The sequence below is a fragment of the Oncorhynchus mykiss genome, chromosome 1 (assembly GCF_013265735.2).
Source record: "Oncorhynchus mykiss isolate Arlee chromosome 1, USDA_OmykA_1.1, whole genome shotgun sequence".
In the NCBI taxonomy this organism is placed as follows: Eukaryota; Metazoa; Chordata; class Actinopteri; order Salmoniformes; family Salmonidae; genus Oncorhynchus; species Oncorhynchus mykiss.
In genome coordinates, this window is record NC_048565.1 from 19017554 (window position 1) to 19161732 (window position 144179).

The following is a 144179-nucleotide window of genomic DNA, read 5'->3' on the forward strand; positions in this document are numbered from 1 at the left end:
TAAGATAACTGAGTCCCATCGCCCCCCAAAACACACACACTGATACACACACACACACACACACACACACTGATGCACACACACACACATTACCTGCTTGTTTTACTTGAGAAGTCAGTCATTAAACTGGTCGCTCTCATAATAAAGGCTTGACAATTTGATTTCCTTCGCAGCACTGTAGGCTATGTGTAGACTAAACTGAGAAGTAAAATCTGCAACTGAAATCTACCTATTATATCATGATATTGAGAAGTTGTCATGAACAATAAAAATATGTATAGCATGTTAACATGATGAAGATGACACATGATAACGTTGTCACCATGTTTGCTTACTAATAGTGGGTAAAGTGCTTAGCAAGTGATCCAGTGATTTCCATATCATCCGCTTGGCCTCATCCTTTTGGACATTGCAAGGACCTGCAGTCAGCAGCATTTCCATGCCTAGCCGCATGTAGGATTCCTGGCTTTGTGGCGTCCAGCAGCCCTAATGAGCATCACCGTCCAGGGGTTTCCTGAGAAGCTGCTCAGCAACACGGTGATTCCTTCCTAAATAAGGTATAATTTCACTAAGGCCATTAGCTCTCACTAGCAACCATGCCAGACTTATTGAGGGAACAGCACACAAGTGCAAATAGGTGACACAGGTATGGCTGGCAGGCCATTCCAGAGGCTAGCTGATTCTATATCAAACACTAACATACTCACATTATTATACCTGAAATTTGCAGGTTTTTGCAAATCCTCAGAAACCTGTATTATGGACAGGTTCTGCAGAATGTATGTCTCGTTAAAGAGAGCAGGCCAACGTACTCTTAGGGCTTTACCTGCAATCTGAAGGTTTTAGCGAGCAGATTGCAGGTTTTAGCGAGAAAATTGCAAACACACCCCACTACAATGACCATCCAACAAAATGTCTACTGTGCATTGTGAAGCAGATGGTCAGATTTGTACTCTAACAAAGCCCATGTCGAAGGTGGTCTAGACCACCAATGTGATTCTAGTAGTTCAAACATCTAGTAGTTATTTTACCATCTGTAGTTCTACAGAAGTCTTAGGAGGATGCTAAGCCTGTTCTTAGAAGATCCATGCTTTACCTTGACGATTTGGATAGGCAACATAGGACACCTGTCCAAGCAACATAGGACATCTGTCAATTTGGCATTGACTCTCTTCAATCTGCTTCTTTAATAGGTATTTTCTTGATGTTGTTAAGACATTAACCTTCACTGCGAAATGGATTGTTCATCAAGTGAAGAGCATCCCAAAAAATGCCATTGCATGACTCAGTTCTGTTGTCTTAAATTAAATCAAATCAAATGGATTCCAGTGAAAGGAATCAATAGTGATTTTCACTGCCCATTCATTGTTAAACCCAATGACCTTAAAAGACTCTGGCTTCTATCCATTTGAATGTTTCCATCTGTTTCCAATTCACTTTGTAATTGAGTTATTAACCATTTAGACACTGTGAATGCATGACTAATTTGACACCCAAGAACTACGCCAAATAGATTGCATTGGCTTAACCTTTTACCACAGTGGGCTAAATCAGGTTCACACAGAGTGATTCTTGGTCATCTTAAACAAATCTACTTTGAAACAAAAGTATTCACCTCACACACATGGTTAAGGGTTAAAAAAAGAAGACACCTGTCCCATGTCATACATAGAGTTGAAATGTATTCAATTTTGAGTTCGCATCCCAATATCACACTTTATATACATCACAGAAGACTGAAATATAACAAAACTGTTTGACACATAAACATTGGATTTTCATCAGACTATGACATTAAGAGTGAGCTCCCAGTCTCTGATGGCTACATCTCATCACATTAACAGGACCATGGTGAGGCTTGCTAGTTTCTCTAGTCGTCTCATATCCTCAGATTAGCTTGTCCTTCAAGGTCAAAGATGCATTAGATGTACGTGTGTGTTTATACTGTAAGTGCCATGTGCTGGCTAATAGTCAAAGGGGCACTGAACATTGTTGTTGTAGTTGTTATTTCACCACCAGTGTTGTTGTTGTAGCCGGTATTGCATCATAATGCTGTAAAAAAAAAGTGTAATCTCTTCTAGGTAATAATCGTTTTAAAAAAGGTATCCTGGTTACTTACTTCTCCAACCAAAACTCTGTTGCACTGTTGAGTATTTCAAGTATCTCTCAGGCTGGCCTCAAAGACGTAACATAGTAAACATAAATCTGTGACACTCAAATTAGTAATATGTGTTATGTTTGGTATGGTTGCAAAGACAGAAGGTTACTTGAATGTCTAGCAACCCAAAGGTTGCGTGTTTGAATAACATCACGGACAATTTAACCATGATAACTAATTAGCAACTGTGCAACTACTTACTACTTTTTTAGCTACTCTGCAAATACTTGACATCTTAGCTTACCTTTCCTCTGACTTTAACATGAACCCCTAACTCCTAACCTTAACCCCTAACCCTAACCTTAACCCCTAACCCCTAGCCTAGCTAATGTTAGCCACCTAGCTAATGTTATCCACAACAAATTGGAATTCGGAACATATCATACCCATATTGCTATGTTATATTATATGTTTACTATGTTATGTCTATCCCTGAGTCCAAGTTGCTCTGTTGCAATGTCAGGATTCAACAAATGCCAACTGTATAGAGTAGGGAGGCTATGAAATACTGAATATTAAATAATAGTTGTTTTCATAACCCTGAATGTATTCATGTAAGGCAATTTAGCAAACATGACTCACAGATCATCTTAAAATTCACTTGTGGCTTAAGCTTTAAAGCCACACTCCCTGTGGGTCATCCATAGAGACAGATAGAGGACTCTAGTGCCCAAAAGCCTGTTGCAGCATGGGTTGTGCAATTAAGGACTTTCATTATTTTGAAGGAAGGATCACTCCAGGTGGCAGTATGCATCTTTTTGGGCGGCAGGGTAGCCTAGTGGTTAGAGCGTTGGACTAGTAACCGGAAGGTTGTGAGTTCAAACCCCCGAGCTGACAAGGTACAAATCTGTCGTTCTGCCCCTGAACAGGCAGTTAACCCACTGTTCCCAGGCCGTCATTGAAAATAAGAATTTGTTCTTAACTGACTTGCCTGGTTAAATAAAGGTAAAATAAAAAAAATAAAAAAAAATTTTCAGTTTGTGTACCAACTCATAGAAATTTGGATTCTTCAAAATGGAGGTGGACTCAATTGCGCTGCCCATACTCAAACAGACGCCATAATTGTAATGATGCAATGTTGCGTCCTCTAACTACTGTATCTCTATGGGGTCACCAACAAAATAAATAAGGTGCATTCCAGCGTTTTCACATGAATGTTGCACATGGTGTGGCCTGGGGTGGTCTAGGCCACTGCCTCCAGAACACATGTACTGCTGCGTTCATGAGTTTGAATCCAGCCCATTGCTGTTCAGCAAAAACTCTCCTACCTTTCCACTCTACCTCTCTCTGTCCTACCCAATAAAATATGTAAGGAGTGGGGCTGCCCAAAGAAAAGAAAATAGTACTTGTTAGTACTCAAGGGAATTCCATTTGAGCAACATTGGCCTAAAACAAATATTTGAAGCAATACAAAGTCTTCTATAACAAAAACAATGGAGTGAGAGGTCTTTACCTATCGATTAAGACAAGGTAAGACAGTTGTACGCATTTTATTTTATTTATGTCCACACTTGCCATGAACTCTGACTCGACACCGCCTGTTTTCCTCTATCCAGATCAATACAATGACAGTGTGGCAGACGGAGAACAACTGATTTGATCAAAGGCATTTCTCCTGAACTGCTTTTTGTTTCTTCAAGTTGGGCAACCTAAACCGAATCAACAGAGCATCTTAAACTTATCTTTAGATTTCATTGAGGACAGAGGAAATCTCCTGAGAAGACCTTAGCCTCATTAAAGGCAGGGTTGATCTCTGTGACACTTACCTCTCTAAGCCCATCCAAGACTTCAGTGTCCTACTGGTGCAAATACTCTCTTAAAGCAACAGATTCCTCCCAAATATCCCCAGTGACACAGGTACATGTTTATTTGTTTAAAGCTACAGATGGACCAATATTAATTATGTTACTACAGTAAATCCTTTCATTGTTTTTGTTTAAATGTATTGTATAGACTTTTTAGTTTAGTCATATAAAAATCATTATCACTGTGATTACACATTTTATTTTAAGTAGCCACCGAAAGTGGCTTTATGTGAAGAAATGTGATTTATTTGATCTTTGTGTCGCAGTGATTTAACCTACATGGATTGGCCATGATATGATCATGTAATTGAACACTTGCAACAATTAGTCCAAGCCAATTGACAAAAGTCAGGTTAAATCCTTAATGAGCTGTTAAACATGCCCGAGGTGACTCCTCTTGAATAGATCTGCCAACCATCATATTTGTGGGTTCACAACAAAGCTGTAAAAACCTACTGTTATTGTCTGAATTCATTATTTTTTTTCTAATTTGGCCCACAGAAACTAGAGGCCATGAGTAACGTGGTCAAAAATAAATGGCCTATAGGGGGTGCTGTAATAAGCAGTCTCACTTAAACCCTCATATCTGTCTCCCAGTTTGACCTAGAGACTTGAAACGTTGTATGTGGGTGTCTTTCTCATGCTGAACAAAGTTTGCTTCATGGACCCATAAGGTCAGTCAGAATAGATTGTCCTCCCATCTTGGAAATTATGGAAAACCTTCTTCTCATGAACCATAAGAAAATTGACTACTTCAAAATGGAGAAGGCCTCAATGGCGCTGCCCATGCTCTCACAGACTCCAAAATTGGACATATACTATGTTGTGTGTCCTCTAACTATCTCTATGGGGTCACCATCAAAAACATAAGGTGCATTCCGACATTTTCACATCAAAACAGCACTTGGTGTGGCCTGGGGTGGGCTAGTGGTCTAGGCCGCTGCCTCCAGAACACATGTACCGCTGCCAGCATGAATTTGAGTACGGGCATTGTTTACCCAATAAACAATAAAATATGTAAGGAGTGGGACTGCCCAAAGAAAATAAAATAGTACTTAGTAGTATGCAAGGAAATTCCATTAGCCGGCATAGTGTAAACAAATATTTGAAGCAATACAAAGTCTTCTATAACAAAAACATAAACAATGGAGTGAGAGGTATTTAGTTGTGTACAAGGTAAGACAGTTGCACTCTTAATTAATTCATGTCCACACTTGCCATGTACTCTGACTGTCACACCCTGACCATAGTTTGCTTTGTATGTTTCTATGTTTTGTTTGGTCAGGGTGTGAGCTGGGTGGGCATTCTATGTTACATGTCTAGTTTGTCTATTTCTATGTTTCGGCCTAGTATGGTTCTCAATCAGAGGCAGGTGTCATTAGTTGTCTCTGATTGAGAATCATACTTAGGTAGCCTGGGTTGCACTGTTTGTTTGTGGGTGATTGTCTATGTCAGTGGCTTGTGTCAGCACAGGTCTATTTTGTAGCTTCACGGTCGTCATTTGTTTATTGTGTTGTATGCAGTGTCAGTATTTTCTTTATTAAAGATTTACCATGGACACTTACCACGCCGCATTTTGGTCCGACTCTTTATCACATAAAGAAAACCGTGACACTGACTCAACAACTAATCAGACCAACATGGTGAAAATCTGTTAATTAGTTTAACTAACTGTCCATTGGGGTTTGGCAGGGGGCATTGTAATAACTCCTAAGTAGGTTCAATATTAAATATCTACAGTTTAAACATATCCAGGCCAAATGACCTTTACATTTTATTTTGGACTGCGATGGTGCATTAAATTGAGATTTTGAAGCCAGAAACAGCTTGTTTTCCCCTATCCAGCTCTATGCAATGACAATATGGCAGACGGAGAACAACTGATTTGGTCAGGCATTTTTCCAGAACTGCTTTTTTATTTCTTCAAGGCTGGCAACCTAAAACAAATCAACAGAGCGTCTTGTAGTTAAAATTGACTTCTTCAAAATGGAGATGGCCTCAATGGCACTGCCTATGCTCTCTCACAGACACCAGCGGGTCTAGCGATCTAAACCAAATCATTTGATCTATGTGTCACAGTGATTTAATCTTCGTGGAATGAACACTTGCAACAATTAGTCCAAGCCAATTGGCATAAATCGTCTAAATCCTTAATGATTACTTGTTGTTTACTGTTATTTGCTATTTGACAAAAATGATGTGAAATAAATAATGTTGATGATATCTTCTGTCACTTTGCCTGTAGTTTAAATACATCTGAAATAAATTGTAACTGCATACTTTGACTGACATATGTTTTGATATTTTAATAACATTAGGTATTTATATTTTACTTTTTCAAATTCCAATTCAAAATGGTAAAATAGTGTCAACATTAGAAGCCTCATGTTTTCAGATGCCTCTCTCCCCCACTCTTGTGCACCATGTATAAATTCTCCCTACCAGACTTTTTATGTAGTCTAATAATGAGGGGATTAGTGAAAACTTTCAGTCAGACCTTTGTCTTTAAAACAATAGATTTCTGAAAGAAAGTCTTGTCATGGCTTCATTAGCTCTGGCCTCCTCCTGTGGGGTGAATGCAAGCTACATTTAGTGCAATTACTTGACTAGAAAACAACTGTCAATCATTCTTAAAGGGGAAGGATTCTGATTAATAAACCTCTTTAATCCCCTCGTTTTATTTCCATTCTCCAGCACAACCAGAACTACTCTCTCCGAGCTTTGGAAAGACTAAGTTATAGCCTGCAACAAAACCACATTAGTTGTCAAGCTTGTTTTATGCACACACGTTTTGTGTCAGCATGTTATGCACACTGTTTGTGAAGAGAGAATATAGAGGAGATGCAAGGTATCCAAGAATAGACCGGGGGTGAGACTTGCACGGCTTTGGTGTGCAGTGTACAGGACGCCGGCATGAGCCGCCTCAGTAATTGAAGAATGCAGTATTGGAGGAAACAGGTGGAATTTTGACAGTCCGTGCTAAACGCACGTCATTTCTTAAGAGGTAGGTTCAAACCGAAATTACTCTTTCCTTTGTTGTGACATTTAGCCTACCATAAAATAAAGATGAACATTTTAAACAATATTCGCCATACAGAGTGTCTCTACATGACATTTAAATATTATGAAATGGACACTGACAGTGAGAATGTTGTTAGCATTGGAAACGACGCTTATTTTCCACAGAGTATATATTTGATTTACAGTAACTTATCAGTGAAATATAAACACAAAGATTGTGCATTTTAAGAACTTTGCATTGTAGGCTAATTTGTATATTTTACTACAGTAATGACACTAGTGCTTAAATAAACTCTAAACATGTGCTCTTGAATGTCATTCAACTGTATATATATTGAATACAATATAACTATGCACATTTCTAATATGTAAAGCTTAATTAAATTTCACATTTGGGCCATTTACGTTTTTGCATATTTAATCAGTAAATAGTCTCTTATCTCTACTGTACAAAGCCATTTATGACAATACAAAAAATTATGTATGGTTCCTTACACCCATATTTTGCCGAATACGTTTTTTTTTCTCCATCAAATTGAACTATTGTCCTAAACTTCAAGGTGTAGACCTGTCAATCTCATTATAAACTTGTAAACCTGTCAATTTCATTATAAATATATGTAGCCCTAAATAAGATATTTCAAAGAGCAACTGGAATAGACGTGATTTGACATGTTACAGTAATACTGGGTGGTTCTACGACAATGGTGTCCTTTTGACCAGCCAATTAAAAAATATATATATTCAGTACCTGTCAAAAGTTTGGACACATTCAAGGGTTTTTCTTTATTTTTACTATTTTCTACATTGAATAATAATAGTGAAGACATCAAAACTATGAAATAATACATATGGAATCATGTAGTAACCAAAAAAGTGTTGAGGTAGTCACCTGAAATCCATTTTAATTAACAGGTGTGCCTTGTTAAAAGTTAATTTGTGGAATTTCTTTCCTTCTTAATGCGTTTGAGCCAATCAATTGTGTTGTGACAAGGTAGGGGTGGTATGCAGGAAGTAGCCCTATTTGGTAATAGACCAAGTCCATGTTATGACAAGAAGAGCTTAAATAAGCAAAGATACATGACAGTCCATCATTACATTAAGACATGAAGGTCAGTCAATACATAACATTTCCAAAAAGAAAGTGTCTTCAAGTGCAGTCGCAAAAACCATCAAGCTGCTATGATTAAACTGGCTCTCATGAGGACCGACACAGGAAAGGAAGACCCAGAGTTACCTCTGCTGCAGAGGATAAGTTCATTACTCTTTGAACACACCGACAGCGTCATTGTGCAAAATAGATGCAGCATCATCTGGATATGTATGCAACAAAAGTTCAACATTCACCTTCTGCTACCGTTTCTGTCAAGTCGTCTACGCATACAATTTGACGCATACGTTCGATAAGTCCAACGTATGCACCACACAGAACGCACTGCAACTGCCTCTGCAACGCAATGCTGCAAGGCAAACACAGCGTTTCATTGGAAATTAATGTAATTCTGGTGTACCAAAATGCAATGACGCTGTTGGTGTGATCGAAGCACCTCATGTTACAGCCCAAATAAATGCTTCACAAAGTTCAAGTAACAGAAACATCTCAACATCAACTGTTCAGAGGAGACTCCATGAATCAAGCCTTCATGGTCAAATTGCTGCAAAGAAACCACTACTAAAGGACACCAATAAGAAGAAAAGACCGCTTGGCCCAAGAAACACGAGCAATGGACATTAGACCGGTGGAAATCTGTCCTTTGCGCTGATGAGTCCAAATGTGAGATGTTTGGTTCCAACCACCATGTCTTTGTGAGACGCAGAGTAGGTGATTATCTCTGCATGTGTGGTTCCCACCATGAAGCATGGAGGAGGAGGTGTGATGTGTGGGTGTGCTTTACTGGTGACACGGTCTATGATTTATTTAGAATTCAAGGCACACTTAACCAGCATGGTTACCACAGCTTTCTGCAGTGATACGCCATCCCATGTGGTTTGCACTTAGTGGGACTACCATTTGTTTTTCAACATGACAATGAGCCAACACACCTCCAGGCTGTGTAAGGGCTATTTGACCAAGAAGGAGAGTGATGGAGTACTGCATCAGATGACCTGGCCTCCACAATCACCCAGTTGAGGTGGTTTGGGAAGAATTGAACTGCAGAGTGAAGGAAAAGCAGCCAACAAGTGCTCAGCATATGTGGGAACTCCTTCAAGAAAAGCCTTCCAGGTGAAGCTGGTTGAGAGAATGCCAAGAGTGTGCAAAGCTGTCATCAAGGCAAAGGGTGGCTACTTTGATGAATGTAAAATATATTTTGATTTGTTTAACACTTTTTGGGTTACGACATGATTCCACATGTGTTATTTCATAGTTTTGATGTATTCATTATTATTCTTCAATGTAGAACATGGTACAAATAAAGAAAAACAGTTGAATGAGTGTGTCCAAACTTTTGACTGGTACTGTACATTTAATATATAAATTATTGTTTTTTTGTCAACAAAAATGTCAGATAAAAGTTCATTAAACCCCTTAACAATGTAAATCAACATGAATGACAGCTTAAATAAATTAAATTAAAATGTAAAAAATGCCTGTGTTGCCTCTGTCACTGGAGTTACCTATATTTTAATGACAATTCAGGCTTTCCAGAATGTTATTTGACTATATAATTTGCATAATTAATCAAAGACAGAAAAGGTTCATGATAATATTAAGAAATGTTTTGGATGAGTAATAATTTACTTAATAATAATAACACCAGTGAAGGTAACACCAGTGACAAATCTTCAAACTATCCTGTTAAAAGCAGCAGGAACAGTAACACCAGTGATGGTAACACCAGTGACAAATCTGCAGAAAATATATAATATCTAAGATGGTGACCACTGTAACTCAAACCACACTTCTTAAATTGGAAATAAATAACTTCAAAAGTATCTATATCCACAGTTAAACAAGTCCTATATCGACATAACCTGAAAAGCTGCTCAGCAAGGTAGAAGCCACTGCTCCAAAACCGCCATAAAAAAGCCAGACTACGGTTTGCAACTGGACATGGGGACAAAGATCATACTTTTTGGAGAAATGTCCTCTGGTCTGATGAAACAAAAATAGAACTGTTTGGCCATAATGACCATCGTTATGTTTGGAGGAAAAAGGGGGACGCTTGCAAGCCGAAGAACACTATCCCAACCGTGAGCACGGAGGTGGCAGCATCATGTTATGGGGGTGATTTTTGGCAGGAGGGACTGGTGCACTTCACAAAATAGATGACATCATGAGGATGGAAAAGTACGTGGATATTTATTATAATTTTTTATTTCACCTTTATTTAACCAGCTAGGATAGTTGAGAACAAGTTCTCATTTGCAACTGCGACCTGGCCAAGACATAGCAAAGCAGTTTGACACATACAACAACACAGAGTTACACATGGAATAAACAAACATACAATCAAAAATAGAAGTAGAAAAATCTGTATACAGCATGTGCAAATGAGGTAGGATAAGAGAGGTAAGGCATTAAATAGGCCATGGTGGCAAAGTAATTACAATATAGCAATTAAACAATGGAATGATAGGATGTACAGAAGATGAATGTGCAAGTAGAGATACTGGGGTGCAAAGGAGCAAGATAAATAAATAAATAAATGCAGTATGGGGATGAGGTCGGTTGGATGGGCTAGTTACAAATGAGCTATGTACAGGTGCCGTGATCTGTGAGCTGCTCTGGCAGCTGGTGCTTAAAGCTAGTGAGGGAGGTAAGAGTCTCCAGCTTCAGAGATTTTTGCAGTTCGTTTCAGTCATTGGCAGCAGAGAACTGGAAGGAGAGGCGGCCAAAGGAGGAATTGGCTTTGGGGGTGACCAGTGAGATATACCTGCTGGAGCGCGTGCTGCGGGTGGGTGCTGTTATGGTGACCAGTGAACTGAGATAAGGCGGGGCTTTACCTAGCAAAGACTTGTCGATGACCTGGAGCCAGTGGGTTTGGCGACGAGTATGAAGCGAGCCAACGAGAGCGTACTGGTCGCAGTGGTGGGTAGTATATGCGGCTTTGGTGACAACACGGATGGCACTGTGATAAACTGCATCCATTTTGTTGAGTAGAGTGTTGGAGGCTATTTTATAAATGACATGGCCAAAGTCGAAGATCGGTAGGATGGTCAGTATGTTTGGCAGCATGAGTGAAGGATTCTTTGTTGCGAAATAGGAAGCCGATTCTAGATTTAATTTTGAATTGTAGATGCTTAATGTGAGTCTGAAAGGAGAGTTTACGGTCTAACCAGACACCTAGGTATTTGTAGTCATCCACATATTCTAAGTCAGAACCGTCCAGAGTAGTGATGCTGGACGGGCGGGCAGGTGCGGGCAGTGATTGGTTGAAGAGCATGCATTTAGTTTTACTTGTATTTAAGAGCAGTTGGAGGTCACGGAAGGAGTGTTGTATGGCATTGAAGCTCATCTGGAGATTAGTTAACACAGTGTCCAAGGAAGGGCCAGATGTATACAGAATGGTGTCGTCTGCGTAGAGGTGTATCAGAGAATCACCAGCTGCGAGAGCGACATCATTGATGTATACAGAGAAGAGAGTCGGCCAGAGAATTTAACCCTGTGGCAACCCCATAGAGACTGCAAGAGGTCCGGACAACAGGCCCTCCGTTTTGACACACTGAACTCTATCAGAGAAGTAGTTGGTGAACCAAGCGAGGCAATCATTTGAAAAACCAAGGCTATTGAGTCTGCCAATAAGAATGTGGCGATTGACAGAGTCGATAGCCTTGGATATATTGAAGCAACATCTCAAGACATCAGTCAGGAAGTTAAGCTTGGTCGCAAATGGGTCTTCCAAATGGACAATGTCCACAAGCCATTTGACCACAAAATGACTCAAGGACAACAAAGTCAATGTATTGGAGTGGCCATCACAATGCACTGACCTCAATCCCATAGAAAATTTGTGGGCAGAACTGAAAAAGCGTGTGCGAGCAAGGAGGCCTACAAACCTGACTCAGTTACACCAGCTCTGTCAGGAGGAATGGGCCAAAATTCACCCAACTTATTGTAGGAAACTTGTGGAAGGCTAACCGAAACATTTGACCCAAGTTAAACAATTTAAAGGCAATGCTACCAAATACTAATTGAGTGTATGTAAACTTCTGACCCACTGGGAATGTGATGAAATAAATAAAAGCTGAAATAAATCATTCTCTCTACTATTATTCTGACATTTCACATTCTTAAAATAAAGTGGTGATCCTAACTGACCTAAGACAGGGGATTTTTACTGCGATTAAATGTAAGGAATTGTGAAAAACTGAGTTTAAATGTATTTGGCTAAGGTGTATGTAAACTTCCGACTTCAACTGTATATGGTGAATTACAGGTATTGTCCTGTCTCGTTCAACAATCTTTACCCTCACTCTTTTGTTTAGGTACAGCCCAGTGTTTTTGTATACGTGTTTGTTTTGGGTGTATTGAAAACCCCTATTGCGTATTCCTGCGCCTGTCTCCAAATCCTTTATACCAGTGTGACCTGAAGGCTTTACATGAAACTACCAAATGAATCATCAAATTGCCATGTTCTATGGTAAAACTGATTCAAAAACATTGTTTGGAATATATTTGTCTAACATATGTTTTGTTATCAAATAACAATTAACAAAAACATATTTTGTGTCATTATCTGACATTTTTAAGTGCTTTTCCTGGTGGTGGGACAGGAAAGACACCATTTTCGTAGAAGGATCCATAATACAGTAAAGTCAATCAATCACACTTCTATCAATCTCAATTCATTCAATATGCTTGATAATGAGTTTATGCAATAGAATAAAGTGGCTGTCTTACATGATCTGCTTTTGATTAATTTAATAATATGTCTCATTAAAAGATCAACTCCAGTGATCGATACATATTTTAATAAACACACATACCATATACCCCTTTAACTATTGCTCAGAGTTTCAAAACCATTTTGTGTCTGAAATTTTGTTGATATTGAATAGACTATGTTAATCAAATGATTATATATTATTATAATCAGAATAGTAGTGGTTGTGAGAGTGTTTGAATATTTTCATGTGGCTCTACTAAACGGCAGACTTGCTTCTGATCATGTGATGATTTGGACTGTGTTTTGCATGTGCAGAGAACTTGTGGAGGACATCACTTTAAAACTCATCCTTGGACCTGTTCATTCACGAAGCTGAGCCAAGTCTACTTTTCCCTGCTAAAGAATAGAGAAATCGTCTGAACGTTCGAATGCATTTATCATTGGATACCATGAGTGTGGTGGATGACAGCTGCCTCTCGCCCAGTAACTTCCACGAGATGGTGAAAGGAGGGGGGGTGGCGATGGGCGGCCGCGTCCACAGCATTGATGTCATCCTGGGCTTCAGCAAAGACCAGGACCCCCTGCTCACCCCCTCTGAGGGTCCAGGACCACACAAAGTGGGCGTGGATGGCCTTGGGGACCCTGGGAAGCAGGACCTGTCACACCCCTATGGGCACCTCTCAGAACAGAGGTCCTACCATGGTGAGTCTCCCAGTAGAGAGATAAACACTCCACTGGGCAAACTGTACATCACAGTTCTGATTCTGTGGCATTTACGCATGGCTCAGAATGTATAAGGACATAACAAACTGACAAGCTAATACAGGATAAGTGCAAGGAATTTACTTCATTTACCATCAGCCCAAGGGGAAAATGTATCTGTCATAGGCATTATAATAACACACAATGCATTTATAAAAACATTTACACATACAATATGGATAGGGGAAGATGGCATGAGAGATATTGCTCACATTATTCCAACCTGGACTCAGGGGTAGACGTAATATACAGTAGTAGATCCGGTATACTCCAATTAGTATTATATGTTTTGTATTGTATAGATTAATTTGTGGATGTCCATCATCCATTTCATACATAATACGAATTACAATTCGTATATGTTGTGAATTGCAATTCGTGCAATATGTTACGAATTTGCAAAATGTATACGTCCCGAATTCCAATTGGCTAACGTTAGCTAGGTAAGGTTAGGAGTTAGGTTAAAGGGCTAAGGTTAGGGTTACAGGGCTGCCAACTTTTGAAGATCGCTTGGAGTGAAATTTCCTATCGTGAATGTCAGTGGCTCCATCCCCTAGTCTGGGGGTCCACTTGGTTTGAAGATACTTTGAGATTATTTGAGCATGATTTAGAGTATGCTAATTGAGGGACATTGATTTACATTGGTTTTTGTTAGAAAATGCTAATATTAACAGGTGGTGGCAGTGGCTAACCATAGGATGGATTGCAGTCTCTCCTAGTCCACAAGAAACAAACATGTAATTCATCCCTTTAAAATAGAGGTAGCTCTCCATGAGGCTTTAGGCCACCCTGGATTTATGTTTCCCAAATCCTCTGGGATTGAATATGTTCATGTGATATTAGATTTTTTTTTTACAAATTACCCCACATTCAATAAAAATCGAATGAATATCAATTTTCAGGTGGTTGAGGCTTGTAAAACCTTGCCAACATCTTACATAGGCAAGATATTTTGCATGTATGCCTGCCATTTCTGTCTAGCAGCTTGTGCACAATACTAAAATGACAAAACAGGATATTTGAGGCAAGGGGTATTTCAAAATAGCCTTTTCTCATTTTATGTAGCCTATATTCAACACTGTCCATAAATGCTTACAATAATGCATTATATATATACCCTGATGAAGACAGCTTGTCTGTCGATATTAGGTTATTATTAGAGTGTGCTGCTCTCCTTCAAATTTTACAAGAATGCATTGCCATCTCCAAATAGATTTTTTTAATACAAATAAAATAATACCAGTATGGGGAATAACAATATTGTTCTTTCACACTAATTATTATATATGTTAGCCCATTATAGGGGATTGGAATTGTTCTAATGACTTACATCAGCTATGGTGAAAGAGCAAAATAATTTAAAAGTAAATCTCCTGAAGACAATATGACGTAGCCACAGTCTGCCCTTACATACAACCCAAATTATCTTTCAATGTATTGTCCGCCTACGAGAATCAGTTACACATTTGGGTTCACAATCTGTTTGGGAAAAATCATGTTCATAGTCAGACAAATCAGGTCACTCGGACAAAATTCATGCTGAATGCTGCCTTTTCAATGTTACAGCCTAATGAACATAGTGCTAAATTGCCAATGACAGACCAAACAAGATGAATAATATAGCCTATGGATCTGGGCTCATGTAACTGGTGGATTACATCGCTAGTATCACATGCTGTCAAAAGAAAGCATTCTGGGACAGGAGTGACAGAAATAATGTTGACAATTGTGTAAAAACCACACTACAAGTTGCCATGCTGCTCTTTTGAAAATTGAGTTCATAAACTTGGTTAAGTAGGCCTAGAGTAGAACGAATGTGCCTATCCAGTCTGCCATGGCTGTCTGCTCCACTCTAACCGTGAGGGTGTTTTATTTGGCGCATCACATCCCTTTGGTCCCGGACCCTTACTAAACTAATCAGACACTTCAGTCTGCCACGGTTCAGTGCAGTGGCAGGAAAATTATGTCTATCTTAGGAGAAGCTGCTGCGGTTATAATGTTTGTGATGTAGAATTGTAGGGGTATATGCTCCGATATCAAAACGCTTAGGAGGTACAGTTGAAAGAACTCACTGAATTGATTAGAAAATTAAAGCAGTACTCTTTTCGATGCGTGAGAAATAAGAGGTGTGGCACGTGAGAGTGAGAGATGGCAACACTGGGGTTACGGTTGGGGGAAGAGCTGACATGTTAAGTAGTTGCAAAATAACAAAAAAAGTTGTAAGTAGTTGCAAAAATAATAAAGTTGTCAGATGATATTCGAACATGCAACCCGTTTGGGGTTGCTAGATGTTCTACTTGAGTTTTTTCTGTCTTGTGTAACCATACCAAACATAATCATTTGAGTACAGCTGTTTTTGTTCCCGCTCAAAGAGATGGGGGAACTAACAAAAAACAACCACAACGAAACAGGTGGAGTTCTAGATTTGAAAGTTGATTAGCAACAAATGGGACCTGAAAGACACCCACCATGAGCGGCCACAAAATTTGCCCAAGAGGCAAACAAAATTAAAACCCACCCCAAATTTAAAGATGGGAAGCGGGTGGGTATAATTTGTGGAATGTTCCAACAGGAATCTTTACTTTGTAAATAGCAAGGTTGCCAACAAACAACGCATACAAAGTTGTATAGTGGCAGAATAAGATACCAGGTAGGGAGTGGGCAATTTTGTTAAGTTTTCACTCACCACATCTATTCAGAAAAATGTCTGTCCTCACTCTGGTAGCCTATGGACAAACATTATTGGGGCGGCAGGTAGCCTAGTGGTTAGAGCATTAGGCGAGTAACCGAAAGTTTGCTAGATTGAATCCCTGCGCTGGCATGGTATAAATGTAGTTCTGACCCTGAACAAGGCAGTTAACCCACTGTTCCTAGACCGTCATTGTAAATCTTAGTTAAATAAAGGTTCAACAATAATGAAAAATTAAGAATTAACTATGTGGTGAGTTGAGGCCTATTTGGCAGCTAGTTAGCTAGGTGAATTGATCATGCTACTTTGTGTGCGTTGTTTGTTGGCATCATTATTTACAAAGATTTTGGAACAGATTCCTGTTGGAACGTTCCACAAATTATACCCACCCATGGGAAGCAATCCAAAAAGTAGAACAAAATTAGAACAGGGAAGATCAGATACAGGATTGTTTTTTTTAGAAATCAAATAGGGAGAGCCAACTAAAAGGTTCCACATCGCTCAAGCCAACTGGAGCACTGGGCCAGCTGCTCTTAATAAATCCTCTTGCCGCTCAGATCCCTTTAGCGGGATCATTTTCGTCTACATCCGGTGAATTGTTTTCTATCCTAATCTGCCAATTATATGCATATTCTAGTTTCTGGGCCTGAGAAATAAGCAGTTTACTTTGGGCATGTTTTTCATCCAAACATCAAAATACTGCCCTCTAGCCTATATCACAACACCTTCTGATTAACGAGATCAGCGCAGGTGTATCACATACTGACTAATGAAGTGACACCAATTGGCGAATCCAACGTGCTAACGTCCAACCAATGGAAAAAACTAAACCAAACCTTTAATACTAACCCTTCATTTCTCATTAGTGGACCACAATGTGCGTAGGAGAACGCCTGACCTTGCACACTCCCCTTTTAGTGATGTAATGATTTACTTAAGTCATTAAGATGTTATTATTTCCATTCCATCAATGCATTGAGGCAACGATGACCTCAATGGCTGCATGAGTTGTAGCCCTGCAGACAGTCTGGTTCTCTCACATTATATTGTATCTCTATAGGGGTATTGTACATGACATGTTGCTGTACCTTGCAAAAACTGTGAAATCGTGCTGATATTGAGAGATAAACTACAAAACAAGATGGTGAGGGTGTTTCGTCCCAAACCCTATTCCCTTGTGGAATTCCCCTAATCTTCTGTTGGACACATGATATTGTACAGTAGTGCAGTTACATTTTATTAACATTTTATCTCTGCATGAAATGTGGGACATCTTTTTATCTCTGCCTGTTTTGATATTCTGGTTCTATGGGATCAAAAAAAACAAAAAGTTTGATGAAACATGCAGCACAAATCAGCATTTGTCATGACTCATGTCTTTTGATATGGTTGTACCAATTGACTATAAAATATTATCATTAATGTTTAATTTACATTACATTTACATTTTAGTCGTTTAGCAGATGCGCTTATCTTGAACGACTTATAGTACTGAGTGCATATATTTTCGTGCTCTTTCGTATTGGTCCCCGTAGGAATCGAATCCACAAACCTGGAGATGCAAGTGAGATGCTCTACCAACTGAGCACTTGGTATTCAGTACTAATTTACATGTCCTTAACACATAACTAACTTGTTAGTCACCCCTGTTCCGTCTGAATGGGCACTTCGTACTACATTGCATCACTTTGTTCCCTCCACATTGAGGTTTACTGCTGGACTGTTAACATGTCAAGGTCTTTAGACGGGGTGGTTCCAACAGGCTGACAGGCAGTGAGCTGGTCACTGAACCCAGCCTGACCTCTCCATTGTGTCACTATGGGCATTGTCATAGGCTGTTAATGAGAGAAAGATCAATGGACCCCAAAATACTTCTAGCTGCCCCTGTCTGTTAATTTAAGGTTTTGCTTGGCTTTCTGTCTGGAATCTATCAGGCACTTTGATATGAAGATTCATTTAGCAGGATTTGATAATGGTCAGAATCCACTAGTGGATTTAAAGTTGGTTCCTACTGGGTCATGGGTTTGAACTGGGCTGGGGCTAGCCATATTTGGTTTGGTGACGGAGCAAGAAAGTTTTGGCTAAGTATTGTAAAACGAAGCCCCCAAAGAATCCCTTTCCCTCCATGTGCCAAATGGGTAGTTATAAAGTTATATGGTCAATGTGAAGTGATAATGAATATCACCCACAATACTAACCCAAACTGACACACTCTTACTTTTATGTCGGGGGAAAATTACAGAATTGACGTGTTTGAAGTGTCCCAATAGATAATTTGTTTACCAATAATTTATTATACAGTACAGGACTAATGCATAGATCACTGCTATGATGGCAGATGCGTAGAGGGGGCAACTGATCTGATGGTCATCTTTGTGCCCGATTTGAATTTGATTACCCTTTGACTAAAGCTAATTCAGCCAGCATGTTACGGCTTTACCCATTTCCTTGTAATGATTACAGTATTCTCCTGTTATCAGTTATGAAACTGATACAAATGAATGTCCTACGTAGATTAGAGTTAAGTATATGTGGACGCCATAAGAGGAAATAACAGGGTGCATCTGTTTCCCTCTGAAGAGGGAAATCTGCAGTGAAGGCCTTAGCAAGTCAGTGCCACGTACAGATGTAGGATCTTAATTTGATCACCCTGTTGCAGGAAATGCAATGCTGGAAATTTCTAACTTGTAGTGTGTTTGAGGTTTAAAAATAATTCAGAAGTTTGTAATTTCCACTTAGAAATGTCAGACTTTATTTTCCCTTACGAAAAATACATCAACCCTTACAAAAATGTCCATGAATTATAATCAACATAACAGTTCACATTTCCTATTGCTGCAGGACTGTCTCAAATTAAGATCCTACATCTGTATGCTGTGCAAGCATGCATCAACTTGTCTTTGCATGCATAGAGTAAGACACACTGCTTTGACACGTGCAACATACAGTAATCTGACATAACTCGTTATAAACTACAACATATCCATATCAGATAATATTCATTTCTTTAGATTTACAGGAACCTGGGATTGCCTCTTCATCTTCTCCACTGGTTTTCTGTACTGTGCTACTGCTAACCTAGATACCAGCCTATAGGTCTACCACAGACAATTTTAATCTCCATCAATTTGCTAAGGGGTGTTTTTAAGTGTCACATTGAAGTATATTGGTCAACCTCCTTTTGTCAACTTCAGCTTCAATGACCTACAGTAGCCTATTGTTGCAGGTGTCAAATCAATGTGTGCTCTACTGGAAAGTTGTCAGAACATACACTGGTCAAGTTGATAATGGGTTGTGGAGCTCATTTGAATATCCCATGTTTTCAGCTTTTGTCCAACCCTAACCCTTCAACAGCTAGACCTTTCATTGAATGGTCATTCCCATTGGCCATTCACTCACACGTGATTACAGAAATTGTGAAAAATCTCTGTCTAGTCAAGACAGACATGTTGATTAGACATAACATAAGGCTGATGATAGGGGAGCTTAAAGCCAACAGTTGGCTAACAAGCTAAGGATACTTAACTGGGTAAAGCTTAAAAAATAACAACTTACATTTACACAGAGAAAGTCAAACAAGCTTGTTTGGGTAAATCAAAAGGAGTCAAAGTAACTTTGTTAATGGATTAAGCATATTTGAATCTCTTCTTTCTCCCTATCGGCTCTACAGATTCAGTACTGTACTCAGATAAGTGTGATGGGGACATGAGTGAACTGAGGAAGAATGTGGACAGCAACGGTGGGAAGAGTCCAGTGCCCTGCGAGGAAGAGCGGCCCAAGAAGAAGCACCGGCGCAACCGCACCACCTTTACCACCTACCAGCTGCACGAGCTGGAGCGTGCCTTTGAGAAGTCCCACTACCCTGATGTGTACAGCCGTGAGGAGCTGGCCATGAAGGTTAACCTCCCTGAAGTCAGAGTTCAGGTAGGTTTGTCCACCACAATTGTTACTGTTACTGTTACTGTGCTGTGCTCTGGTCAACTCCTCTGACTTTCTAGCAAATCATTGTGACAACAGCAGTCAGTAGTGAGCTCACATTCGTACAAATCTGATCAGGTACAACCTTGGTCCAATGTGAAATTTTCCCCTAGTTAAGTTGTTTAGAGCTGAATACAGTGGACAAATTGCTTATGCTTTCGTATAAAAAACATCACTGGGTCAGAAATACATTTTTTCAATCTTTAGATAATAATCATGAGTGATGACAGGACTTTAGGGCAGATTTCTAGATCCTCAGGAGTTTCGGGGTCTCTCACAGCATACGTTGCACTATAAATACAAGTGACAAAGAAAGCCATGTCGTGTCCCCAATGGCTCAGGTCTCTGGTTTCCTGAGGATAGACATTATAAGCTTGTCTTAGCATGGCAGAGGGCAGTCTTATAGTAGAGTCTAAGGGCAAAGTATTAAAGCAGGTTGAAATGATTTAAGATTGGCCTGTACAGGTTAAATACCTCATGCTGTAAATATAACTATAGCTGTTGTGCACACAGGCCCCATTGACATTATGGTCTTCTGCTGCTGAGTAATGATAGGACATTTTACTTAAGGCCTCTAAGATGCTCCTGTTAAGGCCTCTAAGGCCAGCTGTTTTTAGTCAAGATGTTTGTGTTTTCAATGTAAAATGTAATTGTTGTACTGTATGTGTGTTTATAGTTTTGTTTAATGTTGTGTTAGTGTATGTAAGTTGTTTTGTCTGAAACGTTGTTCCCCTTGCTGCTATTGGACCAGGTCTCTCTTGGAAAAGAGATGTTATCTCAATGAGATGTAAAAAAAATAAATACAGGTAAAAATAAAAAATCAGCAGATTACCATGCCCATAGGTGCTCAGAGGCTCCAGTAGGTGCCAAACATTCAAGTGTCACTGTCCAAGCCTTGCTGACAATGGATCGGGTCCCAGGTTCTCTAGGGCAAGGATCATCAAGTAGATTCAGCCGCGGGATGATTTTTTGTTGAGCGGATGATCGGGGGGCTGGAACATAATTAAACATAATTTGCAGACTGCAAATTGACCGCATGGAGCCCAAACAGATATAATATTTGACTAAAACATAATAATTTCAAGCCTTGCTTGCATTTGTATATGATCGCGTCTCTCTATCATGCGTGGGAATAAAATCACTGATTTCCAGGTGTTTTTACAGTCTTTATGTCCAACAATGAAAATTCTAAGAATTGGGAAACCCTGCTTTAGGGACATCCCAACAAATGTGCAAAGTGTTACAGCAGGGGGGAGGATAAACGTGAAGGCCAAGGCAATTGAAGGTATCTTAGTGTTGCAATATTTCAGGAACTTTCAATAAATTCCCTTTTTGCAACCCTAACTGGTCTCAGAACAATTCAATTCAGTAATAGTTTATTAATTTATTTGATACCAAGCCTCCAAAATAGGTAGCTTGATAATGCTAATATTAGCACTAAACTAATCCCATTTGGCATCAGTTGAAATGCTCTGTGCTGTAAATACTCTACCCTATAAATCCAAACCCTCTACCTTCTAGGTTTGGTTTCAGAACCGCAGAGCCAAATGGAGGCGCCAGGAGAAGCTTGACGCCACCACCATGAAGTTGCACGACTCACCCATGCTCTCATTTAACCGGCCGCCCATGCACAGCAATATGGGGCCCATGAGCAACTCCCTCCCCCTGGACCCTTGGCTGACCTCCCCTCTGTCCAGCGTCACCCCAGTTCACAGCATCCCAGGCTTCATGGGCACAGGCCAGGGACTGCAGGGAGGCTACCCCAGCCACAGCTTCCTCAACAGCCCTTCACCAATGGGCCAGGGGATGCAATCCATGACACCTCCTCCGTACCAGTGTTCCGGTCCCTTCACCGACAAGTATCCAATGGAGGACGTGGACCAGAGGAGCTCCAGCATCGCAGCGCTGAGGATGAAAGCCAAGGAACACATCCATTCCATGGACAAAACCTGGCAGCCCATGTGATGGGATATTGACACTGTGTTTGCAGGCCTGATTGGGATTTTGGGTCCATGCTAATGCCTTTTTCCATGCGACAGGATTGCAGTGATGGCACCGAGAAATGCACAGTTATGACTCCTGATATATCTAAGATTTCCAGCACCAGCGACCTTTATATTAGAATGGTTCTTGGTCTCTGTTTTGAGTTCCTTTTCTACTAGTAATGTGAAGGATTGGAAATTGATGCATATTTTGTGTGCCACCACCCAGAAAGGACCCTATGACTCAGAATGTCAAGAAAGGCCTCGCAAATGTAAATGAACAAGCAAGCATTTTCCAAAAGGATTGCAAGGACTACTCAAGTTAACTAAGTTATGGTGGAAGGCAGCGAGACACAAGTGTTACTTGATTTTTTATGTTGTTTTTTAAGATTAACTTTTATGAAGCAACTGGAACAACGATTCCACTAGACACTAATTGCCCTTTATGGCAACTTTTTGATTTGGATCCTTATCTCAAAGTTTGGATGCCGTAACCAAGGCAACAAATACTTCCTCAGTATTCCTGTAAAAATGCAAACCCTGTACACGCTAGTTAAGTTTGTAATGCAAATAACTCAGACTGTCCATGTGTTAATTTTGTTACTCATTATTTAACTTTTTGTAAGAGTAGTTTTAATATTTTGTACCTTGCTGTTAGCCATGAATCTAATAATGAAGTCCCCTCCAGATCCTTTCACAAAATACATTTTGTAGAGTGCTCACACACGGTCACATTTAACTCTGCAAATTAAGGTTTGTGTATTTTTGTAATTAATCCAATTGTCTAATTTGTCATGAATGTTATGGGTCAATTAACCAGTCATTCTCTCAGTATTTGTGATTGGACATGCCATGTCTCCCATAATAGTAGTTGAAGGTTGCGGCGGTGTGAATCACTATGTCTATGACCCTGAAAAACATAATCATTCATCTAGTTATGATGGTCAGGTTATTTCAACACCTGAAGAAAAAGAAAACAAGGGCCACCTCCCCGATGACGGAGAACACTATATTTCTGTCTGTGGTAACTGCAGTGACAGTGGAGAGCCTCTGTCCACACTGTGGGTTGTGGGGTCTTGGTTGATATGTCCTGGTTGTGGCTGGATTACGCTTTCAGCTGAGGATGCATGAGACAATCTGTCATGCTATTTCATTTGAAAAGACGTGAACATGTTTTAACACTCAATCAACTCAACTGAAAGTGATTTAGTCTTACTTGACTAAAATTATGATTGTCCTGAGACTAATTCCAGACTGCATACACACACAAACACTCCAGACAGCACACACACTGATATCAATCACTTCTTTCATAGAAGTGCTGGCAAGTCAAACAACGTGAGGCTCTTGTTCCTTGAGAATGGGTCTTGAGGAGTGGTACATATAAAAATCCAATCTCTGAATTGTATGGCACCCTCAGTGTGTGACATCTTGATTAACTGAGGAAGAAAATATCTGTTTTAGTTTTGGATTGGAGCTGCTAAACATGTTTGGGTCAGTCAAACAGAGAGTTCTATGGCGTAAGCCTCGTACAGAGAGAGAATGGAAGCCAGGTGACCTCCTTCTCACACAGTAGGGTTTGGAAGAGGACAAGGGGACAGAGCGAAGAGGCCACTAAAGTAACCTATTTTTGTCTCAGTGGCTGTTGGAGAAGGCAGCTTGGCCTTCCGTCACTGTGTGTACATGCAGAGCAGCAGAAGGAGAATGGTCTGATGTCGCCACTCATAGTTTTGTCTTTGTTGGCACAACTGATCCAAGACCATCTTCTTTGTCTAAAGTTCGAGGGGGGAAATGGTCTCAGACTGCACTAAATAGGTCTCTGGGAATGAAAAAAGAGCATGATTTGTCTATTTTATCATGAATGTTTTCTTGTAATTCTACGTCAAAGAGATGAGCTACTACATGGGGTGTACAGGTCCATTGTGGCATTATGTTTTGATAATGACTGCATGTATATTTAATATGGCATTGGGGAGATTGGGTCCCCATTAACTGGTTTGTGTATGGTAAAACTTTTTTTACTCCAACCACCCCTGTATACTGCACATTGTAAAATGACAATATGTCAAATATAGGGCTACAGTGCCTTGCGAAAGTATTCGGCCCCCTTGAACTTTGCGACCTTTTGCCACATTTCAGGCTTCAAAGATAAAGATATAAAACTGTATTTTTTTGTGAAGAATCAACAACAAGTGGGACACAATCATGAAGTGGAACGACATTTATTGGATATTTCAAACTTTTTTAACAAATCAAAAACTGAAAAATTGGGCGTGCAAAATTATTCAGCCGATTTACTTTCAGTGCAGCAAACTCTCTCCAGAAGTTCAGTGAGGATCTCTGAATGATCCAATGTTGACCTAAATGATGATAAATACAATCCACCTGTGTGTAATCAAGTCTCCGTATAAATGCACCTGCACTGTGATAGTCTCAGAGGTCCGTTAAAAGCGCAGAGAGCATCATGAAGAACAAGGAACACACCAGGCAGGTCCGAGATACTGTTGTGAAGAAGTTTGAAGCCGGATTTGGATACAAAAATATTTCCCAAGCTTTAAACATCCCAAGGAGCACTGTGCAAGCGATAATATTGAAATGGAAGGAGTATCAGACCACTGCAAATCTACCAAGACCTGGCCGTCCCTCTAAACTTTCAGCTCATACAAGGAGAAGACTGATCAGAGATGCAGCCAAGAGGCCCATGATCACTCTGGATGAACTGCAGAGATCTACAGCTGAGGTGGGAGACTCTGTCCATAGGACAACAATCAGTCGTATATTGCACAAATCTGGCCTTTATGGAAGAGTGGCAAGAAGAAAGCCATTTCTTAAAGATATCCATAAAAAGTGTTGTTTAAAGTTTGACACAAGCCACCTGGGAGACACACCAAACATGTGGAAGAAGGTGCCCTGGTCAGATGAAACCAAAATTGAACTTTTTGGCAACAATGCAAAACGTTATGTTTGGCGTAAAAGCAACACAGCTGAACACACCATCCCCACTGTCAAACATGGTGGTGGCAGCATCATGGTTTGGGCCTGCTTTTCTTCAGCAGGGACAGGAAAGATGGTTAAAATTGATGGGAAGATGGATGGAGCCAAATACAGGACCATTCTGGAAGAAAACCTGATGGAGTCTGCAAAAGACCTGAGACTGGGACGGAGATTTGTCTTCCAACAAGACAATGATCCAAAACATAAAGCAAAATCTACAATGGAATGGTTCAAAAATAAACATATCCAGGTGTTAGAATGGCCAAGTCAAAGTCCAGACCTGAATCCAATCGAGAATCTGTGGAAAGAACTGAAAACTGCTGTTCACAAATGCTCTCCATCCAACCTCACTGAGCTCGAGCTGTTTTGCAAGGAGGAATGGGAAAAAATGTCAGTCTCTCGATATGCAAAACTGATAGAGACATACCCCAAGCGACTTACAGCTGTAATCACAGCAAAGTATTAACTTAAGGGGGCTGAATAATTTTGCACGCCCAATTTTTCAGTTTTTGATTTGTTAAAAAAGTTTGAAATATCCAATAAATGTCGTTCCACTTCATGATTGTGTCCCACTTGTTGTTGATTCTTCACAAAAAAATACAGTTTTATATCTTTATGTTTGAAGCCTGAAATGTGGCAAAAGGTTGCAAAGTTCAAGGGGACCGAATACTTTCGCAAGGCACTGTAGGTAGAATTAGGGTCAATTCCTTCACACAAAATGTACATTGTTGCAGCATTTGATTTAAAAGGAAACTCAAAATGGCTTTGCTGCCAGACTAACAGAGAACAACTGTTGCAGACTCACCAGACTTGTCAATTCATCCAACTTACTGTGAATTTTCCAAAGTATTTTCAATCTATTACTGCACCTATAAAGCTGTCTTTTTGTCATAGACGGTAATAGCACCATCGGACAATACTTAAAATAATATATATATATTTTTTACTGGTGTGTTATGGGATTCTATGATAAACTCTCACTATCATAATTGTTGTATTGCTAATTATGCCCTAATACAGTTGAAGTTGGAAGTTTACATACACTTAGGTTGGAGTCATTAAAACTCATTTTCAACCACTCCACAAATGTCTTTTTAACAAACAATAGTTTTGGCAAGTTGGTAAGGACATCTACTTTGTGCATGACACAAGTAATTTTTACACAATTCCAGTGGGTCAGAAGTGTACATACACTAAGTTGACGGTGCTTTTAAACAGCTTGGAAAATTCCATAAAATTATGGCATGGCTTTAGAAGCTTCTGATAGGCTAATTTACATAATTTGAGTCAATTGGAGGTGTACCTGTGGATGTATTTCAAGGCCTACCTTCAAACTCAGTGCCTCTTTGCTTGACATCATGGGAAAATCAGAAGAAATCAGCCAAGACCTCAGAAAAACATTATAGACCTCCACAAGTCTGGTTCATCCTTGGGAGCAATTTCCAAACGCCTGAAGGTACCACGTTCATCTTTACAAACAATAGTATGCAAGTATAAACACCATTGGACCACACAGCCGTCACACGGCTCAGGAAGGAGATGCGTTCTGTCTCCTAGAGATGAACGTATTTTGGTGCAAAAAGTGCAAATCAATCCCAGTACAACAGCAAAGGACCCTGTGAAGATGCTGGAGGAAACAGGTACAAAAGTATCTATATCCACAGTAAAAACGAGTCCTATATCGACACAACCTGAAAGGCCGCTCAGCAAGGAAGAAGCCACTGCTCCAAAACCGCAATAAAAAAGCCAGACTACTGTTTGCAACTGCACATGGGGACAAAGATCGTACTTTTTGGAGAAATGTCCTCTGGTCTGATGAAACAAAAATAGAACTGTTTGGCCATCGCTATGTTTGGAGGAAAAAGCAGAAGAACACAATCCCAACCGTGAAGCACGGGGGTGGCAGCATCATGTTGTGGGGGTGCTTTTCTGCAGGAGGGACTGGTGCACTTCACAAAATAGATGGCATCATGAGGAGGAACATTATGTGGATATATTGAAGCAACATCTCAAGACATCAGTCAGGAAGTTAAAGCTTGGTCGCAAATGGGTCTTCCAAATGTACAATGACCCCAAGCATACTTCCAAAGTTGTGGCAAAATGGCTTAAGGACAATAAAGTCAAGGTATTGGAGTGGCCATCACAAAGCTCTGACCTCAATCCTATAGAAAATCTTTGGGCAGAAATGAAAAAGCGTGTGCGAGCAAGGAGGCCTACAAACCTGACTAAGTTATACCAGCTCTGTCAGGAGGAATGGGACAAAATTCACCCAACTTATTGTGGGAAGCTTGTGGAAGACTACCCAAAATGTTTCTCCCTATGTTAAACAATTTAAAGGCAATGCTACCAAATACTAATTGAGTGTATGTAAACTTCTGACCCACTGGGAATGTGATGTAAAAAATTAAAGCTGAAATAAATCATTCTCTCTACTATTATTCTGACATTTCACATTCTTAAAATAAAGTGGTGATCCCAACTGACCTAAGACAGGGAATCTTTACTCTGATTAAATGTCAGGAATTGTGCAAAACCGAGTTGAAATATATATGGCTAAGGTGTATGTAAACTTCCGACTTCAACTGTAAATAGGCTGTTCATTTTTTCCCAATTTACTTGCAGTTGTCTAGTTTTTATGTTTTATGTTGTTTTCTTTAGCTCTTAACTCTTGTCAGAAATATTTGGGACCTCACGCCCAACAGAGAAACAGGGTTAGTTTGCACATTAAAAGATATGTTTAGAAATGTTTTTTCATTATGTGGTACTGGGACCAAGAATAAGCCAAAGTTTAGATATTGTTTCAAAAATGCACTAGAAACTTCAGAAGTTCATTTTAGATTTATATCTGAAAATATACAGGACACTTTTTAATTCCCTGTATAACAATCCATTTGTAATGTGTTCTTGTTCTCCTACTGTTTACTTTGATTTTGTCTGAAATGTTGATGTCCATGTTATGGAAAAATGTAATATCTACTTAAAAAATAAACAAATCTAGTTTGATATCAATTTTGTCTCCTGGCCCCGTTATCCTACCTACTCTATAAATCCACTGACTGTGAATATCGATCTACTGTAATCTTTGAATGTAAACGGTTGACACTACAGTACCGTTTCTGAAGTAGGATAATACAGCTCTGTAGCAGTAGGCTTACTGTAGTATAGAGGATAGGATAGAGATGGGATCTAACACACAGTGAATAGTAGCCTCCCTCCCACACCCTCATGTCCCCTGATCTCTGGCTGGTGGCTTGGTGCCAGCCCGTTAGAATGATGAGGCTCCAATCAATCAGGCTCAATCAGGGGGGGGGGGCTACAGGGGCCGCTGCTCCCTAATTGCCCCCGGGCGCTGCCGCTGCAGCACATGTTCACAGTGGGCTGGTCCTGCCGCACTCGCCTCCCCATCGTGTGAACCACACTCCCTGTCATCTGGGGGCCATCTGGGGCCAAAAAAGAGTGAACACAACAGAATGTTAGAAAAAAAAAATGATTTTGCTATGAAGGTTCTTTTTGGATCTGTGTGTGTTATACATTTCAACTACCTGGTGTGTTTTTATAGAGGTAATTTAATGACTCACGTCCTTTGACTGATTCTAAGCAAAACTTTGGAGAAAGTGTTAGGATTTGGCAATCAAATGAACAAGTAAGCCAAAAGATTAATCTTCAAAAGTAGTGTGGTTATAGGGAATTCTTAATAAAACAGGATTTCCTTTGATGGCAACAAGTAGTAGTCTCTCTCATCATTAAAGAACAGCTCACTGCACACATGCTGTTATATTGTTCTTGGAGATCCTATCTATCCAGTGTTCTCAAACAAACAACACCGTGTGGATGAGAAAACTGCACTGTAAAACTGTTTTTTCTCTTGCCGTGGGAGGACTTCCTAATCGTGAGGGGATAGAGTGGGGGTGGGGGTGGATGGGGCAGAGGGAACAAGAGAGAGAGAGTGTAAGCAAGAGAGAGAAAGAAAGAGAGAGAGAGACAAGAGTGTGAGTGTGGAAGCAAGAAGAAAGAGAGCGCGTAGACGTGTGAGAGAGAGAGAGAGAGAGAGGGAGAGAGAGAGAGAGAGAGAGAGAGAGAGAGAGAGAGAGAGAGAGAGAGAAGGGTTGTAGTAAGGGTGGGATGGCTGCTCATCAGAGTTAATGATGTAGAAAATCTCCCAATTAGAGCCTTTTCCTGAGGACCAGGATGAGTTCAGAGCGTGGTTCTCTGACAGCTCAGGGATTAGTGGCCAGGCCGGGCCTGAGCAGACACTGACTGCTGGACATCTTGGCACGGCGCAGCCAGGGCTGGGGTAGGCATGCGTTGAGATGGAGTGAGTGGCACAAAGAAAAGGATGGGAAAAGAGCAGCAGATCAACGTAGAAGCTTTTGTTGTGCAAAATTCAACCATCTCCTCCAATGTCGTTCACATTTTGAATCCGAGCTCAACACAGTTTAGGCCTTCCGTATGTCTCTGATTTATAGTCAACATGCTGAGTTGTCCTCACACGAGTGTTGGGAACGTTTCTATAACTGACCCCCAGCAATTCATTTAAAAAAAATACAGTATACAGCACCAGTCTAAAGTTTGGACACACCTACTCATTCAAGGGTTTTTCTTTATTTTGACTATATTCTACATTCTACAATAATAGTGAAGACATCAAAACTATGAAATAACACATATGGAATCATGTAGTAACCAAAACAGTGTTAAACAAATAAAAATATAATTTATATTTGAGATTCTTCAAAGTAGCCATCCTTTGCCTTAATGACAACTTTGTACACTCTTGGCATTCTCTCAACCAGCTTCACCTGGAATGCTTTTCCAACAGTCTTGAAGGAGTTCTCACATATGCTGAGCACTTGTTGGCTGCTTTTCCTTCACTCTGCGGTCCAACTCATCCCAAACCATCTCAATTGGGTTGAGGTCGGGTGATTCTAGAGGCCAGGTCATCTGATGCAGCACTCCATCACTCTCCTTCTTGGTCAAATAGCCCTTACACAGCCTGGAGGTGTGTTGGGTCATTGTCCTGTTTAAAAACAAATGATAGTCCCACTAAGCGCAAACCAAATGGGATGGCGTATCGCTGCAGAATGCTGTGGTAGCCATGCTGGTTAAGTGTGCCTTGAATTCTAAGTAAATAACAGACAGTGTCACCAGCTTTAGCACCCCCACACCATCACACCTCCTCCATGCTTCACAGTGAAAACCACACATGCAGATATCATCCGTTCACCTACTCTGCATCTGACAGACACACAGTGGTTGGAACCAAAAATCTCCAATTTGGACTCCAGACCAAAGGACAGATTTCCACCGGTCTAATGTCCATTGCTAATGTTTCTTGGCCCAAGCAAGTCTTCTTCTTATTGGTGTCCTTTAGTAGTGGTTTCTTTGCAGCAATTCTACCATGAAGGCCTGATTCTCACAGTCTCCTCTGAACAGTTGATGTTGAGATGTGTCTGTTACTTGAACTTTGTGAAGCATTTATTTGGGCTGCAATTTGTGAGGCTGGTAACTCTAATGAACTTATCCTCTGAGGTAACTCTTCTTTTCCTGTGGCGGTCCTCATGAGAGCCAATTTCATCGTAGAGCTTGATGGTTTTTGCGACTGCACTTGAAGAAACTTTAAGAGTTCTTGAAATGTTCAGTATTGACCGACCTTCATGTCTTAAAGTAATGATTGACTGTCGTTTCTCTTTGCTTATTTGAGCTGTTTCTGACATAATATGGACTTGGTCTTTTACCAAATAGGACTATCTTCTGTATACACCCCTACCTTGTCACAACACAACTGACTAGCTCAGACACAGTAAGGGAAGAAATTCCACAAGTTAACGTTTAACAAGGCACATCTGTTAATTGAAAAGCATTCCAGAAGCTGGTTGAGAGAATGCCAAGAGAGTGCAAAGCTGTCACCAAGGCAAAGGGTGGCAACTTTGAAGATTCTCAAATATTAAATATATTTTGGTTACTACATGATTCCATGTGTGTTATTTCATAGTTTTGATGTCTTCACTATTATTCTACAATGTAGAAAATAGTAAAAAAAAAAGGAAAAAAAGCCTTGAGTGAGTAAGTGTGCAAACCTTTGACTGGTACTGTGTATACATTTTTAACGCATCATTATTCATCTTTTCTCACATGATGCTTCTGTCTTTTGCCCAAGGATACAGTTCTCCAATCTGTAAAGTTTTTTGTGTTGCGGATCCCCTCTTCGTTGACCCTTGTTATCTCCGTATCTTATGCTCTGTAAACACAAAAGACAACATTTCTCAAAATGTCATCGTTACAGCAATGGAATAAAGATGGGAAACCCGAAGGTGGCTGACTGGCAAGATTAGTGGAGCGCACCAAAAAAAACAAGGCTTACTCCATGAATCACTCACTCACTTGTTACTACTCACAGACCTATTGTATTCATTAAGAACAATTAAGTCTCTAATGACTAAATAATTACATAATATATTATTTTGTTCCTTACTCCATTGCCTCTAAAGGGCCCAGAGCTGGAGTTAACAGGCTGATTGGGAGGACGCGTTCCTCAGTGGGGATAATAAGGGAAAGGAGCAGAATTAATTGGGTTTGATTAAGGGAGCTTTTCAATGGGACACAGCTTTTTCACATGACATAATTGGAAGTCAGTATGAGATAGGGGGTTGTGAGCGGAGGATATGTTGGCTGATGCCAGTGTTTGTTGTCGCCCCCCCCACACACACTTGTGTATGTGGACACCCCTTCAAATGAGTGAATTCGGCTATTTCAGACCCATTGCTGACAGGTGTATCAAATCGAGCACACAGCCATGCAATCTCCACAGACAAATATTGGCAGTAGAATGGCCTTACTGAAGAGCTCAGTGACTTTAAACTTGGCACCGTCATAGGATGCCACCTTTCCAAAACGTCAGTTCATCAAATTTCTGCCCTGCTTGGGACATTTTGGGGAAGGCCCTTTCCTGTTTCAGCATGACAATGCCCATCATTTTGGAATGAGATGTTCGATGAGCAGGTGTCCACATACTTTTGGTATTGTATCTTGTTGGACACCTTCATAGGCTCTCATTCACCAGAAAGCACACATTTGGATAAGCTGTTGCAAGGGCCTGCTATACATTCGGTGTGAGATTGTCACTTCTGCTCTGCTATTTTAGAACAATTATTATAATGCATGTGAAACAACTCCCGATAATCCCAGATTGTTTCGAATGTAGATCACACATGCATGTGCGCAACACAAACACACACACACCATAATGCACTGTGCAGGAACTGTTCAGGAAAACACACCTGATATAATTGGTTTGCTCATTGTGTTTGTATAATCTGGTTACACTATAATCTATCACAGGGGAGGAGAGACAGACAAGCTATTCAGTCGACACTATAGTAAATCCAAAAATATAATCCACATGCATTCTCCTCACCCCACAACTAGAATATGAAAGATCTCATCCTCAAAATATTGGTTTTCCATTTTATATCCACTTGAATTAACATTTGTGAACTATGTTAATTGCCAAGGGTATTTGCTCTGGCCACCAGACTGTACAGCATGTAAAAGAGATTACTAGCGCCAACTATGGTTGGCATTTGGAAAACATCTCCTATATTCAACTAATTTGCTGAGATTGTAAATATCAATGTATGGTATATCACTCACTTGTCTATTCAGAGTCAGAAAACGTTATTGTCCTCAGCAATTCATCTTGCAGCAGTCAGAAAACATATAACATGTAAAAAAATGTAAATAAATAGCAAAGGATATTTACAAGCAAATAGGCAGGGTAACTTCAGTTTCATAGTGCAAGTGCTAAGAGCACATTTTTTGTTAAATTGAAGAATTGCATTCGGAATAAAAGAGTACTTGGCCCTTTTTTTTACCTTAGGTAGTCTGTACTTATGGCCAGGGGGAAGGAGCTGGAATTCAGGGTTTAGTGGATGGCAAGAGTCAACCGCTATTTTATTTGCCTTATGGAGGGCTCTCCCCAGGTAGAGAGATGGCAGATCTTGCCCACCTATTTTTCTGTGCAACCTTGACATTTCCAAACCAGCAGGTCAAGCAGTAGGACAGAATGCTCTCAATAAATGATTCATAAAAGAGAACCATGATGGTTAGATCAAAATTTAAAAAGTGCAGCGTCCGTAGGAAATACAGTCCCTGCTGGCCTTCCTTAAAAATAGCATCAGTAAAATGATCCCAGGACAGCTTGTTGTCACTGACTAGCCCAACATATTTGTACTCCTCCACTATTTCAATGGGCTCACCTTTTATCAGTGATGGTGTTTTTATTTAACCCTTATTTTACATGGTAAGTTGACTGAAAAAACATTAATTTACAGCAATGACATGGGGAATAGTTGAATCAGCCAATTGTAAACTGGGGATGATTAGGTGAATATGATGGTACAAGGGCCAGATTGGGGATTTAGCCAGGACACCAGGGTTAACACCCATACTCTTACGATAAGTGCCATGGGATCCTTAATGAACACAGAGAGTCAGGACATCTGTTTAACATCCCACCCAAAAGACAGCACCCTACACTGGGCAATGGCCCCAATCACTGCTCTGGGGAATTGGGATATTATTTTTCAGACCAGAGGAAATAGTGCCTCCTACTGGCCCTCCAGTAGGAGGCACACAACTTCCAGCAGCATCTGGCCTCCCATCTAGCAATCAACCAGGACCAACCCTGCTTAGCTTCAGAAGAAAGCCAAAAATGGGAAGCAGGGTGGTATGCGGCTGACTGTGTGTATGGTAGTGTTCCTTCAAATGTAAATCACTGTGTCCTTTGTTTTTTCTGTATGTAATTTTAAATGGGAGGACTCACACCAGACAGTAAAATCATTCAGAGCAGGTCCGTCCTCCGTCTCATCCCCTTTGAGAAGACTGACCAAAGCAGTATCATCGGCATATTTGATCAGGTGACGCCCTGGGAAACGGCTCCGGCAGCTGTCTGTATGTATAGTACTGGTGAAAGAACACTGCCCTGTGGGGTTCCATACTGAAGTAGTGCGCACCTCAGAGAGTGTGTTGCCAACTCATACCTGCTGAGACCTATCAGTTAGGAAGTTGGTGATCCATGTGATAAGCATAGCATCAATCCGAAGTCTCCTTTCAGTCTGTCCGCGAGGTCCAACGGATTGATTGTGTTAAATGCAGAGGAGAAATCTGCGAACCTGATAGGCACATGGGTTTTACTGCCCTCCAAATGCATGTACACCAGATGTAAGAGCGAGGGTGGCATCATCTGTCCCTCTCTCTGACCGGTATGCAAATTGGAGGGGGTCAAGAAGGTGTCTGATGGTGTTGATTATGTATGCCTTGATGATCTTTTCAAGAGATTTAATCAAGAGAGGGGTAAGAGTGACAGGTCTGTAATCCTTTGATGCAGATGGATGAGAGGTTTTTGGTACAGGTACAACAATAGCTTTTTTACATAGAGATGGAATTTCCAATGTATCCAGGGACCGCTGAAAGACAGAGCAGAAGACACCGCTCAGCTGAGTGGAACAGAGTTTCAAGACCACTTATGTCTATATACACAAATATACTCATTGTACATGTAATCAAAGGACAGTGTGTTAGACTAGTTAGAGAGTTTCTTAGGAATATTTAGGGGAACAAACATGTGTGACTGCTTCCTTATGTAGGCAGTGCAAAAAAAAAGAAGGTAAAAGTAAACTGGAGTCATCATAGTTTTGGGAGGGTGAAAACAATTGATCATAACTATTTTTTTATTGTTGCTAAACTTCCTGTGTATCTTGTCAGTCCTACAAGTGCTTGGTACGCCACTGGGGGAGCGTTGTAGCTGCTTTATTCCAGTGGCGCCCTGAATTATGAAGTCATCGAAGTACTTCCGGTGCCGGAATGTCTATAACATTTTGGAAATGCTTTGTATTTTCCTTAAACCACATAGCTAGATAACATTTTTACAAATTAATCTGTGTGTCTTTGTGGTTCAGTGGACTCGCTGTTAATTTATTGAAGACAAACATGGATATTCCTACAGCTCCTGAGGGTTTGTATCTTTAATTTTGAATAACTAGCAATGCCAATGTGCTAGCTAATTTAGCATGCTGTGCAATTAAGCTACGCATCTAACTTAGCTAGTTTATCCAAAGCTAGTCAGGCACATGGTTGTCGTTACTAAGCTAGAATGCTATGCTTTTTATTAGCTTTTTGATCAGTAAATTAATATTTATACTTAGGTTAGGGAACTATCTGGACTGTTTTGACTGATACGCCTGGCTACAGCTAGCTATAACGTTAGTCGCGCATGCGTCGATAATGTCCCTTTTGCTTGACTACTTTTCTCCCCTACACAGTTACCTTTTGCAGTACATAACTGGGGGTAATTCTGCTTTGACAGTATGTGTAGTATGTATGGTGTATGTGACTCACCATACAAATGTCCGTATTGTTTTCCTCCACAGACCAAGAGCTGAAAAATGTAATTGACAAACTGGCCCAGTTTGTGGCTCGAAATGGCCCTGAGTTTGAGAAGATGACAATGGAGAAACAGAAGGACAATTCCAAATTCTCTTTTCTGTTTGGAGGGGACTTCTTCGCCTATTACCGGTGCAAGCTTGCAATGGAACAACACCAGCGTATGTAGCACATATAGCTAGCTATCCATTCAAATAGTCTTATTTTAGATTCAAATCAAACTGTATTTGCCACATGCGCCGAATACAACAAGTGTAGACTTTACCATGAAATGCTTACTTACAAGCCTTTAACCAACAGTGCAGTTCAAGAAGCAGAACATATTTACCAAGTAGGCTAAAGTAAAAAGTGACACAATAACGAGGATATATACAGGTGGCACCTGTACCGAGTCCGTGTGCAGGCTAGTTGAGATAATCTGTACATGTGGGTGGGGGCGAAGTGACTGCAAAAAGTCTTTAGTCCATTTTGAAGCAGGTTTTGGAGCACAACCACCACCACCACATGCAGATGTTGTCGCATAACTTGTGACATCTGCTCCCATCTTTCTAGTCATTGCAGGAAGAAGACCTCCGTGTATTTCTGTCAAATTAGATATAGGGTTGTTACTATACTTTGTATCACGATACTAGGAAGTAGGCTAAGGAAGGAAACACAACATGAAGCAGACTTCATTTCTTATGGAAAACAGTCCCTATTTTGTCAACCAGTCAAATGTGTTTATTTAACAAGCTATAGCACCCAATATTTTACACAATTAGGTTATTTTTATTGATCCTTTATTTAACTAGGCAAGTCAGTTAAGAACAAATTCTTATTTACAATGATGGCCTAACCCGGACGACGCTGGGTCAATTGTGCGCTGCCCTATGGGACGCCCAATCACGGCCGGTTATGATGCAGCCTGGAATCGAACCAGGGTCTCTAGCACTGAGATGCAGTGTCTTAAATCGCTGCACCACTTGGAAGCCCAAAAAAGTTATAAAGGATCATAGAGTAAAGTCTGCTTCACAGCGTCTGTGTTCTTTTTGCCAAGTAAAATCTTGTATCGTAGATTCGTACTATCTTGATACTAGTAATGTGACAACACCATGCAGCACCCATACTTCCTGCAGTTATGGACAACACTTTAATTGTGTGGCTGTTTGTTTGCCAGCTGTATTATGATGTGTGGCTGTTTGTTTGCCAGCTGTATTGTAATGTGTGCTTCTCTCCACATAGATCCTACTACCCACGAATGTGAGGAGTATAAGTTGGAAGGTATTTACTGGATAGAAAAGTGCAATTATAGTACCAACCTGCACATGTTGTATCAGCAGTGATTCAAAGGCTTTGTTTTTGTATTGCGTTTAATGTGTTGATATTTTTCAATCATGATGATTTTGAGATAGGGGGGTTACCCTTACTGCTGGTGTTCATCTAAAAATACTTATATTTTAGTCGTTGTCTAAACATTGTAGTTTTGATGTTTCAACCACAATTCAAGTTTGTACTTTGCGATGCCTATGTATGTCAGTTTTTAGAGAAAGTTCTTGTTCTTGATATTCTTAATGCTTTTTGAGATAATTGTTGTCTGTCGCTTGTGATTGTTTCAATGCTGCTGCAAAGTTTTTGTGACTTAATAATCCACACACTCCTGTTTTTTATTTCAGTTTCGAAGGTGCTGCAAAACGCTTGATATGTTTTTCAATATCAACTTCTTTGAAGTATAAAGGAATTTAGTTAAATGAAGATGAGAACATTCCTTGACGTTGCATGAAGATAGTTGCATGTCAAAATTGTATTGTTCTGGTACTGGCTTAGCTTTTCCAGAATTTCATTCAATTATGAATAAAAAATGTTTAGGCCACATAGACGTCTGCCTGTGCAAATGACAAAAGGCATCACCACTACAATGTTTCTTATCGTGTTTGTCTTTTATTAGATATTTTGACCTTGTTTTGCAGATCTTTATAATCCACCTGGTACGGAAGTCCTAGACGTCCCTCCACCAATCGCCATCCTGGCCCCGCCCCCCATCGCCCCTGCCACGCCATCTCTAGATGAACTCATCCAGCAGAGCCAATGGAACCTGCAGCAGCAAGAACAGCAGCTGCTCACTCTCAGACAGGTACGGGTCACCTTACCCCAGGGTCGTTGAGTCTTCTAGACCATAATTAGTTGAATCAGTTGTGTTAGTGCTGGGCTGGAGAAAATCCCTGCACACACTGGCCCTCCATGGTGCAGACTGACCAACGTTACCATATCTTACATTCTCTGGTCATAAAATGTATGAGACCGAGTACATGAAGTTTCAAAGCAAATACATTTGACAGCTGTTGTTTTTCCTAATGTCCAAAATGAACTGGTTGTCGTTTGATTCCAGGAGCAAGTGACTGCAGCCATAGCTCTGGCCATGGAGCAGCAGACCCAGAAGCTGCTGGCGGAGACTCAGCAGGACATATCTGAATTTGACAACCTGCTGCAGCCCATCATTGACACCTGCACTAAAGACGCCATCTCGGTAGGTTCATGACACCAGGTTAACACAACATGAGCAGGAGAAGGGTCTGGTATGTTTAGTCAGTGGTATGTTTCTCTCTGGTTCCTCCCAGGCTGGTAAGAACTGGATGTTCAACAACGCCAAGGGCCCACTGCACTGTGAGCTGATGTGCTCACACCTCCGGAACCGCATCACAGCCGACACAGCTCACTTTGAACTCCGCCTACACCTCATCTATCTCACCAATGATGTCCTCCATCACTGGTAAAAGCATGGTGGAAATGAGGCTTTGTTTTTATCCTCATAATGCATTTTTTTCATTATGTGAGTGTCAATCTATGTGCATTTTAAACTGATAAAATACACCTGTTATAGATAATGTTAGTAATTATAATGTCATGCATTGTATTCATGGTTAATTACATGATACTTGTTTTGTGTACCACCAGTCAGAGGAAGCAGCAGAGGGACCTGCTAGCAGCGCTACAGAAGGTGGTGGTGCCCATCTACTGCACCAGCTTCTTGGCTGTAGAGGAGGACAAGCAGCAGAAGATCACACGTGTCAGTGGGCTGCCTGTTCAATGTAGACATTGCGCCATATAGATGTTACCTGTGGTTGAATGACACCCTCTATTTTCCTGTTTCTCTCACAGCTTCTACAACTCTGGGAAAAGAATGGCTACTTCGACGAGGTGACGATCCAGCAGTTACAGAGTCCAGCTGTGGGCCTGGGCCAGTATCAGGTGAGGACTGAGGCTAGTGGCCTAGTAAAGGAAAATACTGCAAGTTGGCTGACAGTTAAAAGCCTTGGACTTAGAAGTCAACCACATACAGTGGGGCAAAAAAGTATTTAGTCAGCCACCAATTGTGCAAGTTCTCCCACTTAAAAAGATGAGGCCTGTAATTTTCATCATAGGTACACTTCAACTATGACAGACAAAATGAGAGAAAAAAATCCAGAAAATCACATTGTAGGATTTTTAATGAAATGATTTGCAAATTATGGTGGAAAATAAGTATTTGGTCACCTACAAACAAGCAAGATTTCTGGCTCTCACAGACCTGTAACTTCTTCTTTAAGAGGCTCCTCTGTCCTCCATTCGTTACCTGTATTAATGGCACCTGTTTGAACTTGTTATCAGTATAAAAGACCTGTCCACAACCTCAAACAGTCACACTTCAAACTCTACTATGGCCAAGACCAAAGAGCTGTCAAAGGACACCAGAAACAAAATTGTAGACTTGCAAGCAGCTTGGTTTGAAGAAATCAACTGTGGGAGCAATTATTAGGAAATGGAAGACATACAAGACCACAGATAATCTCCCTCGATCTGGGGCTCCACGCATGATCTCACCCCGTGGGGTTAAAATGATCACAAGAACGGTGAGCAAAAATCCCAGAACCACACGGGGGGGCGTAGTGAATGACCTGCAGAAAGCTGGGACCAAAGTAACAAAGCCTACCATCAGTAACACACTATGCCGCCAGGGACTCAAATCCTGCAGTGCCAGACGTGTCCCCCTGCTTAAGCCAGTACATGTCCAGGCCCGTCTGAAGTTTGCTAGAGAGCATTTGGATGATTCAGAAGAAGTTTGGGACAATGTCATATGGTCAGATGAAACCAAAATATAACTTTTTGGTAAAAACTCAACTCGTCATGTTTGGAGGTCACAAAGAATGCTGAGTTGCATCCAAAGAACACCATACCTACTGTGAAGCATGGGGGTGGAAACATCATGCTTTGGGGCTGTTTTTCTGCAAAGGGACCATGACGACTGATCCGTGTAAAGGAAAGAATGAATGGGGCCATGTATCATGAGATTTTGAGTGAAAACCTCCTTCCATCAGTAAGGGCATTGAAGATGAAACGTGGCTGGGTCTTTCAGCATGACAATGATCCCAAACACACCGCCCGGGCAACGAAGGAGTGGCTTCATAAGAAGCATTTCAAGGTCCTGGAGTGGCCTAGCCAGTCTCCAGATCTCAACCCCATAGAAAATCTTTGGAGGGAGTTGAAAGTCCGTGTTGCCCTGCAACAGCCCCAAAACATCACTGCTCTAGAGGAGATCTGCATGGAGGAATGGGCCAAAATACCAGCAACAGTGTGTGAAAACCTTGTGAAGACTTACAGAAAACATTTGACCTCTGTCATTGCCAACAAAGGGTATATAACAAAGTATTGAGATAAACTTTTGTTATTGACCAAATACTTATTTTCCACCATAATTTGCAAATAAATTCATAAAAAATCCTACAATGTGATTTTCTGGATTTTTTTTCTCATTTTGTCTGTCATAGTTGAAGTGTACCTATGATGAAAATTACAGGCCTCTCATCTTTTTAAGTGGGAGAACTTGCGCAATTGGTGGCTGACTAAATACTTTTTTGCCCCACTGTATATGCATCCTGCCCCATGCCGCACAAGAAGGTCCATCAAAATAGAAAACATTTACAGCGTATTGGTTTAATTGTAATTACTTTATTCACTCCAGCCAGGACATTCACCAATAGTGTTGTCTGCAGCACTAACAATGCCATCTTCCTGCTCATCTCCTCTCTCTCCCAGGCCTCTCTGATCACAGAGTACGCTGCCGTGGTGCAGCCCATTCAGCTGGCCTTCCAGCAACAGATCCAGACCCTGAAGACGCAGCATGAGGAGTTTGTGGCCAACCTGGCGGTTCAGCAGCAGACTGCAGCAGCAGTGAGCCAGCTAGCTGCAGCAGAGCCTGACATTAAGGCAGTCACCACTCAGCCTGGTGAGAGAGTAGAGAGAGAAGAACATACTCGTACACACATGCATAAACACACATTCTCATGCATGCACACACACAGTGGTGGTAAAAGTAAACATACCTTGATAGAAAATGACTCAAAAGTGAAAGTCACCCAGTAAAATACTACTTGCGTAAAAATATTTGGTTTTAAATATACTTAAGTATCAAAAGTATAAAATATTCCTTATATCAAGCAAACCAGACAGCACAATTCTTGTTTTATTTATATTTATGGTTAGCCATGGGCACACTCCAACACTCAGACATCATTTACAAATACAGCATTTGTCTTTAGTGAATCTGCCAAATCAGAGGCAGTGAGGAGGACCAAGGATGTTCTCTTGATAAGTGTGTGAATTGGACCATTTCCCTGTGCTTCTAAGCATTCAGAATGTAGTGCATACTTTTGGGTGTCAAGGAAAATGTACAGTGCCTTGCGAAAGTATTCGGCCCCCTTGAACTTTGCGACCTTTTGCCACATTTCAGGCTTCAAACATAAAGATATAAAACTATTTTTTTTGTGAATAATCAACAACAAGTGGGACACAATCATGAAGTGGAACGACATTTATTGGATATTTCAAACTTTTTTAACAAATCAAAAACTAAAAAATTGGGCGTGCAAAATTATTCAGCCCCCTTAAGTTAATACTTTGTAGCGCCACCTTTTGCTGCGATTACAGCTGTAAGTCGCTTGGGGTATGTCTCTATTAGTTTTGCACATCGAGAGACTGACATTTTTCCCATTCCTCCTTGCAAAACAGCTCGAGCTCAGTGAGGTTGGATGGAGAGCATTTGTGAACAGCAGTTTTCAGTTCTTTCCACAGATTCTCAATTTGATTCAGGTCTGGACTTTGACTTGGCCATTCTAACACCTGGATATGTTTATTTTTGAACCATTCCATTGTAGATTTTGCTTTATGTTTTGGATCATTGTCTTGTTGGAAGACAAATCTCCGTCCCAGTCTCAGGTCTTTTGCAGACTCCATCAGGTTTTCTTCCAGAATGGTCCTGTATTTGGCTCCATTCATCTTCCCATCAATTTGAACCATCTTCCCTGTCCCTGCTGAAGAAAAGCAGGCCCAAACCATGATGCTGCCACCACCATGTTTGACAGTGGGTATGGTGTGTTCAGCTGTGTTGCTTTTACGCCAAACATAACGTTTGCATTGTTGCCAGAAAGTTCCATTTTGGTTTCATCTGACCAGAGCACCTTCTTCCACGTTTGGTGTGTCTCCCAGGTGGCTTGTGGCAAACTTTAAATGACACTTTTTATGGATATCTTTAAGAAATGGCTTTCTTCTTGCCACTCTTCCATAAAGGCCAGATTTATGCAATATATGACTGATTGTTGTCCTATGGACAGAGTCTCCCACCTCAGCTGTAGATCTCTGCAGTTCATCCAGAGTGTTCATGGGCCTCTTGGCTGCATCTCTGATCAGTCTTCTCCTTGTATGAGCTGAAAGTTTAGAGGGACGGCCAGGTCTTGGTAGATTTGCAGTGGTCTGATACTCCTTCCATTTCAATATTATCGCTTGCACAATGCTCCTTGGGATGTTTAAAGCTTGGGAAATATTTTTGTATCCAAATCCGGCTTTAAACTTCTTCACAACAGTATCTCGGACCTGCCTGGTGTGTTCCTTGTTCTTCATGATGCTCTCTGCGCTTTTGACGGACCTCTGAGACTATCACAGTGCAGGTGCATTTATACGGAGACTTGATTACACACAGGTGGATTGTATTTATCCTCATTAGTCATTTAGGTCAACATTGGATCATTCAGAGATCCTCACTGAACTTCTGGAGAGAGTTTGCTGCACTGAAAGTAAAGGGGCTGAATAATTTTGCACGCCCAATTTTTCAGTTTTTGATTTGTTAAAAAAGTTTGAAATATCCAATAAATGTCGTTCCACTTCATGATTGTGTCCCACTTGTTGTCGATTCTTCAAAAAAAATACAGTTTTATATCTTTATGTTTGAAGCCTGAAATGTGGCAAAAGGTCGCAAAGTTCAAGGGGGCCGAATACTTTCGCAAGGCACTGTATGTAGTAAAAAGTACATTATTTTCTTTAGGAATGTAGTAAAGTAAAAGTTGTCAAATAATATAAATAGTAAAGTACAGATACTCAATAAAACTACTAAAGTAGTACTTTAAGGTATTTTTACTTAAGTAATTTACACCACTTCTCTCACACAAAAACACACCAGGCACTTCATTATGTTGAGGGTATTGTTAGCAAAACAGCACCGTAGAGAAGTGGGTGAAAGATTTGATTGACTTTTAGGCTTCACTTCAGGATTTTGTTTACATGTTGATTATGGGTAGATTCTTCATCTGTAGCCATATTTACCCTTTAACCAAATATCCTTCTGACTTCTGACTGAAAGGCATTTCATTGTACTTGTGCATGTGACAAAACTTAAAACCACAGGAGAGGTGAAGTCGTCCATGTCTGGCCCTCCTGGTGATTATGACGGCGCCCAGTCCAGATCGGACCCCGGTGCCAACAGTGGCCACTCTGATAACGCCTCCTCTAAACCCTGGTTCGACCCACAACACATGTCTGGAGGCTGGAACCCCAATCAGCCAGTAAGCTGCTCTCCTAATGTGTTTGTGTGTAGTGTGACTTTTCCCTTATTATGTAAAACTATAAGGAATATTCTGTGTGGATATACTTACAGGTTTATTGTTGTCGTAGAGTTGAACAGAATGACTGATGTTCCTATCTATTGAATCAGTCCCATGATAACAAACTGTTGAGTTGATGAGTGAGTGGTGGTGAAGGTACAGTAACATGGAAGATGAGACTCCGTCTAAACACCAGTTTTATTTTTGTCCCCTCTCAGCCTCCGTTCGACCCCACCCAGGCTCCCCCACCGTGCCCCCCCTGGAACAGCCACGAGGGCATCTGGAATGAGCAGAGGGGGGACCCCAGCTGGAGCGGAGGCCCTCCAAGGGGGGAGGGGGGTCCCTGGAGCGGAGGGGGAGGACAGAATGAGCCCCCTCCCAACTGGAGCGGTCAGTACGACCAGCCCCCCTGGAGCAACCAGGGACCTGACCAGCCCCCCTGGGGCCAGAGAGAGCACCCCTTCCCCCGCATGCAGAGGCCCCCCCACTTCAGAGGGCCCTTCACGCCCCACCAGCCAGGTCCCCCTCCCTTTAACCAGCCGCCCCCGCCTCCCCACAACTTTGGCCGGTTCCCGCCGCGCTACATGCAGGATGACTTTCCACCCAGGCACCATTTTGAAAGGCCGCCCTACCCTCCACACCACTTTGACTACCCACAGGGAGACTTCCCTGGAGGTAAGAATCCAGGACAGGTCCCACCATGGGAGCTCAAAATTCACTGTTTTTTTCTATGACTATTGTATATGAGCACCTCTCTGGTTTAGTTCCCTGACCACCATCACGTAGTGATTTACATCAGTAACTGAAAGTACTGGCTGCAACATGTAATTTAACTGAGTATCTCCCCATGCCCCTGCGTGTTGACCAAGACATGGGCCCTCCGCACCACCACCCTAGCCAGAGGATCCCTCCTCTGGGTATGGGGGGGGAGGAGCACCCTCCCTGGGGGGGTAACCAGCACCCAGACTTCGGCCCCCCATCCCACGGCTTCAACGGCCAGTCCCCCCACATGAGACAGCGTCCGGCCCCGGCTCACGTTAACCAGGATGACCCCAGCCTGGTCCCCAACGTACCCTACTTTGACCTGCCCGCCGGACTCATGGCCCCTCTAGTCAAAGTGAGTAGAAAGGGATGAAGATGTCTATTTCTTTTCAAGGATACATTTTTTCCACAGCTCACTATGGAGATGCATATATTTCTTGACCACAGTGGTCTAAACAGTTGTGTTCTCTACCTGTTTATGTGCATTAGCTGGAAGACCATGACTACAAAGCACTGGATCCTAAAGACATCCGTCTGCCTCCCCCAATGCCCCCCAGTGAACGCCTGCTAGCTGCTGTGGAGGCCTTCTACAGCCCCCCCTCCCATGACGGACCCAGGAACAGGTAAAACGCAAACATTTTCACTATGTGATCGATGCAATATGTGCTCTATTGATTGTAATGTGTTTGTCAGTGAGGGCTGGGAACAGAACGGCCTATATGAGTTCTTCAGAGCTAAGATGAGAGCCAGGAGGCGAAAGGGCCAGGAGAAACACAACAGGTGAGACCGTCTGCCTGCTGACCAGCCTTATGTCTCACACACAGACACACGTATCTGTAGTATAAGGAGACTTTGGGTGTCTATTAACATAAAATAAATGTGCCTTTTGAAATCAGCAGGTAAATACAAATGCTTTGTAAGTCTGTATTTTTTCCCATCTGTGTCACAGGAGCCTGCTGATGGGAGGACGGCTCAAAATAATGGCTGGAGAATGGGGTGAATAGAATGGTATCAAATCCATCGAAAACCATGTGTTTGTGTTCGATGCCATAGCATTTATTCCGTTCCAGCCATTATTATTGGCCCGTCCTCCCCAATTAATGTGCAGCTGGCCGCTTGTGGTAAGTGTAAAAACTGTATGAGAGGTGAGTGTGTTAACAATGTGGTTTCTCTGTCTCTCCCAGTGCACACGGTAGTCGTTCACACAGCCGTTCTCATAGTCAGGGTCGCTCCTCGTCTGAATCCAGCTCAAGATCCTCCAAGTCCTCCCGCTCCTCCTCCCGGTCCCGATCTCGCTCCTACTCCCGATCTCGCTCCAGGTACGCACAGATAGGATTCTTCCTGATTTTTAACAGGAATTCTTGACCTCTGAAATTCAAATTTTGTTAGATGATAGTTGATGTCTAATTGCACCACCAACATGACAGACCGTTAAGGAGACATTGATGCTTTTTGTCTTTCACCTCCACAGGAGCATGAGCCGATCCAGGTCGTCCCGCAGTCGCTCTCGTTCTAGGTCTCGCTCCAGATCTCGCTCTCCTGACAAGAGACGGCAAGAGAGGCCTGCCCCCGCCTCTGCCCCTGCCTCCCAGAAGTCCCGTAGCCCCTCTCCTCCGTAAGTCCCTCATCTCCGCATGCACTGTATTCTGCTGTCCACACAGTCTATTCCCTCTGACATATTGCTTGCATATCTGTGTATATAATAGGGCTAGGTTTTTTGGGAAGGTAGAGACCAAATAGTAACGCCATTGAGATAATCGAGGCCGTCACTGTCACATTGAAAAGTTAAAGCAGAGCATTGAAGGCTGTAGATCAGGGTTCCTCAACCCTCTCCTCTGGGCCCCACCCACACATTTCACATTTTTGTTTTAGCCCTAAACTGGCACACCTGATTCAGTCAACTAATCATCAAGCCTTTGACTAATTGTTAAGGGTTAAAACAAAAATGTGAAACGTCTGAGGGGGCCCGAGGAGAGTGTTGGGAACCCTGCTGTAGATTTTGTCTTTACTGAATGTATTGGTTGTGATCTCCACAGAGCTACGTCTGGTCTGGGCGCAGCCCCCTCGGTCCTGCCTCCAGACAGCAGGCTGGGAGAGGAGAACAAGGGCCATCAGCTGCTCATGAAAATGGGCTGGAGTGGTTCTGGGGGGCTTGGAGCAAAGGAGCAGGGCATCCAGGACCCCATCAAGGGGGGAGAGCTCCGGGACAAGTGGGACCAGTATAAAGGAGTGGGGGTGTCTCTGGATGACCCTTATGAGAACTACCGCAGGAACAAGAGCTACAACTTTGTAGCTCGCATGAAAGCAAGGGAGGAAGGTAGGAGTGTTATTTTTTTTTAAACTGTTGCAATGAAATCCTGATGTAGTGGATAGGTATATTTTTTAGGTGATATGACAAACTAAAATATAACAAGGTCTTCTTTATTTCAGTGAATCGGGAACCACAAGAGCCCCCTCCTACTGAATAATGTGCATCGTAAAGCAAACAAACCTAACCCAGAACATACCTCTTCAGTCAGTTTTTTGTACAGAATAATGTTCTTATAGTATGTTTTGAATGTTGCTTTTTTGTGATACTCATTCATGTGTTTTCTTATGTTCCAGTGTTTGATGACTTGGAAATGGATATAAACTATTGTTGCTCTTTTGTAAGAAAAATAAAATACGTTTGTGGAATTCACCCACTGATGTAATGTCAAATGTGAATCAAATTTACCCTCTAACCACACGCTGTAAAGATTTTTTAAATGTTTGAATTTGTTTGAATAAATGCACTGTTTGTCTCCGCTTGAGCTTAAATGTACACTGTAAATAAGACAAATGGTCCCTTCAGAATCAAGCATCAAAGATGGTCCATTTAATATCAAGATTAAAAAAAAAACATGATTCCAGTTCTTAAACTTTTTATTGAACAGCATTACATGTCCTCATTGATCTGAATATAAAAGCGGTACATTCTTTTGAACATGACACTCAGTAAATTATCTTGTCATAAGGATGTCCTGATCTGTAGGTCAATCTCACATGCACCAACTAATACATTTCATTACAAAAATGATCTGGTATAAAATGTTTTAATAGTACCATGTAAAGTGTCCATACATTTCCAGTGCTGAGTGCAATCAAGGCAGCTCCTGGTTGTCAGATATAGTGATACTCTCTCATTTCCTGAAGAACCTCCTCCAAGGCCTCTTCCATGGTCAGCTGGGGAGACTTGTGACAGCGAATGAACTATAACAAAGATCGCACAGGTTGATTGAATCCCACTACAACTAAGGAAAAGTTGAACAAAATCTGAAAATGCCAATCTTTGTCTTGGATTATGACTACAACTGGACAGTGTAAGAAGTGTGAAAACCACAGTTATGCTTGTTTACACGGAGGTCAGAACACAATCATGGTTACATTAAGACACGAGCCAGCGCGAGATATGAGTCGGAAAACATCTTGATTCAGGGATGGGATATGCCACTGTACTTCAAATTGGACTTTTATCCACACTGCTACATTGAAGATTGAAATACTGGTAGTTACCAGTAGCCGCAGCTATTATGGAATGGCACATCGCGTTCAGGTAGGGTCGCTATCTTCTGGCCAAAGCAAATATTTAACAATGGTTGAGAGCCTCTCATAAGAGGATAGGTATCAATGGGGGATGTTTGACTATCAATTATACCTTCAGTACTCTGTAAATGTGTAGGAATGAATTTAGGATTGGGCAATAGAGTAGCCTACCTCCTTGGTGTCCTCCAGAGTGGTGTAAGTGTAGTCTGCAGGGCCCAGGGACTGCAGCAAGGAGGAGTGGAGGTGGCGACTGGTCTGGACAAAGTGTTTGGTGAGGGCCAGCTGCTGCCTCAGCATGTCGTTAAGGGCAAACACAGCAGGGCTGTACGCACTGAGGGCTTGGGAGGAGGTAGACACAATATAGGTGTGGTCAGTAGGTTGAAGACCTGAGCCTTTCCTGTAGATAAGAGATTAGGCCTCAGGCATTGTGTTAACGATGGTGACAGTGAGGTGGGTGAAACAATGCGTCGACTAGCATGAGTCGCAGTGTAGCGATTGAGGCTCAACTGAGGCATTTTATTAAAATATATGTTTTAACTTAAATGAGTGAGAATTTGTCACTGAACCGTGGCTGTAAGGACATACCCTCCACAGCCTCTGCACTGACGGTGTGACTTGCAACAGGGGTTGGATCCACGTAGGCCATCCCCACCGCTGGCCCCAGGGTGGCCATACCTACACAGACTGACAGTTATGTAAGGATAGGTATGACAGACAAGTAGCCATTACTACATTACACTGACTAAAATGGCAATATTGTTTTTGCTGTTACAAATATTACTGCAGTTAGTTAGTGGACAAACCAGAGGACCAGGTGTAGGCCAGTCCGTCTGCTTGGGTCTGCACCGCAGCCTCTCTCACGCTCCTTCTGCTGGGCGAGCGTCTTTTCCACACACTAGACGGCGTGATGGTGTCAGCCACAGAGTGGGAGCGAGATGATGATCGGGAATAGGAACCCTTGCTGCTTCTGCCAGTGAATGAATTAGCGGTTCTACTGTAGTCTGTGTGGGTGACGTGACTGTCTCCCTCCGAGACGCTGGAGTACTTGTCTTGCCGGGATGTGTCCGAGACAATGTAGTTCCTGACTTCCGACATGTCCTTGTCCCCGTATCCCAGGTGCTCAGAGATCTCACTCACCCTACTCCTGTCTGTCTCAGTCCTGATCTCACTCTCAAAGTCACTCTCATAGTCATTCCTGGACTCCTCTGATGGGATCTGCTCCTCACTGGAAACTTCCACCATAAATGATTTAGCGGCAGGGTCCTTGACCGCTTTGGTTTCTTTCTGGAAAACAAAACCTCATCAGAAATGAAAAAAAAAATATTCATGCATCTACTTACTAAATATAAAAGAGTGCAAAACATGAAGTATTTTCATAATTAAAACAAAGTATGGGATCTGTGCTTCAACACTATCAGGCCCTGTACAGAGCGCTGTAGCTCTGCGAGCCTCTTCCTGTATGGCTCCAGGGGTGGCTGGCTGCCATTATTACCAACCTTATTCATTTTTTTGTTCTCAGACATTCCAAGCGTGATGACCGGTGCCAGGTCGTCTAGTGACATAATGTTAAGCTTGAATTCTGTAGAGAAAACATGACTTAATAAATCAACTGAATTTTGTAAATTATATTAAAGCGCTCTGCATCACTGTTAGGCCTTCACACTCAAAACAAAATAGAAAAACACTACTCATTTCTATATTGCTTTTCACTACAACTCAGACTACAGATATTTAACGCATGACATCTTACCATCAGAGACCCCACTTTTCTCACTGATGGCATCGTCAGAGGGCAGGTCCTCAGGGTAGAGTTCCACCAGGGAGCCCAAGGCCTCAGGGAAGAGCTCCTCCAGGGAGCGCACCTCGCTGAGGGCTGACACTGAGGACCGGGAGCACCTGAGGTGTCTGGCCCGGGGGGAGCCCTGTCTGCCTGGGGTGGGAGTGTTGGGGGGAGAAGGCGATGGAGAGAGGACCACTGAGGCACTGCGGATGGAGAGAGAAGGGCTGTGCTGTGCCAGGGCTCGGCTGGAGAAGCGATTGGGGGACCCGAGTCGTTGAGGAAAGGGTGGGGAGCGGGACAGTGCTCTGACTGAGGATAGCCAGTCTACCAGTGGGGGTGAGGGTGAAACCTTTTGGCTTCTTTTGACGAAGGACTGTGGAATACAAGAAAAAGGAGAGATGGTGGTTAATTTGCACATTGCTGGTACTAAATTGCTATTAATACATAATACCACTCTTAGTAAGGCAGTGAGGTACCTTTCTAGTTGTCTGTGAGGACACTCTTGCTTCTTTGTGCAGGCTATCCTCTGACAACTCAAAAGAGCCTCCCAGGAGCTTCCTCATATCCTCCTCATCACTGTCTAGAGTCACACCCCGACTGGCCACCCTGACTGGAGGAGTAGGGGCTTTGAAACCACCCAATGGCATGAGATCCAGATGTGGGCCTTTCTCCTTGTGAACTACAGCAGGTGTAGGTGATGCATTCACTGACTTCTTCAGGAAGCGTTTTCCCTTCATGCTGAGGTCACTGCTGGACTGGTCAGATAGGGTCAGGGGCGTCTCCCTCTCCTGGGGGGCTGGTGGTGTACTCCTATTAGACAGTGCTGGTCCATCCCTGGCTTGTTGCCGGTTTCGGATGCGGTTCTCTATGAGGGCCAGTCGGCTCAGGGCCGCGCTCTGTGAGCTCCTCTGGCATGTGGTCACATATTTGGGCTCGACCGGCTGTGTCTGGGTCCTGCTCTGGGCTGGAGGTTGGCTGGTAGCAGGTGGAGGGGCTTTCTTGAGGAACCTGCTCCCCCAACCAGCCCCAACGCTCTCTGGTGGTGGGTCGTCCTCTAAGGATAACGCTAGGTCGCTCAGGTCCTGGAGTGGGGTTTGTCTGGCTTGTGAGGTGTTTCTCCTATTGGCAATGGTGTCCACATTTCCCTAGGGAGAAAATTGCAATAGAAATGCAAAACATTCTGTGAATACTTTGCACTCACCATTCTTGCAGTTCTGGGTAGCTTAGCTAATGAACAACCATTGGGTGTAAGGTATAAAATAAATTAACTTGAACTTACTGGATCTCCATGGGTTTTAACTGTTCCTTTGGCCACATAACGCTCTGGGTTATCCTTCGAGTCAGCAGTGTTTTTGGTAATTCTCCTCTCTGAGAGCTGTGCCTGTGCTCTTTCCAGAGCTGAACTCCTGCCACAACGATTCCACATTCTATCTATTAGTTTGTTAGAAACACATTCAAATGAATGTTAGATTAGCTGTTCAACAATTGGATATTTTCAAAACATCTGCGTTGTCATTTTTTATCATATGAAATAGAAAAATAAATGCAGGAATTAAAAATAAAAAAAAACAGCAAAGCTATGTTCATCGTAAGTAGTTCTAAGCAGTTTAAAAAAACACAGTGACCTACATTTACACTGGGCTGCTAGCAAGAATATATCTGCTTTGCAGTCGTGTACTAAACAAGTAGACGAGTGCATACGACATATGCACTTGATTAGATGTGTCCGTTTTCAAATTAACATTGTAGCAACAACATGATTTGACCATGGATCGATCAGCCACGATCGCTACAACGTATCCAACGTTTCACCGTAAACAGCGTCCCTCGTATCCATGGGACGAATCGCAGTTTACTCACATGAGTCACATGACATAATTTAAACGCGCCATTCTACGGAAAGCTAAGAGGCACGGGCTTTCAGAGGTATGTCATGCAATGTCCATATTTTATTGTTATTGCATTAAACAAGGCATTTGGTAAGCCTAGTGGATGTGTGTGTCAACGTTGGAGGGACGTTTATTTTGCTATGTAACTGTGTGGAAAGGTGCATTTAGACTATAGCATGCACATTTGAATAGCCCACTTGGTTCTCGGAATAGGTGAACATGTTTTTTACAATTTTACAAACCTATCCACAACATAAACTAAATTGTTTCCCTCTCGTCCCCTATTATTGCTGCTCTTACAAATTCAGAGACTTTATTGAAAATATGGCCAACTCGGTGTTGAAGAGGTTGCCTCTAACCTCTGGTTCAGAGTCAGATATTTTTTATCCCCCATGCCGTTAAATCTAGGGTTTGGGATTGGGCAATCTGACCCTAGACCTCGAGCCGATGTGTAAACAAAGATGATGGATATACTGATAAGATGCTTCTCTCCCCCCTAACAGTGGCAGTTGTTGTCCACAAAGCAGCATAGCGGGCTGCTTTGTGGACAACAAAGCTCCCGTCTATCCTTTCTTTGGATCGGTGGATACAATTCAATTCAAGGGGCTTTATTGGCATGGGAAACATGTGTTAACATTGCCAAAGCAAGTGAGGTAGATGACATACAAAAGTGAAATAAACAATATAAATGAACAGTAAACATTACACATAGCTTCAAAACAATAAAGACATTACAAATGTTGTAACCATGTACAAATGGTTAAAGTACACAAGGGAAAATAAATAAGCATAAATATGGGTTGTATTTACAATGGTGTTTGTTCTTCACTGGTTGCCCTTTTCTTGTGGCAACAGGTCACAAATCTTGCTGCTGATAAATCTAATTATTTTAACACTTGAATATTTGACGAGGGTTGTTGACGTCAACCGCCTGTATTGGATGGAAAGATGCTATGCTACTAGCCTCATACATTAAATATGCATATAACCATCTCGAGACAACGCAAGATGTCGGAATGTCACGTGTCCTACTTATATCACTACACTCATGACAACCTAAACATTACAAAACTTCTATTCGATCAAATAAACTTCACGTAGCAAATAAATCATTCGTTTTTTGTTGACCAAATTCGACACTCGCTCATTGACCTCCATACAAAAACTCCTTGCTTGGTGTTCGAAAAAACGTAACCTGCTGGATGGAGGGAGACAGATTTTCCGTCGAGTTGGGCCTCTCTCTTTGACTCTTCCTCTCTGTGTGTAATCCGAGCACTTCCGAAAAATAACTCGTGGTCTCATTTCATTGGACAGGATCACATCCAATGAGCTGCGGCCATCTGTGAAGGAATACGGCGTTAGAAATGATCATATAACCTGTTTCCTTATTCTTTGAGCGTTTATTACTGGGTTTCAAGGAGCTAAACGACACAGTTAACCTGGACAGCGGGACGGTGGAAGCATGAGGGTCGCAGTGGCAATATTTTCAGTTTTTGCATCGGTAGCTGTCATCATCGACGCTACTGTATACTTCAAGGAACAATTTCAGGATGGAGGTAAATGTGACTTTTGTCTTACTGATCATTGCTTAAACGTTTATATGTGATAGATTATGTTTTGGGGATGATCTAATCAAGTGCCCATACCGTACCCTATAACGTAGTGTTTTGGTCTTTACGGTCTTTAATTACATTTTCAATGTTCTTCCTGCATGTAGTAAGTAGTCAATCACTTTGGTATCTAGGCTATTGCTTGGAAAAAGCTCCATTGTGTAGTTTCTGTTAAAATACAAGTTTTCTGTAATGTGGAACATGAGATTACACCTTGTGCGTCAAGGAAGTTTTTGAGTTTTATTGGATTTTTTTGTTCTTGCATAAAATCTATTTGAAAGTGAATTGACATAAAATATCATTATGGTCAGATTTTTACACAGTGTGTAGAAGACGCACCATTTGTGTATGTATCAAGATAACTTTTGACATAGTCTCAAGGTGAAATCCATTATTGTCATGATTGATTCTTTCACTTTTGATTTGTTCGTTGATTTCCTACCATCCTTACTCATCCATGTAACTTCCCCTAGATCCTGACTGATAAGAATGTAAATGTTGGTTTCAGATGCATGGAAGAGCCGGTGGCTTGTATCAAAGCACAAGACTGACTATGGAGAGTGGCAACTGACTGCTGGGAAGTTTTATGGCGATGCTGAGGCCGATAAAGGTGAGCTGAATAGGGATATACAGTAGTTTGATCACAAGATGTTTCAATATGGAATTATGCCCAATTCCTTCACTGAGTCTGAGTTTGCATATGCCAAATGGTTGCAAATGGCTCCCTTAGATTGTGGATTGTTGTAAATGCACAGCGTATTCTCGCCAACACTAATCAAAATGTAATCTACATTACATACAGTACTGTAAACTCACTATACATCACTCGCCTCCTATACCTTATACCTACTGATGTTAATGTATTATCGTCTTACCTGTTCCACAGGCCTCCAGACCAGCCAGGATGCCCGTTTCTATGCTATGTCCAGCCGCTTTAAACCCTTCAGCAACGAGGGCAAGCCCCTGGTGGTCCAGTTCACTGTCAAACACGAGCAGAAGATCGACTGTGGCGGCGGATATGTCAAAATCTTCCCAGCAGACCTAGACCAGGCAGCTATGCACGGAGACTCGCAGTACTACATCATGTTTGGTGAGTGGGTGCAGAGCACCACTAGTTTTTCTGACTGAGGAATGATTTTTGGTCAGAGATTAATCCCTCTGTGTATATTTGTTAATTCCATTCTTTTAGTTTTAGATTTGTGTGAATTGTTAGATATTACGACACTGTTGGAGCTAGGAACACAAGCAAGCATTTCGCAACACCCGCAATAACATCTGCTAAATATGTGTATGCGACCAATAAAATTTGATTTTGTGACCCTCTGTCATTTTCAGAAACGTGTGGAGTTTAAGGTAGATTCTGTGTTTTATTGATGTAACAATCATTATATTAAATGCTTTCTACCCATCCATCCCACAGGGCCAGACATCTGTGGCTACAGCACCAAGAAGGTTCACGTCATCTTTAACTATAAAGGCAAGAACCACCTCATCAAGAAAGAAATCAAATGCAAGGTAAGACATTTTAAATTCCTCAGCATTGAATTATGTTACTGCATATTACCCATCAGGCCTTTCTTTGCCTCTAACCTGACCCCTGCTGTTCTACACTTTGTCCCTTCAGGATGACGAGCTGACACACCTGTACACTCTGATCCTGAACCCGGACCAGACATACGAGGTGAAGATCAACAATGAGAAGGTGGAGTCAGGCACTTTGGAGGAGGACTGGGACATTCTGCCCGCAAAGACCATCAAGGACCCTGAGGCCAAGAAGCCAGAGGACTGGGACGACAGGCCCAAGATTGACGATCCTACAGACACCAAGCCAGAGGTGAGCCTCTTTGATTGAAGACATTTGATCAAAAGTAAACCAGCATTCATATAGGGAATATCAGAATCCCGATTGAGAAACGTAATCCAAGTTAAAAGAAGTTTATAAGCTGTTACTGGGAATGACAATGTGCTGAAGAGGCTCAGACCTTTTTTTGCATTGGTGTCCAGTCAGCACTGTTTCCCTATTCGGCCCAATGCATCTAGTCAGGAAACACAGTTCCATCAATCCACTGTAAAATGGACAGATCCCAAAGTTTCCCCAAGGCTAGTTACTCTTACATAATGGTAAAACCATTTTTAAGAATTTGATGGCTATCACATTTCATTCTACCATATTGGCCCATTGTGCTTAGAACATGTTGTATGATCTTTCTTCCTGATATTAACAGTAATTTGACTATTAAAGCCAAAGAGCTTGAGCTTTCTGTGATCCTGGTTTAGTTACACCATTTCAGGAGTTCTCTCTCTTTGTCCAAAGTACTTTAAGTTCTGTCACTGGCCAACTAATCTTGAACTTTCTCACTAGGGCTGGGAGAAGCCTGAGAACATCCCTGACCCTGATGCTAAGAAGCCTGATGACTGGGATGTGGACATGGATGGAGAGTGGGAGCCTCCTGTGATCCCCAACCCGGAGTATCAGGTACACACTGAGTTTGAACCAGTGGCTAACAACACTTAAATAACTTCAATTATTAATTTATAAGCATTTATAACAGCTTATGTAAATGCTGATTAAGCTTATTATGTTAATATACTCTAGAATCTTCATGCATTCATAGCATATGCAATACTTACAAATAGTTTAATACAAGTTATTATAGAGTTGTTGTATTAGTTAATGTGACGACTGTTGCTCATCGAATGATTACAAGTTTCTAATTACGTGATTAACTGAATCAAGCAATTATTAACTCATTAACCTGGGGCACCATGGGAAAACTATGTTTTATTGAGATTCTATTTCCCAAATTAACTCAAAGAATATCAGAATATCGATTTTACAACAGCCGCTAATTAACCAGTTGCCTCTAACAATCTCGTTCTGAACGTCGTATAGCACGTGAATCAGCACGGACCCGGGTCCCACTAATGAAATCGTACCACACCAATCTTAATGGAATATTTATTTACTAAAAGCTAAAATGATGATAAAAGATACACATAGACAAAACACATTTTTAGGCTATTGATTAGAACTTAGTATAACGGGCCAACACACTATGGCGCGTGTTACCCACAATGGGAATTTCAAAAGAGAGGGAACAGAAAGAAGTACACGAGAAATATGCATTTGGGTGAATTTGTCAGCTATGCTATTCTAACCCTAGCTTTGCCTCAAACTGCCGCTCTTATGGGTCAGAATATAATGATGTAATTACGTGGTGATGATCTCCGGGGATTCTCTGCGTGGACCGTTCCGCAGTTCGATGACGCACTTCTCCTGCGCGTCCTCCTGGTGTGAGTGTCCTTTTTGGCTTAGGAGTCTGTTCCCCCACCCCTTTCTCTGGAAGGGGTCTTCTGAGGACAGACAGCTCTGTAGCTCAGAGCTCACAGCATAGGAATAAAACCCTTTAGATACCACGGTTCGATGGGAGATGGAGGCTAGGTGGTTCGACTTGAATTCACCCGCTTAGACACAGCTACTCATCCGTAGCTTGGGTAGAAAAGGATTTCTTTGTCCTCAAACTTGCGTTGCATTCTGGGTTTGTTTACTTTTTAAGACCCTGCTGCAGCTGGGGTCACGCAGTCCTGTTGTAAATTCTATACTGGGCGTACCAAGTTAATGAGGCAAGGGCTAGATTTTTCTCAAATCCCATTTTAGACAACTAACTTAACATTTCATCTTCCCCAAAACATTCTCTTTGATTTGGATATTTTCCATACAACGTACAATGTATAAACATCAAACGTATACTAGGAAAACCCTTCACATTACAATGTTTTCGTAATAACATAATCTATTAACCTTTAATAACCGAACAAAAATGACATACATTTTCATAGTCCATCTATTGTCATGACCACCATTGTGGCTGATGGAAACCATTGTTCCAAAGTCCCTTTATTTCATGTTTAATGTTCTGAGGCTGGTTCTTCATAGTGACAGGACAAAGGGATTTGTCTGTGGCCTGAGATTTACCAGGGGAGTGGGGGCCATAAAACCCCCACGTTTTCAGACCCCTAGATCTCTCCTCCTCTGTTGGGGATGAGAGATAATCTGTAGGGTTGTGGTCTCCTGTAACCTGACCTGATCAAGACAGTCATGACAGAGTGTTATCCTTCCATGAGCTGCATTATACAGCTAGTTGGTCACCACTGGTAGTATAATATCTGGCCTTGTCTTTTCAGGGAGAGTGGAATCCAAAGCAGATTGAAAACCCCGACTACAAAGGTACCTGGGTGCATCCTGAGATTGATAACCCTGATTACACAGCTGACACCTCCATCTACAAGTTTGACAACATTGGAGTGCTGGGTCTGGACCTGTGGCAGGTATGTTAGACAATGAATGAGAAATTTGTAGCTGAAGGGTAATTATGGGCTTGATGTTACATTTGTTTGTCTGTCTTTCTATAGGTGAAGTCTGGCACCATCTTTGACAACTTCCTGATTGGTGATGATGTAAAGGAGGCGGAGGAGTTTGGAAATGAAACCTGGGGAACTACAAAGGTAAGATTTTGTTATTTTCATGATACGTTTCTATTTTGCATAAGTTAGTATGAGTTCAATTTGCTATTCCTCTTCAAATGTTAGACCAAAATACAACCGACCCACAGTGCTCTCTCAATGACCCATTTTCCTTATTTGTAAAATAGGAACCAGAAAAGAAAATGAAAGATGCACAGGAGGAGGAGGAGAGGAAAGCTAGAGAAGAGGAGGAGAAGAGCAAGAAGGACACTGCTGACGATGAGGGAGATGATGATGATGATGAGGAGGATGAGTCAAAGGAGGAGGAAGAGGACAGCCCAACGGAAGAAGGGGAAGAGGAAACTCCCAAGAAGGACAAGGACGAGTTGTAAATTAAACTGAACAGAAGATGTTTCTGTCCCGCCCTATCTTCTCTCCAATGGACTGACTGCTGTGCATCATCACATTGAGTAATACCCTATGGACTTGCCCTTCCTGTGGCAACCTATTTTTCAGGTGTAGGGGTGGGAAAGGGGCAGGCAATGTTTGCCTTAGAGGTTCCATTTTTTTTAAACATTTTTTTTAAAATAGGTGTTTAGGGTTGAATAACTGGGTTTAAGTTTTATGTTTCTGTGAGTGATTAATTTAGGATAATTTCCCCCTTTATTCAGAATGTGGTCTGTCCTGTCCATGTGTCCTACAGTTGCTCTAGGTGGTGCTGCCACTGGCTTCCTTGCTTTTATCATCAGCTACCATCAGTTCATCCCTTCAGTGTCAAAGCAAAGGATTATTCCCCACATTATTGTCATCAGTCTTATCTGATATTGTCTATTTTGGGAAACAAATTGGGTGCATATCAGTTGTAGTTTGTTTGATTTATTTTTATACAGTTGTATGCTGTACTGTACTATAAATTATTATAATCAACATCCTTTTAATTTATTCCCTCGTTACAATCATCCTGTTTGTCCACCATTCATAACTCTCCCATGATCTATTTTGTACATGTTGCTGTCTCAGACCTTGCTTTAGTTGTATGGCAGCCGCAGACATGACTATCAGACTAAAGGATCTAAACTGTGACTCACAATCTTAAACATGTCACTGTCCTCACAGAGTACTGTTTAAATTTCAGTGAATAAATTAAGCTTTTTATTTCAATAAGTATTTTCAGGAGACTTACATTCCAGAAAGGTTAGATTCTTACTGATTTTGTGATATGGATGGGTTTGCTGTAACTGTTCTAATTTGGTGTTGTAGACACAATGAGGAGAGGTACTCTTGACCGTGTGTTTTATTTCAGGTCACTGCCTCTTAGGACACTCAGGACAGGGCAATGGCAGGTCTCTGCCTCTCTGAGGACACTCGGGACAGGGCGGTGGGCCTTTTCTCTAAACCATGTTCTGGAACAATCCATACCCAGATACAGCAATACATGCAAGTTTGTCAGTAACAGTACACAACATTTTCAGTAGAAAGAAACCACTGAAATTGTTTGCTTTCTAATAATTGTACAATTCCGTAACTGATCATTTTGTAAATGAATGTCTCCGTCAGTCATGTTTTAAATGCTTGTTGAAAACCCACTAAATAATTTACAAAGTCATTTTGTTGTATGAGGTGAGACTAGAACAGCATTTGATATTGGGTAAATCATATGCACAATCATTTAGATTCACGTGGTATAGCCGTAGCCCCAGCAGTATGTCTTGTCTCAGGCAGCAAGTAGATGGCGTCTGACTACAACACAACCAATACAGTGATAGCTGAGTCACACAACTAGGTCCTACTGTGGCAACAGTAGCCTACAGAAACTGGTGTAGAGCCCTTTAGCGTCTGGCAATTATCGGGAATCGTCTTGAAGATGCTGTCGATAACGCTGAAGACTCTTCAGCAGCAAACGTTTAAAATAGAAATAGATCCAGAACTAACGGTAAGTAGTGGAAGTTAAGTTAGTGACTCCAGTAAAAATGCTTGAGGCCGAGGGGCTGGGAGCAACCAGGGCCTTGGACAATGCGATTTAATCTGGAGAGGGGGATGCTATTTTATATAATGTTGTCATTCTTCATGTCACATTTTAACAGGTGTTGTTGTCAAATGGCGATATTCGTGGCGCCTGAGATTGCCTGGCTGTATTCTCATGAATGATGACGCAAGATTTGACAAGCCCAGGTCTCGATACCATAGAGCGGATCTCGTATACCCCCTTTTTTGGACTATAGGAATCGGGTGGAGGGGGGCGTTATGTACATTTGTTATGCTATATTTGTTTATACACTACCATTGAAAAAACAGTTTGAGAGGCTGTACAATTAACAATACAAAGATAAGGTTAATAACAATATACATTATTTAATGCATTTGAGATATTCTACAACAATTGTATTTTTTTAAATAACGTAGACTATACATTGGGGGGCTCTTGTTTATTAAAATGTATTTTAAAATGGTTTCTTACACAATATTATGATTGTTTGCTGTTTTCAATACCTTTCCAATGTCAACACATCCTCTTTGCATATTTATCTGCTCTATATTTGGCTTAATTCACAGGTGACGTTTCCCCTTTAGAATGCAACTACCATAGCCCCTTACATAGCAGTGACCTTTAGGGTTCTACCTTTAGAGCAGCTTTCTGCTGTCATTGAGAATGCTTTCTCAGTCAACTCACCTGGGAAAATGGTTTAGATACAAACATCTGATTAGCAAGACCCTGATTTGTTGAATCAGGTGTGTTAGTAATTAGCAGTAGCACTGGGATGGAACAAAAGCCTGCATCCCCTGAGGTTCCACAGGACCAAGATTGAGTAACACTCAACCTTTAGATAAATGTAAATAGTAGTATGACTGTGTACAAGCTATGGCATCTGCTTTACAAATTCTTTCCCTAGGCCTGTATTGCTAATTGACTGAGAGATATATTACATTGCTGGTAATAACACTGTCTGGTGAGCAACTCTACAGCTCAGTTTTAGAACTGGAACATGTATTACTGTATCATTAACTTGTGTATAGTGTGTCAACTTTAAAAATACATGTATGGTGTATCACATAAGGGAATGTAGAGCCATTGAAATGCATCTGTCTATAAAAAATATCTGTGTACTGCCTTGACGCACTCACAACAAGGTGAAGTAATGGCAGAATGTGAATCACAGGCTCACAGCTTTCCACTTCCAATCCCATAATCCTCAAAGATTCTGCTTTATGACGGAGCTGAGACATACAGTATAATGTGTCACCTCATTAGGTCCAGGAGGTCCAGGAGAGGTGCTCTCCTCAGAGAACTAATCAGAAGAATGCCCTGCCCGTAGAGATCAAACTAAATGTGTTCTATCTCTAGTCCTATTTAACAGCTTGTCATTATGTTATGTTATTGGCAGGTAAAAGCCCTGAAGGAGAAGATTGAGACTGAAAAAGGGAAGGATGGCTATCCAGCCACAGGGCAAAAATTAATCTACGCAGGTAAAACAGCAGTTAATCACTAACTGCATCTTGAATATCTATCGGACACATCAGGAATGTTGTAGCCTATAGATCTAGACTGAACAAAAATATAAACGCAACATATAAAGTGTTGGTCCTATATTTCATGAGCCTAAATAAAAGATCCCACAAAATTTCCATATGCACGAAAATAGTATTTCCCTCAAATTTGTTTACATCCCTGTTAGTGAGCATTTCTCCTTTGCCAAGATAATCCATCCATCTGACAGGTGTGGCATTTCAAGAAGATGATTAAACAGCATAATCATTACACAGGTGCACTTTGTGTTGGACACAATAAAAGGCCACTCTAAAATTTGCAGTTTTTTCACACAACACAATGACACAGATGTCTCAAGTTTTGAGGGAGCATGCAATTGGCATGCTGACAGCAGGAATGTTCACCAGAACTGTTGCAGGAGAATTGAATGTTCATTTCTCTACCATAAACCGTCGTTTCAGAGAATTTGTCAGTACGTCCAAACGGCCTCACAACCGCAGATCACGTGTAACCATGCCAGCCCAGGACCTCCACATCTGGCTTCTTCACCTGCGGGATCATCTGAGACCAGCCTCCCGGACAGCTGATGAAACTGTGGGTTTGCACAACCGAAGGATTTCTGCACAAACTGTCAAAACCGTCTCAGAGAAGCTCATCTGCATGCTTGTTGCCCTCACCAGGGTCTTGACCTGACTGCAGTTCGGTGTCATAACATACTTTAGTGGGGAAATGCTCACCTTCAATGGCCACTGGCACACTGGAGAAGTGTGCTCTTCATGGATGAATCCCGGTTTCAACTGTACTGGGTAGATGGCAGACAGCGTGTATGATGTTGTGTAGGCGAGCGGTTTGCTGAACAGAGTGCCTCATGGTGGTGGTGGGGTTATGGTATGGGCAGGCATAAGCTACGGACAATGAACACAATTGTATTTTGGCAATTTGGCAATTTGAATGCACAGAGGTACCATGATGAGATCCTAAGACCCATGGTCGTGCCATTCATCCACCGCCATCACCTCATGTTTCAGCATGATAATGCAGGGCCCCATGTCACAAGGATCTGTACACAATTCCTGGAAGCTGAAAATGTCACAGTTCTTCCACGGCCTGCATACTCACCAGACATGTCACCCATTGAGCATGTTTGGGATGCTCTGGATCGACGTGTACGACGATGTTCCAGTTCCCGCCAATTTCCAGTAAATTCACACCGCCATTGGAGAGGAGTGGGACAACATTCACAGGCCACAATCAACAGCCTGATGACTCTATGCAAAGGAGATACAGTGGGGCAAAAAAAGTATTTAGTCAAACACCAATTGTGCAAGTTCTCCCACTTAAACAGATGAGAGAGGCCTGTAATTTTCATCATAGGTACACTTCAACTATGACAGACAAACTGAGAAAAAAAATCCAGAAAATCACATTGTAGGATTTTCAATTAATTTTTTTGCAAATTATGGTGGAAAATAAGTATTTGGTCACCTACAAACAAGCAAGATTTCTGGCTCTCACAGACCTGTAACTTCTTCTTTAAGAGGCTCCTCTGTCCTCCACTCGTTACCTGTATTAATGGCACCTCTTTGAACTTGTTATCAGTATAAAAGACCTGTCCACAACCGCAAACAGTCACACTTCAAACTCCACTATGGCCAAGACCAAAGAGCTGTCAAAGGACACCAGAAACAAAATTGTAGACCTGCACCAGGCTGGGAATACTGAATCTGCAATAGGTAAGCAGCTTGGTTTGAAGAAATCAACTGTGGGAGCAATTATTAGGAAATGGAAGACATACAAGACCACTGATAATCTCCCTCAATCTGGGGCTCCACGCAAGATCTCACCCCGTGGGGTCAAAATGATCACAAGAACGGTGAGCAAAAATCCCACAACCACACAGGGGGACCTAGTGAATGACCTGCAGAGAGCTGGGACCAAAGTAACAAAGCCTACCATCAGTAACACACTACGCCGCCAGGGACTCAAATCCTGCAGTGCCAGACGTGTCCCCCTGCTTAAGCCAGTACATGTCCAGGCCCGTCTGAAGTTTGCTAGAGAGCATTTGGATGATCCAGAAGAAGATTGGGAGAATGTCATATGGTCAGATGAAACCAAAATATAACTTTTTGGTAAAACCCCAACTCGTCGTGTTTGGAGGACAAAGAATGCTGAGTTGCATCCAAAAAACACCATACCTACAGTGAAGCATGGGGGTGGAAACATCATGCTTTGGGGCTGTTTTTCTGCAAAGGGAATAGGACGACTGATCCGTGTAAAGGAAAGAATGAATGGGGCCATGTATCGTGAGATTTTGAGTCAAAACCTCCTTCCATCAGCAAGGGCATTGAAGATGAAACGTGGCTGGGTCTTTCAGCATGACAATGATCCCAAACACACCGCCCGGGCAATGAAGGAGTGGCTTCGTAAGAAGCATTTCACGGTCCTGGAGTGGCCTAGCCAGTCTCCAAATCTTTGGAGGGAGTTGAAAGTCCGTGTTGCCCAACAACAGCCCCAAAACATCACTGCATGGAGGAATGGGCCAAAATTCCAGCAACAGTGTTTGAAAACCTTGTGAAGACTTACAGAAAACGTTTGACCTCTGTAAATGCCAACAAAGGGTATACAACAAAGTATTGAGAAACTTTTTTTATTGACCAAATACTTATTTTCCACCATAATTTGCAAATAAATTAATTAAAAATCCTACAAAGTGATTTTCTGGATTTTTTTTCTCATTTTGTCTGTCATAGTTGAAGTGTACCTATGATGAAAATTACAGGCCTCTCTCATCTTTTTAAGTGGGAGAACTTGCACAATTGGTGGCTGACTAAATACTTTTTTGCCACACTGTATGTCGCGTGGCATTAGGCAAATGGTGGTCACACCAGATACTGAATGGTTTTCTGATCCACACCCACTACCTTTTTTTAAGGTATCTGTGACCAACAGATCTGTATTCCCAGTCATGTGAAATCAATAGATTAGGGCCTAATGAATTCATTTAAGATTATTTATTTCCGTATATAAACTGTAACCCAGTAAAATCTTTGCATGCATGTTGCATTTTATATTTTTGTTCAGTGTCATTGAGCAGGTTCTTCTTGTTGTGTTTTGGTAGGCAAAATCTTGAATGATGACATACCTCTAAAAGACTACAGAATTGATGAGAACAACTTTCTGGTGGTCATGGTTACAAAGGTAAGATTTCAACACTGTTTTAATGGATTTTCTTGGTAGCCATTCATATGTGAGGATATTATACGAGTTCCTTATTTTATTGATTAATTGATAGTAAACTTTAACAAAGGACATACAAGATTTATGTGTGTGCTTATGATACTGTCATTACAGCATTAATGGCAGTGGAAGCAGTAGTTAGTAATTTGTATTTGTAGAAATATATTATTTATTGATGTCTAAAGATGAGGTAGTTGTCTGTAGTCACAGTGGTCATCTCTGGGCAGTCTTGTTTGTTGTCTCCCTACAGCCCAAACCTCCAGCTACTCCACAGATTTCTCCTCTGGCAGCCCCAGCCTCTACCCCTGCTCCTGCCCCTGCACCTCCTGCTGTTTCTGGGTTGTCCCTCTCTGACATTGCCCGACCTACCTCATCCCCTGCCCCCATGGAGATCTCCACCCTGTCCCCAACATCCACACCTGCCCCTACCTCAAGCCTCACACAAGCAGTGGAGTTCTTCACACCCCCTGTACCAGCCCCTGCTTCTTTTCCCCCTGCAGCCCTGGGGACGAGTGCAGCCCCAGCTGCAGCAGCATCCTCCCTCTCAGAGGTAAAGCCTGAGGGGGAGCACCCTGAACAGCCTTTTGCTACACCACCAGCCCTCTCCTCCTCCAGGTATTGACTTCTGATAAAATATTTTATATCTTAGATTGTTTAAAGATGTGTATGGCAAACATGTTTTTAGTTCATAAATGTGTCTGTTTTGATCAACAACAAAAAATTCTCTCACAGCCTTGTTGATGACTTAAGTCTCCTGGAAGAAGCAGCGTCAATACTGGGTAATCAAGAGACTAGTCTAATCTTTCACATCAAAATATCATGCTTCATCTTCCCATTGATTTATGACCCTGTATATTTTCCCCCTCTCTTCATGAGACAGTGACAGGACAGGCATATGAGAATCTAGTGTCTGAAATCATGTCTATGGGATATGAAAGGGAGCAGGTTATTGCAGCGCTGCGAGCCAGTTACAACAACCCAGACAGAGCCGTGGAGTACCTGCTAATGGTGAGTTTCCATCCTATCAGTGATTTAATGGTAGATGAGTGTATTATGACCTGGGAGCAGTGGAGCTAATTCCTATGCTCCACCACACTCTTTTCCACAAACTGACAGTGTGCATATTCTGTATGCACGGGATAAAACATGATTTTCAGTCTCAAAGCTGTATACAGTTCATTGTGTGTTTATCCATCTGTCTCCCTTACAATGCAAAGCGCTTTGAGAACTTAGGAGAGAGCAATATAAATGCACTTCATTATTATTATTTAATTGTCCCGAGGCATCATCAATTCTTATCTCTACTTCATCCAGGGGATTCCAGCCGAGGCTGACGTTCTGCCACCGGAGGCGTTCCTACACACAGCTCTGGCCAACCTCAACCCCACTGTCCCTACTCCTGCCCCAGCCCCTGCTCCAGCCACAGATAGAGCCCAGCCCCCACCAGCAGCCACGAGTGAGACCACCTACCCACCCACTCTACTCTTGTTCTTTTACCAGGCCCATGTGTCTCTCATACCAACCAATAATTTCTCTGGACGCACATTGTCAGCTCAGAACTGTGTTTCATATAGGTCTTTGAACTCTATGTCCATTAATTCTTGTTTTGCAGCAGGCGCAGTGTCTTCAACCCAGCAGCCCCCCTCGTCTGGTGGGCTGATTGGTGGGCTTACTGGTGGTACTGGTGGAAGTACTGGGGATGAGAACCCCCTGGAGTTTTTGAGGAACCAGCCACAGTTCCAGCAGATGAGACAGGTCATCCAGCAGAACCCAGCTCTCCTTCCTGCCCTGCTCCAGCAGCTAGGCAGAGACAACCCCCAGCTGCTGCAGGTCAGTGGGGAGACTGGACATCCCAGTGACTGCATGCAGTCTCTCTCCATCCACGTAGCCATGCTCATCGGCTTGGCTTTCCAGACCCAATCTGGTTTTATGGGAGGTTGTAAATATTCTGCCCTTTAGATTCTGTTTTGACTTAACCTACTAAAAAGGAAATCATTATTTGTATTCGTAAGGGTTTATATGATGATGTTCTTTCTTTGCAGCAAATCACCCAGCACCAGGAGCGGTTTGTGCAGATGCTGAACGAGCCCCAAGGAGGAGAGATGGTAGAGGAGGGAGTTCAGTCCCAGGGGGCGCCACAGACTAACTACATCCAGGTCACCCCACAAGAGAAGGAGGCCATCGAGAGGGTATGAGTATTTATGTTTAATAATTGAGATTGAACTCATTTATATCACTTTCTCAATGCGAAGCTCGCTGTGTCATTGGTTATGTGTTTCTGAGCTGACAATTGCCTATGTGTTTTCATTACAGTTAAAAGCCTTGGGATTTCCAGAGGGACTTGTCATTCAAGCATATTTCGCATGTGAGAAGAACGAGAATTTAGCTGCTAATTTCCTGCTCCAACAAACATTTGATGACGAGTGAATGTGCATGCGTCAGCATGAAGGGGAAGAATGGAGGGCTAGAGAACGAGTGATAGTGCTACAAAATGTGATTTGGAAGGAAGGAGTGGAAAAGGTTACCAAAAGTGACTTGTCATTGGACAAAGACGTGATGTTTAGTTACTGTAAGCTATGCCTTCTCCATTCTCTCTGAGTATGTTAGCTCTCAGTGGTCTCTCTTGCTCACTGCTGCCATTACTGCTGCTATCACTGCTGCTATTACTGCTGCTATCACTGCTGCTATTACTGCTGCTATCACTGCTGCTATCACTGCTGTTATTACTGCTGCTATCACTGCAATTATTGCTGCTATTACTGATGCTATCACTGCTGCTATCACTGCTGTTATTACTGCTGCTATCACTGCAATTATTGCTGCTATTACTGCTGCTATCACTACTGCTATTACTGCTGCTATCACTGCTGCTATCACTGCTGTTATTACTGCTGCTATCACTGCAATTATTGCTGCTATTACTGCTGCTATTACTGATGCTATCACTGCGACCATTGCTACTATTACTGCTGCTATTACTACTGCTATCACTGCTGCTATTACTACTGCTATCACTGCTGCTATTACTGCTGCTATTACAGATGCTATTACTGCTGCTGTCACTACTGCTATCACTGCTGCTATTACTGCTGCTATCACTGCTGTATTACTACTGCTATTACTGCTGCTATCACTGCGGTATTACTACTGCTATCACTGCTGCTATCACTGCTGCTATTACTGCTGCTATCACTACTGCTATCACTGCTGCTATTACTGCTGCTATCACTACTGCTATCACTGCTGCTATTACTGCTGCTATCACTGCTGTATTACTACTGCTATTACTGCTGCTATTACTGCTGCTATTACAGATGCTATTACTGCTGCTGTCACTACTGCTATCACTGCTGCTATTACTGCTGCTATTACTACTGCTATCACTGCTGCTATCACTGCTGCTATCACTGCTGCTATTACTACTGCTATCACTGCTGCTATTACTGCTGCTATTACTACTGCTATCACTGCTGCTATCACTGCTGCTATCACTGCTGCTGTCACTGCTGCTATTACTGCTGCTATCACTGCTGCTATTACTGCTGCTATCACTGCTGTATTACTACTGCTATTACTGCTGCTATCACTGCGGTATTACTACTGCTATCACTGCTGCTATCACTGCTGCTATTACTACTGCTATCACTGCTGCTATTACTGCTGCTATTACTACTGCTATCACTGCTGCTATCACTGCTGCTATTACTGCTGCTATCACTGCTGCTATTACTGCTCCTGTCACTGCTGCTATTACTGTGGCTATTACTGCTGCTATCACTGCTGCTATCACTGCTGATATTACTGCTGCTATCACTGCTGCTATTACTGCTGCTATCACTGCTGTTATCACTGCTGCTTGTGCCGTGTCCATCCATAGAGTTACAGTGGATGTTTGCCTCACCATATATTGCTTTTCAACCTCTCTTAAAGGAAACCCCAAACATACTTTGATTTGTGTTTGCTATGTGGGCCTCAACTCTTGGGAGAATATACTTGAGTTTCCCGTGATAAAGTGACAAAACCAGCAAAATGGCCATGGAACTTGTTTATTGTTTGTTTTTTCATATAAAGGTAACTCAGATATTTTGTAAATTAAATGTCATATCAATGTTGGAAAGTTATTTTGGCACTTTATTTTACTTTTACAGAATTAATGTTGCTATTGTTTATGTATAATCATTTGTGTAAAAGATAAGGAAGTTATGTTATTGATATTGAAATGTGATAACACTGTAAGATGAGACATAAAGAGAAATCCTGGATTTGGTTCCAGATGTGTCCCAGTGTAGTTTCACTGTAAGATGAGACATGATGAGTAATCCTGGATTTCAGATCAAATAAATTCAAAGTTTATTTGTCACGTGTGCCGAATACAACCTTAGAGTGAAATGCTTAGTTACAGGCCCTAACCATCAGTGTAGAAAATAGGTATTAGGTTAACAATAGATAAGTAAGGAAATAAAAAACAACAATGAAAGACAGTGAATAATAACAGTAGTGAGGCTATAACAGTAGTGAGGCTATATACAGGCACCGGTTAGTCGGGCTGATTGAGGTAGTATGTACATGTAGATATGGTTAATGTGACTATGCAAGTATGATGAACAGAGAGTAGCAGTAGCGAAAAAGAGGGGTTGGCGGGTGGCGGGACACAATGCAGATAGTCCAGTAGCCAATGTGCGGGGGCACCGGTTAGTCGGGCTAATTGAGGTAGTATGTACATGAATGTATAGTTAAAGTGACTATGCATATATGGAAAACAGAGAGTAGCAGCATGGTTCCAGATGTGTCCCAGTGTAGTTTCACTGTAAGGTACCATATGACTGCACTAAATGACGTTTGAGCAACATAGTTGTTTTTTACAAATACTTGCTCAACACTTGAAAGCTAGTTCTAATGATAAGCTGTAGACCACACTATTTACCAAGAGAGTTTTCCTCTATATTTTGATTTGATTTTTTAGTTTGAGCCCTTTGTTATTATTTCATAAGCATGTTATGCACACCTAATTCTGTTCTCCCTGAACACTTTCTTGTGTGTTTTGATTGCCCCTGATCCTTAATGTATCATGTCAAAATAAATCATGCTGTACGTTTTTTTTATCCACTCTACCATGCCTTGAGGTTAGTCTCATTTTGTTGAAGATTAATTGTTTGTTTGTGCAAAATTGTGTACAGATTGTTTTATAGGTCCATGGTTAGTCAAAATGTGTATTTTAATTATTCATAGATGAGTGCCATAGGATTTATATTGACTATCATAATCAAACAGCCATCCTATAAAGGGTGTTAAAAGTGCAGTGAAGTTCTGGAAGTGCTAGAAACCACCCAGTTTTGTGTGAACAACACGCAACACAGGCCTCTGCTTTTTCTTTTTTCTTGTGTGTAGACGAGAAAGATTGACCCAGCTGACTTTCTGTATCATAATGTACATGGAGTTGATTTCAGCTTTTGCAAAATAAGCCTCTTTATTGTGAAGACTGTTGCTCTGAGCGATGTAGGTTGGTTGGTTGATTGCATGAGTTTTATAACAGACTTAAGCTGAGCTATGGCATGCTGTGGAACCACAGGAGTGATGATATTGATTTTTATCATTTTGTTTTGTTGTTTAACTTTTTGTTTTTTCTTATTTGAAACTACAATAATGCATAGGGATTTAGCCTTAAATGCACCACTTGAAGGTTTGCTGAATGTTTTTTAAGGTTATTGTTTCAGCGTTATGTACAATAAATAGGTTTTCAAAGCTTTAAAATTGTGTCATTGGTTATGATTACACAAGACTATGCATCTTGAATCCAATGGTGGAAAAAGTACCCAATTGTTATTCTTGAGTAAAAGTAAAGATACTTTAATAGAAAATGACTAAAGTAAAAGTGAAAGTCACCCAGTAAAATATTACTTGAGTAAAAGTCTAAAAGTATTTGATTTTAAACATAAACTCAGCAAAAAAAAAAGAAACGTCCCTTTTTCAGGACCCTGTCTTTCAAAGATAATTACTTCACAGATCTTCATTGTAAAGGGTTTAAACACCGTTTCCCATGCTTGTTCAATGAACCATAAACAATTAATGAACATGCACCTGTGGAAAAGTCATTAAGACACTAACAGCTTACAGATGGTAGGCAATTAAGGTCACAGTTATGAAAACTTAGGACATTAAAGATGCCTTTCTACTGACTCTGAAAAACACCAAAAGAAAGGTGACCAGGGTCCCTGCTCATCTGCATGAATGTGCCTTAGGCATGCTGCAAGGAGGCATGAGGACTGCAGATGTGGCCAGGGAAATAAATTGCAATGTCACCGGCATCACCGGCAACAACGTCGCCTATGGGCACAAACCCACCATCGCTGGACCAGACAGGACTGGCAAAAATTGTTCTTCACTGACGAGTCACGGTTTTGTCTCACCAGGGGTGATGGTCAGATTCACATTTATCATCGAAGGAATGAGCGTTACACCGAGGCCTGTACTCTGGAGCGGGATCGATTTGGAGGTGGAGGGTCCGTCATGGCCTGGGGCAGTGTGTCACAGAATCATCGGACTGAGCTTGTTGTCATTGCAGGCAATCTCAACGCTATGCGTTACATGGAAGACATCCTCCTCACTCATGTGGTACTCTTCCTGCAGGCTCATCCTGACATGACCCTCCAGTATGACAATGCTGCTCATTCTGTGCATGATTTCCTGCAAGACAGGAATGTCAGTGTTCTGCCATGGCCAGCGAAGAGCCTGAATCTCAATCCCATTGAGCACGTCTAGGACCTGTTGGATCGGAGGATGAGGGCTATGTCCGGGAACTTGCAGGTGCCTTGGTGGATGATTGGGGTAACATCTCACAGCAAGAACTGGCAAATCTGGAGCAGTGCACAAGGAGAAGATGCACTGCAGTACTTAATGCAGCTGGTGGCCACACCAGACTGTTACTTTTGATTTTGACGCCCCCCCTTTGTTCAGGGACAAATTATTTCATTTATGTTAATCACATGTCTGTGGAACTTGTTCAGTTTATGTCTCAGTTGTTGAATCTTGTTATGTTCATACAAATATTTACACATGTTAAGTTTGCTGAAAATAAACACAGTTGACAGCGAGAGGATGTTTTTTTTTTATTGTTGCTGAGTTTACTTACAATGCATTTGGAAAGTATTCAGACCCCTTCCCTTTTTCCAATTTTTTTTAAGTTACAGCCTTATTCTAATTCTAAATTACATTTCCTCATCAATTTGCACACAATACCCTATAACGACAAAGTGAAAACATTTTTTTTTTTTTAAATACCCTATTTACATAACTATTCAGACCCTTTTCTATGAGACTCGGAATTGAGCTCAGGTGTATCCTGTTTCCATTGATCATCTTTGAGATGTTTCTACAACTTGATTGGAGTCCATGAAATTAAATTCATTTGACATATTGACAGTGCATGTCAGTTGACAGTGCTTGTCAGAGCAAAATTGTGTTGAGGATTGTGTCGAGGCACAGATCTGGGGAAGGATATCAAACAATTTCTGCAGCATTGAAGGTCCCCAAGAACACAGTTGCCTCCATCATTCTTAAATGGAAGAAGTTTGGAACCACCAAGACTCTTCCTAGAGCTGGCAGCCCTGCCAAACTGAGCAATCGGGGGAGAAGGGCCTTGGTCAGGGAGGTGACCAAGAACCAAATGGTCACTCTGACAGAGCTCCAGAGTTCCTCTGTTGAGATGGGAGAACCTTCCAGAAGGACAACCATCTCTTCAGCACCCCACCAATCAGGCCTTTATGGTAGAGTGGCCAGACAGAAGCCACTCCTCAGTAAAAGGCACATGACATCCTGTTTGGAGTTAAGGACTCTCAGACCATGTGGACTCTCAGACCATGTGAAATAAGTTTCTCTAGTCTGATGAAACCAAGATTGAACCCTTCGGCCTGAATGCCAAGCGTCACGTCTGGAGGAAACCTGGCACCATCCCTACAGTGAAGCATGGTTGTGGCAGCATCATGCAGTGGCAATGTTTTTCAGTGGCAGGGACTGGGAGACTAGTCAGGCTTGAGGGAAAGATGAACAGAGCAAAGTACAGATGAAAACCTGCTCCAGAGAGCTCAGGACCTCAGACTGGATCACCTTCTAACAGGACAACGACCAAAAACACACAGCCAAGACAATGCAGTAGTGGCTTCGCGACAAGTCTCTGAATGTCCTTGAGTGGCCCAGCCAGAGCCCGGACTTAAACCTGATCGAACATCTTAGGAGAGACCTGAAACTCCCCATCCAACCTAATAGAGGATCTGCTGAGAAGTTTGGGAGAAACTCCCCAAATACAGGTGTGCCAAGCTTGTAGCGTCAAACCCAAGAAAACATTTTTTTTTTAAAGCTTTATTCAACTAGGCAAGTCAGTTAAGAACAAATTCTTATTTTCAATGACAGCCTACATTGTGGTTTAACTACCTTGTTCAGGGGCAGTGGGTTAACTGCCTTGTTCATGGGCAGTGGGTTAACTGCCTTGTTCAGGGGCAGAACAAGGGGCAGAACTGTACTTGTCAGCTCAGGGATTTGAACTTGCAACCTTTGGTTAATAGTCCAACACACTAGGCTACGCTGCCGCTCCAAACCCAAGAAGACTTGAGGCTGCAATCGCTGCCAAAGGTGCTTCAACAAAGTATTGAGTAAATGGTCTGAATATTTCAGTTTTAAATGTTTTATACATTTGCAAAAAATGTCTAAAAATCAGCTTTTGCTTTGTCATTATGGGGTATTGTGTGTAGATTGATGCTAGATTTTTTAGTATAAGGTTGTAACGGAACAAAATGTGGAACAAGTCAACGGGTCTGAATACTAAGTATCAAAAGTATATAATATAATTGCTAAAAAAGTAAAAGTATAAATAGTTTCAAATTAAATAGCAACACTTTCTTGTTTTTTTTTATTGTACGGAAAGCCAGGGCACACTCCAACAATTTACAATCAAAGCATGTGTGTTTAGTGAGACTGTAAGATCAGAGGTAGTAAGGATGACCAGCAATGTTCTCTTGATAAGTGCATAAATTAGACACTTTTCCTGTCCTGCTAAGCATTCAAAATGTGAAGAGTACTTTTGGTTGTCAGGGAAAATAAATTAAAACGTAAAACATTTTCTTTAGGAATGTAGTGAAGTAAATGTAAAAGTTGTCAAAAATAAAAAAATAGTAAACTAAAGTACAGATACCCTAAAAACTACTTAAGTGGTACTTTACATTTTTTATACTTAAGTACTTTACATTACTGCTTGAAACAATATGACAATTTCCACACGTTTGAAAGACTATAATTTCATAGTGCCATGCACAAGTTTGTCCACTAGGAGGTGGTGTTGTCTACGAACTGGAGGGTGTGTGCGTTCCCGCAGCAACAGGGAAGATGGCAGCACTCACATCTCTCACCCAGGTAATGTTACTGGAATGTATTCAATATTATGCAGTGGACTTTCAGTCTAGCTGGTGTGCATGCTGATGACCTGCCGTTTTTAGTGGTGTGCTCTTTATCCAATTTGTATAAGAAAGAAGACAAATACCGAAGGTATTTAGCTTGCTAGCTGGATGGGACAAGGCCTTGACAGTAAGCTTGAAGAGAGTACCGTTAGAAAGCTAGTTAGCTAGCCTGGCTAGTGGGCTAGCTACCGTTAGCTTGCTTGAAAAATGAACAAGCTAGCTAACGTTAATGCTCATTTGAGGAAAGATATTTTGAGATATGTTTCATAAATATTTAGATGTAGATACAAGACAGAAGAGCAGGAGGTATGCAACCAAAACATACCAACATATTTCAACGTTAGTTAGCTATAGCGAGCTAGAAGGCTAGCTATATATAGTTAGCTAGGTAAGCTTAGATAGCTTGCCAGCTGAACAATACTAGCTAGCAAGCTACACAATTTGACTATTATAACATTGTAATAACACGAACAGTTACTGTAATAACAGTGTATTAATATATACATATTATTACACTGCTACACTGTGATAGCTATGAAGTGAGTAGTGATACCGTATGCCTGCAGCTACCTACTAGATGTGATCAATGATGACTGACCAGCTTGTGCGCTTATGTCGATGCTGGGTACTTTGCATTTTAAGTAAGATTGCAGAGAGGACCAGTTTTGTGTCAATCACATTAGCTAGGCTACATGATGCTTCTAGTTATTCCATTAAAACATGACAAAGATAGGCTTTTAGTGTTATTGGAGAACATGGATTTATAGCCCCTTTTGCCGTCTTATAATTCACACAATGCTTTAAGTTTAAAGAGCTCACAAAAGGTACTCAACAACTTGTCTATGGCCTATTAGAGGACATTCATATTTGATGTCATGGGACAGGAAATCCCTCTCTGGCTATTGTTTCTGACAGACCCTTAAGTGCATTTTTAAAGGATGGGTCCAGATGTCAGTAGTAGTTTGGTGGGGTGTGTCATGCTATTTGACGTAAGACAATGGATTCCAGCAGCTATTTGAAATAGTAATCTGAAAAACCTTTCCCCAATCAGCTGTCAAGTGGGAACCCTGTGTACGAGAACTTTTATAGACAGGTAAAATACATTTTTAAGTTTGGTTATCACATAGTCATATTATCTACATAGATTGGGGATCATTAAATGTCTTTATTGTTCAATGGATGCATTAAGACAACGCTAAACACATTCAACAGTATATAGTGAAGGTGTGGATAGAAACATTTAATCATTTGGTTTGCTGTGTGCTTGTTGCAAGGTGGACCCAGGAAACACGGGGAGAGTAGGGCCCACGGAAGCTGCGTTGTTCCTGAAGAAATCTGGCCTTCCTGATGTCACCTTGGGAAAGGTGGGTAGCACTGGTACTGTGTAGCACTGCCGGCCTCTGAAACCTTGGGCAGAGTGGCAGACATAAGGGAACAGTCTCGGACACTGTAGACGGATAAACTGTTCTGAAAGCAACCAGCAGGAAGTTATGTTTATTAGAGTGTCTCTGTCATTAAGGAGTAATATGAGCACCTCCACACAGGCATGCTTCAGTACTCCCAGAGGAATATAACTGGAAAAGATGACCACATCTTACGTCATTGCCTGGTCTGATTGGATCAATGTCGTTCCTTTCTATTTATCAGAACCTTTAGGATGTGTACTTGTTTCAGCTATATTTGGTGTACCGTTTGTACCCATCTTTTGTTTTACTTGTTACCTTGGTCTGTTTATGTCATACTCTGCTTTGAGTCTTAGCCTATTCTATCTCACCATCACATTCAGCTGGTTATCTGGGACTGTTATGCACATTGATTGTTATTTACTTTACTTTGTACACATTCCATAATGATTGTTGCACATTGACGCTTTAATTGATGTTTCCTTAGTTGATCATCTTGTTTGTGTTTGTCTCCCCTCAGATCTGGGATTTGGCAGACCCAGATGGGAAAGGGTTCTTGGACAAACAGGTAGAGAACTAATAATTTCCTCTCTTTGTGCGATGCCTTTGATTCTGTGGCCCTTGAGGGCAATTCAACTGGTATTTGTATGGTTCCCATAAACAATGCTGTTGTCCTGTCTTGTCTAATAGGGGTTCTATGTAGCTCTGCGGTTGGTGGCCTGTGCACAGAGCGGACAAGACGTCAGCCTCACTAGTCTGAACCTCACTATCCCTCCCCCAAAATTTGTGAGTATAATCCTAACTAGTACAATCCTAACAAGTACAATCCTAACTAGTACAATCCTACCTAGTACAATTCTAACGAGTACAGTCCTAACTAGTACATTCCTAACTAGTACATTCCTAACTACACACGTTTCATGATAGTTTTATGATGCGTTTATTTTCTCAAACTCTATATGTTTATATGTTTGGTTGGGAGATTGTAAAGTAAGCGTGAAGGTGAAGTTATTTTTAAAATTGTTTTGTTATAGAAGGACACTAGCAGCCCATCGCTCAGCACATCATCGGTCTCTAGTGAACCCCACTGGGCTGTGAGGGTGAGTCATGTTGAAACACCCCAGGACCATATGCTTGGTTGATACAGACATATTTTAGTTTTGTATCTTAGACTTTTTTAAAAATTGTATCATCCAAAACACTGAACAGAATTCAGAGAATCATCAGCAATGAGTTTACCTTTGTTTATCAATCACTCATTGTTATTTTTGTTCATTTTTTATTCCAGCCCGAAGAAAAGAGTAAATTCGATGGGATATTTGAAAGTCTTGCACCAGTCAGTGGACTGCTCTCTGGTGACAAAGTAAAACCAGTTCTAATCAACTCAAAACTACCTCTGGACGTGTTAGGAAAGGTTTGGGATCTTAGTGACATTGATAAAGATGGACATCTGGATCGAGATGAGTTTGCTGTGGTAAGGTGTACTCCAGTAAATTGTGGAATGACTAGATCTGAATAAACAAATATTTCACAGCTCACCTTCACATGTGTATAAGATTATAACTGACACAATAGTAAAACATAATAACTGTCTAATAACATTGGTAATAAGGCTTACTTGTAATAGCATTTGTAATGACTAGTAATAACTTCAGTCATCTTTGTTCTTTCCCCTCTGTTGTCCAGGCCATGCACCTGGTCTATCGGGCCCTGGAGAAGGAGCCGGTCCCCTCTGTTCTCCCCTCCTCTCTCATCCCTCCTAACAAGAGGAAGAAGTCTCTGGTTGGCTCCCTCCCTGGCACTGTGCCTGTGCTGCCCGCCAGCCCCCCGCCCCCCAAGGACAGCCTGCGCTCCACCCCTTCCCACGGCAGCATGAACTCCCTCAACAGTGCCGGCAGCCTTTCCCCCAAACACACACTCAAATCTGTGCAGGTAAACACACACACACACACACACACACACACACACACACACACACACACACACATTTAACATGTGAGATGTGTGTGTGATAATGCGTGTAATCTCTTCTCCATGTCAGCACTCAGTGAACTGGGTGGTCCCGGTGACAGACAGAGGACGCTTTGATGAAATCTTCCTGAAGACAGACTTGGATCTGGATGGCTTTGTCAGCGGAATGGAAGTCAAGGACATCTTCATGCACTCAGGGCTGCCCCAGAATCTACTGGCACATATATGGTAGGAGAGACTGACTGATGACTGATGCCACCTGATTACCGGACTGAAGTTGACTGTATTACTCATGTTGTTATTATTGTGTGTCCAGGGCCCTGGCAGACACCAGGCAGATGGGGAAGCTGACGCGGGAGCAGTTTGCTCTGGCCATGCACTTCATCCAGCAGAAAGTCAGCAAAGGCATGGACCCTCCTCAGGCCCTGACCCCTGACATGATCCCTCCTTCAGAGAGAGGCACTCCCGTTCCAGTGTGTACCACTCCCTCCCATGTACGCATTCATGCACCACACACACACACACACATACACACTCTTTCTATAGGTTGTTTTCAATAAAGCGTCACAATACATTAGATTTGGCTGTTGGGGGGCAAGGAGACCCCCAGCTTCGCTAAAAGCATTGATAACTATGTACCGCTTTCAAGGGATTGTTAAATAAATGTTATAACTATTTGGTTTAAATAAATCACCTATTGCGCATAGTCAGAACTACAAGTTTCAGATTATTCCATGCAAAGCAATTGCGCACATTTATCTCTGTCATCAGAGTTTACAGAAAGTACCTGCCTTCTTATCATGATCAGTAAACATCAATTATCATGTCATTTCAGATATGTAAAGGGCCCTATCCATTTGGCATGTGGCTAGTTAAGCAAACAACATAATTTAGCTTGCTTCATCAGACATTAGGCTTTTGAAAAGAGCTTGACATCGACAAGTCCTCGTCCTGGTAAAGCTGTCAGTCGGACTCCTGTCATCACCACTATAAATGGCAAGCAAATCAAACAATGTGTTGATATAGCCATCTAGTTTATCCCCTGAAAGTTAACTTGTTAACTAGCCATATTGATGTGATCTGTTATTAGCTAGCTAGCCAATTTGACTTGGTCCATCAATCTACAGTGGGGCAAAAAAGTATTTAGTCAGCCACCAATTGTGCAAGTTCTCCCACTTAAAAAGATGAGAGAGGACTGTAATTTTCATCATAGGTACACTTCAACTATGACAGACAAAATGAGAAAAAAAATTCAGAAAATCACATTGTAGGATTTTTAATTAATTAATTAGTTTATACACTTTTAGACATATAACACAGTTAAAAAAATATCTAATCCTGTATTCATTTCTGGGATTGACACTCAATTTGTCTCATGGCTAGGAATCATTAATGTGTTCAGTAGGAAGTCTTCATCCCTTGTTTCTATCCACAGAGTATGTCTGGGTATGTGACCCCTGTGAGCTCTGAGATGGCTGCTCTGTCTGAGATGAGGCGGGTGAGTGACATCCTCCCATATTTTGCTTTTTGAAAATGTGTGAGCATTTTCCATGGCCCTGCTTCCAGGTGCTTGGTTTAAAAGCGTGGAGGGAGGGACTTTGATCCTCTGATAAGAAATACTTGTTTTGGCAGCCAGGGAGTGTTATGTAACTACATTATTGAGCTGTGGAGAGAGTATCCTCTTGATGGACATAACTATTCATTGATTGATTTGGTGTGAAATTATATTTATATGGTTCGGAACCGTGGTTCGGAATTGTGATGTGCTTTGTGTGTGTAGACTGCTGCGATCCTGCTCCAGTCTGGTGCTTAGACCCTACCAGGAGCTTACTGCACACTCTTTTCTTCTTTACCCTAACCTAAACGCTGCTGAATGCCGCTTTCTGGGTTATATCTCTGTATCAGCAAATAATGTTCAAGTTCTGGGTAGGTAACTGGTAAAACTCGACAAATGCTTTCGATGGCTCACGAGACAGAAACCCAATGATGAAAAGCATTTGTGAGAACTCTGGCTGTGAATGGTGGTGTGACTTGACCTCCTGAGTTTCCTAACCATGGCGATGGTGACCGGCTCCCCTCAGACATTGTTGCACTCGTCCCGTCGCCCGTCCCTCTGTGATGCTTCCTTCCCTGTGATCTCTCTCTCTATATACCCTCTGGTTTGGTCTGGATGGTTTGATGTCGTGGCATTCTGGCTCTCAGGCTATCTAAGAATAGGGCTAACTTTCTTTCTCTTCTTCTCTTTCTCTTCTTCTCTTTCTCTTTCTCTTCTTCTTTTTCTCTTTCTGTCCATCCACAGGACAGCTCCAGTTCTGTTGGGTCAGGGTCAGAGTTCACTGGAATCAAGGAGCTTGATGACATCAGTCAAGAGATCGCTCAGCTGCAGAGGTAATTCACAACACTGTGGAAATATCAAAGGGGTTATTTTCTTTCAAAGTGATCTCAAATTGTAATTTATTTCTCATCATGCAACATTTGTGCCACTGACAATGATCCAGAATCCCGTACCTTAAAAACACACCGTCTTTAGGGATGTCGTTTTTTCAGATATTTTTTGCTTTGTTATGTCATATCCAGCTTATGTCACCCTGTATGAGATCCTCTCTTCATTTCCTTTTCATCAATCATCACTCAACATAGCTCTGACTTGATATAGTTAGACATTGCGGTTTTACAGCTGTAGTTTAACCTAAACGCAATAAAAGTAGCAACTACAGATGTAGGATCTTAATTTGATCACCCTGTTGAAAGATAACTTTCCTGCAATGCAAGAAATATTAAACTTAGTAGTTTATTTGAGGTTTTAAAAGGCTTCTGAAGTTTGACATTTCCACTTTGAAATGTCCCTTACGAAAATGTATCAACCCCTGCAGAACCACCTACTAAATTCCATTCATTATCATCTTAAAAAAACATATTCTTAAAAACTGGAAATCAACCAATCCTTCGTCATTAATGCAATGGAAAGGTCAATTGCTTTATTATCTAAAAATGGAAAGTGCGTGGGCAACGGGGTGCAGTTTGACACCATGTGGTAGAAAGTGATGCGGACGCTGAAGATGTGGGTGTGTGCTAGTGGGTCTGGGCAGGTGTGATGTTGTTGATGTTTGTTTGATGTTGTCATTTGTATGTGTATGTTTTGTATTGTTTATATAATGTAAAAAATACAATAATAAGTCCATTAATTATAATAATAATTTCCTGTTGCTAAAGGATTATTTTCCTGCTGCAGCAAACTGACTCGAATTAAGATTCTACATCTGTATACTGTTTTGTGTTTTAATATATCGTTATGCTATCTACACACTAGAACTCAGGGCATAAAATGCACACTTCAAAGGAGAAGACAGGTCACAGCTGGTGGTCCTTCCCTCATCCCCTCTCATCCCACCTCATCTCCGCTCATCCCACCTCATCCCCCCCTCCAACCTTCCTTTACTGTGTGTATTTTATCAATCTTTTGTTTTCACCACATACTTTACATGCTGCGTCAGCAATCTTGCTTTTACACACTGGAATGCTCTCAGGTAACCCTCTCTTTGCTGTCACAGTCTGTCCTTTTTCTTTTGTTGTTTTGTGTGGAGGAGGAGGGAAGGAAAGGAGGGGGAGGAGTGGAGGAGGGAAGGAAGGAGGAGGAGAGAAGGAAGGAGGTAGAGAGGGAGGAGGAGGAGAGGGAGGTATAGGAGAGAAGGGAGGAGGAGGAGAGGGAGGAGGAGGGAAGGAAAGGAGGGGGAGGAGTGGAGGAGGGAAGGAAGGAGGAGGAGAGAAGGAAGGAGGTAGAGAGGGAGGAGGAGGAGAGGGAGGTATAGGAGAGAAGGGAGGAGGAGGAGAGGGAGGAGGAGGGAAGGAAAGGAGGGGGAGGAGTGGAGGAGGGAAGGAAGGAGGAGGAGAGGGAGGAGGAGGGAAGGAAAGGAGGGGGAGGAGTGGAGGAGGGAAGGAAGGAGGAGGAGAGAAGGAAGGAGGTAGATAGGGAGGAGGAGGAGAGGGAGGTATAGGAGAGAAGGGAGGAGGAGGGAAGGAAAGGAGGGGGAGGAGTGGAGGAGGGAAGGAAGGAGGAGGAGAGAAGGAAGGAGGTAGAGAGGGAGGAGGAGGAGAGGGAGGTATAGGAGAGAAGGGAGGAGGAGGAGAGGGAGGAGGAGGGAAGGAAAGGAGGGGGAGGAGTGGAGGAGGGAAGGAAGGAGGAGGAGAGAAGGAAGGAGGTAGAGAGGGAGGAGGAGGAGAGGGAGGTATAGGAGAGAAGGGAGGAGGAGGAGAGGGAGGAGGAGGGAAGGAAAGGAGGGGGAGGAGTGGAGGAGGGAAGGAAGGAGGAGGAGAGAAGGAAGGAGGTAGAGAGGGAGGAGGAGGAGAGGGAGGTATAGGAGAGAAGGGAGGAGAGAAGGAGGGAGGAGGAGGGAAGGAAGGAGGAGGAGAGGGAGGAGGAGGGAAGGAAGGAGGAGGAGATTGAGGAGGAGGGAAGGAAGGAGGAGGAGAGGGAGGAGTAGGAGAGAAGGAGGGAGGAGGAGGGAAGGAAGGAGGAGGAGATTGAGGAGGAGGAGAGGGAGGAGGAGGAAATGGGAGGAGTAGGAGAGAAGGAAGGAGGAGGAGAGGGAGGAGGAGGAGATAAGGAAGGAGGAGGAGGAGAGGGAGGAGTGGGAGAGAAGGAAGGAGGAGGAGAGGGAGGAGGAGAAGAGAAGGAAGGAGGAGGAGAGAAGGAAGGAGGAGTAGGAGAGAAGGAAGTGGGAGGAGAGGTATGAGGAGGAGAGGGAGGAGGAGGAGAGAAGGAAGGAGGAGGGGGGACTGTCTGGTTCTACCCTGTTGGTTGATGGTTGTGTGTGTTTGTCTCTCTCTCAGGGAGAAATTCACCCTGGAGCAGGACATTAGAGATGCTGAGGAGGCCATCAGACACAAGTCCTCAGAGGTGCAGGTGAGCAGGCATACCACTTTTTATTAAAGGGAACACTTAAACAACACAATGTAACTCCAAGTCAATCACACTTCTGTGAAATCAAACTGTCCACTTAGGAAGCAACACTGATTTCCAATACATTTCACATGCTGTTGTGCAAATGGAATAGACAACAGGTGGAAATTATAGGCAATTAGCAAGACACCACCAATAAAGGAGTGGTTCTGCAGGTGGTGACCATAGACCACTTCTCAGTTCCTATGCTTCCTGGCTGATGTTTTGGTCACTTTTGAATGCTGGCGGTGCTTTCACTCTAGTGGTAGCATGAGACGGAGTCTACAACCCACACAAGTGGCTCAGGTAGTGCAGCTCTTCAAGGATGGCACATCAATGCGAGCTATGGCAAGAAGGTTTGCTGTGTCTGTCAGCGTAGTGTCCAGAGCATGGAGGAGCTACCAGGAGACAGGCCAGTACATCAGGAGACGTGGAGAAGGCCGTAGGAGGGCAACAACCCAGCAGCAGGACCGCTACCTCCGCCTTTGTGCAAGGAGGAGCACTGCCTCCAGCAGGCCACAAATGTGCATGTGTCTGCTCAAACGGTCAGAAACAGACTACATGAGGGTGGTATGAGGGCCCGACGTCCACAGGTGGGGGTTGTGCTTACAGCCCAACACCGTGCAGGACGTTTGGCATTTGCCAGAGAACACCAAGATTGGCAAATTCGCCAATGGCGCCCTGTGCTCTTCACAAATGAAAGCAGGTTCACACTGAGCACATGTGACAGACGTGACAGAGTCTGGAGACGCCGTGGAGAACGTTCTGCTGCCTGCAACATCCTCCAGCATGACCGGTTTGGCGGTGGGTCAGTCATGGTGTGGGGTGGCATTTCTTTGTGGGGCCGCACAGCCCTCCATGTGCTCGCCAGAGGTAGCCTGACTGCCATTAGGTACCGAGATGAGATCCTCAGACCCCTTGTGAGACCATATGCTGGTGTGGTTGGCCCTGGGTTCAACCTCATGTGGCTGGAGTGTGTCAGCAGTTCCTGCAAGAGGAAGGCATTGATGCTATGGACTGGCCCGCCCGTTCCCCAGACCTGAATCCAATTGAGCACATCTGGGACATCATGTCTCGCTCCATCCACCAACGCCACGTTGCACCACAGACTGTCCAGGAGTTGGCGGATGCTTTAGTCCCGGTCTGGGAGGAGATCCCTCAGGAGACCATCCGCCACCTAATCAAGAGCATGCCCAGGCGTTGTAGGGAGGTCATACAGGCACGTGGAGGCCACACACACTACTGAGCCCCATTTTGACTTGTTTTAAGGACATTACATCAAAGTTGGATCAGCCTGTAGTGTGGTTTTCCACTTTAATTTTGAGTGTGACTCCAAATCCAGACCTCCATGGGTTGTTAAATTTGATTTCCATTGATAATTTTTGTGTGATTTTGTTGTCAGCACATTCAACTATGTAAAGGAAAAAGTATTTAATAAGAATATTTCATTCATTCAGGTCTAGAATGTGTATATTTAAATATTTAAATGTGATATGGTGGTTCTCCAAATTGAAGTATTGTGATGAATCAGGAATGTACAGTTTATCCAAAACACACTATTTCAATTATGAAATTAATCTTCCCCCAAACCAATATCCTCTTTCCCCCCCATCTGTCCATCAGGAGATGCAGAACGACCTGGACAGAGAGACGTGCAGTCTGCAGGAGCTGGAGGCCCAGAAGCAGGATGCCCAGGAGCGGCTGGAGGAGATGGATCAGCAGAAGGCCAAGCTGGAGGACATGCTCAACGACGTCAGGATCCAGTGCAACGAGGAGTCCCAAATGGTGAGAGGGATGGAATGGTCATGTAGTAGCCGTGGAATCAATATGAAACATATCCATAGCTACTTTTCACTATCAATCTGGTAGACAGACCTTCCATCCTTACATTGGTGGACAAAGCTTACATTGTCCACTTTTTCTTTCTTCCCCTCTGTCTGTTGCTCTCAATCTCTTTCTCTACCTCAGATCTCATCTCTGCAGAACCAGATCCACTCCCAGGAGACAGACCTGCAGAGCCAGGAGGAGGAACTGAGCCGAGCTAAAGCAGACCTGAACCGGCTGCAGTTGGAGGAGAGCCAGATGGAACAGAGCCTGACTGCCGGCAAGTTCCAGCTGGAGACCATCATCAGGTCCCTCAAAGCTACCCAGGACGAGATCAACCAGGTGAGAGAGAACCACTGGGGCCAGGTAGTGAGAGAGGAGAAGGAACAGGAATGTTCCCAGTCAGATATGCAGAGGTCCCAGACACAGTGATGTCCTGTTGGGGATCGGGCTAAGGACAAGGACCACAACCTTACCTGATTCACACAATAGATCTAACCCGAACCATGCTGGCTCTGATATTTCATTGTCGCACTATCCTTTCCTTGCATGGTTTCAGCACAGCTATCTATGGTGGATGCATAACCAGGCAATTCAGCTCAGCATGGCTTGGCTCTGTTTTGTCCTGTGGTGTGAACCAGGCTGATGTGTCTGGGATGTGAGAGGACCTGTTGCAAGACACTTTCTAATGTGACCACCAGGGGGAGACTGTGTCATGAATGGCGGAAACAACCAGATTCAATTTGGGCTCGGTTCATTCCCCCTTGAGTTCTATCCTCTCATTTCTCTGAAAGATATTCAGCATAGACTGGACATTTAAGGCATACTTCATTTTCAGTGAAGTTCTAGGGAAGTTGTTTTAGAGAGAAATGTAATATATTCCGTTATTATATTTTAAAGTGCATGTCATCGTCGTCAACCCATCTTGAATTAATTTGGAGATATCAGCTGGTTCTCAGTCCTCTGCCAGGTTTGGGTGTGGCAGTTTCAGTTAGAGAACCAGCTGTTTTACCTCTGCTTTCTGCATCATCTGAATCATCATATCTGACATGACTTCCACATGCCACAGCCCACGCCTCAGATCTCACATCTCTCATATCACCCGAGAAAGGATGCTGAGCCATAGATGGCTGTGTTGTCTTTTATAGGTGGGGACGTCCTTGCCATTGCATCGAAGTAAGTGAAAGATGATCCGTTCTCATCTACTCTCATGAACAAATGGCAGCACTTCCATGCTCATCAGGACCAAATCATATTGACTCTAATATCAGAATTCGTCACTCTTCTCTCAGTAAATTTGAATTATATTGAGATTACACCACCATAGTTTATGTTGTATTCTCAGCCCACCATCTGTGAGGAGCCAAGGGGAATACCAGTACTCAGCTGTAGCCACTTTATGATTATTTTTGTTGTGTTGGCTCTTTTTGGTTTAGTCTCTCAAGGACATATTGAAATAAAATGGAAAAAGTAATCACAACCTTATGTACAAACACTTGGACATGGCTGGCTCCAAGCACAAGTGACGTAAGTGGTCTCTTAGGGCCCCAGCCACAAGTTAGAATAGTAGAATGCACAAGGTGAAGTTTTGAAATTTGGTTGTGCATCAGCAGTTTTCCTTTTGTTATGTTAGTCAATGACAGTCACTCAATTGTCACACACTAACATTTTTTTGGTTGGTGAATTAGTCTAGCCAATTATCAAAACTTGTAGTAATCATGTCCGATTTACCGACCAGACATGAAGGGCACATGCCCAGGGGCCCTGACCTCCAGGTGGCCCCCATGGATTTTCTTAGCTACTCTCACTTAGATATCATTTTACCATGGCAAAAATCATGGCAAAATGTGTAGAATTTCAAAAAACCTGCTTTAAAAGGGCAACATTTTCTCCTTGCCTTATGGCAAATTGTGTAAAATTGCAGGAAATGAACTTAAAAACTTTTAAATGTTTTCTCAGCGGTCAACAGGGGGGCCACGGGATTTTACCTACGAGATTGGGTGGGGGGCCCAACCAAATCTCACTTAGGACCCCAAAAAGTCTAGAGCCAGCTCAGCACATGGACCACAGCATCCTGCATTCACATAGGACGGTGTTGTTACCCTAACAACCATGACATTCTCTGTGTTGAAAGAAACCCTACATTAACCTACTGTGTATGTGCTGTGCTGTTCCTCCAGGCTCGCAGTAAGCTGTCTCAGATCCAGGACAGCCAGCAGGAGATGAATAAGAGCATTGAGCAGTACAACAGCACCTTAAATGGGACACACAGAGGCAGCATGACCAACCTGGCTGACATGAGCGAGGGATTCCCCGACCGCGAGAACGGAGACTTCGGCGCCGTGGTGAGGACACCACACTGTTTAAAAGGACAGGAGGTTGAATGAAGTCCTTATTACTACGGCCCAGAGTTTCTTTCCTGGCCACGTCATCTGGCTCTATTTGTAAACCTATAGTACCTAAGTGCATTGCAAGCCTGTAGAAGTAATATTTCTGAGAGGTAAATTGAGGTTGAATGGTTAGTGTCTAGTGGAGAACTGGTTAAACCTACAAAAGGCTCTCATTCTACTCTACTGAACACAGCTGGTACATTTGGACTTGAACAATGGATTGCAGCCCTAGTGTAATGTTGTAGTTAATTTCAGATCATGGTAATATGATGAGTCATTGAAACCTGCTGGCCTGGGTGTGAAATTAATCTGCTTGTCACCACTTTGAACAGCTGCAGAAAGCTGCAGCTAAAGAGACGATGATGGGAATATGCAAAACCTTCACCTGCAGAGAAAGGAGGTATCACTTCCATGATTTAGCATCAGAAATATTCCAATCAAACGTGCGACTCCACAATCTTAGATGGATTAATCCCATAGTTTGGTTGTATTTGATTTGCTTTCCGCATAATGTAATTATCTTGCCTTAAATACTCTCGCACAGTTATTTTACCTGGCAGCCCTCTGTTATTCCATCTTAAGCTTTATTACCTGTGCGTTTTGAAAGGGCTCGGACACTTAGCTCTTATTCTTAGTCCTAATTCTGGGCAGCATTGAATGTCATGGTGGACTGAATACAGGGATCATGGTCAGACTTCTTATTGAAATGAGAAGTCCTGCTAATGAAACATAACAAGTAAGTGTTTTCATAGCCAGGGCTCGTCTGGCCCGTGAAGGCAGGTTTTTTCTAGGGAAACCCGACAGACACCCTGAAGAATGTGGGCCCTAATAAGAGGTGTTTCCTACCGACTCGGGGGCTTTTTCATTGGGAACAGCTGAGTGCAGTGGGGCGCAGCAGACACCGAATGGACAAATTGCAGGAGAATGAAAATTGCCTGTGTGTTATTAAAGTGAAACTCAAGCTCAGGGGGCTCTGGTCTGGTCTGGAACCAGCCAGTCATAGTGGGGCTTCTCTAAAGGCACACATTCCTCTCTCCGAGGTCTCTGTTAGTGTTGTTGAACTCAAATTCCTCCACTTGAACCTGAGTGGGCCATAATTGAAATGTGAAGTATTTAATTTGATGGCCATCGTGTTTGGCAGCTTGGCGAGACTTAGCGGTCGACTGAATAAACAATGGAGTCGATCTGACTTGGTTTATCTCCTTAATGCCTGTCTGAGGGGAAAATGGTTGGAGATGGTGGCAGCATTTTAAGAGTAAGTAAACCGAAGCTCTCCAGAGCCAGACAGACAGACAGACATCAAAATCCCTATTTTTCTCCCCTTCTCAGGAGGACCCGTTCAAGGTGAATACATCTGGGTTCAATAGCGTCCCTCAGGAGATGCACACAGACCCTTTTCACTCCGAAGACCCCTTCAAGACAGACCCGTTCAAAGGTGCTGATTCTCTCTTTCCTCTCCCTCTCTCTTTTCTCTCCCTCTGCCTCTCTTTCCTCTCCCTCTCTCTCTTTCCTCCTCCTCGCTCTCTTTCCTCTCCCTCTCCCTCTCTCTCTTTCCTCTTCCCCTCTCTCTTTTTCTCTCCCTCTTTCTTTCCCCCTCTCTCTCTTTCTTCTCCCTCCATCTACACTCTCTTTCCTCTCCCTCTCTCTCTTTCCTCTCCCTCTCTCTCTTTCCTCTCTGTCTCTCTTTCCACTCCCTCCGTCTCCTCTCCCTCTTTCTCTTTCCTCTCGCTCTCTCTCTTTCCTCTCTCTCTTTCCTCTCCCTCTCTCTGCTGTCCCTCTCTCGTCTCTTTCTCTCGCTCTCTCGCTCTCTCTCTCTCTCTCTCTTTAGATGACCAATTCCAGCGTTTTAGCTTTTGTCCTCTTTGGCATAGCTTCTGATTCCCCCCCACTTGATTCTTCTCCTATAGGTGACCCCTTCCAAAATGACCCTTTTGCAAAGCAGTCATCACTACCAGCCGCTGCAGGTATTTATTTATTCACAACACATGAGTTTAATTATACATGGACATCACAGGAGTTTGGTGGCACCTTAATTGGGGAGGAGGGGCTCGTGGTAATGACTGGAGCGGAATAGGTGGAATGGTATCAACACATCAAACACATGGTTTCCAGGTGTTTGATACCATTCCATTAGTTCCGTTCCAGACATTATTATGAGCCGTCCTCCCCTTAGCAGCCTCCACTGATGGACATACAATGCCATCCTCTTGTTATGTTAATGAAACTATGGAGCTGTGAAACAGGCTTTCACCTTCACACTTCTCTCTTTGTAATATTGTGAAATTTCTGTTCCCTTATCTTTACGATGAGGAAGAAAAAAAACACTGATGTTTTCATTGCAGCACTCACCTCGTTTACTCCTAACTGTAATTATAAGATAGATTCCAAATAAAATATTTGCTGGATATTGAATGTTATCTAAATGGTGATTGCCAAATATCTGTAGACACTTGTTGTGTTTGTCTTGCGTGATGGAGAATGGCTACATTCTCAGTGTTGACTATAGTAAAGTCAATGAGAGTTGAACACACATCATTTTGAACTGATATAAACAATATTCATAGAACATAGTGCCTGAACGTGGTTAAATGAGTCTTACTGAAAAGGTTAACCAAATGAGACATTATCTCAGCCACTATATGCTTTAGACTACACAGTACACCTGATTCATATAGCGTAGCTGTGTGAGGTTTACAGACCAGTCAGACTGGCCTGTGTGAAGGAAAGGTCATGTCTGATCCACAGTCTGCTCTCCTAGATCTCTCTCTCCACCCAGACCCCTTTGGGGGGGACCCCTTCAAAGAGACGGACCCCTTCAAGGCCTCGTCAGAAGACTTCTTCAAGAAGACCACCATCAAGGCAGACCCCTTCAGCACCACCGACCCTTTCAGTAAAAGTGCCACCCTCCCCACCAAGGTACAGGGAAGCCATCATGGCACCTTCTAACCACACTGAGTATATTTTATATATGGGTGTATAGACTGAGTATACAAAACATTAAGAACACTTTCTTAATATGAGTTGCAACCCCCCCCTTTCCTCTTAGAACAGCCTCAACTAATCGGGGCGTGGACTCTACAAGGTGTCGAAAGCATTCAACAGGGATGCTGGCCCATGTTGACTCCAATGCTTCCCACAGATGTGCCAAGTTGGCTGGATGTCCTTTGTGTGTTGGACCATTCTTGATACACACGGGAAACTGTTGAGCGTGAAAAACCCAGCAGCTTTGCAGTTCTTGACACAAACCAGTGTGCCTGGCACCTACTACCATACCCCGTTTGAAAGGCACTTATATATTTTGTCTTGCTCATTCATCCTCTGAATGACACACATACACAATCCATGTCTTAGTTGTCTCAAGGCTTAAAATCCTTCTTTAACCTGTCTCCTCCCCTTCATCTACACTGATTTGAAGTGGATTTAACAAAATAAAATAGACATAGCTTCCTAATGTTCCTAATGTTTGGTATACGCAGTGTATGTATGTAACTGTTTCTTTCTGCTTGTTCTTGCAGACAAGTCATTTTACAAGCAGCACAGACCCTTTCTTATCCATTAGCCCAAAACCCACCAGAGGCCCAGGACCAGGTACATGCTCAAATCTCTTTTTCCTATTCTCCTATTTCTCCTCACCCCAAGTTGTTTTTTGCCTACCTCTCTCCCCCTCTCCCCATCTCTTTCTTTGTCATGTATAAGCCTGCTTTCTGTATTCAGAGATAGAGAGATATACACTAGTGATGTGGAAAGTCACACTTCTTTACTTGCAAATGTATTTGGTGAATAAAGGTGATTCATTTTCCGGTGAGTTGCACAAGAGCACCCACACCTTTTTGGCCCAGCCTACTGTTGTCTGTGTATAAGCCTATAGGCCTTTGGCGTTGTGAGCTGTCTTAACCCGCAGAGCAGGTGACGAGAAGCACTGAAAATAGTTCCCATCTTTGACAATCCGTTTAAACCCTCCAACCCTTTTTTTCCCCTTCAAGTTTTTGAACACAGGGTAGGTCTCAGTCTGTGTTTGGGTGCTGGTGGTTAACAAATATCAGTGTAAAATAACACATTACCTCAAATAGAATTTGTATGGATAAGATGGGTAAAATGTTGACCCTAATGGTTTTAAGAGGGAAACAGTTGAGGTTCTTGTTTGATGTGATATTTTCCTAAGGTTCCCATTCTTAGCAGCACATGAACCACTTGAAACAGTCCCTGTGAAAACAAGAGATGCATTGTGGCTTGGGCCCAGAGGATGGCCCGTGGCAACTGAAATAGCCCCAGAGAGACCTTGGCCAGGGCCATCTGTAACTGTGCAAGTGTGTAGGTCCCATTCTCAATCAACCCCTTCACTTCTCTAGCGTTGCGCAAGAAAGTCCTCTTTTTATTTTCCCTAGGAAATTGCTGTAGTCCATATAAACACATTACACCATGCTGTACTGCAATAACATCGCCGTGCTAGAACACAGGGCAGGCTGTGGCAGTTGGATATTTGTAGGATCAGGTTTTCATGTTAGTTTGCCTATTGAACTTATGAGCCAGTGAAAAGGTGTCATGTTGGATACTTGATATTCAAATCTTTTCGCCAGCTCATTTTGTCACTCTTGACTGAAACTACACAGGGTTTCTACACAGTCAGGGGTGAAACAGTGAAACATAGATGCAACAGTGTGCCAACCTTTGAGCAATGACTCTGGAAGCACAACTCATATCCGTCTTGTTTAAAAAAAAAAAAATTCTAATAATGAAGTTAGCTTTATGCAATGTCTTTTTGAGTAATGACCCAATACACTTTTTTGTTTGTCTGAATGTGCGGTTTTTACCCACCAGCCAAGCTTCTGGGAGAGTGCCAGGGTTCTCATTTTGATTACGTTTCATACAGCACCCGTTCGAATACTTTGAATATTTATGCTGTGTAACCTAAACCCTGGACTAACGTTTCTTGAACATCTCATGTTGATATTTGCTCAGATCTCTTTGGTACTCTGGACCCCTTTGGAAGCAGCACTGCTTTTGGAGGCAGTAACAGCTCATTTGGCAGTATCAGTAACAGTGGGTTCGCAGACTTCAGCCAAATGTCAAAGATCAGAGACCCAATGGAAGGAAGAGGAGGTTTCCCAGAATACCAGCAGGTATTTCTACTAAAGACTATGAACTTTTACATTTTATTTATTTAATCATTAGACTGCACAATTCCTATCCAGAGGTATTTTTTCTAACGTCCTGATTTAACACCTTCACTGCACATCAGTGTTGATATGATTTGGAACTTATGGATAGTTGTGAAGTTACTGCTATTAGCTTCAGCTTTGGCATCTGAAGACTCATATATTCTCTCTCTCTCTCTCTCTCTCTCTCACTCTCTCACTCTCTCACTCTCTCTCTCTCTCTCTCTCTCTCTCTCTCTCTCACTCTCTCACTCTCTCACTCTCTCACTCTCTCACTCTCTCACTCTCTCACTCTCTCTCTCTCTCTCTCTCTCTCTCTCTCTCTCTCTCTCTCTCTCTCTCTCTCTCCTTCCAGTCGGGGTTTGTGGAGGACCCATTCAGTAGGAATCAGGACGGCCCAGCTCTGCCGCCCAAGATGAGTGTTCCCCCCAGACCCAAACCTCCCAGTGGTGAGTGAGGCCCGAGGGGAAACGGAGAAATGAGGTGGAGTGGAGGGGTAGGAGAGAGAGAGAGACAAAGGGGCAGATAGAGAAACAGAGAGAGGGAAAGAGAAGGAAAAAAACTAGAGGAGGGTGAGGTTGTGGGTTAACCAAGGACGGGTAGTGCGTTAACCAAGGATGGGTAGTGCCTACCTTCTAGGTTTCACTATGAATAATACTACTTAACACCTTGTACCTTGATTAACACCACATTTTGCAATATAGGTTAATTTGATCTTGGTTCTGTGTTATAGAATTGTGATGGTTTAGTATCCCTTGGCCACTTCCCCTGAACCTCTTGGAACTACCCATCCCAGATCCGGGAGAATTGTCATCAACTACACTAATTAGCAAAGCGCAACGGTCAAAAAATATTACTAGAAAATATTAATATTCATGAAATCACAAGTGAAATATATTGAAACACAGCTGAGCCTTTTGTTAATCACCCAGTCATCTCAGATTTTGAAATGATGCTTTACAGCCAAAGCAAGACAAGTGTTTGTGTAAGTTTATCGATAGCCTAGCATAGCATTATGTCCAGCTGGCAGCAGGAAGCTTGGTCACGAAAATCAGAAAAGCAATCAAATGATTTGTTTACCTTTGATGAGCTTTGTTTTTTATAATCAATCCTCAAGGTGTTTTTCAAATATCTATTCAATAATATATCAACCGGGACAATTGGCTTTTCAGTAGGAGCGAGAGGAAAAATGACTACCTCTGTCTTTTACGCAATAATCACTCTGAGCCCTCAGCTTGCCACTTACGCAATGTAGTCGTTTACGCTCATTCTTCAACATAAAGGCGTGAAACTACGTCAAAATGCTGTAGACACCTTAGGGAATACGTAGACAAAGGAATCTGGTTGATATCCCTTTCAATGGCCAATAGGGGTGCATGGGAATACAACGGTTTCAAAAGGGTTTGCAGGGTTTCGCCTGCAATATCAGTTCTGTTATACTCACAGACAATATTTAGACAGTTTTGGAAACTTTAGAGTGTTTTCTATCCTAAGCTGTCAATTATATGCATATTCTAGCATCTGGTTCTGAGAAATAGGCGGTTTACTTTTTTTTTGTAACAGTATTTTTATTGGAATTTCACAATTTTCACCCATATTAAGAGATACAACAACAGAGACAAACCACACCAAAAAAAAAAAAAAAAAACAGCACTCACTTACACATACCTATGCATATATATATATACATACACACATGCATATACACATATATACGCGTACACACATACATACACACACATACATACATACCACCCACACCCATACATACGTACACCATTTTCCTCTTCCCGCTCGGTGCTTCTAATAGGCGGTTTACTTTGGGAACGTTATTTTTCCCCCCAAAAAAATAGTGCCCCCTAGTGTCAGGATTATTAATGGTCTTTCTCATCTCATTGTAAGTGTTGCCCTCTTTTGCTTGGATCTTCTAGTGACATACTCAGAAGAAGCTTGTGAGGATGAATGGTGTGGCTCATCACATATCTTCTGACTGTTAGAGCCTAGTTGACTAGAAGGAGTTGTAAGGGCCCTGAATACCCACTAGGCACACGCTGGTTGAATCAACGTTGTTTCCATGTCATTTCAACAAAATTACGTTGAACCAACGTGGAATAGACGTTGAATTGACGTCTGTGCCCGTAGGTAACACTCAGCTGGTGTCGCCTCCTCTCTTACCTCCGCATGAGTAGAGTATGCTAGTCAGTAGTCATAGATCAAAGGGCGATGGTCAATGCAGCTTAGAAAACATGATAGGATCTTCATGAGAACAGATAAGAAGAGTTGATCATCTCATTCTCCTTTTGAAGATCGAATAAACAGATCAGTTTTGCAAAGGGATGAGTCCAGTTGACTATGCAGTATCTCTGCTCAACTTAGTAGCAATGTAGCTAGGCCTAATATGCATTTTTAGCCAGAACGTTAGTTAGTAAAAGTGTTATGTCACCATTTAAGCCTCCCAAAGGAAGTTGAATGGACTTTAAGTGATTTCACCACTTACTATTATTAAAGTGGTCCCCCCTCATGGTAAACCATATATTCAATATGCAATGTAATTGCAGTGTAGCCTAGGTATACATTATTACAAGTAGAACTTAGATGCATATGAGTGGTTTATGTGCTGAATTACATGCATGAAATTAAATTAAAATTAAGAAATTAATTGTAACTAAAAATCCCCTATCTTTAGAATCCTTACTTGACATTATTATTTGATGCCAAGCTGCAGGGAGAACACAGAGCATCAGGTCTCACAGGAGATGATGAGTAAGAACAACAATGTTCTCAACCCCACCCTTCCCCACTTCCTCTCTTTCCAGTGTGTGTGTGTGTGTGTGGTGTGTGTGTGTGTGTGTGTGTGTGTGTGTGTGTGTGTGTGTGTGTGTGTGTGTGTGTGTGTGTGTGTGTGTGTGTGTGTGTGTGTGTGTGTATACTCGGGTGAGAAGTGTGGCTTTTTGGCGACCTCTTGTCTGACTCGGGTCACACTCTGTGCCCTGGCCAATAAACACCTTTCACACCTGGTTTTATAGAACCATGGAAATGAAATGATATGGGTAGAGAAGAATTTGCAACATACAGTAGATAAGTGAAAGGTCACTAGCGTAGTGTGGTAGTTTGATGCTGATATCTTAATGTTTCTAGGTGGTTTCTGAAGTCATTACATAGCAATACTTTTGATTTTTACGAGATACAGTCCATGTGATTTATGTTATGAGAATCGTGTCAGAACCTTTGTTTGTGGGGTTCTGAGGTGTGCCTTGTGCATTACATTGATAGGTAGCACTAATGATGTGCTAGTATTTTGGAACAGGGTGGAGCTGATGGTATGTGGTAAAGACTATGTTCCATTACGCGAAAGAGAAACTGAATGCCTGGTTTTTCAGTGGGGCTGTGAACTGCTAACCTTGACAAGCCGGGTATAAATAACAGTTCGATTGGAAATGTGGTCAACACCTTCAGAAGCAACAACAACCAGCACTATGTTCCCATGGCCCACTGACTGTGCCAGCCGAGGTTGGCCTACAGAGAAACATCACTACCATGTTAACATGAGCCTATTTTAGAGTAGTTTCAGTTCTTTGTGAAATGATTTATATATTTATATGTGGAAATAAAGGTATGAGGATACAATACGTTGGCATAAATAAGGCCAGGAGTTTTTCCCTACACTTTTAGAAAAAACCTGCTATCTAGAACCTAAGGGTTATTTGGCTGTCCCAAAAGGAGAACCCTTACTGGTTCCAGGTAGAACCCTTTTGGGTTCCATATAAAACGCTTTCCACAGAGGGTTCTACATGGAACGCAAAAGGGTTCTACTTGGAACCAAAAAGGGTTCTCCTTTGGGGACAGCCAAATAACCCTTTTGGAATCTTAAAAAAAAGTGTAGTCAGAAAACACTGCCGTCCCTAGGGCCTTGGAATGTCATCACCCACCAAGGAGAGATCTGATGAACTTGTGAACTGAATCCTCTGTTGGTTATGTGGGCAGAAACTCTACCCATCTGCTCACCATAAAACCCAGCATAAAAGAGGAAATTGCTCTCGCTGTGTATTTTGGTACTGGGTTTATGCAATATCGCCCATCTCATTTAATGTGTTTAATTCATACCATGCTGACATATTGTTTCATTACAATTTTGTGTGCATGCGATGGTGATATTTGTCTACTCTCTCTATTTTGCTTAAGTTGAGCTGCGTGTGGCTTTTGGTGCAGACAGTGATAAAGAAAAACTTCACATTTCTGTAGTAAAAGTTATCAAACCATCACTTAATACCTCAAGTTGTCCCCGTAACCACATATTTAATCTTTGAGACATCAGTGTAACATTTATAGTTCAAATGGGAGTACACCATATCTGTTGGGGAAATGACTGTGTCCTTACTGTCTCAATGTCTTCAGGTAAAAGCAGCCCTGTCAACTTGCCTGGAGGAGCGGGTGACTTGGCCAAGCCCTGCGACCCCTTCCAGCCGTTCGGCAGTGACGCCATCGACCCATTTCAGAGTAAAAAGGTGGTCGGAGACCCCTTTAGTGGCAAAGACCCTTTTGCTCCTTCTGCCTCAAGTAAAGCCTCTAAAGACTCTTCCTTGGGTTTTGCAGACTTCAGTTCTGTAAGTTGAGCTCAGTGATACTCTCTCTCTGTCCAGACCAGTCTTTATATACCTAGCCACTACCTCGCTACTTCTAGCTCCCACAACGTTTAACTAGAGCAGAGCAGACGACAAGGCTCAGCCTGTCTATCTAGACATTTCTGCTGCATCTCATCCTGGCCTCCCTTCACTGTGCAGATGTCTCTGTTTGTGAATAACCTACCTTCACTCCACACAAAGACCAGAGCCAGGCATCTGTCCAATCAGACCCATGGCATATTAACCACCATGTAACAGGCTAACTGTTCAGACCTATGGCATAATCCATAGCAATAACTACTGTTCATGATCACTGATCATCTGAGCGTGCGTTCCAACCCTACCTCATATCTAAGATGATGACACTAGCTCTTTCCTGTTGAAGAAGGCTCACTTTTCTGTACTGTGTTCTGATTCTGGGGGGGGATTTCTCTCAACACATGCATTGTAGTTGGTTGCACACCACCTACAATGCATTTGATGTTGTGCAGTAAAGCACAGGAGCTGCATTGAATAAGTGATACCCAGTACTCATGCAGCCAAGGGTGTCAGCCATTTTTGTGGTTTGATGTGTACGCTGCGATCGGAACATTTAAACAAATACAAATATATTTTGTTTGCTGCTAGTTAGCATGCTATAGCGCAGGGGTATTCAACTCTTGTCCTATGAGATCCGGAGCCTGCTGGTTTTCTGTTCTACCTGATAAATAATTACACCCTGATTAGAGGGGAACAATGAAAAAAAAACGCAGTTGAACTGGCTTTGAGGTCCAGAGTTGAGTTTGAGGGCTAAAACAAGCGCAATTGGAAAGTATTATATCTCTGGCTATCCTCTCTGGCAGTTCAATAAGTGGATTCTGGCAGAGTGTGAATTATTATTCAACCAGCCAATGGTTGCTTTAAAATCAGTGTTGAATAATCCAGCCAGTGTGGTGCTATGGCCTGGGCTGTCTGTGAGTACAGTTACATTCACACAATAATACTATTATTGTGGATAGTCATATTAATATAATACTTTGTTTAAAACGTTTGCATGCTGTGCAAGAAGAACAATTTCCCTAATAATCCTGTTTCCATGGACACATCTGAAATCAGGCTACCTCATGGGACTTAAATAAATACAGATAATTGGCAATCACAATAAATGTTCTACTACAGTGACCATGTTATTTTTGCAAAGCCTATTTGATTCTGAGTTCGGACATATAAAGTTTGTATGTGAAAACGACACTACATGGACAAAAGTAGTGTCTCGTCAAACATCTCATTCTAAAATCATGGGCATTAATATGGAGTTGGTCCCCCCTTTGCTGCTATAACAGCCTCCACTCTTCTAGGAAGGTTTTCCACTAGATGTTGGAACATTGCTGCGGGGACTTCCTTCTATTCAGCCACAAGAGAATTAGTGAGGTCAGGCACTGATGTTGGGCGATCAGGCCTGGCTCGCAGTTGGCGTTCCAATTATTCCCAAAGGTGTTTGATGGGATTGAGGTCAGGGCTCTGTACAGGCCAGTCAAGTTCTTCCACACCATTCCTGTATGGACCTTGCTTTCTGCACGGGTGCATTGTCATGCTGAAACAGAAAAGGGCCTTCCTCAAACTGTTGCCACAAAGTTGGAAGCACAGAGTCGTCTAGAATCTAATAGTATACTGTAGCGTTAAGATTTCCCTTCACTGGAAATAAGGAGCCTGAACCTCCTCCACCAAACTTTACAGTTGGCACTATGCATTGGGGCAGGTAGCTTTCTCCTGGCATCCGCCAAACTCAGATTCGTCCTTCAGAATTCCAGATGGTGAAACGTGATTCATCACTCCAGAGAACGCGTTTCCACTGCTCCAGAGTCCAATGGCGGGGTGCTTTACACCACTCCAGCCGAAGCTTGGCATTGCGCATTATGATCTTAGGCTTGTGTGCGGCTGCTTGGCCAAATGGAAAACCATTTCATTAAGCTCCTGACTAAGAGTTCTTGTGCTGACATTGCTTCCAGAGAATGTTTTGAACTCGGTAGAGAGTGTTGCAACCGAGAACAGATTATTTTTACGCACTTCAGCAGTCCCGTTCTGTGAGCTTATGTTTGGCCTACCACCACTTTTTGCTCCTAAACATTTCCGCTTCACAATAACAGCATTTACGGTTGACCGGGCCAGCTCTAGCAGGGCAGAAATGTAACAAACTGACTTGTTGGAAAGGTGGCATCCTATGACGGTGCCACATTGAAAGTCACTGAGCTCTACAGTAAGGTTATTCTACTGCCAATGTTTGTCTATGGAGATTGCATGGCTGTCTGCTAGATTTTATACACCTGTCAACAACGAGTGTGGCTGAAATAGCCAAATCCACTCATTTGAGGTGGTGTCCACATACATTTGGCCATGTAGTGTGTTTCTAAGATGCATAATTCAGTTTTTTGAACTCACTTGCAGATAAGAGGGAGGCTTGCACTAGGTGTTATAATCGGCGTATGCTTACTTCGTTTTTTATTTTACGCCAATTAAGATAAACAGAGTAAAGTGTTTACATGACTATTACCATACTCGGCCTACTACCATAATCAGTTTAATCTAAAATGGTTAGTGTGCATGTAAATGTACTCAGTGAAGCCATAATCCAGCATACTCATATTTGAATACTTAGCTCCAATCATCAGCAGTCAGTCACTCAGTCAGCCAGTCAGTCAGTCAGTCACTTATTAAGTCATTCAGTCAGTAAGTCAGTCAGTCAGTGTGTCATCAGTCCCTTATTAAGTAATTCAGTGAGTAAGTCAGTGAGTCAGTAAGTCAGTCAGTGTGCCCTATGCCAGGCTAGGCCAGAGAGGGAAGCCAATCCGGTGTGGTTTAGTGACTGACAGCTCCAGGTCACTGGTCTGGCTGTGGGATCTGTTGACATGGGAAGCAGCAGTATCACTACTCAGCTCTCAGTCCTGAGTTCTTACCCAGCATGTCTATGGTGTGTATCAGTGATGTGTGTCCTACTAGTGTGTAGATGCAGTATCAGTTTGTCTTTTCTTGAGGCTTAGTTTGCTCAGCCTGGTTAGTGTTGGTCTGCTGCATGACATTGGTAGCATAGATCCTACTTTACCATCTCTGACTTGTGCCAAATTACTCCCAAAGTAACCAAAACATTTTGAACAGAATCAGCTGCCTGGATTTTATTGAAACTAAAGAGGCATGGTGTTCCACAATAAAGATATTATCTAGAAAAATACCATATCATATAATAATATAATTATAATATATAATCATATATTAACTTGGCCCCTGAATTGAATGATGAATCATTTGAAACAAATGTAATGTATCTATTAAATGCCTCAATGGATTCTGTTCCATACTTATTTTGGTGAGTCAGAATTGAAGGCGCTCATTTGAGTCTGACATCTGAATCAGATCTAAGGATGGTAAAGCAGTGTCTCCAGATATGTGTGTTTTGGTATGCATGGGAGAGTTCCTAGCTCTACTTTGCTGTGATCCTTACACAGGCTAGATCTCATACTATCACTTTAACAGATTAGGAAAATGTCACTTTCTTCCTTTCCATTTTCTCCCTGCATGTCACTGTTGCATGTTATCTTAAATATGCTTTTAGTTGCTGGTTCATTTTCACTTGGGACCAAACTGAAAAGTCCTCCATGTTGCTTTGTCATAGTTAGTTGTATCTTGTGGTGTTTCGAAGTGTGCTCGGTGTAAAAATGGATGGTGATGTGCGATTGGTGAATTATTTCTTTGGTGTTTTATCATTCATTTTTCTCTCGCAGGACCAGAAAAGGTTAAGGTAAGAATGTTTGAACATGCGGTCAAATTGAATAGTGGCTTGTTTTGTGTTTTGGTCTCATACTTTAGGCTCTGAGCACAACCACTTAGGTTTAACAATAAGAAGCACCTTTCCTCCAACAGCAGAACACACTTGAATTGAATATTAAAGTAAGGATAGGGATAGGTCAGTTAGTGTGTGTCTAGTGGTGTGTATATTTTGTGTGTGTGCTGATGTGTGTTAATATGTGTGTATACGTTGTAAGAGTAGATGGTGACTATGAAAACTACAGTCATTTATATCCTCTTACTGTAGCCAGGCAAACATGGAAGTTTACCCTTTATATACAGTGTAAGGTTCACTATAATGCAATAATCTGTCAAGACACCTTCTAATGTATGTGTTTTGTATATGGTGTGAGGGATGAATCATTTGTATGTTAAATGCCTCTCTCCTGTTCTCTCTGTAGTTTGGAAATGAGGCTCAGCAACTGGAGTGGGCGAAGAGAGAGAGTGAGCGAGCGGAGCGGGAGCGGCTGAAGAGGCTCCGGCAGCAGGAGCAAGAGGACTTAGAGCTGGCCATCGCTCTCAGCAAGGCCGAGATGTCCCACGGGTGACCTGGACTGGACTGGACACCCACACACACACACACACACACACATCCCACTGCACAAAAACTGGTTGAATCAACGTTGTTTCCACATCATTTCAACAAAAAATAAATACATGTGATGACATTGAATTAACGTTGAAAACTCATTGGATTTGTAAAAAGTCAGTAACATAAGGGTATTTAGTTTTTTTTTTCAACTAACTTTTAACCTAAATCCAATCCAATGACATATTTTTTGTTGATTTCATGTTGAGTTCACGTTAGTTGACAACTCAAAGAAATGTAAATCAAAACTAGACGTTGAACTGAATTCTGTGCCCAGTGGGATGCCCACGCACATAGAGATACAGACACATATAGACAAACACACAGATAGACATACTCTTACTAGCATTACTTGTGCACATACACATGCGTGTACGACTCACACACCATACCCCATCACACTGTGAAGGACCTGGAGCTGGCCATTTCTCTCAGGGCCGATGTGCCCAACACATGTCCGCTTCCTTAACCACACACACAGACACACACCACTGCCACAACACACATACACACGCCATCTGATACGCACACACAGAAACACACACCTCACCACACAATCTCTGGATGGACAAACTCTCAAAGCAAAAAAAAATACAAAACAGAACTTTAGGGGTTATCCTGGGCCCTGTGGAAACCAGTGGTGTGGTGATGTAGTGGAGGGGAAACGCAAGTAAATGCAGTTTACCAACCTTTTTTATTTTTTTGTGACAGTTAATCCACCTTTTGCGGACAAATGCATAACTTTTTTCACCACGACCGGTGATCAGAGTTGACCAACCTATTTTTTTACCACTACATCACTGGTGGAAATGGAACTGGATTTGACTTTACGGTGGTAGGTTGGAGTTGGAGTGGGAGATTGAAGCCAACAATCACAATCTCTCTTACTGTTTTTAATTGATAGGTGGGGAGGGGAAAAGATGATGACCCGTGGTTTTAGAATTAACTGATGCACTGTTTAAATGCACTATAGAGGCTGGCTCAACATGAAAGATGTAAAGATGAACATAATATGTGTTGGTTTGGTGAATGAGCATGAATCGCAGCTGGAGCTCTGACAGATGTGAAAAAGGGAATACCTAAAGGTTATGCTGGAATGCTTATTAAGATTGAGACATTATTTTAGTATTGGTTTATTATGTGAATGTGGCAAGCCAGTGGCAGGGTTCTTCTTTGACTGGCTACTGTAAGTGTTGTGTGAGAGAGAGGTCTGTTTGGACCAGAACAAACTGTACAGATATATTTTCTTTCTCTTTGAGTGTGAGATAGTAGATGCATTGTTTTGACAATAATTCAGTGCTTCTTCAGCGAACATAGGAAGAAGGAATGGGTACTTAGCTGTGCCTCCTCTGAAAGTTCAAGTAAGTTCACAAAGCTGTGATGTATATCAAACAACAACCAAAAAAGGCGAGATGAGGGAAATTATTTCAAGTTTTATTATGGAGTTTTTTTATGATATTTTTTTTCACTATGTGATGTGTTATTTTTATTATTTTAGGTATTATTTGTTAAAAGACAGAAACATTTTGTTTATTACGATTCTAGTTGAAAAAAGCTGCCAAAAATTACAAACCTACAAGCACAAGCTGCAGAGAGGTTAAAGAAAGTTAGAAATGGCCTGTGGTTTTCTTCAGCTAACCATCAATAATATGCAAGTTCATTAGGTCACATGAGTTTCACAGCTATAACTGGAATATTCCGCTGTTTACGGTACAGTGTGTCATAGTTTGATGTTACAACTTGGGCTCAACCACTTTTATTTATAGCTGCTTTGTCTTTTACTTGAAACTCCTTGCTGATGGTACTGCCTGCTTAGCACATTACACCTGTGGGTTTTACTTCACTTTCACCTTAATTAAGCTTTGAATTGAACTAAATAGAGATGATGATAATAGCAGCTGAGGTCCTAACCATATGAAAAGGACACTTACATGAATTGCCCCTGTGTTCTGTCTTTTCCTGTTGTACTGAACTGTATGTGTCCTACATTGACTTTTATAAGCTTCCATGTAATGTCATTGTTGTCACCTACTATTGTACTAGTCTGAGGGAAAAGACCTCACCTAACTATATGGGATGTTGTGAAAATGAATTATGAAAGTTACATCCCCTTTGGGTTGGGAAAGGACATGATTTAAGTTACAATTCAGTGGTATGGGCCGTTAACGCTGCCACCAGGTGGAAATAGAAACCATCTCTCTGTAACATTTATTTGTTAATGTTTACATATCAAACTTCTTTGCTCTAGTGGTTAAAACAGTGTAATTATATTATATGTGAAGAACCTGTTCTTGTACAGATCTGACCTTTAACTGTGCTGCTGTATATAGCTGACTCACTGGGCAAAAACTGGTTGAATCAATGTTGTTTCCACGTTGAATCAATGTTGTTTCCATTTTAACAAAAAAATGTATGTGATGACATTGAGTCAACGTAGAAAAAAGTAATCAACGTGAGGGAATTTGGTCTTTTGGGTTCGGGATAGGGTAATCTAACGAAGCAGGGGTAAAAGAAATGCCTGAAACAAGATGCACTGGTCTTGACGAGAAGAAAAAAAACTGTTGGGGGAGGTTCTCTTCTGCACTGTTCAACCAATCCAGTAAATGTGGAGGAGGAGTTAAGAGTACCCCTAACCCTAACTTTTAACATAAATCGAATGACATGTGACCTGTGGTCGTCTGCATTTGACCCTTGACCTTTTTGGCCCTACCTGTGGTGTTTTAATCACAGGTCAGACTCGAAGCTTGGGATGCCAACACTCCCGCCCTTACCCAGCATGCTGTATGTCAGAACCCCTGTAGTGTACCTTCAGGTTAGGGGAAATCCACAGTGAGGGTGTTTGGTTGGCCGGAGACTCAGCCACAGCTCTCTGTTCATTGGTCATTTCATGGCCCTTTTTGTATGCCTTGAAAATACATCCATCATTTCTTGCTCCATTCTTTGAAGTTAGCCTAGCGGTTAAGAGCATTGGGCCAGTAACTGAAAGGTTGCTGGTTCAAATCCCTGAGCCGGCAAGGTGGAAACAAATCTGTCATTATGCCCTTAAGTAAGACAGTTAACCCCCAACAACAACTGCTCCCCGGGTGCTGATGATGTCAATTAAGGCAGCACCTCTCTGATTCAGAGGGGTTGGGTTAAATGCGGATGACACATTTAGCTTGAAATCAGTCAGTTGTGCAACTGAATAGGTCTTCCCTTGATCTGACACTGTTGGATTGGTGAAAGAAAGGGTTCCATTATGTATCCCAATCACCCAACCAATCATGTCAGATTAGGGAGGCAGGATGGAAGGATGCATTTTGAGAGTATTGAAATAGGGCCCAACACTACCTAGTGTTCTCTACATACTTACCACTCATGCTGTATTTTGTCTTTGATACCTACATCGTGCAATAGATTTTATTTCGTATTTTTCTCGTTGTTCGTGTGCTGAAAACACATGTGAATCCCATTGGACTTTTAATATGTCTATGCTTTTAATACGAGTGCCCTCTGCCCCAACTTGGCTGAGTTTGATCATACATTCAGAGGTACATGCAGAGGCCTAATACAAGCCTAAACAGATTGTAGAGGACTTATCTTTTGTTTTTCTGACAACTGATCTGTCTTCTGAAGCTCGATGCATTCCTTTTTCTTTTGGTCTGCCTTTAATTGTCTTTCCGCTGTAGATGAGAAGAAATAATCAAAGCTGTCTTAAACGGTATATTATGTCTGTTATATTTGTCCCATAAGAAGTGAAAAAATGTACAACTTAAAACATTTTGAGGATATATGACTGACTATACACTAAGAGAAAAAAAATGCTTGGATTTATTTTAAATGTTAATCCTATGTACATGGTCATTGTTTACTAGAATAAACATTTCATTTAAATAAATAGGTCTCATGTTTTTTTGTGGTGTTTTTTTTTATTTAATTGATTTTCCTTTTGCACGTGCACTGAGTACAGTTGTGGCCAAAAGTTTTGAGAATGACACAAATATACATTTTCACAAAGTCTGCTGCCTCAGTTTTTATGATGCCAATTTGCATATATTCCAGAATGTTATAAAGAGTGATCAGATGAATTGCAATTAATTGCAAAGTCTCTCTTTGCCATGCAAATGAACTGAATCCCCAAAAAAACAGTTCCACTGCATTTCAGCCCTGCCACAAAAGGACCAGCTGACATCATGTCAGTGATTCTCTCGTTAACACAGGTGTGAGTGTTGACGAGGACAAGGCTGGAGATCACTCTGTCATGCGGATTGAGTTCGAATAACAGACTGGAAGCTTCAAAAGGAGGGTGGTGCTTGGAATCATTGTTCTTCCTCTGTCAAGCATGGTTACCTGCAAGGAAACATGTGCCGTCATCATTGCTTTGCACAAAAAGGGCTTCACAGGCAAGGATATTGCTGCCAGTAAGATTGCACCCAAATCAACCATTTATCGGATCATCAAGCACTTCAAGGAGAGCGGTTCAATTGTTGTGAAGAAGGCTTCAGGGCGCCCAAGAAAGTCCAGCAAGCACCAGGACGTCTCCTAAAGTTGATTCAACTTTAGCACCACCAGAACAGAGCTTGCTCAGGAATAGCAGCAGGCAGGAGTGAGTGCATCTGCACGCACAGTGAGGCAAAGACTTTTGGAGGATGGCCTGGTGTCAAGAAGGGCAGCAAAGAAGCCACTTCTCTCCAGACAAAGCATCAGGGACAGACTGATATTCTGCAAAAGGTACAGGGATTGGACTGCTGAGGACTGGGGTAAAGTAATTTTCTCTGATGAATCCCCTTTCCGATTGGGACATCCGGAAAAAAGCTGCTCAGCTATGGAAACTCATTTCATGAAGCTCCCGACGAACAGCTCTTGTGCTGACGTTGCTTCCAGTTTTGAAATCGGTAGTGAGTGTTGCTTCGTGCTTCAGCACTCAGCGGTCCCTCCAACAGTCTTGAAGGAGTTCCCACATATGCTGAGCACTTGTTGGCTGCTTTTCCTTCACTCTGGGGTCCGACTCATCCCAAACCATCTTAATTGGGTTGAGGTCTGGTGATTGTGGAGGTCGGTTATCTGATGCAGCACTCCATCACTCTCCTTCTTGGTCAAATAGCCCTTACACAGCCTGAAGGTATGTTTTGGGTCATTGTCCTGTTGAAAAACAGGTGCAAACCAGATGGGATGGCGTATCGCTACAGAATGCTGTGGTAGCCATGCTGGTTAAGTGTGCCTTTAATTCTAAATAAATCACTGACAGTGTCCAGCAAAGCACCATCACACCACCTCCTCCATGCTTCACGGTGGGAACCACACATGCGGAGATCATCTCGATCATCCGAGTCTCACAAGACACGGTGGTTGGAACCAGAAATCTCAAATTTAGACTCATCATACCAAAGGACAGATTTTCACCGGTCCATTGCTTGTGTTCTTGGCCCAAGCAAGTCTCTTCTTATTGGTGTCGTTTAGTAGTGGTTTCTTTGCAGCAATTCTACCATGAAGGCCTGATTCACTCAGTCTCTGAACAGTTGATGTTAAGATGTGTCTGTTGCTTGAACTCTGTGAAGAATTTATTTGGGGTGCAATTTCTGAGGCTGGTAACTCCTCTACAGCATAGGTAACACAGGGTCTTCCTTTCCTGTGGCGGTCCTCACGAAAGCCAGTTTCATCATAGTGCTTGATGGGTTTTGCGACTGCACTTGAAGAAACTTCTTGAAATGTTCCGTATTGACCAACCTTCATGTCTTAAAGTAATGATTGCCTGTCGTTTCTTTTTGCTTATTTGAGCTGTTCTTGCCATAATATGGACTTGGTCTTTTACCAAATAGGGCTATGTCACAACACAACTGGCTCAAATTGGCTCAAATGCATTACGAAGGAAATAAATTCCACAAATTAATATTTAACAAGGCACACCTGTTAATTGAAATGCATTCCAGGTGACTACCTCCTGCAGCTGGTTGAGAGAATACTAAGAGTGTGCAGAGCAGTCATCAAGGCAAAGGGTGGATACTTTGAAGAATCTGAAATACAAAATATACTTTTTTATATGAACCAGCCAAAGATTCATAGACTTAATTTACCCCCCAGGGGTGTTGGTTCATACTTCTTGACCTTTTGAATTAAAACTCCCTCAAATTAGTAAATACTGTAGATCTAAACCTCTAGACAAGATGCTCATTGATGGTCCCCCAAACGCCAGACCTGCCAAAAAGCAACACCAGGCAATAAAATGGGCTGTGAATTACAGCCGTCTATATTTCAAGGATACAGCTGCACGTGTGAAAATAATTCTGTGCCAACAGACCACTCATTTCTGGACATATTACTTGAAACCCAAGCAAGTCCTGCGTTCGGAATGTTAACTGTCTCCGTATGAAATAACAGGAAATTCCTAGGTAAGTTTGTATTTACCTTATACTAATGGAAGTACTGAAATGAAATGCTGTTTCCCTTTAAGGATGAAAATGGGACATGGAGACGTATTGAAGATATGCTCGTCTCACAAATTGAACCCTCCAATATTTGTATCTATATTTGTGCATTCTTTTTGGGGTATTTACTAGTGTTGTCTTTTACTTTTTCAACGAGTGACTGAATTGACATGTTTTCTTAACAAGAACATGGCATGTTAAGAGCAGAAAGGTTGCACATGTTGTCACTAGCAGCATATTTCAGCACGTGTTTTCACTAGGACAATTGTGCTACCCCCTCTTTAAAGAGAATTTCTGGAAATAATGGGATATCCCTTGCCAGCTGTGGAGGGTCTCCAGTGCTAGTTTAATGCTTCATGATGTTGGAGAATGCTTACACTCCACATGTGCACACACACACACCCTTAAAGGGGAGTTGGGGGTCCATAGTTGTCAGAGGTATCTGTAAGGGGATCTCCCGTATGCCTTCTCCCTGTTGGGGCCGATACATGGAGACCCCAACTCTCTGACAGCTAGCTGGGGGCCATTATGTTTTTCAGCCTTAGTTCCAAGAGCTAGAATTTAATTGAACCTTTATTTAACTAGGCAAGTCGGTTAAGAACAATGACGGCCTAGGGACAGTGGGTTAACTGCCTTGTTCAGGGGTAAAATGACAGACTTTTAGCTTGTCAGCTCAGGGATTCGATCTAGCAACCTTTCGGTTACTGGCCCAACACTCTAACCACTAGGCTACCTGCCACCCCAATGCTAGAAAAGCCTAGGAAAACAGATAAGAAAACCCCCTCTCCTTTAACCAATCTGCCATAGTTAATAAATAATCTGCCCTGGACCTGAGGAGTAGCAGACCCAGTCCCGTTGGCCCAGTCTATTTAATCAGCTGTTGGTGAGGGAAGGAGTGGGGCTTGCTGCTCTAGAGCAGGGCTGCCTGGCCTGGCTGACCCATGAATGTTGTGGTACAGACCAGGGGAAAGTGTTCATGTTTTCCAATAGGACTGACTGTCAGGGGAGGAATGCTGACTAAAACAGTCCAGATGGACCCTCTCTGGTACTCTGTCACTCCATATAATTCACCATTAGTCTGATGCTTATCTTTGAGAAATATATCTTGTGGTATGCACTGAAGCAGTACTAGCGCTACATACAGCTGGGGAGGGGAGATGGTTTTTGTATCGTAAATATACAACGAAGTTGATGTTGGTATGGAAGTGTTTTTCCCGAAATCAACCGAGACATGAACATATTTATCAATGAACAAAAATATGCTGTATATATCAAGTGCCTTAGAAATTGAGTTGTTTATTTCCGGCCTCAAGTGCATAGTGGTGACTGTGCTCACCATGTGTCTGTTGGCAAAGGACCCCACTCTTTCACTCCACACAGTATCATTCTACATAGGACTGTATTTAGCCAGTACCAATGTTAATCCATGTTGTTCATCCATAGACCAGATGAGTATCTTCCACTGAGGAGCTTCCAAACAGCTCCAGTAGATGGTGTACTCATCCTTTGACATTCCCACGTTTCCCACACATGGTAATTGGCTCCTGGCTGCCGTGAAGTCTAGGAGATCAACTCTTTCCTGGTTAAATCGATGTTATACATTTGACTCAGACAGGATCTTAGTATGAGATGTTGGGGCTTTACACTGAATATGGAGGCCAGGCTTGTTGTGTCTCTCAAAGTCTTGGTGAATATCCTGTTGAGCGTTATTACTGGAAACTGAAATTTGGGCATTTGTGTGTGTTCTGTTGCCCATTGGGGGCCAACTGTGATATGTATCTCCACAAACACACACACACAGACACACACACACAGACACACACACACACACACACACACACACAGACAGACAGACACACACACACACACACACACACACACACACACACACACACTGAACTGCTCCCTTGATTTTCAGCAGTTAATACTCTTTCACCTCTTTCAGAGATTTCATATAAAGCTCAAACATACGTATCTAGCTTGTACTGTAGAGCTTTAAAAAGCTGTCTTCTCCATGTTCTCTCTACGGACTTACTTCTTTATTGCCTTTTTATGTAACCGTCCTTGTAGAATTGTTTAAAATTATGCTGTTGTTTTTGAAGATACTCTGTGTAAAGTATTTCTGCTTGATAAGGACAGTTTCTCTGACCTGATGAATGTGCTCACTTCAGACTAAAGTATATCTAATATGAAAGAAATGTGAATAGGCCTAGATACATTTGCACAAAAGATGGTAACTTTAAGAGATATCTGCTTATATCATGTTGACATTAGTCCCCAAACTATGATAATGACCTCCTGTGACCTTTAAGAACAGTCCTTGCCACTGGATTTACAGCTTTTATACACCCTCTTAATTCACAAATAAAGTAGGTAGAGCAGAATTTGGTTGTCTTGGCTCTGTTAATGGTATTTTTGATCTCTGTCATGGAGTTTCAGGTGTGCCATGGCAAAGAGCCAGCGAATGCTGCGTGTTATGATTATGAATGGTTTCATACTAGGAAATGCAGATCATCTTCGGTTGAAACGGGAGCAGAGTAACTTGAGGGTGATCGTTCAGATTCAGAGATTATTCTGAATTACTGTGCTGTATATATGAGGAGGTATAAATGTAAACATTTAGTAAAGCCTGTAATTTGAGACTTCTAAAGGGGAAACCAGATAGCAATGAATGCATGCGGAAAACATGCTATCTGTTTTGTTTATAGATAGACAGGCATGGCTGACCGAATGGATAAACCATATGATATTACCTCTGAGCCCTAACTCATGGTTCAATCTTCCCACACTCTCTTCCAGAAGTTATTATTACACGAAGAGCAAAAAGTGAAATGAGAATGTTCCATTTTTCACTTGAGTATATGGGCTATTCATAGAGGCATTCTTATTTCCTCTTTTCTCTAAACTGGCAGGGGCATCCAGAAGATGATGCGGTCCCTAAAAAGTTATAACACTTTAAGAAAAGGGTTCTCTTTTATGCTTCCCCATAGAGCCAATGTGAAGAAATTGTTGTGGACTTTCAGAGTTCACAAAGGTGGACCCTTTCTTCTCTCTTGCTCGCTCTCTCGCTCAGTTTTTACACATACAGTAGCCAAAGTACATAATTAGGCCCATAACACAGGGAATTCTCTCTCTCGTTCTCTATTTCTCTCACTCTCTGTCTGTTTTTACACATACAGTAGCCAAAGTACATAATTAGGCCCATAACACAGTGAATTCTCTCTCTCCCTCTCTGCCTGTTTTTACACATACAGTAGCCAAATGACATGATTAGGCCCCTAACACAGTGAATAGGAGTTTATTCTGAAGGCAACTACACCTAACTTTATTGTGCAGGGATGCTGTCATGTGACCCAGATACACAGGCTGAAGGCCCCTGATTATGAGATGGATCATGGGTAAAATATTGGTTTTCTGAGCCTCTTCTTTTAACATCTATCTCCTTCCACAGTGGAGGTACTTTGTTGTTGGGTAGCATACCAACGTTAAAATGCACTTTTAAGAATATGCAACCATGTTTAAGTGATAGCTGTTTAATACTGCTTCATGCTTTATGAACATTGAAGTAACAAGACAATAAGACCTAACCCAGGGGACTACTTGAAGTGAAAGCTTTGATTTTACAGAATACATTCATTGTGAGACTCAAATTCAGGCTACCAGATGTATAACCTTTGTGTCACTCTCTCTTATCATCCCCACTGAACTTTCCATCCTGTCCCATTGGGTCTTGTCATTTAGGCAGCGACCAGGATTCCTCTCTCTTTCAGTGCGGTGTGCCCCTGTGCCCAGACCCAGAGAGGGGACATCTATATTGAATCTCTATAATTATGTAAATGTAATGTTTGTATTTATAGGCTGCATGAGCCGCAAGACTCTGGCAGTGGCCCTGTGACAGCTGGAAAACCCTGCACTCAGAAATCATATTATAAACTGCTCATGCCTGAACTGGTGCTATAGGATAGCTGGCTCATGGTTCATGTAAAGATCATGGTTGATGTAAAGATATGGATGTATTGTTGAGGAGTTTATGACTGGTGTGATGTTACAGTATGGTGTGATAATGATACACAGATGTCAGGGCTGCTCCATTTTCCAAAGCCACAAGGATTTTTACTCAAAGTGAAGAATTATGTTGTTCAATTAGTTTAATATGTACATTAAAATAAACTATTTACATTATATAAAATATATTTACATGGCAATAATACATTTACTCAGAAAACCAAAAAGAACATTAAGTCACAAGACTTTTAGCCCTTTGTCATGTTGAGATGGTTACTCTTATTTCCATAGTTTTAAAGACCCTGACATGAAATGTTATTCAAGAGGTAAATGCACACACAGAACATTCAATTCAAGCCTCTGAAGACTGAAAGGCAGTTTTAGATCAAAACATTGTCTTAAAGCTTATTTCATGTGCTGTTTACAGTTATAACACATAGATAAACATTGCTTTTTTGCCAGTAAAAAATATGGCACTCGTAGGATGCATATAATAGAAGGCACTATCTTGAATATCAAAACACATCATATTAAACAATGTTATTGTAAGATTCCAGTTGTGTCAGGGGTGTACTTAGAGCCAACCTGATTTGTTGACTTGAATTCACAAATGCCAACTCCGTGTAATGCACTTTTTAAAGCCTTTTACAAAATATTATTCGATAAAAAATAACAAAGTAGTACCAGCTACATATTTTTAAAATAGTATTTGTATATAGAATTCCTATGACGATGTTTTATTTTCATATGCTGTTTTCCTATTCCTCAAAAAACGTTAAATAAACAAACAAAAATACAAAATACATATTTTTGGAGATATCTTTCTTGATGTCGTTCTTGGTTCATTTGGCAAAGTCCTCAATCGTATGTGATTTCTCACATGTGTCGCTTCATGTGCAGCGCGAGGTGGTCGGACCTGGAGAAGGCGCGCTCGCACAGGTGGCACTGGAACGGCCTGTGTCCAGTGTGCTTACGGAAATGGCGCGTCAGCTCGTCGGAGCGGGCGAACTTCCAGCCACAACCCTCCCAACTGCAATGGTATGGTTTCTCTCCTGTTGAACGACAAAAGGGGAAAATACCATGGGTATACTGACAGAAAATACAGTCATTTGCAACATATAGCCAAATATTTCTAGTTTCCAATAAGCACAAAGACATTGAGGAATGTTCCTTACCTGTGTGCGTTCTGTGGTGCGCTTTCAAGTGCGAGCTCTTGGTGTAGGTTTTCGCGCATCCAGCGAAAGTGCAAGTGTGACTCGCTGTGCGCTTCCTTGGCCAGGAACGCCGACCCCTTTTTGGCTTTGAGTCCATCATCTCCAACGGAGAGGACGGTGGAGTGAGCAGCGCTCTCTGATTGGTGTGCTGTATACCCATTCCGTCTTCGTACATCCCGAACTGGTGTGCGCTCTGGTACGAGAGCTGCATCTGTGGGGGCGGGTGAGAGTGAGGGTAGCACGCTGCGGAACGGTAGCTCTGCGGGAAAGTCAGGGAGTGGCACATCTGGGTCTGACACTCGGAGCTCATCAGGTCGTCTGGGCTGAGAGGTGGTGTCATGTTCCCCGCAGACTGCGGAGAGTTGGCTAGTCTCGGATGCTCGAAGGACATCATGCACGAAACATTCCCCTCCTGCTTGATTTTTGGGCAGCTCTGAGGGACCATTTCCATAACTGGTCGGTAACTGTCCATGGATTGCTCGACCTTAATGTTGTCTGGAAAGTCCTGATTTGGGAAAGCAGACGAACTGACTAGAAATCTCCCATGGACGCTGTTGCCAGAGGGCTGGTGGCAGAAGCTGCTGTCAAGCTCATTGCGCAGGAGCTCAGCCATCAGGCTGTTGTATGGCGGAGGTGGAATGTTTATCTCGGGCACCGTGTAGGTAGACTGCATCACGGAGTGGTACATGTTGTTCTGCTCTGCTAGCCTGTAGTCTCCCTCTGTCCCGGAGGATGGAGTGTTGCTGTCTGTGCCAGTGGAGTTAGAGAGAATAAACTCCAGATCCAGGAATTTATCTAGCTCCTCTTCGTCTTTTATGCCCATGCAGATGTCCATGCCCTCAGCCACGGCACAGCTGGAATGAACCGACCTGTCCATCTCGCCCTTCCACCTCTGTAATAGTACAATATGCCATTAGTGAAAAGATCATGTAAAAAAAAAACTCTGTACAAAAAAATTGAACATTCATATTTGTTACATAAAAAAACTGTAAAAGCAATATGTAACCAAATAATAAGTAAGAAACCTAACTGATACAACATATGGGTTCACTCTACATCTGGACTGAAATGCTATTGCTTTATTCTAACTACACCAAATATATACTAGATTCATATATCAACTACAGGTAAAACAACCCCAAAAATCTCTAAATACATAAACCAGTATACTTACATATTCCCAGCATTTTTCCTTTTGGTTCGCAAATGTGTCGATGGATGGTAAAATGGTCCCGGTTAAGGACATTTCCATACGTTGTAATGACAAAATAAATTCGTTTTTTTCTTGAATAAAAAACCTTCTTTCTGTCTATGAATATCAGCAAAAGCGATGTTAAGTCCACGAGAGAAACTAGTTGTAGTAGTAAATCACTATATCTCCTCACTTGAAATAGTGTTTCAGTGTCATGTGCAAGTTTGATTGGTAGGAGTTCCTATATACCTTATAAATATTGTAGCTGAAAAGCTGGACCTATTGTACGAAGCGGAGGAAACAGGCACCTATATTAAGCCAGTGAGCCTTGCAGTCTCTTTGCTTCCCCTCATGCGCTCGTGCGAGCTTTAAAGTCTTAAAGCCACATATACACACGCCCCTTCCTGCATAGAAACGAGTTTAACAAGTATAACACGTAATGACGCGCTAGGCAAAGACAGCCCCTTGCAGAACTTCATCTAGTAAGCAATTAACACATTATGGCAAATAAAATAAAATATTATGCGCCGAATACAACAGGTGAAATGCTTACTTACGAGCCCTTAACCAACAATGTCGAGTTAGAAAAAAACGTTTTAAAAAAATGCTATATAAACTCAAGGGAAAAAAGTAACACAATAAAATAAGAATAACGGGGCTATATACAAGGGGTACCGATACCGAGAGAATGTGCAGGGGTACGGGTTAGTCGAGTTAATTGAGATAATATCTACATGTAGGTAGGTGTAAAGTGACTATGCATAGGTAATAATCAGAGTAGCATACGATATATGAAATGTCAATGCATGTGTCACGAATAGGGTAAGGTAACCAAAATATGAACACTAGAGACAAAGTTACCCATTTGGATAGAATATTATTAAGCACAGCTTTTCTTTCAAAATAGGCTAACATTAGGAAATTCATATTAAATAATTATCATTCAACCAAATATAATCTACAAACACAAAAACCGAGACTCATGTTTTATCTCCAAACACATATGACAGACATGTCCAAGGTGCATATGCATGGATGTTCTCCGAGCAGCATATACAGGATAGGCTATTGGTAATGTTTTGCGTTGTCGATAATAGACTAAACATTGTAATATGAATACACTGCATAAAGTCACATTTAAAGTATATATATACAAAAAATATATATAAAAAAATAACCCCATATTCGTTTTTCTCATAGGCCTATATATAATACCTTTAATTTGGCAGATCAGTTGGCTTCTCATCACCTGATCAACTCCTCCGTCTTCTCAGGTCATTTGCCAATCATTATCAGCTTGTGATAAACCCAGTTACCCAACAGGCTTTTCGAAACGGCGCAGCCACCAGGCGCCAGGTAGGCCTTCATCAGAAACTTTTCACCTCTTCAAACTCTCCAGTAAACACGCGCTAATAAAGCGTTTAACCTCAATGAAGCCCCATTCATGTGCAAATAATGAGGCTGAATGAGCGGCTGCTGAGCCTGCTTTGTCCAGCGATGCATTCACATTGGTATCGGGTTTCTTGCGCCAGTTTCACAAAACAGTCTTCAGCTAAATGCAGATAATTGTTTTGTTACGAATATTGTAACATCCATATCCATGCAGGTGTACCAGGATGATACCTTTCCTTTCTCACAATTGGGCGGAAGTTTTTTTGGTTCTATGATGATACCTTTCCTTTCTCACAATTGGGCAGAAGTGTTTTTGGTTCAATGTCAACTGTGTGCATGTGTGAAAACTATTCTCACTTTCTATCTGTTCTTCTGTTTACAGTGAATAGTTGGGGAAGGTCAGTAAATGAATACCTTATCATCATTCTTACATAATCCACATCCCTCTAAACCTAAACCATAAACACCATGTAATGAGTAATCTGAGTTTCCCTAATCAACCAACCAAATATGGTCCTTCCGATGCCGTAAGTCTACAACGAGTAACCACTGCCATTTAAAGTTTTATTTGCCTGTTTATCTTGTAGGACTCATTTAAAATGCCAAAGTGCTCCTGCTAATGTTGGTTCCTTTGTGCCATTACATTTTGGCTTAACTGATTGGCAATTCAGAGTTTGGTTTTGGCCAATTACTTTATTCTTATTTATTCAAGAGTTCCCAGCAAACCAGTTACCAAAACATGGTAATTGCTTCTGTTCCTCAATTTAAACACCCCTAGTCAACCATGCATGAAAACCCTTATAAAGTCTTTCAACAAATGAGAGATATAAAGAACATATAGAAATGATCTGATTGTGGCACGAAGGAGCAGCGGTTACACTTCTATTATATAAATTATATTGTGAACAACAACCATACAAATAAAGACACATGGGTGTGGCTTTAGTCTGTACTTTACAGTGTGTTCTTTCCTCAGGCCATAGGCCATATTATTTGACCTGAGGAAAGAACATGTTGTATGGTACAGATTATCATTGCATTTGGCGAGGATGATGTGGTTTGCATACGCTGTAGGTACATGTGTGACATTCCAACATCATTAGTAAGAATGTCATACCTATTGTATCACTATTAGGTGTCGCAACAATGTTTTAGAATAGACTGGAGTAAACAAACATGTATTTATTTTCTTTATCTGTACCTTTATTTGTACCTACATACATAGGTTTTTCCTAGACAGCAATAGTTGTGGTTTATTGAGCTTTTGCTAGATTCTAGAAACATTGTCCTGCTCATCTTGAGGTTTGTAGGATATTTCTAAAGGTTCCCAGTAAACCTGCACCTTTAGACACATCTACTTCTCTCTACACTTCCAGTCCTCACTGCATTTAGTGGGAGTGCATTGATGAACAGTCTTCACATTTTCCTTGCACAGTCCTCACATTTTTCTGCCTCAAAATTACATCTCAAAATGCATACATTTAATTGAATTCCTATCGATCTACACAACATACTGCACATTTTCAAGGTGAAAGAAATATAAACTGTCCAAATTGAATAAAAAAAGTATTGATTGCATATGTCGTCACACTTGGTGGTCACACACTTGGTGGTCACACATATGTCGTCACACTTGGTGGAACACACTTGGTGGTCACACATATGTCATCACACTTGGTGGAACACACTTGGTGGTCACACATATGTCATCACACTTGGTGGAACACACTTGGTGGTCACACATATGTCATCACACTTGGTGGAACACACTTGGTGGTCACACATATGTCATCACACTTGGTGGAACACACTTGGTGGAACACACTTGGTGGTCACACATATGTCATCACACTTGGTGGAACACACTTGGTGGTCACACATATGTCATCACACTTGGTGGAACACACTTGGTGGTCACACATATGTCATCACACTTGGTGGAACACACTTGGTGGTCACACATATGTCATCACACTTGGTGGAACACACTTGGTGGTCACACATATGTCGTCACACTTGGTGGAACACACTTGGTGGTCACACATATGTCGTCACACTTGGTGGAACACACTTGGTGGAACACACTTGGTGGAACACACTTGGTGGTCACACATATGTCGTCACACTTGGTGGAACACACTTGGTGGTCACACATATGTAGTCACACTTGGTGGAACACACTTGGTGGAACACACTTGGTGGAACACACTTGGTGGTCACACATATGTCATCACACTTGGTGGAACACACTTGGTGGAACACACTTGGTGGAACACACTTGGTGGTCACACACTTGGTGGTCACACATATGTCATCACACTTGGTGGAACACACTTGGTGGTCATACATATGTCGTCACACTTGGTGGAACACACTTGGTGGAACACACTTGGTGGTCACACATATGTCGTCACACTTGGTGGAACACACTCGGTGGTCACACATATGTCGTCACACTTGGTGGAACACACTTGGTGGAACACACTTGGTGGAACACACTTGGTGGTCACACATATGTCGTCACACTTGGTGGAACACACTTGGTGGTCACACATATGTCGTCACACTTGGTGGAACACACTTGGTGGAACACACTTGGTGGAACACACTTGGTGGAACACACTTGGTGGTCACACATATGTCATCACACTTGGTGGAACACACTTGGTAGAACACACTTGGTGGAACACACTTTGTGGAACACACTTGGTGGTCACACTTGGTGGAACACACTTGGTGGAACACATATGTCATCACACTTGGTGGAACACACTTGGTGGAACACATATGTCATCACACTTGGTGGAACACACTTGGTAGAACACACTTGGTGGAACACACTTGGTGGAACACACTTGGTGGTCACACTTGGTGGAACACACTTGGTGGAACACATATGTCATCACACTTGGTGGAACACACTTGGTGGTCACACATATGTCATCACACTTGGTGGAACACACTTGGTGGTCACACATATGTCATCACACTTGGTGGAACACACTTGGTGGTCACACATATGTCATCACACTTGGTGGAACACACTTGGTGGTCACACATATGTCGTCACACTTGGTGGAACACACTTGGTGGTCACACATATGTCGTCACACTTGTTGGAACACACTTGGTGGTCACACATATGTCATCACACTTGGTGGAACACACTTGGTGGAACACACTTGGTGGTCACACATATGTCATCACACTTGGTGGAACACACTTGGTGGTCACACATATGTCATCACACTTGGTGGAACACACTTGGTGGTCACACATATGTCATCACACTTGGTGGAACACACTTGGTGGTCACACATATGTCATCACACTTGGTGGAACACACTTGGTGGTCACACATATGTCGTCACACTTGGTGGAACACACTTGGTGGTCACACATATGTCGTCACACTTGGTGGAACACACTTGGTGGAACACACTTGGTGGAACACACTTGGTGGTCACACATATGTCGTCACACTTGGTGGAACACACTTGGTGGTCACACATATGTAGTCACACTTGGTGGAACACACTTGGTGGAACACACTTGGTGGAACACACTTGGTGGTCACACATATGTCATCACACTTGGTGGAACACACTTGGTGGAACACACTTGGTGGAACACACTTGGTGGTCACACACTTGGTGGTCACACATATGTCATCACACTTGGTGGAACACACTTGGTGGTCATACATATGTCGTCACACTTGGTGGAACACACTTGGTGGAACACACTTGGTGGTCACACATATGTCGTCACACTTGGTGGAACACACTCGGTGGTCACACATATGTCGTCACACTTGGTGGAACACACTTGGTGGAACACACTTGGTGGAACACACTTGGTGGTCACACATATGTCGTCACACTTGGTGGAACACACTTGGTGGTCACACATATGTCGTCACACTTGGTGGAACACACTTGGTGGAACACACTTGGTGGAACACACTTGGTGGAACACACTTGGTGGTCACACATATGTCATCACACTTGGTGGAACACACTTGGTAGAACACACTTGGTGGAACACACTTTGTGGAACACACTTGGTGGTCACACTTGGTGGAACACACTTGGTGGAACACATATGTCATCACACTTGGTGGAACACACTTGGTGGAACACATATGTCATCACACTTGGTGGAACACACTTGGTAGAACACACTTGGTGGAACACACTTGGTGGAACACACTTGGTGGTCACACTTGGTGGAACACACTTGGTGGAACACATATGTCATCACACTTGGTGGAACACACTTGGTGGTCACACATATGTCATCACACTTGGTGGAACACACTTGGTGGTCACACATATGTCATCACACTTGGTGGAACACACTTGGTGGGTCACACATATGTCATCACACTTGGTGGAACACACTTGGTGGTCACACATATGTCGTCACACTTGGTGGAACACACTTGGTGGTCACACATATGTCGTCACACTTGTTGGAACACACTTGGTGGTCACACATATGTCATCACACTTGGTGGAACACACTTGGTGGTCACACATGTCATCACACTTGGTGGAACACACTTGGTGGTCACACATATGTTATCACACTTGGTGGAACACACTTGGTGGTCACACATATGTCATCACACTTGGTGGAACACACTTGGTGGTCACACATATGTCGTCACACTTGGTGGAACACACTTGGTGGAACACACTTGGTGGAACACACTTGGTGGTCACACATATGTCGTCACACTTGGTGGAACACACTTGGTGGAACACACTTGGTGGAACACACTTGGTGGTCACACATATGTCGTCACACTTGGTGGAACACACTTGGTGGAACACACTTGGTGGAACACACTTGGTGGTCACACTTGGTGGAACACACTTGGTGGTCACACACTTGGTGGTCACACATATGTCATCACACTTGGTGGAACACACTTGGTGGTCACACTTGGTGGTCACACACTTGGTGGTCACACATATGTCATCACACTTGGTGGTCACACACTTGGTGGTCACACATATGTCATCACACTTGGTGGAACACACTTGGTGGTCACACATATGTCGTCACACTTGGTGGAACACACTTGGTGGAACACACTTGGTGGTCACACATATGTCGTCACACTTGGTGGAACACACTTGGTGGAACACACTTGGTGGTCACACATATGTCGTCACACTTGGTGGAACACACTCGGTGGTCACACATATGTCGTCACACTTGGTGGAACACACTTGGTGGAACACATATGTCATCACACTTGGTGGAACACACTTGGTGGTCACACATATGTCATCACACTTGGTGGAACACACTTGGTGGTCACACATATGTCGTCACACTTGTTGGAACACACTTGGTGGAACACACTTGGTGGAACAGACTTGGTGGAACACACTTGGTGGTCACACATATGTCATCACACTTGGTGGAACACACTTGGTGGTCACACATATGTCATCACACTTGGTGGAACACACTTGGTGGTCACACATATGTCATCACACTTGGTGGAACACACTTGGTGGTCACACATATGTCGTCACACTTGTTGGAACACACTTGGTGGAACACACTTGGTGGAACACACTTGGTGGAACACACTTGGTGGAACACACTTGGTGGTCACACATATGTCATCACACTTGGTGGTCACACACTTGGTGGTCACACATATGTCATCACACTTGGTGGAACACACTTGGTGGTCACACATATGTCGTCACACTTGGTGGAACACACTTGGTGGAACACACTTGGTGGTCACACATATGTCGTCACACTTGGTGGAACACACTTGGTGGAACACACTTGGTGGTCACACATATGTCGTCACACTTGGTGGAACACACTCGGTGGTCACACATATGTCGTCACACTTGGTGGAACACACTTGGTGGAACACATATGTCATCACACTTGGTGGAACACACTTGGTGGTCACACATATGTCATCACACTTGGTGGAACACACTTGGTGGTCACACATATGTCGTCACACTTGTTGGAACACACTTGGTGGAACACACTTGGTGGAACACACTTGGTGGAACACACTTGGTGGTCACACATATGTCATCACACTTGGTGGAACACACTTGGTGGTCACACATATGTCATCACACTTGGTGGAACACACTTGGTGGTCACACATATGTCATCACACTTGGTGGAACACACTTGGTGGTCACACATATGTCGTCACACTTGTTGGAACACACTTGGTGGAACACACTTGGTGGAACACACTTGGTGGAACACACTTGGTGGAACACACTTGGTGGTCACACATATGTCATCACACTTGGTGGAACACACTTGGTGGAACACACTTGGTGGAACACACTTGGTGGTCACACATATGTCATCACACTTGGTGGAACACACTTGGTGGTCACACATATGTCATCACACTTGGTGGAACACACTTGGTGGTCACACATATGTCATCACACTTGGTGGAACACACTTGGTGGTCACACATATGTCATCACACTTGGTGGAACACACTTGGTGGTCACACATATGTCGTCACACTTGGTGGAACACACTTGGTGGAACACACTTGGTGGTCACACACTTGGTGGTCACACATATGTCATCACACTTGGTGGAACACACTTGGTGGTCACACATATGTCGTCACACTTGGTGGAACACACTTGGTGGAACACACTTGGTGGTCACACATATGTCGTCACACTTGGTGGAACACACTTGGTAGAACACACTTGGTGGAACACACTTGGTGGTCACACATATGTCATCACACTTGGTGGAACACACTTGGTAGAACACACTTGGTGGAACACACTTGGTGGAACACACTTGGTGGTCACACATATGTCGTCACAGTTGGTGGAACACACTTGGTGGAACACACTTGGTGGTCACACATATGTCATCACACTTGGTGGAACACACTTGGTGGAACACACTTGGTGGAACACATATGTCATCACACTTGGTGGAACACACTTGGTGGTCACACATATGTCATCACACTTGGTGGAACACACTTGGTGGAACACACTTGGTGGTCACACATATGTCATCACACTTGGTGGAACACACTTGGTGGTCACACATATGTCATCACACTTGGTGGAACACACTTGGTGGTCACACATATGTCATCACACTTGGTGGAACACACTTGGTGGGCACACATATGTCATCACACTTAGTGGAACACACTTGGTGGTCACACATATGTCATCACACTTGGTGCAGCACACTTGGTGGTCACACATATGTCATCACAGTTAATAATACTTGGTGGAAGCACCTTTGGTAGTCATCACAGCTGTGAATCATTTTGAATAACTTTTAGAGGAACATTTATCCAATGGTTTTGTCAAAATTTCTCAAGCTCAGTAAATTTGGTTGGGAGTCATTCATGGGCAAGCAATATTCAAACCTTGTCTCTGATTTTCAAGCAAATTTAAGACAGTATTGAGACTGCACCACTTATGAACACTCAGCATTGGAAAGCCATTGTAGTGTGTCTTTGGTATAAAAAAATGTGTAATTGTCCCGCTGAAAAATACAACTTTATCCCAGGGTTACAATTTCTTAAGAAGGTATTCATACCCCTTCGACTTATTCCACATTTGTTGTGTTACAGCCTGAATTAAAAAATCATTACATTTATTTTTGTCTCACCCATCTACACACAATACCCCATAAGGACAAAGTGAAAACATGTTTTTAGACATTTTTGCAAATGTACTGAAAATGGAATACAGAAATATCTAATTTACATTAGTATTCATACCAATTTGTTATGACACTCCAAATTGAGCCCAGGTGCATCCAAATTACTTTGATCATCCTTGAAAGATCACTACAAATTGATTGGAGTCCGCCTGTGGCCAATTCAATTGTTTGGACATGATTTAAACTCATCAAAAAAACGAACTCCCCTTTTCAGGACCCTGTCTTTCAAAGATATTTCGTAAAAATCCAAATAACTTCACAGATCTTCATTGTAAAGGGTTAAAACACTGTTTCCCATGCTTGTTCAATGAACCATGAACAATTAATGAACATGCATCTGTGGAACGGTCGTTAAGACACTTACAGCTTACAGACGGTAGGCAATGACGGTCACAGTTATGAAAACTTAGGATACTAAAGAGGTCTTTCTCCTGACTCTGAAAAACACCAAAAGAAAGATGCCCAGGGTCCCTGCTCATCTGCGTGAATGCGCCTTAGGCATGCTGCTAGGAGGCATGAGGACTGCAGATTTGGCCAGGGCAATAAATTCCAATGTCCGTACTGTGAGACGCCTAAGACAGCGCTACAGGGAGACAGGACGGGCAGCTGATCATCCTCGCAGTGCCAGACCACATGTAACAACACCTGCACAGGATCGGTACCTCCGAACATCACACCTGCGGGACAGGTACAGGATGGCAACAACAACTGCCCGAGTTACACCAGGAACGCACAATCCCTCCATCAGTGCTCAGACTGTCCGCAATAGGCTGGAGAGGCTGGACTGAGGACTTGTAGGCCTGTTGTAAAGGCAGGTCCTCACCAGACATCACCGGCAACAACGTCGCCTATGGGCACAAACACACTGTCGCTGGACCAGACAGGACAGGCAAAAAGTGCTCTTCACTGACGAGTCACAGTTTTCTGTCTGACCAGGGGCGATGGCTGCATTTGCGTTTATCGTCGAAGGAATGAGCATTACACCGAGACCTGTACTCTGGAGCGTGATCAATATGGAAGTGGAGAGTCAGTCATGGTCTGGGGCGGTGTGTCACAGAATCATCGGACTGAGCTTGTTGTCAATGCAGGCAATCTCAATGCTGTGCGTTACAGGGAAGACATCCTCCTCCCTCAAGTGGTACCCTTCCTGCAGGCTCATCCTGACATGACCCTCCAGCATGACAATGCCACCAGCCATACTGCTCGTTCTGTGCGTGATTTCCTGCAAGACAGGAATGTCAGTGTTCTGCCATGGCCAGCGAAGAGACCGGATCTCAATCCCATTGAGCACGTCTGGGACCTGTTGGATCGGAGGGTGAGGGCTAGGGCCATTCCCCCCAGAAATGTCCGGGAACTTGCAGGTGCTTTGGTGGAAGAGTATGGGTAACACTCTCAACTGGCAAATCTGGTGCAGTCCATGAGGAGGAGAAGCACTGCAGGACTTAATGCAGCTGGTCGCCACACCAGATATTGACTGTTACTTTTGGTTTTGACCCCCCCTTTGTTCAGGGACACATTATTCAATTTCTGTTAGTCACATGTCTGTGGAACTTGTTCAGTTTATGTCTCAGTTGTTGAATCTTGTTATGTTCATACAAATATTTACACATGTTAAGTTTGCTGAAAATAAACACAGTTGACAGTGAGAGGGTGTTTTTTGATTTTTTAAAATTGTTGCTGAGTTTAGAAAGAAACGTCCCTGTCTATATAAGGTCCCAGAGTTGACAGTGCATGTCAGAACAGAAACTATAACGTGAAGTCCAAAGAACTGTCCATAGATCTCCAAGAAGGGTAGGGTATAAAACAATATCTAGACTATTGAAAGTTTCCAAGAGCGCAGTGGTCTCCATCATTGGGAAAAGGAAAAAAATATAGAACTACCCAGACTCTGCCAGAAGAACAACAGTCTCCACACACTGCACAGCTCATCACCCTTCTAACACCATCCCTACCGTGAAGCATGGTGGTGGCAGCATCATGCTATGGAGATGGTTTTCAGCTGCAGGGACTGGGAGACTGGTAAGGATAGAGTAAAACAATGAATGGAGCCAAATATAGGTCAATCCTTAATGAGAACCTGCTTCAAGAGTGCAAATCGACCTTAGACTTGGGGTGAAAATTTACGTTCCAACAAAACAATGACTCCAAGCATACTGCTAAAGCAATGCTGGAATGGCTTCAGAAAAATTATGTGAAATCCCTTGAGTGGCCAAAACAAAGCCCAGACTTGAATTCCATGGAAAATCTCTGGAAAGACTTGAATATTGCTGTTCACTGACAATCCCCATCTAATTTTAGAACTTAAGAAAATCGTCAAGAAAGAATGGGAGAAAATCAAAAGCTGATGCAAAATGCAAAGCTGATACAGACATACCCAAGACGACTCAAAGCTGTTACCGCCGCCAAAGGTGCTCCTACAATGTATTCATTCAGGGGTGTAAATACTTATGTAAATAAGGTATTTCTGTATTTCAGTTTAAATAAATTAGCAAACATTTCTGGAAATATGTTTTCACTTTGTCATTATGGGGTATGATGGGTAGATGGGTAAAACATTTTATATTGAATCCATTTTAAATTCAGGCTGTAACACTACAAAATGTGGAATAAGTCAAGGGGTATTGAATACTTTCTGAAGGCACTGTAGGTTTTCAGAAGAATGAGGCGGGTTTTCCTTTATATCTGGGCTTTGCTCCTTTCACACATCCTTACTTTATTTTCAAGTATTGCGATGGCAGCATCATGTTATGGTTGCGCTTGTCACCGGCAGGGACTGGGGAGTGTGCTTTACAACGTGTTCTTCCCTCAGGCCAACCTCAATTCGGTGAGGCTTTAATCTGTACTTCACAATGTGTTCTTTCCTCAGGCCAACATAAATTTGGTGTATTAATTATAGGCTGGGATGATGTGGTTTGCATATGCTGTACGTACATGTGTGACATTCCAACGTCATTAGAAAGGATGTCTCTATTAAATCAGGTTTCGCAACAATGTTCTACAAACTTTTGTTTGGCGGCCAGACATTGTTTTCAGTGTATAAGACGGTTGGTGAAAACTGCACGTCTACCAGGACATAAGTTGATATATCCTTCAACTCGTGATTGGTAGAGTGGTTAGATTGATGTGCAACATTAGTGATGAGCAGTTGTATCAGTGACTCACAAGTCAAAGCATCTGTATGACCCATAGAATATTACGGTCACTAGGCTACTCGAAATGTTTCACTTATTTATATCTATCCATGAAAGTTACTATAGGAGAGCACATAGGGTAGGTATCAATCTTTTTGTTGATAGCTAACAGGTATCGGTAACAGCTGTTACCACATGTGTATCCAATTTCACTTGTTTCCTTAGAATGATGTCCAGTCTGACCTTTTTTTTATCTCTGAAAACCTATTTAGGTTATAAGGAATTTCAGTATTGCAGAGCACAAAGCCAATCTCGACATACAGTCCAAGATTCAGAAGCACTTACATAGTAGTATCAGACAGCAAGCATGAACTTTTTCACTGGCCCTGAGTGTCAACTTCTGATAGATGACCTGATATGGTAAAACCCTAAACTGTTGGCGATTAGGAGGAATATGACTCACTGCCCGGTGCTTAAGCGTGATTACATGAATGTAGGCACATACCTTTCAGAGGGAAGGCTACTTGAGTGGTGTCTTAATGTAAATTATTCAAGTGCCATCCACCAGCGAAAGCAGATAATTAGCTAGAAACCCAAATGTAGCATGAATGACTGGAGATCTCCAGTCATTCATGCTACATTTGGGTTTCTAGCTAATTATCTGCTTTCGCTGTGGCACAACAGGACAGAACATGACATACTCTGCTAAGCATTGTAAAAGCAAAAAAAAAAAAGTACATTCCCATGTACAATTAACTTCCCAGACACTATCTTTTGTATTATTAATGGATAGCATGTTGAACACCATTTCCCAGTTGGTCACCATATGAATGTGAGGTTGCAGCACGTGCTTTACAGCTCTGGCATAGAGGCAGTTTCCTGGCACGTCATATGAGATTCAATATATCTTCTTGAAGAGAGTCCCATCTCTGTCCTCCGTGTTGTGTTTCCAAACGATGTGGTTCATTAAAGTGAAAGAGTATATTTGCTATTTGAACCACCTGCATCTGTCCTCATAGCCCTCACTGATAATCGTGTCCGTACGTTTAGGCACTTTAAGTGTCCCAAGGCAGCAGCACCACATCACTTGATGGCCAATGGTTTTGACTTAGTATGTTTTTGCGTGTTTTTGAGTGATGTCACTTTGTGTCAGCGTTGATTTCCACGTGTAAAGGGTTGGAGCCTCCAAAGGCTAGATGGTTTACACATGTGGTAATCAGTGTCCATGTCATAGTTTTGACATAGATTTACAACTCTGGACTGGAAGCCCTAGGGTCTACTATCTAAGCTGCCATGCATCTTCTTCAGCTTTAAAAAAAAAAAAGAAGGCTCAGGTTATGTACAAAGTGAATGAGATCAATGTCAAAGCATTTCTACAAAAGGCTGAATCATGTTATCTGTGTCCTGATTTCTTATTTGAAACAGCTCTGACTTTCTCACTGTCTGAGAGTTATGAATGCCTGGTTTGGATAAAGTGGGCCCCCACGGTGCATATTTTATGTCTTTGTTAAACTTCTTGGAAACACCTGCTCTCCTTCTCCTCCTACCTCTGCACGGCAGGAAGGCTGTCTCGTTTTCTGTGTGTGCGCTTTGGGGAGAGGGAGATGGAGAGCGCTGGACTGAGAGAGAGCGAAAGAGAGCCACTGCCAAGAGCCGGAGAGAGCGATCAAGAGTTCTGAGAGTGAGTGGGTTTCCTGCTCGCCTCTTATATAGGAGGGTTATTTTTAAACACACACCCCTTGCTTATTACAGCGTTTCCTCTCCGGGCCGCTCAGGAAGCCCGCTTGGCTCCATATCCTGCTCACACGCGGGCAGATTCAAAGGGATTCAGGGAATGATAGCGTTGAGACAGCCAGGCTCCGAGAGGAGGAAAGAAAGAAGAAAAAAAGGGGGATGGATTTTTTCCCAAAAGGCTGGCCTGGCACATGTACAGAGTCTGACAGAGCGGGTCTCAGCGGCTCTTCCAGGCCTTAAATTGCACTTCTCTCAGAGTATCTCTGTCTGACACAGTGGCACAGATAATTGTCAGACTGGTGGTTGCGCCTGTTTACATTTTTGTGTCCCTGGGGGAATCCTTCATGCGCCATGTCTGTCTGTCTGTCTGTCTGTCTGTCTGTCTGTCTGTCTGTGTGAGAGATTCCTCTACTGTTGCTGAGGCAGGCTGGAGACTCTGTGTCCAAAAACATAATAATAAATGGGAGGGAGAGTAGTGTGTTGCACTGGATGGGTTCATTACCGTTATACAGTGCTGTATTCATGGTTTTAAGGAATGTATAGGGGCCCATTCTGCGAACAGGTTAGAAATGAATCAACTAGTGTATTTTCTATTCTGTTATTACCACCCCAGGTAACTATTTTTTATTAGCTGAGTTGAGTGAATGGTTTCATATGTGAAATTGGTCCAAAACAACATATTATATTTTTTTAAAGTCCCTCATTTGTCATCTTTTATAGTGTTTAACTCTGGGATGTTTTTAAGGATTCACATGTCTGTTAACAATTTGAGGTTATTAAGTATTTAAAGGGGGGATTTTTTATTGGACTAAGCCACTCAATGTAGTGCGTAGGTGTGAGGCCATTTATACAAGGCCCAGATAATTGGACAGTGTACTGGAGGAGGGTTTGCAAACTCAACAGGAGGGTTAGCCATTTAACAGCACCTCGATCTGAATTCAGAAATGTGTATCTGGTTTGAACTTGAGTGAAACACTGGGGCATTTTTATAAACACTACAGTGTAGGTCTGTTTTTGCTGCACACTAAGGAGACCTCCTTCCCTTTCAAAACAGGACGTGCCAGAACAACACGGAAGGCCTTGCATGATTGGCATGTTTTAGAGAGTGCATGTGGGTGCATGTGGATCTAATTGGTTTGGTTATTCACTGGGGAGAATAAGGCAGTTTTATTAGCTGTTAAAACTCCAAATCATGCAGGTCTTCCACGGACACATATCGTAATCCTGGCTGTTGGAAATGTTTTCATTATCGCAAGGTGAAAAGGGGCCTTCTATTGAAATAATGAAAACAGACAGGCTTACTTTTTTCTGTTTTCCTTCTGTTTTCTCTCAGAGTTGTGTGTCAACAATGTACACATCTGTATGAACTCTTTCGGGCCCTGTTTGAGAACTCCTCCCATAGTGGTCACGCAATGCTATGGTGTTATCCCACAAATATGAAAGAGGGGATCCTCATACGTCCAATGACCAGAGACGTTTCCCGTGATGGTGAGGTAAAAGCTAGAGAGAGAGTGAACTGAGATCCAGTCAAAAGGCAATAACTTCAACAGTTTGTTTTGGACAGCCATTATAGCAATACTGTGGAGCGGACATGAGTCTTTATTATACAAACAGGAACAAGGAATCTGAAAGCAAAAGGGTTTCAACAATTAGAATAGGGAATCATAAGCTTGGGTTGAGATTTTTTAGAGTTGAACTTGCTAGCGTTCGTATAATTTCAGTGCTCTAGATTCCCGTCCGTTCTGTCTCGAAACCACAGGATTGCTGGAGGATCTGCCAAAAACACTCATTCTTTTTTATTTAGGAGTGAGAATTACAGAGCGACTCGTTACATTGCAGAGTTGAGTTTCTAAAGCAGAGGCAGGGCAAAGAGTTTTTATACACAACTAAGACCACAAACTCTCACACACTTGAACATGTCGCCTTAAACTGTGCCAGCTGTATAAATATTATAGCCTTGACTCAAACACAGGTTCTTTTTGATTCCCACTTTGAACTCACCATCGTGCGATTCTTGCTTGTAATGCACTATGGCGTTTATACACCTAAAAAAACTGATGTTACCAAACCACGTATTAAGGAGACATTCCTTGACCCAGAGGAGGAGAACTTTTGCAACACCCCTTAATCCTTTTAGTGGAATACTCCTCCAAATGCTATCTGAGAGATCCTTTGATATTATTATATTTTCTTACTTGGTCATCTATATCGTTGTCAAAGTATTCAAACTCAAGAGCAGCAAGTCATCATGCGGTTTAATGTAAGTTAAACATTTAATAAAGGAGCATTTAAGTCTTCGAAAGCCAAGTTAACAAACAGATCACCGACCATTTCGAATCCCACCGTACCTTCTCCGCTATGTAATCTGGTTTCCGAGCTGGTCATGGGTGCACCTCAGCCCCGCTCAAGGTCCTAAACGATATCATAACTGCCATCGATAAAATACAATACTCTGCAGCCGTATTCATTGACCTGGCCAAGGCTTTTGACGCTGTCAACCACTGCATTCTTATCGGCAGACTCAACAGCCTTGGTTTCTCAAATGACTGCCTCGCCTGGTTCACCACCTACTTCTCTGGTTAGACTGTAAACTCTCCTTCCAGACTCACATTAAGCATCGCCAATCCAAAATGAAATCTAGAATCAGCTTCCTATTTCGCAACAAAGCATCCTTCACTCATGCTGCCAAACAAACCCTCGTAAAACTGACTATCCTACTGATCCTTGACTTCGGCGATGTAATTAACAAAATAGCCTCCAAAACCCTATATACCACCCACCACTGTGACCTGTATGCTCTCGTTGGCTGGCCCTCACTTTATATTCATCGCCAAACCCACTGGCTCCAGGTCATCTATAAGTCTTTGCTAGGTAAAGCCCCGCCTTATCTCCGCTCACTGGTCAGCATAGCAGCACCCACCCATAGCACGCACTCCAACAGGTATATTTCACTGGTCATCCCCAAAGCCAACTCCTCGATTGGCAGCCTTTCCTTCCAGTTCTCTGCTGCCAATGACTGGAACGAATTGCAAAAATCACTGAAGCCTTATATCTCCCTCACTAACTTTAAGCATCAGCTGTCAGAGCAGCTTACCTATCATTGCACTTATACACAGGCCATCTGTAAATATCCCACCCTCAACTCATCCCCATATTGTTATTTCTATTTTGCTCCTTTGCACCCCAGAATCTCTATTTGCACAATCATCTTCTGCACATCCATCACTCTAGTGTTGAATTGCTAAATTGTAATTATTTCGCCACTATGGCCTATTTATTGGCTTACCTTCCTAATCTTACTACATTTGCACACACTGTATATATATATTTTGCTATTGTGTTATTGACTGTACGTTTGTTTATCCCATGTGTAACTAACTCTGTGTTGTTTGTGTTGCAGTGCTTTGCTTTATCTTGGCCAGGTCGCAGTTGTAAATGAGAACTTGTTCTCAACTGGCCTACCTGGTTTAATAAAGATGAAATATTTTTTTTTTTTTTTAATGTCAGTAGTAATCCCAACAAACCGGGAACATTCCCAGAACATTAGCTAAGATTTCCATTTCTAGTTAGAGTTTTATCTAACATTAGGATGACAATCTTGTTTTCTCTCCCCAAAAATGATTTAAGAGCCTCCCAAGTGGCGCAGCGGTCTAAGGCACAGTGCTTGAGGCATCACTAGAGACCTGTGTTTGATCCTATGCTGTGTTACAGCCTGCCGTGACCGGGAGACCCATGAGGCGACACACAATTGGTCCTGTGCCGGCCGGGATTTCCTTGTCTCATCGCGCTCTAGTGACTCCTTGTGATGGGCCGGGTGCCTGTAATCTGACTTCGGTCGCCAGCTGGACGATTTTTCCTCCAACACATTGGTGCGGCTGGCTTCCGGGTTAAGCGAGCAGTGTGTCAAGAAGCAGTGCGGCTTGGCAGGATTGTGTTTCGGAGGACGCATGTCTCTACCTTCACCTCTCCTAAGTCCGTAGGGGAGTTGCAGTGATCGGACAAGACTGTAACTACCAATTGGTTATCACAAAATTTAGGAGGAAAAGTACAAAAAAATTATAAATAAATGTGTTTTAAATTAAATATCCTTGGAATATTCACAAAAATGTTGTACACAACATCTGTAACAACAACCACAGATAGGTTTCCAGGTAATGTAATAACACAATGTACCAGTAATGTTTTCCCGGCAAACCAAAATTGGTTCTGTGAAAGTTCATGTGACCAACCAATTCCCCACGAGGCTTTCTCTCTCCAAGTTGAGACCTTGAAACTGAGATACACCTTTCGGTTTTCAAAGCAATTTCTTGGGTGTACTGCTAAATTGCTTATACTGATAGTGAGGATTCCTCTCAGGCACAATCAATCAGCCACTTGCATTAACCCAGTCAAATTGGTTATTAGAAAAACACAAACATGACATTTTCCTTCACATTCCCTCCTCTTATCACCATGTGATCATTATCGTTAAATATTAAGGTAAGCATTAGATTAAAGCTTCTATCAAAAGGAGGTTCTGTACTTCTATTAAAGTAAGTGAAATCAACACATAAAACCAGACACTTCATCCTTTCAAACCTTTCACTCTGTGTTGTACAATTTAAAATAGACACAAGGGATCTGTAGACTGATTATTTCCATAGCTCATACAGTTACACATATGCTTCATTTCACAATTGAATTGATGGATTCTGGCAATGATATTTCAGCTGGCGCTTTTGTTGCGATCTGTTAATGACAGATCGGTATCTCAATGCATTTTATTCTAAATTACTATACATTTCTCAGTGTGCAGACCTCCACAATCAACCTGATACCCCAAACAAACAATTTTGGACAAGCCTAAATCAATTACGGGCACGGTTGATCATCCCCCTCCTTCCTGGCACTCATTCTTCTGGCATTTCTTCATTTTCTTCTTCAGGTAGTGTTTCAGTTTGTCCTCCCAATGGCACATGTTCAGAGTGGATGGCCCTTGATAATGTCCTTATTCCAATATCTGGGGAATATTGCAGACAAATATGCCAAGCAGACAAATATCTCACCTGAGTTGCCACCATCCTTTACGGTCCATTATGTCTTGTCCATTTACCGACCAGTACACCAGCAGCATGAGAGAAGTTTGGACAGGATCTTTCTCCATGCTCACTTCACTTGGACTCCTGTCACACTCCTGAGAGAAAAGGCAGTGGATAGCTTCGACTGGATGCTGTGCACAGGTTGACTGACTCAGGTCTCAGGTAGAAGTGGTGAAGGACAGGGCCATAGTGAACGCCATTGTAGCCATCACTTCAGCTGGTTAGAGGGGGTGAGGCTCACGCTGTTCTCATTCGTATTATCCCTTACATGCATCTAGATACCATCTGTGGAAGAGACCAACAACACATTGTTGAAACTCCCCTATCACATTAGTGACCTCACCGCAGAGTTACATGGTCAGGGAGTTACAGGGCCAATCCAGCAGATCCAATCTGGTGAGATTTATATTGAAGCAAGACAAGAAAAACAACAACACTGCCAGTTAAATCAAAATAACAAATACAATTAGAATTACAACCCTTGATAACTTGATAATTGTATCCCATAAGGTAATTCAAGAAATTGTGAAATAGACTAGAGACCGGTGTCCCTCATTTAGGGGCAGCGCTCTCTCTCTCTCTGTTCTTCTCGTGGTTCAATCACATATAGGACTATTGATAAATTATACACTTCTTCCTAAGTATTACTGTTTCCATATTACATTTAAATCTCACCCATTGTCTCTAGCCTTTCTAGTGAGGGTGATCAGGCCTCACCAGAAAGTCAGAACAGAGGTCAGAGGTCATTCAACCCCATTCAATATCATGTTTCAGGAGAAGACCCAGATGCAGTCAGTGTTGAAGTAACAAAGGTTTTACTAGAACAGGGGGCAAGCAAAACGAGAGGTCAGTAATCCAGATCAGAGTCCATAAGTTTGACGAACAAAACGAACTGGCAACAGACAAACTCAGAACACAGGTACACTGGGGGTTGATACTCGGAATTGGCCGATTCCCCATCAGGCTATACTGACTGCTCCCCCTATAGCTTTAAATAGCTCTACAGGTGCTGCTAACATGGATGAAACCTTTGATGGACTTTATGTTATTGTTACACTACTGTCAAGGTACCTTGTTGCCACTTCCTCGCACAGGCAGAGGGGTATTGTTAGAAGTAACATTATTTCCATCCAACTCAAGGTCTGTCAGTAGTTACACAAGGAAGCGTCACTCATCTAATATTACCTTGAATGCTCCATCTGATATGAGCTCTCAAAATAGTGGCCTAGGAATTATTCATTTGAATGCTAGAAGCTTGATCCAAAAGCTAGATTTGATTGAAATACTGGTCTCACAATCACATGTTGACATAATTATTATATCTGAATCCTGGCTGTGTGTCTCTGTTCCAGACTCCAGATGTTCTGTTAGCTGGGTATAATGTCTACAGAGCAGACAGAGTGGGTAGAGGAGGAGGTATTGCCATATGTGTTAAATGCAACCTAGATGTCACTGTGTCCATTTCAACTTCTGTTCCGAAACAGTATGAATGCTTAGTTCTAAATGTGGTCCTTGGTCATAATGCACTATTAACGCTAGCGGGAGTTTATTGCCCACCCTCAGCTCCGGTATCTGCACTAAGCAAATTGTTTGAGTTAATGTCTAATTATGTAAACTCTGAATTAAACTCTGAATTACCCGTCCTAATCCAAAAGACCCCCAAAACTCTACATTAATAGACCTTATCTTAACAAATACACGTCACAAATATATAGCTAGTGGGTTATTTGCTAATGACATCAGTGACCACTGCCCTATTGCATGTATCAGAGATACTAGGCTAAAAAACCCTGACCCATGTATAATTTTAAAGAGAAATTATAAACACTTCTTAGAGCAAGCCTTTATCCATGACCTTTATTATTCAGAGCTTTTATCCGTAAACTGCATAATGGACTTGGTTTTAGCGTTCTCTTTCTTTTCATCAATTTTTACCTTCATGACTGATCAACACGCCCGTTAAAGCGACTTAGGGTAAAACATCTAACTAATCCTTGGTTCTCCCGTAATTTGAAAATCATTTTTCTGCAAAAGAATCAAGCATGGGCCTTGGCAAGGAAAACTGGTGAAACAGATGATTGGCTGTTTTTTAGGCAATTGAGAAATAAATGGACTGGAGGAATAAAAATGGCAAAACCTAGGTGATCTGGAATTCTGGAAAACTGTTAACTCACTTAAACCAGGAAACTCCTTGACATCCCTGCCGAAGCAAATTACATCGGAATCTGGGATCATCAGTGACCGAACTGAAATTTGTGATGTTTTTAATAAGCATTTTATTTCTGCTGGTTTTCTTTTTGAAAGAAAAAATGGCCAACATGATCCTGACTGGTCTATTGTTTCAGTCCCTCTGCCTTTAGCTGATGAGGAAAACAGTAAGCCGGTTTTTCATTTTCAAAAAGTCACAGAAGATGAGGTCTTATCTACACTATCTGCTATAGATTCTAAGAAATCATTAGGCGCTGACAATCTGGATCCATATTTACTCAAGTGTGCGGCACCTATTACTGCTGGTATAGTGACGCATATTTTTAATCAAACATTTGTCGTAGGAAAGATTCCTAAATCTTGGGAAAACACTTTTGTTTTACCACTCCTCAAGGGAGGTGATGGTAGTGAGTTGGATAATTATTGGCCCATCTCTAAGCTCTCCTGTTTGGCTAAAATTCTAGAGTCACTGGTGAATAGGCAACTACAATCTTTTTTTACTGTTAACAATATTCTTTCTAGTAATCAATCTGGCTTTAGACCTAAACACAGTACTATTACAGCCACTGTACGTGTTGTAAATTATATTACTAATGCCCTAGATAATAGAAAGTACTGTGCCTCGTTCATATATTTATCTAATGCTTTTGACACTGTAGACGATACAAAACTTTTGGGTTAGCTGTCGTCAATAGGACTGGGACTGGATGCTTGTTGTTGGTTTCATGACTATCTAAAGGATAGAAGTCAGGCTGTTGGAGTCGACGGCATCCAGTCAGAGCTATTGGAGTTGGTTTAAGGGGTCCCACAAGGTTCTATACTTGGTCCATTACTGTTCACTCTACATAAACAATATCGGTGATGAGATAAGAAAGTGTCAAATTCATTTATATGCTGATGACAATGTCATGTACTCTATCGCTTCAACGGCTGACCAAGCATTATCACTATTGGAGACGGATTTTAAGATATTACAAGGGTCTTTTATACAGCTGAAACTTGTTTTAAATGCAAAGAAAACAAATTTTATGATTTTTAATAGGTTCAAAATGTTGGTTGAAAATACACTTGCACTTACGAGCTTAGATGGTTCTCGAATTAATCAGGTCTCTGCATATAAATGCTTAGGGATATGGTTGTCTTAAAATGCATATTGATGAATTATTTAAACGGCTAAAAATCAAACTAGGCTTCCTCTATAGAAACAGGACATGCTTATCCTCTACAAATAGAAGACAAATTGTGCAAGTTACTTTTATGTCAGTTATAGATTATGGGGATATTATTTACATGCATGCTACGGCATCAACACTTAAGTCGCTGGATGCTACTTATCATTGTGCACTTAGGTTTATTACGGGTGCTAGCTACAGAACTCACCACTGTGTTTAATATCATAATGTGGGTTGGACTTCGCTCTCGTGTTTGTCTATAAAGCACTTCTGAATAAGCTACCTTCTTACTTATCATCACTCATCAATATTATAATTATAATTCCTAAAACCAGGTCTCAAGCATGGATTACACTTTAGGCCCATGCGGTTTCCACAGAGTTGCGTATGGCTGCCTTTTCCTGTTACGCTCCTTGCCTATGGAATAGCCTGCAGACTAAACTTAAACTTGAGACTCTTGTCTTGCTCATTTTAAATATTTATTGGAGCATTTGTATTTTTGTATTGCTTTTAACTGTTTCGGGTAATGCAAGTTCTTGTCCTGTTAGTAGAATAACCTGTGTGTAAATTAAATCTGTTGCTGTATTTTATTTTATTTAAAAAATATATATATTATCTGTGATGGTTTTGTTTGTCTTGTTTAGTTTTTTTTAATCACTGTACCTAAACTGTATGTGTAAACATGTATATGCAGGGCCCAGCTGTAAAAGAGACCTTGGTCAAGGTCTGTGTTCCTTGTTGAAATATGATAATAATAATAATAATAATAATAATGGGGGTGGAGACGAGCACAAAGACAGGGGAAACAGATCAGGGTGTGACATTTAAGCAAGTGTTTTTTCCATTTTCTTTCCCTATACATTGACATATGTCATCTACTGACTGTCCCTGTGACATCAACTAGCCAAAATATGAAACCTGTTTAACAAATCTGCTAGGTCTTTCAAAAAGTTGGTTCTGGCTTATCAGCTCAATATTCGGTGCAAAAAAACATTTACTTGGATCTACTTCAATTTTGGACACAGTTCCACGTAATGGAAACAGATTATTGTTTTGGATGACATTATCTTCTTACTTAAATCCTTGGTGTTACCCACACTATATAATTAAGTAATAATAATTGGAAATTGTCCAAAAAGTATCTTATTCAATTATTCATACCTCTGTCCCAAATATCCCTGTGTCCCTGTGTTTGAGTTCAGTGAGTACTATTCATTTTCACAGGTGTCTTATCTATTTGTCCACAGGAAGTTTATCTCTAACCCAAAAAACAGATGGCAGCCTCTGATATAATCAGTCCCAAGGCTCAATCCCTCTGTTCATCATGTGACCTTGTATTGAAAGGGTTATCTTGCCGCTACTTCCTATACTTCAACGATTCTCTTGACGTTACTTCCTATACAATTAGTCAATCACACAATACTCACATCCACATTCACTTGGTACTATTTCAAAACACACTCAGTAATCTCCCTTATTACTCCTTATGCATCTTCAAATCAAATAAAATAAAATAAAATGTTATTTGTCACATACACATGGTTAGCAGATGTTAATGCGAGTGTAGCGAAATGCTTGTGCTTCTAGTTCCGACAATGCAGTAATAACCAACAAGTAATCTAGCTAACATTTCCAAAACTACTACCTTATAGACACAAGTGTAAGGGGATAAAGAATATGTACATAAAGATATATGAATGAGTGATGGTATAGAGCGGCATAGGCAAGATACAGTAGATGGTATTGAGTGCAGTATATACATATGAGATGAGTATGTAAACAAAGTGGCATAGTTAAAGTGGCTAGTGATACATGTATTACATAAAGATGCAGTAGATGATATAGAGTACAGTATATACATATACATATGAGATGAATAATGTAGGGTATGTAAACATTATATTAGGTAGCATTGTTTAAAGTGGCTAGTGATATATTTTACATCATTTCCCATCAATTCCCATTATTAAAGTGGCTGGAGTTGAGTTAGTGTGTTGGCAGCAGCCACTCAATGTCAGTGGTGGCTGTTTAACAGTCTGATGGCCTTGAGATAGAAGCTGTTTTTCAGTCTCTCGGTCCCAGCTTTGATGCACCTGTACTGACCTTGCCTTCTGGATGATAGCGGGGTGAACAGGCAGTGGCTCGGGTGGTTGTTGTCCTTGATGATCTTTATGGCCTTCCTGTGACATCGGGTGATGTAGGTGTCCTGGAGGGCAGGTAGTTTGCCCCCTGTGATGCGTTGTGCAGACCTCACTACCCTCTGGAGAGCCTTACGGTTGTGGGCGGAGCAGTTGCCGTACCAGGCGGTGATACAGCCCGACAGGATGCTCTCGATTGTGCATCTGTAGAAGTTTGTGAGTGCTTTTGGTGACAAGCCAAATTTCTTCAGCCTCCTGAGGTTGAAGAGGCGCTGCTGCGCCTTCTTCACGATGCTGTCTGTGTGGGTGGACCAATTCAGTTTGTCTGTGATGTGTACGCCAAGGAACTTAAAACTTACTACCCTCTCCACTACTGTTCCATCGATGTGGATAGGGGAGTGTTCCCTCTGCTGTTTCCTGAAGTCCACAATCATCTCCTTAGTTTTGTTGACGTTGAGTGTGAGGTTATTTTCCTGACACCACACTCCGAGGGCCCTCACCTCCTCCCTGTAGGCCGTCTCATCGTTGTTGGTAATCAAGCCTACCACTGTTGTGTCGTCCGCAAACTTGATGATTGAGTTGGAGGCGTGCGTGGCCACGCAGTCGTGGGTGAACAGGGAGTACAGGAGAGGGCTCAGAACGCACCCTTGTGGGTGAAGAACTACTGAACAACAATCATTTTGTTGTTACCTCCTATTCATACATATGTATCTTCCTATACATATAAAATAACACCTGGTACACAACAACACCTTGTGATATTACTTATCGCTAGTTCCTATACATATAAAATAACACCTTGTGCTCAATAACACCTTGTGCTATTATCAGTGGCTGCAGACCACGTATACACATCAAATAAATGCCTACAGACAGCTGTTACTTGCTCTCGCTCTAGCCTTCTTCTGTCATATGTATCTTCAACAGTTCCTCTATAGTCTCTTCAGTTGCCATGGTCTCTACAGTATCTATACTCTCTACATCTATAGACTTGCGTGTCTGTAGTCTCTACAGTATCTAACTCTCTACAGTATCTATGGTCTCTACAGTCGCCATGGTAGATTGCTATTGGTTATTAGAAAAGCACAAACATAAAAATGCCCTTCACAATATGTTCACAAAAAGCTGTCCAGTTGTGCAGATGATTCTACAAAATGTATTTTAGGTTGATTTTTTTTTTTTACAAGAACCACAGGAGGTTGGTGGCACCTTAATTGGGGAGGACGGGCTTGTGGTAATGGCTGGAGCAGAATAGGTGGAATGGTATCAAATACATCAAACACATAGTTTCCATGTGTTTGATGCCATTCCATCGACTCCATTCCAGCCATCATTAGGAGTCGTCCTCCCCTTAGCAGCCTCTACTTACAAGGACGTTCCCAGAACACATTTTGTCTGTTTTTTTAAGGTTCCCAGAATGTTTCATTAGGTTTGGGGAACAGCCTGGTGGGAACACTGTGGGGACATCACAAAAGATATGTTACCATAACAAAAAAACTGTCCAGTTATTTGGATGATTATGCAATGTTAACTTTAGGGTGTAAAAAAACATTCACCTCATGTTACAAGAATGTTCCAAGAACACACTTCGTCTGTTCTTTAAAGATTCCCAGAACATTTAATTAGCTTGTGGGAACAGTGTGGATACTTTTCAAAATATAGGTTTCCAAAACCCTAAATATGCTCAGTTGTGATGACATGCATACAATGTTTAAGTTACGTTGCACTATGCAGAAATCGCTCCACCTCACCCTCGGGTGGTGAGGGTTGGCAACAACACATGACCCTCAACCCGCGGGCCCTTCAGGGGTGCATGCTTAGTCCCCTCCTGTACTCCCTGTTCACCCACGGCTGCGTGGCCAAGCACTACTACAAAACCATCATTAAGTTTGTTGGTTGGTAGCCCTGATCACCGACGATGATGAGACTGCCAATAGAGAGGTCAGTGACCTGGCAGTGTGGTGCGAGGATAATAACCTCTCCCTAAACATCAGCAAGACGAGTTGATTGCGGAGTACAGGAAACGGTGGGCCAAGCATGCTCCCACCCACATCTTCGGGGCTGTAGTGGAGCAGGTCGAGAGCTTCAAGTTCCTCTGTGTCCACATCACTAAGATCTTCAAAAGTTCTACAGCTGCACCATTGAGAGCAATTTGACTGGCTGCATCACCACTTGGTATGGCAACTGCAAGGCGCTACAGAGGGTAGTGCGTATGACCCAGTACATCACTGGGGCCAAGCTTCCTGCCATCCAGGACCTCTATACCAGGCAGTGACACTGAACAGCGTCTACCCCCAAGCCATCAGATTACTAAATAGCTAACTAAACAGCTATCCGGACTATCTGCATTGACCCTCAATTTACTAACTATTTTGACTCATCACATACACTGCTGCTACTGTTTATTGGGAGATCTTTGTGGGCTATACTCTGCCTTGTCTCAGGATGGTAAGTTGGTGGTTGAAGATATCCCTCTAGTGGTGTGGGGGCTGTGCTTTGGCAAAGTGGGTGGGGTTATATCCTTCCTGTTTGGCCTTGTCCGGGGGTGTCATCGGATGGGGCCACAGTGTCTCCTGACCCCTCCTGTCTCAGCCTCCAGTATTTATGCTGCAGTAGTTTATGTGTCGGGGGGCTAGGGTCAGTTTGTTATATCTGGAGTACTTCTCCTGTCTTATCCGGTGTCCTGTGTGAATTCAAGTATGCTCTCTCTAATTCTTTCTTTCTCTCTTTCTTTCTCTCTCTCGGAGGACCTTTTGCCCTAGGACCATGCCTCAGGACTACCTGACATGACTCCTTGCTGTCCCCAGTCAACCTCCAGTTTCAACTGTTCTGCCTGTGATTATTATTATTTGACCATGCTGGTCATTTATGAACATTTGAACATCTTGGCCATGTTCTGTTATAATCTCCACCCGGCACAGCCAGAGGAGGACTGGCCACCCCACATAGCCTGGTTCCTCTCTAGGTTTCTTCCTAGGTTTTGGCCTTTCTAGGGAGTTTTTCCTAGCCACCGTGCTTCTACACCTGCATTGCTTGCTGTTTGGGGTTTTAGGCTGGGTTTCTGTACAACACTTTGAGATATCAGCTGATGTAAGAAGGGCTATATAAATAAATTGGATTTGATTTGTTTATTTATCCTGTTGCCAAGTCACTTTACCCGACCTATATGTACATATCTACCTCAATTACCTCGTACCCCTGCATATCGACTCACTACTGGTACCCCGTATATAGCCATGGCAGTATGTTCAATCAGGAATTTCACGCTTCCTTTTTAGCCTTCTTAGACATAACTAACCCAGAGATATACTGGTATCCAAGACTATGCGTGCTAATCTAACATCACTTTTGCTTTTCAGATAATGAAAAACAAGACGGGGGACCATGTAAAGCGTCTCAAGGTAGGAATTATATTGGGTGTGTTTGTTAAGAAGTTGAACAATACATTTTTTCACAATGCATTATTTTTTTACAGTTAGTCAAAATTCTACATTTCTGACTGGATTTATAAATCTGGATTAAATAAAGACATCCTCTTTTTGTGCGTATGGAACATTTCTAGAATCTTTCATTTAATTTCAGCTCATGAAACATGGGACAGACACTTTACATGTCATGTTTATATTTTTGTTCAGTATATGAACGTCATAAAAACAGATTTATTTGGAAATTGTGCAACATTGTGGGAACGTTCTGTTCAACCTACAGTGCATTCGGAAAGTATTCAGACCCCTTGACTTTTTCAAAATGTTGTGACTTTACACCCTATTCTAAAATGTATTAAATTGTTTTTCCCCCTCATCAATCTACACAATATCCCATAATGACAAAGCAAAAACAGTTTTTTAGAATTTGTTGCAAATGTATTAAAAACTGAAATATGACACACTACCGGTCAAAAGTTTTAGAAAATAGTAAAAATAAAGAAAAACCCTTGAATGAGGAGGTGTGTCCAAACTTTTTACTGGTACTTTTTTTTTTTTTAAATGTGCAAAAATATCTAAACCTCTTTTCGCTTTGTCATTATGGGTTATTGTGTAGATTGATGAGAATTGTTTTATTTAATCCATTTTAGAAAATGTGGAAAAGGTCAAGGGGTCTGAATACTTTCTGAATGCATTGAATGTGAATATCACAATAATCTTCTTGCAACATCTCTGACAACTCCCAATGTTCTGGAAACCTTTAAATAACTTAGACCAGGTGTTCTGTAAACGTTCTTACCACATTATATGAATGTCCTGTGAAATCTAACTTAAACATGGTATGAATGTCATCACAACTGAGCATATTTTGTGTTTTGGGAACCTATCTCTTGTAATGTACCCACAATGTTCCCACAACCTAAAGAAACATTCTGGGAACCTTTAAAGAACAGACGCAATGTGTGGGAACGTTCTTGTAACATCAGGTGAATGTTTTTTTTGTGCTTTTTGCACCCTAAAATAAACATTGTAGAATAATCCGCACAACTGGATAGTTTTGGTGTTTTGGGAAGATATATTTTTTGATGACCCCACAATGTTCTCACCAAACTGTTTCCACAACCTAATGAAAGATTTAGGGAACCTTTAAAGAACAGATTAAATGTGTTCTAGGAATGTTCTTGCAACATTAGGCAAATGTTTTATAATCATCAGCACGATTGGTCAGTTTTTGTGTTATGAGAACATTTGCAGCGATTTAAAAACATTTCTGGGAACTTTCACAGAATCAATTTTGGTTTGCTGGGTTGTGTCTGCAGTAGTCAGCAGGTTTCACTGGAAGTGTATTGTTTCCTGTTGCCATGGAAAGCACTCACCCATGGCAGCTATATCTATCTGCTATATCTGTGATCTGTTACTATTGTGAAGTGTATGCTTTAATACTTCATCATAGTTTGTGTTAGTTTAATTTAATGTCCAGCCAATCTATTGTTAAAAAAAATCTCAGTTTATGTCATTCAACCCCGAATAGAGGTATCGTAAAATAATCAATCAATGCTCAAGTTACTGTGATAAACGTCTCTTTCCCCTCTATCATTGGGTTTAAAGCTGAGTTCAATTGAAACACTGGTAAAATAGAAACAGAACCAAGGAATCACACAATAAGGAATTAGAAAATGCCATTGGAACAATCTTTATCATCTGTCCCCATCCAATGAGTAATTCCATGTCTTTCAGGTGGATCTCCGGGAACCTCTAGGAAGGTACTCTGCCTGGAGGGCTCCAGGGGAAAATCTACGCAGGTTGGCATTTATTGTCATGAGTTTTGCCCTAGAGGCAGAACTGAGTGGTTTTCGATAGATAGGCCACCAGAATTGGCTATAATCATAAAATTCTTGAAAACAATTCACATTTTTTCTGTCATAGTTGAAGTGTACCTATGATGAAAATTACAGGCCTCTCTCATCTTTTTAAGTGGGAGAACTTGCACAATTGGTGGCTGACTAAATACTTTTTTGCCCCACTGTATATGTTTACAGCAATGGATCCTGTAGGTATAGGCCCCGACAGACATGGCCGATCTGCTTCCAGCTCCTCCTAACTTTGCAGTATTTTATTTTTTGTGTGCTATGTCTTACACTATTAGCCAGGAACATTTTTTGTGTTATTACATACAGCTGGAAATAACTTTTGGATATCAGAGGAGCAGTAACTCACCGGCATTATGAATTGGATCCTATGTTCGCACCCCCCGGGCAATTGAACTTATCCCATAGGCTGCTCCAAGATGCCGCCGGACTTCTAGTCCAACTCAGGTGGGCACACCATCCACCACTTCTGAGTATATTACTTGCTAATGTTCAGTCTCTGGACAATAAAGTAGATGAGCTCAGGGCGAGGGTCTCCTTCCAGAGAGACATCAGGGACTGTAGCATACTCTGTTTCAAGGAATCATGGATCTCCCCGTCCATACAGCCAGCTGGGTTCTCAGTACATTGTGCAGACAGGAATAAAAAACTCTCCGGGAAGAAGGGCAGCACGAACCACCTCATTTAACCATGGTAAGGTGACTGGGAATATTGTTGAATACAAATAGTGTAGTTAATCCCTCTGTAAGGCAATCAAACAGGCAAATCGTCAGTACAGAGACAAAGTGGAGTCGCAATTCAACGGCTCAGACACTAGACGTATGTTTTTTAGTTTTATTTTTATTTTTTATTTCACCTTTATTTAACCAGGTAGGCTAGTTGAGAACAAGTTCTCATTTGCAACTGCGACCTGGCCAAGATAAAGCATAGCAGTGTGAGCAGACAACACAGAGTTACACATGGAGTAAACAATTAACAAGTCAATAACACAGTAGAAA

At 42.1% G+C, this 144179-nt stretch overlaps 7 protein-coding genes across 23 annotated transcripts; 5 read left to right on the top strand and 2 right to left on the bottom strand.

Moving 5' to 3' along the window:
• Positions 1-6662: 6662 nt before the first annotated feature.
• LOC110500307 (retinal homeobox protein Rx1-like) lies at positions 6663-24414 on the top strand. Its single transcript, XM_021577648.2, has 4 exons — positions 6663-6967; positions 13128-13514; positions 19934-20187; positions 21763-24414. Exons 2-4 carry the CDS (start codon positions 13241-13243, stop codon positions 22204-22206), a joined length of 972 nt encoding a protein of 323 aa, XP_021433323.1. The 5' UTR covers positions 6663-6967; positions 13128-13240; the 3' UTR covers positions 22207-24414.
• A 10607-nt stretch (positions 24415-35021) lies between these two features.
• On the top strand, positions 35022-47097 carry LOC110500387 (calcium homeostasis endoplasmic reticulum protein). Of its 4 annotated transcripts, none has more exons than XM_021577848.2 (18): positions 35022-35229; positions 35645-35818; positions 36879-36917; positions 37604-37767; positions 38023-38160; positions 38252-38403; positions 38589-38700; positions 38793-38882; positions 40707-40896; positions 43347-43504; positions 43762-44218; positions 44413-44660; positions 44795-44928; positions 44999-45085; positions 45490-45624; positions 45777-45920; positions 46342-46622; positions 46736-47097. In XM_021577848.2, the coding sequence occupies exons 1-18, from the start codon at positions 35205-35207 to the stop codon at positions 46771-46773; spliced, it is 2766 nt and encodes a 921-aa protein (XP_021433523.2). In that variant the 5' UTR covers positions 35022-35204; the 3' UTR covers positions 46774-47097. The 4 variants fall into 4 exon arrangements, with proteins under 4 accessions (XP_021433523.2, XP_021433667.2, XP_021433445.2 ...); XM_021577770.2 differs by having other exon boundaries at positions 35023-35229; positions 44407-44660; XM_021577992.2 differs by lacking the exon at positions 44999-45085 and having other exon boundaries at positions 44407-44660.
• A 94-nt stretch (positions 47098-47191) lies between these two features.
• c1h19orf44 (chromosome 1 C19orf44 homolog) lies at positions 47192-52940 on the bottom strand. 5 transcript variants are annotated; one of them, XR_005039417.1, is made up of 9 exons: positions 51279-51489; positions 50929-51080; positions 50126-50794; positions 49620-50022; positions 49366-49448; positions 48673-49153; positions 48455-48544; positions 48041-48266; positions 47192-47536 (listed from the first exon to the last, which is right to left on the bottom strand). XR_005039417.1 is itself a non-coding variant. In XM_036961982.1 (9 exons), the coding sequence occupies exons 2-9, from the start codon at positions 51073-51075 to the stop codon at positions 47447-47449; spliced, it is 2139 nt and encodes a 712-aa protein (XP_036817877.1). In that variant the 5' UTR covers positions 51076-51080; positions 52349-52940; the 3' UTR covers positions 47192-47446. The 5 variants fall into 5 exon arrangements, 3 of the variants coding, with proteins under 3 accessions (XP_036817877.1, XP_021433877.2, XP_021433799.2); XR_002470155.2 differs by having other exon boundaries at positions 48455-48553; XM_036961982.1 differs by lacking the exon at positions 51279-51489 and adding an exon at positions 52349-52940 and having other exon boundaries at positions 48041-48207; positions 48455-48553.
• calr3a (calreticulin) lies at positions 51439-59218 on the top strand. 3 transcript variants are annotated; one of them, XM_021600208.2, is made up of 10 exons: positions 51439-51575; positions 52957-53094; positions 53657-53758; positions 54035-54238; positions 54569-54663; positions 54773-54982; positions 55511-55624; positions 57334-57477; positions 57562-57654; positions 57801-59218. In XM_021600208.2, the coding sequence occupies exons 2-10, from the start codon at positions 53001-53003 to the stop codon at positions 58002-58004; spliced, it is 1260 nt and encodes a 419-aa protein (XP_021455883.2). In that variant the 5' UTR covers positions 51439-51575; positions 52957-53000; the 3' UTR covers positions 58005-59218.
• Positions 59219-59270: 52 nt separating this feature from the next.
• rad23ab (RAD23 homolog A, nucleotide excision repair protein b) lies at positions 59271-67102 on the top strand. The gene is made up of 10 exons (XM_021578349.2): positions 59271-59545; positions 60996-61077; positions 64218-64297; positions 64587-64951; positions 65069-65115; positions 65217-65344; positions 65651-65792; positions 65949-66166; positions 66379-66525; positions 66650-67102. The coding sequence occupies exons 1-10, from the start codon at positions 59477-59479 to the stop codon at positions 66761-66763; spliced, it is 1392 nt and encodes a 463-aa protein (XP_021434024.2). The 5' UTR covers positions 59271-59476; the 3' UTR covers positions 66764-67102.
• Positions 67103-73671: 6569 nt separating this feature from the next.
• eps15l1a (epidermal growth factor receptor pathway substrate 15-like 1a) lies at positions 73672-104372 on the top strand. Of its 8 annotated transcripts, none has more exons than XM_036962367.1 (26): positions 73672-73738; positions 74834-74875; positions 75057-75146; positions 75706-75753; positions 75876-75971; positions 76220-76285; positions 76474-76659; positions 76872-77117; positions 77227-77384; positions 77473-77650; positions 78592-78654; positions 79456-79544; positions 80651-80683; positions 81987-82059; positions 83719-83880; positions 84064-84261; positions 86100-86264; positions 87639-87744; positions 88217-88273; positions 89068-89225; positions 89825-89897; positions 91269-91429; positions 91821-91914; positions 95861-96069; positions 99843-99859; positions 100308-104372. In XM_036962367.1, exons 1-26 carry the CDS (start codon positions 73712-73714, stop codon positions 100375-100377), a joined length of 2865 nt encoding a protein of 954 aa, XP_036818262.1. In that variant the 5' UTR covers positions 73672-73711; the 3' UTR covers positions 100378-104372. The 8 variants fall into 8 exon arrangements, with proteins under 8 accessions (XP_036818262.1, XP_036818134.1, XP_036818067.1 ...); XM_036962239.1 differs by having other exon boundaries at positions 95861-96022; XM_036962172.1 differs by lacking the exon at positions 99843-99859.
• Positions 104373-111029: 6657 nt separating this feature from the next.
• Positions 111030-113680, bottom strand: LOC110501271 (Krueppel-like factor 2). Its single transcript, XM_021578727.2, has 3 exons — positions 113293-113680; positions 112080-113010; positions 111030-111956 (listed from the first exon to the last, which is right to left on the bottom strand). Exons 1-3 carry the CDS (start codon positions 113368-113370, stop codon positions 111781-111783), a joined length of 1185 nt encoding a protein of 394 aa, XP_021434402.2. The 5' UTR covers positions 113371-113680; the 3' UTR covers positions 111030-111780.
• Between the last annotated feature and the right edge of the window lie 30499 nt (positions 113681-144179).

What these genes read in the sequence shown, in the direction of transcription:
- c1h19orf44 (XM_021578124.2), bottom strand. Translation starts at nt 51,348, where the DNA reads ATGCACTCGTCTACTTGTTTAGTACACGACTGCAAAGCAGATATATTC. An exon ending in GCTAGCAGCCCAGTGTAAAT is followed by an intron (nt 51,081 to 51,278) that starts GTAGGTCACTGT and finishes ACAAACTAATAG; the next exon opens with ATAGAATGTGGAATCGTTGT. An exon ending in CTCTGGAGGACACCAAGGAG is followed by an intron (nt 47,537 to 48,040) that starts GTAGGCTACTCT and finishes TCTTTGTTATAG; the next exon opens with TTCATTCGCTGTCACAAGTC.
- LOC110500387 (XM_021577770.2), top strand. Translation starts at nt 35,205, where the DNA reads ATGGATATTCCTACAGCTCCTGAGG. An exon ending in ACAGGGAGACTTCCCTGGAG is followed by an intron (nt 44,219 to 44,406) that starts GTAAGAATCCAG and finishes CCCTGCGTGTTG; the next exon opens with ACCAAGACATGGGCCCTCCG. An exon ending in CATGACGGACCCAGGAACAG is followed by an intron (nt 44,929 to 44,998) that starts GTAAAACGCAAA and finishes TGTGTTTGTCAG; the next exon opens with TGAGGGCTGGGAACAGAACG.
- LOC110501271 (XM_021578727.2), bottom strand. Translation starts at nt 113,370, where the DNA reads ATGGAAATGTCCTTAACCGGGACCATTTTACCATCCATCGACACATTT. An exon ending in AGGAAAAATGCTGGGAATAT is followed by an intron (nt 113,011 to 113,292) that starts GTAAGTATACTG and finishes GTACTATTACAG; the next exon opens with AGGTGGAAGGGCGAGATGGA. An exon ending in GCACCACAGAACGCACACAG is followed by an intron (nt 111,957 to 112,079) that starts GTAAGGAACATT and finishes GTCGTTCAACAG; the next exon opens with GAGAGAAACCATACCATTGC.
- LOC110500307 (XM_021577648.2), top strand. Translation starts at nt 13,241, where the DNA reads ATGCATTTATCATTGGATACCATGAGTGTGGTGGATGACAGCTGCCTC. An exon ending in AGAACAGAGGTCCTACCATG is followed by an intron (nt 13,515 to 19,933) that starts GTGAGTCTCCCA and finishes TCGGCTCTACAG; the next exon opens with ATTCAGTACTGTACTCAGAT. An exon ending in TCCCTGAAGTCAGAGTTCAG is followed by an intron (nt 20,188 to 21,762) that starts GTAGGTTTGTCC and finishes TCTACCTTCTAG; the next exon opens with GTTTGGTTTCAGAACCGCAG.
- calr3a (XM_021600208.2), top strand. Translation starts at nt 53,001, where the DNA reads ATGAGGGTCGCAGTGGCAATATTTTCAGTTTTTGCATCGGTAGCTGTC. An exon ending in AGAAAGAAATCAAATGCAAG is followed by an intron (nt 54,664 to 54,772) that starts GTAAGACATTTT and finishes TTGTCCCTTCAG; the next exon opens with GATGACGAGCTGACACACCT. An exon ending in TGGGTCTGGACCTGTGGCAG is followed by an intron (nt 57,478 to 57,561) that starts GTATGTTAGACA and finishes GTCTTTCTATAG; the next exon opens with GTGAAGTCTGGCACCATCTT.
- rad23ab (XM_021578349.2), top strand. Translation starts at nt 59,477, where the DNA reads ATGCTGTCGATAACGCTGAAGACTCTTCAGCAGCAAACGTTTAAAATA. An exon ending in CCAGCCCTCTCCTCCTCCAG is followed by an intron (nt 64,952 to 65,068) that starts GTATTGACTTCT and finishes ATTCTCTCACAG; the next exon opens with CCTTGTTGATGACTTAAGTC. An exon ending in AGAAGGAGGCCATCGAGAGG is followed by an intron (nt 66,526 to 66,649) that starts GTATGAGTATTT and finishes TTTTCATTACAG; the next exon opens with TTAAAAGCCTTGGGATTTCC.
- eps15l1a (XM_036962172.1), top strand. Translation starts at nt 73,712, where the DNA reads ATGGCAGCACTCACATCTCTCACCCAG. An exon ending in ACACACTGGAATGCTCTCAG is followed by an intron (nt 80,684 to 81,986) that starts GTAACCCTCTCT and finishes TCTCTCTCTCAG; the next exon opens with GGAGAAATTCACCCTGGAGC. An exon ending in GTTTTGCAGACTTCAGTTCT is followed by an intron (nt 96,070 to 100,307) that starts GTAAGTTGAGCT and finishes TTCTCTCTGTAG; the next exon opens with TTTGGAAATGAGGCTCAGCA.